Below are 111,204 nucleotides of genomic sequence, written 5' to 3'. Positions count from 1 at the left end.
AGTGGGTCACAGGTACAGGCGTGCACACGAGCAGGGTCCGTGTGTATTTAGGTGAGTGCATGACCAGGGTCTGAGGCTTAGGATGGGGCACAGACCCACTGGCGTTTCTTGACACCACAGCTTTCCAGGCCCAGGCAGGACCGGTCTGCTCTGACAGGGAAGACTTGTCCTCACTGTGGCCCTTAGGTCAGAAGGCCTTCATGTAAAGTTACACCTAAAAAACCAGTTTTGTTTCAGAAGTCACCAGGGGCTGTGCACTAACAGGTCGGGCTGATGCAGGGCAAGGTGACCTCAGCTAGGAAGTGCAAGAGCCAGGGGCCAGCAAACAAAACAGACTGAGAACACTTTGCCCACAAGATATCTTGTGGAAATTTTATTATATAGAGTGTAAAATGAATTGTCAGTCAAATAAAATGAACACCTTAAAAAACAAACAAACATGCATAACATTTCCAACTGCCTTTTTTTTTTTAATAGTTAGACATTTCAAGCATTGTAAGGAAAACAAGAGAACTGGAAACTGTAACTTGAGCACATTTCAAACGGAATGTTCCTCGGGGTCAATTCAAAATGCAAGAAAAAAATAGCTTCAATTCAGTTTTTTTTTTCTTTAAAAATACATGTTATCTGTACAAGATACACTACAGTAAACATTGGAAATCATATTATCCCTTTTATTAAATCAAAATTATTTAACTCATACTGTGGTTAATACTAGATTTATTTATTTATCTAGTTAATTTGACAAATATTAAGAAAATATTTAAAAGAAAAAAGCAAAAAACACCTTGGAATTAAAAAATAGTTACTACATTTTTATATGGTTTAATGTCCACAGTGTTTGTTAAAAGTTATATTGAATTTCTTTTTAATATTAAAAATAACAGTATTTATATTTCTGAGAATAGAGAAAGGCTTTTTGTTTTTAAAACCAGCTTGGAGGTCTTAGACACACAACTGCACCGGGTAATAGAGACGGGCAGCTTACACGAAGGTGGACTGTGTCTGTCTTTGCATTACCCTCAGAACGCTAGAAACGACACAACCCACAAACGCCCCTCCCACAACAAGGACCCGTCTCAGTTCAGAATTCACATCATTAATTACAATACATAATAGTTCAGTTTAAAAAAAACGCAATAAAACTGGACAGCCAAGATACAAGAAATTGGAGGTGAAACACTTAATGAATTTACATTTACGAATATTTAAATACTGCTTAAAATTTTTTTAAAGAATTTGTTACATTACCACCTAAGACTTCCAAGCCATTTTTCTGTTGCAACAGAAAACAGAAACAAACAAACAAAAAAAAAAACCTGTAAATAAAAAGACACAACAATAAAAACAAACCCATTATCTGATGAAACGTCAGGACTCTGAGGAGGTCCGGGCACCTGAGCTTGCAGGTTTGGCTCCAGAACCCCAGAGCTTACACATTGGAGTAACAAAGAAATCATGACACAGAAATTACCAGCAATGTTTAGTAACTAATTTTCCCGATTTTTAGAAAATCTCTGTTAATCTAAATATAGTGTTTCACAGAACAAACAAAGGTTCTTCATTGAAAGGTCTGCAAATCTAAAAATCTCTGTAACAAACAGGTTTCTCTCACACTGATTTCGGGGAAGAGCCGCTGCAGACGCCCATCTACTGCTCCTGTGGGGGGAGGGAGAGGGTCAGCCCCGCGCCCAGCACCCAGCCACCTGATGCTGGAGTCTGAGCACCCCAGGGTCTAGGATCAGGACGTGGGGGAGGCTTCTCCTGGGTTACCAGCCCCATCACCAACTTCCTACAAGGCCTGACTGGCATCAGGTCCCCAGAAAGGAGTCCCGAGGGAGCACTAGGTGGCGGAGGACTGGAGAGTCCTCCAGGCTTGTGCACATAAAGAAATCAAGTTGGTCCTATACCCACCTGGCTCCAGGAGGGTGTGGACCTATTACCACTGCTGTGCAAACAAAGGCCCTGGAGTTCACTGCAGACCCAGGGAAAATCTGACACTTATTTAGTTGGGCTAGAGAAGGGGCAGCACTTGAGCAAGCACAAGGCTGGGACAGAGGGAGACAGAGGAGAACCCCACAGGCCTGTGTGCTCACCCTGGGACTACTAGGCAAGCACAAAGGCTGGGTGGCATCATGGCGCTGGGGACTGGCTACAGACCTGGCTGTGGGCCTGAGCCTGCCCTAAAGTCTGCCCGTAGAAGGCGGCCTGCTGCCTGTAGTACTCCGCCCAGGCCATCGTGTAGTCTGGTGGGGAGCTGGCCTGAGGGGCAGCACTGGTGGTATGACCTGGATGACAAAGAGGAGACAGAGTTACAGAAAAGGGAGGAAATGGGAGGCCCTTCTGCTCAGGCTGTGAGGCATCTGTCTCCCCAGACCGCTGCTGCCATTTGGTGCCATATGAAGTGCTGTGGGCCTTCTGCGCTAGGCTCTGATACAGCTCCCCTAGAAGCTACACGTCTACAGGACTCCCGCATACCAACTGCCTGCCCAGCAACTCTGGGTGCCACAGTGGGGAGAGACTGCCGGGTGGTTCTCAGACGGGGTGGGTAGGGTTGCTGTTAAACAGGCCCTGGGTAATCGGAAATGCAGGTTAGTAAATTGTGGAGGCACCTGAACTCCCCAGTGAGGAGACCACCCGACACTGTCAAGTCACCAGAGGAGCTAGTGGCCCAGAGAGGACTGCCCTCAAGGCCAGGCAGCTTCTGACAGCCTTACCTGGACCTTCCCACTGGCGAGAAACTGTTCTAGGTGCAAGATGCTGTCATGGGAGTCCTTTGGCAGACCCAGAACTGGTTTAGACTAGAATAAGCCCAGACCCTTTGCTACTGACAATTACTCAGGGGACATTTGGTGTTGGCATCCCTCAAGCTTGACTTGGTTCCTAGTATTATAAGGAGAATGGACTCTCACAGGAAAGACAAGCCACCAGCATGCAGTCAAGTGGCAGCTCCCTCCCCGCACTGTGTCCTCTTGCTTGCCCTAAAATGCCCCCCCCCACCCCTGTGAGGACAATGCAATCAGCAGCCCCTGGCCATATCTCGCTTCCCCTGACGGTGCAGACCAGGTGACAGGACAACAAAGCCCACAGTGGGCAGTATGGTGGCTGACTCACTCTTTTTGTAATAGTCCTCCCAGGCCTTGCTGTAGTCGGGCTGGCTGCTCTGTGGCTGGCTCTGCTGGCCTGTGCAGAGAAGAGAACAGTCAGGCCTTGCACATGGACTCCCATCCTGGCTCACTTGGGCCCCAGCTGTGAAGGCTCAGTGTTCACTGAGCAAGGCTGTAGCCAAGGTCATTAGGAGGCAGAGCTGGAAGTCGGTCTTCTTACATTTTCTGGACCTGGCTCCTAATGCACAGTGTTCAAATGGTGCTGAAACCTCATCAGGCCCCTCATGCTCCACCACTATCCCTCTGGACAAGAAAGGTGAGGGGGTGGGAATCCCCTGTGACATGAAGGCCCAGGTCTGGGGTTTGAAGTCAGAAACACACTGTGTGTGTGCTAGTGGCAGAAATAACAGCACCCAGCTGGCATCTTGTCTAACCTTTCTGCAAGGAAACAGCAGAGCCCTAGGCACCTCCTTCTCCACTACTGGCAGGGGAGGCAGGAGTGAGGACATGCCTAGTGTCGAGGCAAGGTAGCATTAGGCCTTGGGGACAGTGAGGCCAGGAACAGCACTTGTGGTGATGAAGGGCAGTCTAAGGGACGTGAGGAATGTGCCGCTCACACAGCTCAGTAGTATCTGTTATTTTTTGCCAAGCCAATTAGCTGAAGAGCAGTGGCAGGGGAAAAGGACAGTTGCTGAACTGCAGGGGAACAGCTTCTGTCTTCTTTCCTGAAACATAGGGGTGTGCACAGGACTGCTTCCAACCTGTTTCCACAGGCCCTGAACTGTACACAGGCAGAGTTCAGCCAGACAGGTGGAAGCTGCCAGCCTTTCTTTCTTCCTCCTGTTCGCCACCCACACCAAGCCAATCAACTGGGCTTCATGTTCTGCTGAGCCCTCCTCACCCTAGTGCTCCTTTTGGGGGCACAGGGAAAAGCAGCTTTCCTCTCAGGGCTTCCACTGGGAACAACGAGGCAAATGAGACCACAATTCTGTCATCCTCTCGGCTTGAGGGAATGCACAGAGCAGAACGGTATCTGACAGGCCAGCACCGCAAGAACCAGCTCCACGAGTCGAGCAGACAGCAGAGTGCTGGAGAAGGTGACAACTAGGAACCCAGTGCTACCAGCTCAGCAGAGGAAGCACGGTCAGTGTGACAGAGGTGGAGGCCTTGCTGACAGGGAAGCACTCGTGCCATCATGTTTGGGAAAGTCAGAGCAGAGCTGGATGTGGAGATGGAGGGGCTGAAGACTGCACAGCCTCTCTCTTTTCAGTAGTGTCTTGGCCAGGTAGCCCATAGCAGAGACAATTCTGTTAGTCTCCCCAGAAGTCCAAGGGACAGAAAAAGCCCCTCTAAGTCACTGATGAGAAACGAGGTCACCGTGACACAAAAAGACTGAGAGGGGTGCTCAGCAGGGGAGGGGGCTGTGGAGAGCAGAGCCCAGGGAAGCTCCAGCTGCAGCTCAGCCCTCAGAAGGAAAGGAGACTCTTATCACACCTAACCACACCCAGTCACTTCCAGCCCACCCCACGCTCTGAGGTCCCATGAGCCAGGGAAAGTAGTCTCAGCTTCCTGGGCATTCCCACATGCTGGGGCTCCTGGGCCTCATCTCTGGGGAGGAACTAAACCAAGATGCAGCAGAACACCTCCTGCCCCTCAGTTCCCTGGATCTGTGAGCCTCAGGCAGGCCACCTGACGCACACCCTCACCCTCTTGAATCACTTACTTGGGACTTGTGTGGGCTGCTGCCAAGCCTGGTAAGTGCTGCCCCAGCCCTGGGTCAGAAAAGCTGGAGGGCCGCTGTGGATGACAGAAGAGTCCTTCGTGACAGCACGGGTCACATGCCCTCCCCCTGCTTTCCAATCATCCTTCTCTGTTTGATGCCCTCCCCCTCCTACTGGCAGAAGGACAGGTAATCACCTACCTCACAGGGGTGTTGTGGGGGTTCCCGTTAACTTTAGCAGCCATGTTGGGGAAGCCCCTGGGAGGAAAAGCGCTGTAGGGAAGGAGGAGAACGGTTGATGTGCAGGAAGGGCTGCCCTTTCAAACCCTCCCCTCCGTCCACACACCCCAAGCTCTGAGGCTCTACCCTGACTGCTCAGTTATCCACAGAAAGGAGAGGAAAGCACAGTGCTGCCGTCCCTGCCCAGTACTTAGACAAGCACTTCTGAGAAGTAGGACAGAGGAGGTTGGGCAGGTAATAAACCATCTACCAAGACGGAGGCAGAGGACTCACTTTTGATGTGGTGCAGCTGGTGGCTGGCTGAAGGGGCTCTGTCCAAAGGCTGCAGGGGCTCCGAGGCTGGCACCCTGTGTGGGCACAGAGGAGCTCTCACCCCTGTCACCATGTTACCGTGCCCTCCGCCCAGGCCCGCCCAAGGAAGCCCACTATGGGAGGCAAGTCAAGTGAAGGAGACAGTTCTGCGCTCATACTAGCTTCCTTCCCCCAGCAGACAGTGTCTGCAGTGGTGGCTCTGCCCCTCAAGTGACCAAGACCACCACACAGCCAGTCGCCACCACGATTGCCCTGGCATGTCACCCTGGGGGAGGACCAACCTGCTTGACTCTCCCGTCAATTTAGGCTGGCCCAGGGCTCTTTCTGCCATTCTACGTCCCCATTGAGGTGAGCAGTGGCCCATCTGTCCTCCATCAACACTCCCTTTCTTTATCTGCTTTGAGGTGCCTGAAACTAAAGCCAGAGTCAATGAAATCTGCCTGCAGGGCTGGTGGCCAGGGTGACGCCTGGGGGTAGTGCTGGGGGAAGGCTGCTGTCCGGCTGCTCATCTATGCCTGCGGGGACACGCTTGGAGGTCTGACTGCTGGAGCCATGGCCAGTCATGCCACAGGCTTCTTTCACTGCATCTGGGCCTGGCATTCCCTGAGCCTTGGACTTTCCCCTTAGGCAGAGGAGGAGAGGCTGCCCCCATGTGATGCGAGGAAGGAAAGGCGCAGGAAGCACAAGGTTCTGGGGGAAAACAGGTACCTTGGACATCCAAAAGCAAATCCAGCTAGTATAAGCCAGGTGGGGAAAGGCCCGTGTACGTACGCCAACTTTCTCATCTATGAGATGCCTGGCCACCTCGATCTGCTGAGGAGCACCCCTGATGGTAAATATCCGCAGGTTGGGGTCGGTGTTAGGAGGGGGGTTCCGCTGAAGCTCCACGTGCGCACCTGACTGCTGGTTGATGCTTTTGATGTTCTCGCCCCCTGCAGGCAGGAGATACAGTTGATTGGACCAGAGGTGGCCCTGAGTCTGTGTTGCCTATGTTTAGGGGAGGCTGGAAGGTACATGTTAACTCTTGCCCACAGCCAGCCACTTTCTTCTGTTTACTGCACACAAGGGCCCTGACAAAATCTAGGGTTTTTTGTTTGCAACACTAGCTACCTGGAGTGAAGATCACCATTTGGAACTGGACTGAGGCCTGAGGTCATAGGAAGGTCTGGGCCCAAGGCCCTTGGATCTGCTGGTCACTGAACTCATTCCTGCCTTGAAGTCCACCCAGAGAAGGCTGATCCTTCTCACTGTGAGATCAGAGACCTGATGGCCCTACCATACACAATGGAGCCTTCAGCCTGGGTAGGGGCTGCCCTCCCTCAACAGGTCAAATGGGCGGCTACAGGCCCCAACAATGCCTGGAGCCCGTTCTGGCCTTTAATATCACACCCTGTTCCCTCTCAGGTCCCTCTGCCTTGGTGGGGGGATGGGTCCAGACAGAAGCAGTACAGAGAGGGAGGAGGCAGGGCACAGCCTGGATGGAGCAGGGTGATGGAAATATAGTTGTTCTCTCTGAAAACCAGCAAGACTCGGTCTTTTAATGAAATGTGCGTAACAAAAACTCCACCAGCCAGTGAACAATGACCCAATTCTTCTGAAATTTCACAGAACTTACAGATCTACTCCACCAACTTTGTGGGAGTAGAGTATAGACAGAATACACGGAAAACCTGGAGCACAAGTTTTACAAAACTGAAGAAGATAAAATGTTGAAGGTCTGGTGTAAGAAGAGCAGGGAGGCCATGAGTTAGTGCTGGGCTGCTCCTACCCATTTCCAATCAGACTCAGTGTGAAATGACCGCAGAATATCCCAAAGCCTGCTGCACACACGCCAACTTTTCCTCAGCACATGCAGGTTCCTCTACACACACCACCAAAGTGAGGCAGATGGAGAACAGTGGGAACAAGTTTGTCTTATTCCATCTGGAAGGGTCATGAAACAAAAATAGCGAGGCTTCCTGAAGCAGGGCAGTCAGGCTCACTGAGTACAGACTGGAAGATGATAGGTGTTTGCTACATGCCCAGTGCAGCTCCGGGACCCTTTTCTCAGAGGCCATGGCCTTCATCATCTCTGCCCAGTGAAGAGTGAGCAGCTTGCTCCCAATCAGTTTTGTAGATTCAACGAGGAACAAAGAAGAAACAGAGACCGTGACCACAGGCACCTGCATCAGTCCAAATCAGATGGCCCCCAGCCAGAAGGCAAGAACAAGTGTGCCCGAGACTGAGGACTGGCAGGCCGCAGGCAGCAGAGCCCCCAGCAGCCCACCTTAGCCGGGACCTCCGGAGCATGCTAATTGGGCACGGAGGCACCGCAAAACTGCATGGGGCCAGAAGGAGTTAATTTAAGTTCATCTTCCTTCAAAATGAGGTCACTAGTTTGGCACATGGTGGCTGTCTTGGACTCATTCAGCAGCCTGCTCCATTCTTCCACCTGATGGGGGGCAGAAGTGACCCACCAGCGGCCCGGCTGGATGTGAAATCGTAAAGCAATTAATCAAAGCTGCTAAAAGGCCTGGCTGACAAGAGCAGGGCTGGCCAGACTATCTGTCAATGTTGCTGTGTTTATCATGGAAATCCAGCGGGGCCCGGGAGGCTGTCCAAGGGCAGAAGCTGGGAGGGCTCTCTCTGCTTTAGCCACATGCTTTTCCCAAGAAAAAGAAACTGCTCACACGAGACATCCTCGCCACGGTCACCCTAGTTTATGGGTCCCACAGTGTGGGTGAACACAGGAGCAGGTTGTCAGCCACCACTTCCCTGTTGTCATTGTCCTCTAGGAACTACTTGGGTGGCTCTGTGGAGGACGGACAACGATACCACACACATGCACACAGATGGGGTGCTTCTGCCAGGGTTTGCTCAGACACTCAAATGAGAGTTATCACTCACAAGATGGTTTCAAAAGGCCCAGAGACACAGAACTGATCCCTTATCTATAGGTATCAGGTGAACTGAATCTCTTAGTATTGCCAATGGGTTCGATGGGCTGCGGGAATGTCTACCATTCTAAGTAGCTAGCAGGATCAATGACACACTTGGCAGCATGTACCAGAAAACAAAAACAAACTGCTCCATTAGTCACCATGCTACAATTCCAGCATCTAGAGCAGAGGTCCTCAACTTGTTGGTTACGACCCCTACAGGGGTGATAGCAAATATTCTCCATACCAGATATTCACATTACGACTCATAACAGGAGCTATGGCATAGCAATGAAATCATTTTATGGTTGGGGTCACCATAACAAGAGGAAATTAAAGGACCACAGTGCTAGGAAGACCGAGAAGCACTGACCTAGAGGCTGGGACAGACAGGAGGGTCACAATGTAGAGGCAGCCTGGTCTCAAACCAAAACCCTTCTTCACTATTCCTACCACCCAATAATGTGAAAGATGTGGCTACAGGAGAGTAACGAGCACCAACACTTCCCCGAGGAGCGGTAACGACAGATCCTGGGGCTCTGGAGTGGTAATACCCACTTCAGCTCCCAAGGTCACATGGATGGGGCTAAGACCTGCGGGTGGGGACAGCCCAAGTCACATTCCCTATAACAAGAAATCTTAGGGACTCTGTGGAGAAGTCATTTTCTCCCCATGTTGTCAAATGAATTGGAAAACAAAAGCCAATGTCAAACAGAAGCCCTGCTGGTAGCAAAGTTCAGCTTAGCGATCCCAGGGATGCCGGCTAAGTCTCGGTGGCCCATGGCCTATGCTGCCTGCTCCCTCCTAGCTGGCAGGAAGGAATGAGGTGTTCCACCCAGTGTTACAATTTACCCCCAAATGTCTAGGAGCAACTAGTAAGTCAATCTCTACTCTCCTCACAGGGTGTTGGCATTACTCAAAGGCTCCTATGCTGTCCACAAAGACCAAGCAGGCAAATCCAGTGAGTGAAAGTTTAACATTCATGTCAGAGAGCACTCTGCAGAAGGCATGAGTGATGACCTCACATGGCTAAGTTCATTCCAGACTACAGACAAGAGCCTGAGGCCCACACCTCCCAATCTCTAACAGCTGAACAGATTCAGGTGGTAGGTTTAATTTCCTGCCTGTTCACACCCAAACAGGTGTGTTGCCTCTATCATAAAAAGCCAAGTCAGGGACCCCAGAGGATGCCATAAATATAGGCCTGAGAGTTGGCTTCCCTCCCTTGAGCAGCTGTAGGGGACAGAAACCCCAACAGTTGCCTCTTACCTTTGCCTATTACAAGGCCACACTTATCAGCTGGAACTGTGTATGTAATTTCCTGGACACTACCAGGAGTGCCCACACTCCAATCTCCACGGCCACGACCTCTTCCTCTAGCTACCGCCAGGCCTCCAAGGCCATCTCTTTCCTGGTAAGGAAGAAAGGTAACAGTGAGGATATCTGCCACTGCATCAGTGCATCTCACCCTCTCTGTGAGACGGTTAAATGACAGAACACACCAGCACCACACACTGGACCCTCAATGTTTTAGACTTGGAAGCTCCAATTCAGAACAGAATTAATCAGCATTTTGTTATAAAAAGATACTTGTGGACGCACACAACATCCAAACACCTGCTTAAAACCAGAAGCCAGAAACTCTGTGCAGAAGCCTGGGATCATCTACATTACAAGGCCCTCAAGATTAGGCTTTACTTGAAGTTGAGGCTATCTCACGCGGGGTCTGTCAGTAGATGGTGGATGCGGAAGAGCTACCACAAGCAGCATTTGAGCGGCAGGAGGGCAGTGCGTGACTCTACTTCTCCACGAGGGCCAGCTTTTCCAAGGTGGATGCGAGAACAAGGTGGTTCTGCAGCTTTCAAACTTATACAGAAAAGGTGTTAACTAAGTTCAACCCCAACAAACCACCTGGGCTCTGATTAAAACCCAAGCCACACAACGGTGAATCAGGGACTGAACAGGAGGTACACATTTACAACTGGAAAGCAGCCCTTTACTCTAAGACTGCTGGCGAGAGCCACACTGGGCACATCTCCTGGTGAAAACCCTGGTCTGGTGCTGCCAACATAGGCAGAATCCCTACAGGCACCTCAGAACTTGTCAGAGGCCACGAGCTAACGAAGAAGTAGATAAGATGATTCCCAACAGGCTGCTCAGACCCGACTCTAGTTACTGGTAGCCTTCACTCCTGCAGGTCTGGAGGGTGTGCTAACACTATTGACATGTGTAAATGTCACAAGCCCTCAGATTAATAGTCGCTAACACACACACAAGCTCACCTAAAGGCAAGCTTGGAACCAAGTACAAGAACAGGACTAGGGAACACACCTCCAATCCCAATACTTGAGAGGCTGAGACAGAAGGGTCATCATAAAATTGAGGCCTGTCGCAGGGAACCCTGACTGCTCTTTGGACTGGAGAGGGAGGGGGAGGAAAATGGGAAGAGGTGGAAATTTTTAAGTAAAAAAAAAAATAAATAAATAAAGGAAAAAAAATATTGAGGCCCGTCTGCACTACAGGGTCAGGGCCTGCATCAAAATGCCTACCAAGACATCAACAGCAAACCCCAGGTGTATGAAGACATGGGTCATCAGGGAGAGAATAGGTTCTGCTGTGCTTCCTGGATTCATTCCATGTTGATTTTATAACAAATATACCTGACTGTTGGAAACAGGCACTCTGCTGTGACGCCATCATCTGTCTACAAAGCTCACACTTCAGAACCACATAGCTGGGGATGGGGAAGTGCTCAGTGGTAAAGAGAGCACTTGAAGAGGACCCAGGTTCGGTTCTCAGCACCCATGTCAGACGGCTTACCCATAATTCCAGTTCCAGAAGATCCGATATCCTCTTCCAGCCTCCATGGGTACTATACACATGTGGTACACACACATGCAAGCAAGCACTCGTACATATGAATAAATATGATTACCCAAACAAAACAAAAAGTTAAAAAAAAATCTCAAAAGCTTTACATAAGTTTGCAATTTTGTATAATTATAGCTTGGGTGCATATGACCTATGGGCCACAGACGGGACACAGCTGCTTGTATAAAGAAAACCTAGGGTATGTGAAATGGTTTGCCCTAACAACCAAATCTACCAACTAAATTTGATACTTAGGACATACATGAGTCTCCAGAAAATTGACTGTCACATGCATGTTATACTATACTATGTATGTATCACACACACACACACACACACACACACACACACACACACACACACACAAATGTGTAGTGAAAAACCTAGATTCTGGGCAATCAAGGCAGGGGGTAACAAACAAGTAAGGAAAAGCACACAGGCAGGAAGAGGCAGACGTGGAAAATGTCTCTGAGCTCCAATTAGGGGCCTGAGCGGTCAGAGTACCATGGTGCACTATGTTTCTGGGTCGGCTCTGAGACCTAGAATGCTAAACCCACCTGCGCCGTTAGAATGAGTTCATTGATGATGTGCGCTGCATGCTGACACCGATCTGGAGGGCCCATGACCTGTGCTGCTCTTTCTGGACTAATCCCGTCGTCTGTGGAATCAGATCAGAGAGGGTGAGGAAAAGCCTGAGATCAAACAACAAATAAAGTCTTGTCTCACAGTCTAAACCCTCAGAGCAGTGTGATGAGGACTGTGTACAAGTGTGCCTTTTTATATGTGTCAGAATAACTTAATCACTGTGCAAGTACAGACGACCCAGCACTTGGGAGGCTAAGGCAGGACAATAACGAGCTCAAGGCCAGCCTAAGCAACACAGTAAGATCTTCGTCCCTTCCATGAAAGGTGTTTATCCTTCATTGTGGTATTAAATTATGTCTGATTGTATAAGATCAAAACAGTGTATTTTGTAAATAAATCTTCACTTAGCAAAATTATGAACTGAAAAAGCCATGCTGAAGTCTTCATGTATTTGATGTGTGTGGAGGTGGGGTAGCTAGAAACCACAGGCCAGAGAGAAGATCAAACCAGCACACAACTAAAAAGACACAATGACTAGGGAGGAAACAGAGATTGTCAAAGAGAAAGAAAAAAAATACACATGGCTAACACAGCCCACTGGTAGATCTAACACCATACCAACCTGGTTTGAACTGGATCCTCACGCCAGCATCATTCTGGATCTTTTTGATCATTTCTCCATTTCTTCCTATGACAATCCCAACAGCAAACCTAGGCACAGACACCTAGACAGACAAACAAACCCATCAAAGCTTCTTCACATGTGACTTTGTAAAGATTTAATTTTTAAAAGTTTATTTATTCTTATCTATGCACATTGATGTTTTTTGTTTGCTTGTTTTCGAGACAGGGTTTCTGTTGTTTGGAGCCTGTCCTGGATCTAGCTCTTGTAGACCAGGCTGCCTCGAACTCACAGAGATCCACCTGCCTCTGTCTCTCAAGTGCTGGGATTAAAGACATGCGCCACCATTGCCCGGCGTGCTTTCATGCTTTGCCTGAATATTTATTTGTGTGAAAGTGTCAGATCTTGGAGTCAGAGACAGCTATTAGCTGTCATGTAGGTGCTGAAAATTTTACCGGGTCCTCCGGAAGAGCAGTTAGCCTATCTCTCCTGGCCAATTAAAAAATTTTTAATTGTGCGTGTGTGTCTTGTATGCACATGAGTACAGGTGCCTACAGAGGCAGTGTAGAGCTAGAGTTACAGGTGGCTCTGAACTGCTGTGTGAGTGTTGGGATCTGAATTCATGTCCTCTGCAAAGAACAGCCATAGCTTTTAACTGCTGAACTACCTCTGCAGCACCTGGCCTTTCTTCTTAAAGCAAAAAATTTAAAATAATATAAAGCTCCTACAGAGAAAAGACTTAAATAACATTTTATCTCCCAAATTCAACGGAACTACATACAAATATATCACAGTGGCTATACCTGTGGCCTTTTACAGTCTTTTGTTCATCTGTAAAACTGTAGTAAAGTCATAGGCTGCAGCATTTGCCACGCAGTCACTCAAGTGTGGCGTCCAAAGACCTCAGATACAGTCATGATGTTGTGAAGTGAGCAGCAGCACCACCTAGACCCAGTGCCTATCGGTCACCACAGAAACTCTGTACCACTGAACAACGCCATTTGCTTCTATTGTGCTTTCTGCCTGACTCCACCTTGCCCAGCGTGGCCACTGTGAATCTGACTCACCACACTAAGCATGTTTGCACATAGTAGCATAAATGCAAATTGTAGATCAGATTTTGACACTATTTCATCTCATCAATAAAACAAGATTCCAAGTTTGATATAATCATGATCTATCACTGTGAAAACTTGGATTTTGGCCCCTATCTGGACATCAAGTTAACCTTTAAAGCAAAATTGTAAGAAGCAGAAGAGGGACCTGCTCTGTAAGGCAGTTGGCTTTTCATGTTTGTTTCCCCTTCATATCCGTGAGCAGTGTGTAGACTCTTAAGTTTTCAGGATGAAAAAACAAACATAACCAGTTTGAGGCTAAGGAGCTGAGAAGTGTGACCAGAGATTTTAGCAGTACTCTTTTTTTGAGACAGGATCATATCATTATGTAGCCCTGGCTGGCTTTAAACTCAACCTTGGTTGCCCACTGACCTGTGGGTCCAGCTCACCTCTATACTACCTCCTCCTGCTCGGGAGGTGAAATCGCCACGCACAGCCCGGAAGTCAGCCTGGTCTTTCTCTCGGATGATCTCCAGGACCATTTCTCTTGCTTGCTGCACAAACAAAAACAAAAAGCACCAATGGGGGAAAATCCTGGAAAAGGACAGCACCAGGCAGAAAGCCAGGATCAGGATCAATGAGATCCAAGACTGTGAAGGTGTTCAGCTGCTGACGAGGATGAGAGTCTTAGGACACACTGTTCATCTACTCTAAGGTTCAAACTGTAAGAGTCGTCCACTTACTTGCAGGTGGGTAGAAAACTTTCCAGTGGTCCCAAATGTTTTTTAGCAGAGGCTCCCTTGAGCCAGAGAACAGGCAGGAACAGGCAGCACAGGCCACAGAGACAGCTCCTGGCCCTTAGAACTCTTAGATATGTTAGTGCTAGGGGTGGAACCTAGGACCATGCACAATCCTCTAGGTATGTGGTATATGATTGAGTCACACCCCAGGCCAGTTGAACTGCAGCAGTTACCAAACTCTGATTAAGATGGCCTCACAGACTTGAAAGCACGAGGCAGATCTCACTGTCCTGTTTTTCATAAGTGAACTTAGTGCTTGCTTACCCTGCCTAGAACTTCAGGTTCAATGCCTTGGACTGTAGCCAAACAAAAGAAAAAAAAATGAAGACCTTAAAATCACAATTATTTCCCTGTAAACTTATGAATAAAGGTCAATAAAATAGGGGCGTTTTCCTGAAGACACTTTTCAAGAAGCTGGGATGTACGTATTTGTGGAGTGGTTCTACCACACAAGAAGATCCAGGCTCAACCCCAGCACTAAGTAAACTGTGACACAGTGGCTGGATACAGCAGCTCACACCTGGAAACTTGACTGGTAAAAGACAAAAAGCAGTCCGATTGTGTACCTATGTTTGTGTTGGCAGGAGGTGGCCAGAGGACCATCTCAGGCATTGCTTCTCTGGAGCTGTACACCTTGATTTTTAAGAGAGGGGCTTTCACTGGCCCCAAGGTCTCCAAGGAGGCTAGGCTGGCTGACCATAGAGTTCCCAGGATCTACTGCTCTCTACTTCCCTAAACTGAGATTACCCAGTAATCTTATTTTAAAGAAAGTTGGAAGCCCCGGGAAAGAAGGGCACTGAAGCAGCTGGCCTGAAGGGAGGAGGAGCTACAGTACTGACACCCTCCACCTAGCTCTCACCGGGACTACCCTCGTACAGTGAGAACAGCTGAAGGGAGAGGGGAGAGGGGAGTGAAACTGAGGGACACGCCAACCTCACTGGGTCAGAGTCCACACCCCCCTGCTCCCCAACCCCAGACAGAGTTTCTTTGGGTAGTCCTGGCTTCTCTGGAGGCTCAGAGATCTGCTTGCCTCTGCCTTTTGAGTGCTTTAATGGCATGCATCACCCAGTCCTAATGCTCTTAAATAAGCATAGCAGGTTAGATGCAGTAAGAAGACAGGCTGCGGATGACAGAACACTAGAATTTCACTGACAATATACACCCACAGACACTTAACATTTCTGTACCAGCAAGATAAAGTGTGCAGCCACAGGCTGAACTCTGCTTCCTCAGCACGGAAGCTGTGTTGGGTTAAACATGCCTGGCACTCGTTTTCATCTGCACCTCCAGCTGCTCTGGATTTAAGCTGCCCACAGCACAGCAATGCTAACTATATACTTAATCATCTGCAATGTAAAAAACTAGTGTGTGCACTGTCCCAGGCAGGGGCCTGTCATGTGGCCACACATCTGGCCAGTGGCTTTGACACTGGGCAGAGCTGGAGATTACATACATCTCCATCACACTTCCCCAAAGAGGTGGGCGGTGGTGGTGATGAATGGCCCTTTCACAGGGTCACCTAAGACCATCAGAAAACAGTTATTTACATTATAATTCATAACAGCAGCAAAATTACAGTTATAAAGTAAAAATGAGAATAATTTTATGGTTGGGGGTCACCACAGCATGAGGAACTGTGTTAAAGGATCACAGGGTTAGGAAGGGTGAGAAGCACTGGGCCACGCAAATCTAACTCACAAGTTCCTTCCTACCTGTACTTTAAATGGATCTCCAGTGATGCGGAGAGGCTTGTCTGCTCCTGTGGGCAGTGGGCCATCCTGGATCATGACCATTTTCACACCTGTCCGCTCCTGTTGGGGGACATGTAACCACACAGCCGTCAACGTCATGAGAGAAAATGCACAATGCCTCAGAAAGCAGAATTGGGTCAGTTGATTTTAAGTCTATGTCTCATCTCCCAAAGGTAGAGTCTTCTCACCTGGGAATGTTGACAAATAATGCCCATGTGCCCATCCTCTTTACTCATGTCTGGAGTATCTGAACTCTAGGGAGCTGTTCCCACTGAGTGCTACACACTAAGCTATGTGTTCTGCTTATCATTAGCTGATGACAACCTGTGCCCACCATGCAATCAAGTGCTGCTGCCTTCTGGGCACAGGTGAAACGGGCTCTCAAACCACTCGGCTGAAATGTGGGTTCTGTGATAACAAATCCTAAGCTTTTACAATTTACCCTATGTTGTAGGAGGTCTTCTACAAATCTGAGGCTTGGGGTATGACAAACAAGCCATCACTGGCAGCTGTCACATCCCAGAGTTCTGCTTAAAACTCAGTATAACATGCATTCAAGTGAGCATCAAACCATTCTTGGCTCAGTGTGGCTGCCTTAGCTGGAGATGTTCAATTTCAAACATTCTTGACTGCTGAGAGCTGCCTCTTCATGGCGACTCATCAAAGTCAAGGAATAGTAGCCCCCAGCTCTGACTACAGTAACATGGTCACTCTCCTTTCTATAGACAAGAACCCTGAGCACTTGAACGTAAATGAGCACTTTGGGCTTTTATTGTTGTTGTTTTTAGGTCCCTCCATGTAGCCCAGAGAGGTTGAACTCACAGAGATCTGCCTGCTCTGATGTCCTGAAGTGCTGCAGGGATGCTGGGGAAAGGCATGTGCCACGGCTGGACTTCCTTAGTTGTTTGCTCAATGTTCTGAAATAGGCTCTTACTATACATAGCCCAAGACAGCTTCTGACATACAGATATATTCTTCCCACTCTAGCCTCCAGGCCTGTGCCACCACACCTAGTTATAAACGGACCCCTCCCCCAAGCCAGGGTCTCATGGAGCCAAAGAAGCCCCCAGACTCATTATGTAACCTAGGCTGGTCTTGAACTCCTGATCTTCCTGTCCTAGGCCCCCCAGGTGCTGAAACTCCAGGTATGTGCCCCTAGTCCATCTAAACGAGCATATTTAAGAGCACAGAATCAATGTTAACAAGGAGCAGATTTTAGAAGCCCTGACTCCAGGCTCTCCCATGGTGTCTCTCCTGCCCTATGTGAGGAGAGGGTTGGAAGGGAGCCATGGCTCTATTATGTACCAGGTCAGTTCAGCTCAGCACCACATGGTGCTCACGCACCTGCAATTGCTTGATAGTTTCCCCTCCTTTGCCGATGACCAGACCCACTTTAGATGCAGGGATGAGAAGCTCTTGGATTGTGCTGTTGCCATCTATGTCACTGTGAAAGCCGGGTCCATTCCGACAGCGGTCCACAATCTGCCCCAGGAGCCGCTTGGCTTGTCTTTGGGAAGGAGAAAAATTACAAGAGACCCAGCATTAAATGGATGTTTAAGGTCTTCTGGGAAGGGAAACGGTGCCGGGGAAAACGCGAAGGAGTCAAGGCAGCCCTCCATCCAGCTCCAGCTCCTGCCTCACAACCTGGGAGGTCTGAACCATTCGCCATGCTACAGAACTGTAATTCAAAAGCAGCACACACCACACCACATCACTACAGTTTCCAGGTGGAGTCTAAAGAACAGGCCACTGACAGACCCCAGCCCCTACATGTCTGCCCTCTGCTCCTGCTTGCGTCGTCACAATGCCATGCCTCCTACTTTGAATATCAGCAGCTTTGGTGGCAGAAACCTCCTCTTTATTTCTCTGCCCATCTCTCTGTTCCCTAATCCAGCATAATCCTCACAGAAAACCACTCAGCACGCTTGTTAACGAGGGTGGGAGAAAGAAGGAGCGATGAGAAAGACGGAAGAAAGCAAGGGTTAGTAACCACGCTTGTGCTCCTCAATTCCAATGTCTCCCTGTGGTCAGCAACACTGCTTTAGGACTTCCAGTTACGCCCACAACATCGCCAGTGGTTTCAGGGCACAAGGGGCAGTGTCCTGCTGCAGCTGTATTCCAGGGAACACCTGACTGGTCCATCCCAGTAGAAACTTTGTGCTTCACCCCACTATCTGTCTTCATCTCTGCGATGTGGCAGCAGTACAACCCAGTCTATCCATGTCGTATGCTGGGCCAATTTCCTTTTCTGCACCAGAATCTTCCCTGGCTGTTATTTGCAGAATTTATTCTCTAAATCAGCACCATCTTTTTTTTTTTTTTTTTTTGGTTCCTCTGACAGATTCAGCAACCAGACAGGCTGTGTTGGAGAAAGAGATTCCTCCTAAAGCCTCAACTCCTCTGGCAGACATAAGTAGGACCGCTTAGAAGAGTAGGATCGACATGCAGTCTTTTGCAGTCTTGAGCCTTTGTGTGAAGAATCGTCTTGTGGGCCCTCAGCTGCAGCAGCTTTTTAGTATTTTGCTAGTGTACTAGATTAACCTGTGCTGGAAAAAAAAATGCTGCGACTCCAGCAAAACCATCCAGCTTGCCCTATAATGCACACCTGCCAGTGATATTTATTCTGGTTCACTGCTTGCAATGTTAGAGCAGAACAAGAGAATTTAAACCCATCTAGGCTCCCTGAGAAATGGAAACAATAAAACAACCCTACCTATTGAGCCAGACATAATCTCAGCTCCCCCACCCCCTAGTGACTGAAAGAGGAACGAGAACTACTCCAGGCCGCACAGTCCTCCTCCCCAGGAGGTGCTTGGGTTTATGAGCCTGTGTTTGGTACAGGGCCCTGAGCAAGCATCTACCAGGACAGGAAATCAAGGCAAATTATCAGGGCTCTTGTCAAGGGGCCTTCAAAGCCAAGGCACCTGCTGGTTGGTTCACAAGGCTCTGTGAGTGGAGCAAAGGTCACAAAGAGTGGATTCACTTGATTCACAAATATCAGAAAGGTAAGCAAATCAATCAGTCCAGGAAAAAGGCCTGGTGCCCAGTTCTCTGTTGCTCACAGTGATCCAGTCCCTTGACCCAGGTCTGTTCCGGTATGGGAGGTGTTAACAAGGAGATGGTTGGCCAGGGTGAGTGTACACTCCCGAGTCCCTCCACGATAGCTGGGAAGGTCTAAGTTTGTGTGTCTGAGGTAAGAGAAGAGGAAGAGCTCTCCTGGTGTGGCAACCTCCCAGGCCTTTCCCCTACTGGGGGTGTGCTGTGGGGTGGATTCAGCACAGACTGACAGTCTGCGGCAACAGTTTGCCCTTCCATTTCTCCTCACTTGGGGAAGGAGGAAGAAGAGTAAAAGGAAAAAGTAAATAAAACAAACTTACTCAATACTTTCTGGGGTTCCGGTAAGTACACAGGGCCTCTCTGGAATCCCAGAACTCTCTATAAGAAGAATCAAGAAGATGAGATGTGTTGGTGGGCATCAGGCAACCGTGTGCCTTTGCCTCTGTGTGTAGACTGTCTCTCTGGGGCTGGTTCCTACACCACCCCCACAGAAGCACAGTCTCCCAAAAAGACCAGTTTACTTTGCTGGGGGAGAGAACTGTAGTTCTCAACATAGAGACTGAGTCCCATGGGGGAGCCAGAAGGACACAGCAGAGCTCTGAGAGTTGGTCCTAAATGCCAAGCTCCACTCACTCTGACCTGCCCAGAGGCTCCGCAGCACCTCAGTCACTTCATCATGCTTTTCTCGCTCTGTCTGCAGAGCAGTCTCATGGCCACAGGTCTGGAGATTGCTCTGAGTACTAGTAAGGACTTCATAAGCACATCAGGTATACCAGTTATTGTATCCCTATCCCAAGAGATTGGCAGTAGAAATAAAGCACGGGTCCTGGACCATTTGACACGAGAGGAAAACCTTTGCTTCCAATACCCACATGAAGTTTTAGACTAACCCTAAAAACTCCTTAAAAAAATCCTTCCTCAAAAAGCTGAAAGAGAGAACCGGGGATGCAGTGTTTCCTAGCCTATGTGAGGCTCTGTTTTCAGTCCCCAGCACTGCAAAAACGAGCAAACAAAATTCTCAAGACAAATAGCTAACAGCAATTACAGCCTTCAGACATGGCAGTGAGTATCTTATATATAAACAACAAACATCTTCTACTGGAATGTCTCCAGACTCTTCCTCTCAAATGGAAAGAAGACACACTCAGATGACATAATAAAAGTACAAATAAAAACTGTTCTTCAATCGGTGTCTTTCAACATCACATGATCAACAATGACCGTGTTGGGAGAGGTCCTGAAAGGTGTCTGACATACACTCAATCAGCTAGGACCCCTACTGTCCTCTCTCCACAAAGTGAAAGGGTGGTTGTACAGGGAAGATGGGTGCAGGCCCCGCTCACTATGCCTGGCATCACATTCTGGTGCAGAAAACATAGTTGATAGCCCAGCCGGCAGGTGTCAGAAGAGGCCATGATGGCCAGAGTTGACTGTTGTCCTAGATGGCAGGCATGAACCTCCTATCTCCAGGCTGGCTTCTGTTCTGGTGCTCCAGTGCATAAGTGCAAAACAGACAGCAACCACACATACTTACCCTAGCTTCTATCAAAAAAGTAAAGTCACTGAATCTGGAAAATCTGTAACACTGATTTCTACTAAACAAATCTATGAGAAAAAGCAGTCCTTACCTGAGGCAATTTGAATTTTGCAACCAGATTCTGCTTGAATTCGTGAAATCTGCTCACCTCCCCTGCCAATAACTGCAACAAAATGAGCAGGGTCAGAACGTAACCCCCTTTCCACACTTAATCATGCATGGATAGTTTAATTAACCCAGCAAACATTTATGCTCTGCTCATAGTTCACTACGAGCTGACCTGTGGAGCCCATCTCAACTCCTGGGCATCAAAGCAACAGAAGCTGCACGTGACACCAGCAGACAACGGTACTTTAGCTGAGGTGAGCACAGCTCGGGGTGGCCAGGCACAAATGCTCTGACTCTATTGACCCCAATGCCTGCCACACTCCCAATAGCATTCTTCCACAGGCGACATGTTCCTAAGAGGTTGTAACAGACCAAGACTAAGGGAAAAGACAAAGCAGATACTTACTAAATCCAACCATTTTATCAGGTACTTTGAATTCTTCTGTTATTACTGCCCTAAAAACAAACAATGTTTTTAAAGAATAAGTCAGAATTCAAATTTGCAACCACCTTAGATCCCCAAGATTAAAAGCTTACAACAAATCATGCTGATTTTGCCTTTCAGGAACACAGAGAGCATCATTTCCAAGTCCCTTTGATCAAGCATGCCTCGAGAACACCCAATCCCCCTCTGGTCACAGGAGAAACATCCAGATTCTAAAACCAACTCTTTCTCTAGCTGCCTGTTCTACATACAGGTGTGATCTCATGGCGGGGCCTACCAGATGGGCTGCCAACCCCAGGACAGATCTGCTAGGATTTAGAAAGAGGTTCAGACACCTATTAGGGTGTGTTCTCCAGATAAAAACAGGGTCAACTTTTTGGATCTCCCGATCTTCTTCTTTCCTGGCCTTCCTCCAATATACCTATGTCTTCTAAGGTAGTATGTGCCCAAGAAAACCAGCATCCCACAGAGCCTAATCAGTGCTGGCCAGGCCAGTATAATCGCTTCCCTCATGCTGTGAGAGACTCTTGTTAAATATGATCCTGTTCATCAGGTGCCTTCAAAAAAACAAAAAAGACTCCACTGGCTCTTTCAAATAAACTTTGAAATGTAGCATGCAGTGTATTGAGGACAATATCCAATTGCCCAGCACCCTGGAAAGCAATTAAATCTAAACATTTACCTTAGGGGATGCTAAATACAAGTAGTTTTTAAAAAGCACACATTTTTAAGTATCTTTCACACAGCTAGATTTTTAGTTATCAGAGAAAGGATGTTTTCAGGGGAGTGCAGCACTTAGAAATCCAACAGCATAAACAGCACTGCCACCACATCACTGGGACAGGAACCACCCTCAGCCTGTGTACAAGGGGATCTTTCCCCATCTCTCTCTGTCTTGGGCAATACAGGCATGCTTCACCCAATCCTAATGGGTCCAATTCCTTGCATCAAAAGCCCTCAAGACCTAACAAACCCCCAAAGAGGCTAGGCCTGTCAGGATGTGCGTCAGTGCAGCTGTCAGGGCCAGGGCATCCACAGGAACCGACTAGACTGCCATCTACACGAGCACACTGGGTGATGTCAGGACTGGGTCAACCCTGTATGGGATGCTTGCCTAGCATGCCTAATGGCAGCCTTACACACATCCCCAGCCCTGAGAACAAAACCAATCCCAACAAGATCCCTTAAACAACATACACAGTGGAGAATACCACAGAGCTGGGCAATTCCTCAGTCCTCGCAAATAACTCTGGCAATCAGTCTCAATCTCTAACTCCCCTCTAATCGCCCTCTATGTACCTCTGGCTGGCCTGGAACTTCCTATGTAGACCAGACTAATCTTGGAATCAAAGACATCCCTCTATGCCTCACGAGTGCAAGCATATAGTCATATGACACCACACCCAGCTCAAAGGTTCTCTTCTGAAGGCAAGGCTGAAACTGGTCTAAGGCACTAAGAATAGGCACTCTGGAAAATTAACATGCTAATTAGTTTAACAGGAAATGCTTATCAGCATTTCATACTAACAACCTCACATAAGTAATTTTAACTCATTAATAAACAAAACAATGCAAACAAAAAAATGAGTCTAAACCTTCCATTTAACTGACTCTTGGTAATGTTTAGAATAGCCAGCATTCATGTAGCACACGGAGGGCAGAACTGTGTCACTGGCAGTGCAGATTAAGGACATAACTGACAGTTACAGTCTGTAGAGGAGAAGCAGCACAGTTTCCTGGGCACGTTCCCCCTTCCTGTAGGTGATGCTACAACCAGATACTCTTATAGCACAGATGGGCCCTTTTATAGCCAAGGTCTTTTAATCTAAATCCTCAACTTACTGGAAGGCTATGGGGGAAGAGAGGGAGAGAAGGCACTAAAGCCAAGATTTTCCAACAATCCCAATCCCAGGCACATCCTGCTTCTGAAGCCCCACACTCTCTTCACCGAGAACTGCATTCTTCTTCTGTGAAGAGGCTGAGATCCCGAAGCACTGGCAGATTCACAGAACCAGCAGGACAATGCACTCCCTCCTTTCAAATTTAATCTACAGTGGAAGAGAGCAACTCCACCATTGTGAAAGTCTCTTGAGGCCCAACAGGGGCTGGCTTAGTGCCTCAGTTAGTCTGCTCCTCTCTTTTGGAGAGGGCTGGCAAAAACCATGGGTCTTAAGGAAATCTAGCCCCTGGCTTCCCACACTCCCAACCTCTGACTTGCTAACACTCCAGTGCAGATGGTGGATCAATAAACAATTAGAAATGATCAATAAATAATAAAACATAACCCACTGCTTACCTTTGATGTACCAAGGCCCCTAACTGGTTACCTACTGTGGCAAAGAGAAAGAGAAAAGAAAAATCAAAGCATTAGTACGGATAAACTAACTTCATCCTTCCCACATTCTTACTGTTCAGGGGGTGGGAGGGAGGCAGAAAGAAAGCAAACAGTAATTTAGGCTCAGTGGCTGAAATGAATGCGTTATGTGATATGAAACAGGAGGGGACGTCTTGTTCAACAGTCTCTAACCCAGTGTCCAGCTGAACGAAGGATAAGAAATTGATCTGTGTGTCCACATGCTGAGAGGCCTAGGAAGGAAGCCTGTCTGTCTAAATCCTGCTCACTCCCTACAGCTTGGCATCTAAACCCAACATAGATACGCCAGGTCTTCCTGCTCTTTTAAAAGCAAATGAGAAGATTTATCTCCTTGGAAGCACTGCTGAGGACTGCTCCATGGCAGCTGTAGTCACTAAGAACATGCACATATGTCCCTGTTCTGTCACTTCCCACCCCACCTAGAAGAGCACCAGAAAGGACCAGGTTCCTCCCTCCTGCTGCAGCTTCTCTAGTCCATTTCACAGAGCTGAGTGCCAACAGGCTCTCACTGTTAGAACTGACTCTGCAAACCACATTCCCAGAGTGGCTCTGCCAAGCTCCCTCCCTGGTCTAGTTTCTGTCTCTCAGCTATTGATGTGCCCCTCCTTCACCAGCCATCAGCAGAAATGGTTCTGTGCTATTTCTCTTCTGGAAAATGCAGTTTAAGAAATACAGCCAGCAGACAAAGGGAGACTATAAACCCAAGAACTGAATGGACCTTTCGAGATGCTAAAAGAGCATCCAAAAATATGTCTCTGGGGAAAGCGGGAAAGCATCAATCACACCAACGTCTGGAAAAGTGAGAAGGCTTAAGAAGGCCAACTGCTGTCTCCTGTCCAGTTTCCCCTGCCATCCTCTGGACAGTTAGAGGCCCATAAAGAGACAAACAAAAGCAAACCAGATCATGACATCCTAAAAGGAGAGAAAGCAGAGAAACAAAATAGCAAAAGTAAACTACTGAGTTCATTGAAGCTATTGATTCAGAAAAAAAAAAATACCATATTCCATCTGGATCAATAGCAAGATGACAGTCTACAACCAAAGCACAGACACTGCACACTGTTAGCCGCTTATCTCAGGGGAAAAGAGCTGTTTTTAATCGACTCCTAAAACTTTCTTTATCCTTACCCAGTGCTTGATTTTCATTCACATGAAAACTGGACACTCTCCAGCTTAGGAGAGGAATCCCCATCATTGGCTTTGCCCAAAAACTGTCCACCACCAAAATACCAAAGAGGGAGGGTAGAGGCTCGTGGGGCTGCACAGCTGCTCTAGCCCTGTAACTCCAGCACTCAAGAGGCTGACCCAGCCTTAGATACACACACACAGATTTCAAGGACAGCCTGGGCTATAGTTCATCTCCCTCGATTTCCATCAGAATTCCTCTACTAGAGGACGAAGAGTCCATACAGAAAGAACCAAACACCCGCAAGTGAATGCAGTCCTCAGTGAAACCTGCATGAAGACTGTAGGTCCCTGGCTCAGAGAAGCCACAGGAACATAGCAAAGGGCAAGCTGGCCACAAAAGAACCCTGTGAGACTCACCGGAACACTCCAGAGCTTCTGTTCAAACACCATTCAATGACAGTCTGTGCTCACGGCAACAGAAATTCCTTTTTGTTTGTAAAGGTACATGTCACTAGCCATGCACATGGCATCAGTCTGTTTCCTTGACACTGGGAGGAGCTCCCAAACACTGGAATCAAACCTACACACACCACCACTCCCAAATACACAGCCTTCAAGGGCCACAGCAAAGGACAAGACCAGACTTCATCAAGTCAGTATTTGGCTTCAGGAAGGCTGAAAAGCCCAAATTCTCTTCCCTCTCCATGCAAGGACAACGTGTGGCTATCTTATTGGGTGCCTAAAAATGGAACCAACAGTAAGAAAGGACATTGGGTACTGTACATGCAGTTAACATGTTCCTCTTGGGTCTCCTCTGTCCTCCTGAGGAGAGGGTCACACTAAGGAGGCATCTCACTCCCCGAGTCCCTTCAGCTCAATTCCAGCACACCTGCACACATAGGGTGGTCCTCACTGACCCCACACCAAACAATGGAAACTGCCTGGGATGCTGAGGGAGAATGAACTTCTCAGCTATGAGGCAGCTGACAATAAGAAATTATTTCTGAAGAGTAACACTGCCAATTTCAGCAATAACCTTAAAAGGTACCTTGTTGGGCTGGAGAGATGGCTCAGTGGTTAAGAGCATTGCCTGCTCTTCCAAAGGTCCTGAGTTCAATTCCCAGCAACCACATGGTGGCTCACAACCATCTGTAAAGAGGTCTGGCGCCCTCTTCTGGCCTTCAGACAAACACACAGACAGAATATTGTATACATAATAAAAAAAAAAAAAAAAGGTACCTTGTTTTTGTCCCTTGCAAAGAAATGCTAGGAAAGTATCCCTGGCCAACTAACCAACTTTATAACAAGCAGCAACTTGAATCATCATCTGTTTCTGCCCCCAGACACCAAGTACTTGGGTAGATACCAGCGTGCGGCTCCAGAGAGAAAAATGGCAGGATTTTATGCTCAGCAAAAACAAAACCAATTTCCTCTTCAGATTTTTGTTTTTAGTCTGCTGTATTTGTGTCCAAGAGCACCTTCCCGTGTAGTGTAGGCTTCATGGAGGTTCAGGTCACTGGTGCACACTCCAGGTTAACAGGCCTTCAAGCTCCCGAAAGTGCTGGGACTGCACACTGCACGCTTTATACGGTTACGCTGCTATGCTCTCACACAGTGCTGTACCCACTGAGCCACCTCCCCAGCCCTCCTCTTGGCTTCTCAACATTCCTTTCCATGCTCTGCCCCCACCCCGCTGTTGTTTCTTCTAACCATAACTGGCCTTTTCCTCATTTCAGTTAAGGATAGTGATACCCAGGTGGCTGAGGGGGACACAAAGGCTTCCTGTGTCCTATATAGCAACTCCTGTCCCAAACCACAGAGCACTTCTTTGCTGAGCCCAGCTGAAAGGCCTTGGGCAAATAATCTATTACTGATTTTGCCAACTATTTTTTTGTTTGCTTGTTTGTCTCGTTATTCTGAGACAGGGTTTATCCATACAGCCCTGGCTGTCTTGGAACTCACTCTGTAGACCAGGCAGCTCTTGAATTCATAGAGATCCACCTGTCTCTGCCTCCTGAGTTCTGAGACGAAAGTTATGAACCACCATGCCTAGCCTCCAATTACTTGCTTTTGAGAACTGAGGGTCTAGGCTAGGCTGGTGTACTTGGTGACACCCTCAACAAAGAAAGAACAGGCAGCTATTTAACAGTTCCTCACTATTAAACCTGCCTTCTTTCCTGAGTCCTAACTCAACTCATGCAGGTTCTGCCTAGCCACCAATCCCTTCTTTGGATACTGACCTAAGCATGCCTGCCCTGCCCCTCAGCTTTCTCATTTTCTGAAGACACCCTCAACCCCCCACCCCGTGCAACTGCCTGCCAACTTCTATGAACATGTCATTTTTTTTTTCTGGACCCTAACTAAAAAGGCATGGTTCTTTCTTCTTCCAAATTTATTTCCTACTAGCAGCTTTGAGAGTTAGAGCCTGTATATTCTGCCGTTTCTCTCAGATTGGAATAAACTGGCCTGCAATCTTCAAACAAAATACAAAGTAAGAATGAGGTAGGCACATGCCTGCTAGTCCATCACTTTGGAGGTGAAGAAAGAACCAGGAGTTTGAAGCTATCATCAAAAACTGCAAGTTCAAGTTTGTTTCAGCATTACTCTTATTTGTTCATGAGTAGAAAAGACCACCAGCACCAGCTTTATGAGGCACTGCCCCTGCTGCACTTGCTTTCCCCACTACCAGGGAGATGCTGTCATTAGCAGCCTTCCAGGGCAGAGCACAGGACACCTGCACACTCACTCCAGCTGCCTGGACCTACATGGGCTCTGCATATGGTTCTACCATTTATCCTGGCACTTTCATCTCATTGTTTAGAAGGTACTGAGGATGGAACCCAGACTCTCCTGCATACTAGGCCAGTATATAACCACTGAGTTGCTCCTCATCCTGTAATATTATATGTTATTCCTCACCTGCAACTATTAAACACATTCAGGTGCTTAAGAGTCCAGTGTACACTAACTCAATGGGAGGGTCAAAGATGAATAAGAACCTGTACCCTCCGCCAGTAAACCCTTAAAGCCAAGGCCTGACCCACGAGGCAACAGAGTAACAGTGAGTGAACGACAGTGGTCTGAGGCTGTCGACATAGCACTGAGCTTTCCTCCCATGATTAATATGGGCGCCCAGCTTTCTTAAAAACCAATTTATCACACAGTGAGAGTTTACATTTCATCCTTTATTCAGTTATGTATGCATGTTAATGTGTATAATGACTAGTTCTGATGGAAACAGGATTTAACTCACTCACGAGTGATAGTTTTTTTGCTTGTTTTTGTTTTTCAAGACAGGGTCTCTCTATAGCTTTGGAGCCTGTAATGGAACTTGCTCTTGTAGACCAGGCTGGCCCTGAACTCATAGAGCTCCCCCTCCTGCCTCTGCCTCCCGAGTCCTGGGATTAAAGGCGTGCGCCACCACTGCCCGGCGAGTGACAGTTTTAAAGAAAAAGCATTTCCTTTCTTTTTTGTGGCAGTGCTGGAGACTGTACTTAGGGCCTCAGCCTAGCTCTACCACTGAGCTACAGTCTCAACCTTTAAAAACGTCTTGTTACAGTCCTCACGGACAGTCTCATGACAGCTGTCATTGACTGCAACCCATGGGCTAAGCCTAGATGAAGACTGTTTCTAGAAGAAAGTCACATCAACCTTGCAATCTAACACCAAGTAGGAAAGCACCAACCAAGGCTGGGGGACTAGATGAAGGCAGAGCAGAGAAGCAGCAGTTGAGCAGGCTGCTGCAGAAGCAGAGGCTGACAGCCAGGCAAGGGCGATCTGGGGCTTAGGACAGAACCCTAACAGGCCAGACCGTTCTGGGAGCTAGCTGCCCACCTCAGCACATGCAAACGTCTGACAGGAAAGCACTGCAACCGAGAGCAGGGATTTCCAAAGTGATGGACTGTCAAAGGTGTATCTCAAAGACGGAGAACATGTGGATAACAGTCTTCAGAGTGAAGGGTTTGAGAGTTTGGGACCACGGTTCATCAAGGTGACTTGCCTATCAAAGTCTGATGACTTGAATTTGATCCATGAGCCCACATGTAAATGTAGAGTCCTCTGATCTCTGTGCACACTACAAGTACACCACACACAGAGTAAAAGAGTGACAAGTGGTGCTGGCGAGAGGCTCAGAGGTTAAGTACATCGACCGCTGCTCTTCCAGAGGACTGAGTTCTATTCCCAGCAACCACAAGGTGGCTCACAGTCACCTGTAGTGGGATCTGATGCCTTCTTTTGACACAAAGGTGTACATGCAGATAGAGCACGCATATACATTAAATAAATAAATCTTTTTTTAATTTATTTATTATGTATACAATATTCTGCCTGTCTGTATGCCTGAAGGCCAGAAGAGGGCGCCAGACCTCTTTACAGATGGTTGTGAGCCACCATGTGGTTGCTGGGAATTGAACTCAGGACCTTTGGAAGAGCAGGCAATGCTCTTAACCACTGAGCCATCTCTCCAGCCCTAAATAAATAAATCTTAAAAAAAGAAAGTGATGAGTGTGTGACTGACTGACTGAGCTACATGATGAACCCAATTCCTGCTCCTGCCTCAAAAAGACTAAGAGGCCAGGGAAGAACACTGAGGTAGGCCTGGTGAGTTGAGCTGCTATCCTGCAGGACTAAGCGGACTTAAGAGGCCATCTCAAGGGATGGAGATGGCTCAGAGGTTAAGAGCATTGGCTGCTCTTAAAAAGACCTGGGTTCAATCCCAGCACCCACTCACAACTGTCTGTAATTCAGTTCTAGGAGATCTAACACCACCACACACTCACAAATATGCAAGTAAAACATCAATGTATATAAAATTTTAAAAGTCATCAAAAAACAAAGAAGTCATCTGAGGGAGTGCTCACAACTGTCATTCCCTACAATGTACTGACCTGTTCCTTTCCATATAGAACACTTCTGACTGTATGGCCCTGTATATGCTTAATTCTCTCTCCTTCTACACAGGACACAGCTCCCCAGATCTGACCTAATGACCTAGTCACTGGGAAGTGAGAAGATGAGGTTGAGGCCAAGACTAGGCCCAATTTTCAGGGTTCTTGCTCAGCTCATCAGAAAACCCAAATTCTAAACTTGGAGAGCAATGAAGAAAAATAAACAATGTTCCTAAGCCATTTAACAAAGAGGATTATTTGATCAAACTGTAATGCATAGTGCAGACCACCCGAGGGTAATGTCTTGTTCCTCAAGTATAGTCGGTTGTGAGGAGGCAAGTGTGCAGAGGTATGGGAGACCTAGCAGGATGCAGTTGCACTCTCCCTGATACTTCTGTACTAAGAAAGCAAGCATGAAGGGGAAGGGCAAGGGAGCTAGCTATACTGGTGAGTTGTCTGTCCTTAAGGACCTACTCACCAACAGCAGACACAGAAAGTGTGTATTTCAGAAGGAGGTAAGAAGGCAGACATGGTAGTGCATGTCTGTAGTCCCTGGGAAGTAGAGACAGTGGGGTTAGGAAGAACTTCATCCACCTCCAAATTGCTATATACACCAAGATGAAGTCCTTATTAACCTTACACACGGCAATTTGAAGGCCAGCCTATGCTATCCTCTAACAAACAAATGCCAAATGGGCATGGTAGCACTTGCCTTTTGATCTCAGCACCCAGGAGGCAAAGACAGGTGGATCTCTCTGAGTTCTGAGCTAGTCTGTTCTTCAAAGTGAGTTCCAGGATAGCCAGGGGACAAAAAGTGCCAGAGGGTTTTACTAGCAAATATTTAGGAATCCCCTATGCAAAAGACCACATGGCTCAACTTTTCGCACTTTGATTCCACAGGCTGAATTGCTAGACAGGACTGGGCAAACTGTAAAGTGATTGATCACGATTTCTGGGAACACTGGGCTAGAGTGTTCCATTAAGAAAATCTGTGCTCAGAGTCAGACAACTCCATTTTATTTTTGTATTGCCATCCCACAGGAGCAAACAAAGTACAAAGTCCTGGAAAAGGAAGGTTTCTCCGAGCCACTCTCCTCACTTGGGCAAAACTGCCCTTAACACACTTAGCCACACCAGGTCTAAGAAATCACTCTACAAAAACAGAGAGAACATAGGGCACACTTAGCAGCAGCGATTTAAAAGGTTATCTGCATTCTGACAACCCTGAGGTGAACTTCTGTGTGAGATCACAAACAGCTTGTCTTTTTTGTTTTATGAAACAGGGTTTCTCTGTGTAGCCCTAGCTGTCCTGGATCTCAGTCTGTAGACCAGGTTGGCCTTGAACTCCCAGAGATCCTCCTTCCTCTGCCACCTCAAGTACAGGGATTAAAGGCATGTGCCATCACTGCCCATCTTTTGTTTTTGTTTCTTTTAATGTATTTTGTATGCATGCCATGCACAGATGCATTGTGGAGTTCAGAGGACAAATTATGGCAATCAATTCTCTCTTTCCATGGACTGAACTCAGGTGCTGAGCTATCTCCATAGCCCATGAATTGTTTTGTTTTGTTTTTTTTTTTGCTTTTTCGAGACAGGGTTTCTCTGTGGTTTTGGAGCCTGTCCTGGAACTAGCTCTTGTAGACCAGGCTGACCTCGAACTCACAGAGATCCGCCTGCCTCTGCCTCCCAAGTGCTGGGATTAAAGGCGTGCGCTACCACCGCCTGGCTTGTTTGTTTTGTTTTTAAATTGACAAGAGATTTCACTCTCAAAAGAGTCTGGAGTCAGAAGAGTTAGCCTCAAAAGACAGACTGGCATCAAACTCAGAGATCCACCTGCCTCTGCCTCCCAAGTGCTGAGATTAAAGGTATGCGCCACCACTGCTCGGTGAAACCCTGTCTTAAAACAAACAAACAAACAAACTAACAAACTAACTAACAAACACTCAAGTCAGGCATAGCGGCTCATGCATTTAATACCAACACTCAATATGCAGAGGCAAGTACATCTCTGAATTTAAGGCCGGCTTAGTCTGTATAGTGAGTTCCAGGCCAGCCAGAGTGATGTACAAAGAGCCTGTCTCAAAACAATAAACACACACTCTTTTGAAAAGGAGATTACACAACACAATATTCTAAACTTTGGTGGGCTTTTCCCTCTTAACAACACACCACAGAAGTATCTATACACAACTGGCTATGTACGCAGATCAACAGAAAAGCAAGCAGAACAGACAGTCCCACCAGCTACATGCAAACCCATGAGTAATTCTGTGCACTTCACCACCCTCACAGTGTGCTCCACAGAAGAAAGGACAAAGCAAGTGTGAACTCTGTGACCAACAGAAGGGTGGAGCACTGGTGACAGACACTCTGAGTTGGAAATATAAACCAACAAATGGATGCTTCTAGAAAGAGTCTGTCAGACATGACGATATCTGGGGACTATGGGGAAGATGATGGCAACATGGTTAAAGTATGTAAAATGCATATCTAAAAATATCACTATGGAACCTAGGAAGTACATGCTGATTTAAAAAAAAAAATTCAACAACAACCACACATCAGAAACAAATGGGAACGGTAAAAAGCTGGCAGAGACTGGAAAGGTCACTAATATGCCCTTTCTTAGAGGTCAACTCAACTACAGCTTCCCCAGGACTTGCACTAAATCTTAGTATTTCACAAAAGTAGTAACTTCAATTCCTATGCAAGTGCCAGAGGAACTGAGAACTAAATCAAATACAATTCTCAAATGGGTCAAATTACTTCCAAGTGGACGCTGAGGCCAAGTCTTTACTGTGGAGCCCAGCTGAAAAGATTCCTGTATTATCAAGGCAAATAGGAACTCAAATGCCAGCCAATTGCTAAGAAAAATCACCCTAACTACTTGCTCTTCACTGTTCCTCTAAGAATGTGATGCTGGAGAACTGCTCAGAAATGGCTGACACAGACTCAAAATAACTGGCAGGTTCACTGCCATCAAAAAGGTGAGCCGTTTACAGCAACTTACCTCCATCATCCAGGGGCCGCTTCTGTACTCCATATCCGTACACCGAGGGGTCCACCAGGGGTGTGGAATTATTCAAGTGAGGAATTGAATCAATTTTAGCAGCAATCTATAGAGAGAAATCAAATTTAAATACTTGGTAGCAAGTCCTAGTCGTATTCTGGGAGGGAAGACGGTGTCTTCTTTCAGCGGATGTGACCCCATTTCTCCCATCTGGGCCATTTTCTCTGGTAGGCCAAACATTTTACCTGTTGAATTTTCTTTGGTTTTGTCACTTTAGAAATTAATTCCCCATACGCTGTCTTTTAAAAATTTAATTCAGGGGGGAGAGGAGGTGTATGTGGAGGACAACCTATGGCAGTTGGTTTTCTTGTTCTACCACTTGAGGTCCACAGTTCAGACTCACATTGCCTTTATCTGCTAAGCCATCTCACCACCCCCTAAGAAAACCACAACTTTTAGCCACCTTAAAATATGTATGCCACATCTTTCAGAGTTCTTTTGTTTGTTTGTTTGTTTTTAATTTTTCTAGACAGGGTTTCTCCATAGCTTTTGGTACAAGATTGTAATCCATACCCTCAAACTAAGGGCAGTCCTCTGTCTCAGCCACCTGACCGCTGCTATTGTAAAAATGAATGTCACACCTGGCTCTGGGCCATCTTAATTTTAAAAGCAGCCTCAAACATTCATAGCACATAGTAAAAATGACCCAAAGAGGATTAGCAAGATAGCTCAGAAGATAAAGAGCTTGCCACCCAAGCCTGACAATGTAAATTTGACCCCAGAAGCCACATGACCATGGAAAACATTTCATAAGCTGTCCTCTGACTTCCATATGTACACACATACCACACACATACACAAAACTGTTTTTATTTTATGTTTATGGGTGTTTTTGCCTACACTTGTATCTATGTACCATGAGTGCCTGGTGCCCTCAGATGCTATAAGAGGGTGTTAGATCCCCTGGAACTGAAGTTGCAGATGTTGTGAGGAGCAATGTGGGTACTGGGAATGAACCTGGATCACCTGGAAGAGCAGCCAATGCTCTTAACAGTCAAGCCATCTCTCTGCATAGTAACTTTTTAAAATGACCCCAGGGATTGGAGAGGAACTCAATCAAGAGCTTCCTGTGCTTGTACAAAGTCTGGTTGCCCACTTTTGGGTATATATCCAAAGAATGCTCAACTGTGCCACAAGAACACGTGCTCAACTATGTTCATAGCAGCATTGTTTATCATAGCTAGAACCTGGAAACAACCTAAGTGCCCCTTGACCAAAGAATAGATAAAGAAAATGTGGTACATTTACACAATGGAGTTCTACACAGCTGAAAAAATGATATTTTGAAATTTGCAGGCAAATGGATGGAGCTAGAAAACATCATTTTGAATGAGGGAATCCAGACCCAGAGAGACAATTATCACATAATTGTCACTTATCTCACTCATAAGTGGTCTTTAAACATAAAGCAAAGAAAACCAGCCGGGTGGTGGCGGCGCACGCCTTTAATCCCAGCACTCGGGAGGCAGAGGCAGGCGGATCTCTGTGAGTTCGAGGCCAGCCTGGTCTACAAGAGCTAGTTCTGGGAACCCTGTCTCGAAAAACAAAAACAAACAAACAAACAAACAAAAAAAAAAAAAAAAAAAAAAAAGAAAACCAGCCTACAAATCACAATCCCAGAGAACCTAGACAACAATGAGGACCTTAAGAGAGACATGCATAAATCTAATCTACACGGGAAGTAGAAAAAGACAAGATCTCCTGAGTAAATTGGGAGCATGGGGACCATGGGAGAGGGCTGAAGGGGAGGGGAGCAGAGAAAATGTAGAGCTCAATAAAAATGAATAAGAAAGAAAGAAAGAAAGAGAGAGAGAGAGAGAGAGAGAGAGAGAGAGAGAGAGAGAGAGAGAGAAAGAGAGAGAGAAAGAGAGAAAGAAAGAAAGTCTGGTTGCCAGCAATCATGGCAGGTGGCTTACAATGATCTGTAACTCTAACTCCAGGAAATCTGACCCTCTTCTGGCTTTGGCGGACACACAGATATATAATAAAAACAAATCTTTTAAAACATTAAAAATGACTCCCAGTCATGTGGCAATGGTGCACACCTTTAATCCCAGCACTTGGGAGGCAGAGGCAGGTAGCTCTCTGTGAGTTCAAGGCCAGACTGGTCTACAAAGTGAGTTCCAGAACAACCAGGGCTACAGAGAAATTTTGTCTCGAAAAACAACAATAAAAAAAACTCAAACCCCACTCCAGTGTTAACATTTCCTTTAATAATGCTATACCTATTCAAATAAGGGCACACCCTCAATCCTTTTAATCCTTTCAAATAGTGCCAGCTACTCCATTGTGACCAAGCATTCAAATATATGAGCCTTTTGGGGGCCATTCTCATTCAGATCACCATCTCAGTGGTAATTTCCCAAATTATAGAAAACCAAAACAATCATAAATTTAGAAAAAATGCAAAAACCTCCATTACAATTTAGAAGGATGCTTGTTGATTCAATAAAATGAGCAATAGGAAACCATAGTGACACTCATTCCAGCCACTTGTGAGACCAACAGATAAAGAAGGAGGCTGGGAGTCATAGCACACACCTGCAGTCTCAGCACTCAGGGGTTAGGAGGGCGGTCAAATGTTGAGTTTAGCCTGAGCTGTATTGTGAGTTCCAGGCCAGCCTGGATTACATGAGACCCTGACTTAAAAAGTAATGGCCAGGTGTGGTGGCAAACACCTACAGTTGGAGGCCAAGGAAGACTTTGTCTCAAGCCAGCAAAAATCTGGAAACCAGAGGCATCTTCCAAAGGGAAGGGAAATAGCCTGCCTAAAGTCCAGGCTTATGGCCGGATCCTGTCTGTATTCAGGGTGCGTACTGTCTGGACCCCTTTACCTCTTTGGGGGTTATTAATTTATTTGTCTGTTTGTTTTATTTATTTATTTTGGTTCTGAGGCAGGGTTTCTCTGTGTAGCCCTGGCTGTCCTGGATCTCACTATATAGATCAGGCTGGCCTCGAACTCACAGAGAGCTACCTGCCTCTGCCTCCCAAGTGCTGGGATTAAAGCTGTGCACCACTGCCACACGACTGGGAGTCATTTTTAAATTAATGTTTTAAAAGATTTGTTTTTATTATATACCTGTATGTCCACCAAAGCCAAAAGAGGGTCAGATTTCCTGGAGTTAGAGTTACAGATCATTGTAAGCCACCTGCCATGAACAAACTGGCTTTGAGTTTTTAAAAGCCCATGCTATGCCCAAAGTCTGTCTGTCTCTTTCTCTCTGCCTATGGATCAAGATATAGCTCTCAAGCATTTCTCCAGCATCATGCTGCCATGTTCCCCACCATGATGATAATGGAGTAAACTGCTGAAACTATAAGCAAGCGACCATTTAAATGCTTTCCTTTGCCGGGCGGTGGTGGCGCACACCTTTAATCTGGGAGGCAGAGGCAGGCGGATCTCTGTGAGTTCGAGCCCAGTCTGGTCTACAAGAGCTAGTTCCAGGACAGGCTCCAAAGCTACAGAGAAACCCTGTCTCGAAAAAACTAAAAAAAAAAAAAAAGCTTTCCTTTATGAGTTGCCTTCGTCAGGGTGCCTCTTCACAGCAACAAATGTCTAAGACAATATTATGTATATAGCATATAATAGTATGGGATAACAGTTAAATAGACTAGAGCCAAGTATGGCAGTTGTGTCTGTAATCCCAGCACTAGGAAGGCTGAAGTAAGACTGCCAGAAGTTCCAGGCTAGCCTGAGTTACATTGTAAGACATTGTCTCAAAACAAACAAGCAAGCAGGTAAACAAAAGCAGGTTGGAAAGATGGCACATCAGTTAAGAGCTCTTACAGAGAACCTGAGTTTGGTTCCCAGCACCTATGGTGGGTGGCTTACAATTACCTGGGTATCTGACACCTTTGGCCTCCAAGGACACCTGTATGCATGTACACAAACCCACACACAGATACAAATGCATATACATAATAAAAATAAATTGTTTCACAACAAAAATGCAAGAAAGCAAATGAACAACAACAAAAAACCCACCATAGGTCAAAGTAGGAATATTGCAAATTTAAGGCCAACCTGGACTATATAAGGTAGACATTAACTCAGTCGAGCCCGGAGTTTTGCAAATACAAGGCAAGAGGTCTACCACTGCACTGCACCCCCAGCTCTAATAAGAACTTGCCTCAAAAACACCCCCAAACAAATTTACAAAACAAGACCCACTGTTGCTATAGAATATCCTTCTGTATGCTGTGAATATGTGCTGCTGTCATTGGTTGATAATAAAGCTATCTGGCCAATGGCGAGACAGAATAAGGTAGGCTATACAATCAAACCGAAGATGGAGATGAATAAGGGAAGAAGCAAAGAATCTGGACAGATGCTGTGATCTGCCCAAGAAGCAAAACGTGAAAGACCCGATAAGCCATGGGTCACATGGTGAAGCATAAAATAATAGAAATGGGTTAATTTAAATGTAAGAGCTAGCTAGTAATAAGCCTAAACCATCAGCCAGCATTTATAATTAATATAAGCCTCTGAGTGGTAATTGGGGAAGCAACTGCCAGGTATAATTGGGCGAATGGGACGGAAAGTTCTGCTACTGGTTACATATGGCACCCAAACACTCAGTGAAAATTTCCTTATATAAGCCCCGAAAAAGCTTAAAAAGAACAAAAAGCCCAAAAAGAACAAAAAACCCAAACAAAAAAGAAAACAACAACAACAACAACAACAAAGGATTCTAAACACACAAAAGAACAGAGGCAAGCACAGCTTCTTGGTAGCAACATTTTCTTGGGCAGGTTCTTTTTGCTAGTGGTAAGCAGAGGCACGGCTCCTTTAAGACGAGGCTTCCTGGTTTGCACTGGTGGCATGGCCCCAACAGCTTCCCAGAGTTGAGGCAGTAAGCATGACTCTCGCTGGTATCTCTGCCATGAAACAGTTTCTTAGGAAGTCTAATGGGGCAGGGCCAGCCACCAAAGCAGGCTTTGGTCCTAGCCACGCCCCCTTGGCAATTTAAAGACTCACATGGTCAGAAAAGGATTACAGATGCATGGTAAAGACAGATTCAGAAGGAGAAAACCTCTAAATGGGTACAGTGTGCTTAAAAATGGGCATAGGCTTGAGAAAGAGAAATATATATAACCTAAGATTAAAAATATAGATTTAAAACAATAAAGTCCGTAGAGAGGGGAGTAGAGTAATATAAAGGAAATGAGTTATATAAGGATGGGAATGCTGAGTCTGGGCTATGTATGTTGTTGTATTTTCTTTAGATTTTTTTTTTTGGCTGCTAATGAGCTAATTGCTGAGAGACATTTGATTATATAAGGTACTGAATTAAATCAATCTATATATTTTAAAAATATCTTGATTCCAAAACTTAAGTAAAAAGGTATGTCACTTTGGAGAAGAGGTTGTGTTTTTGTTTCCACAGGAAATAGAGGCTATGATTTCATTCTGGGTTAAGGAAAATAAGGTTTGATTGAGGAAAATCCCTTGAAATCCTAACTATTGACATGGGAAAATAAACCTAAAGTAACAAGACACATAATGTATATTTTACCTGCTCAGACATAAAACAATAAATTATCTTTGACTAGATTACATACAATGCAGTTTATATTTATACAGCTATATATTTTACCTTTAAGTTTATATATTTTCAGAACAAGGGGATGAGACACCAATAAAGACAGATGGACTAGATTATCCAATGTCTCAGAATGCCTGTTGCAGTTCCCTCTGAGTTCTACATCCAAAACAGTTTCAAGCTGAGATGGACCAGCTGAACAAAATACCCCAGTCAGGATTTGACTATAATTCTAAATTTTCACAGGGTCCCCTTTAGATTGCCAATACCACCCCAATCAGCAGGAAGTAGTTTAGAAAACTACAACCAAATTCCCAAAATATTGTTTATGAATGTTTGCTCTCATTTAAGGGGGTTGGCTATAAATTATTAACGGTTAGTCAATCTTTTTCTAAAGAAGAAAAGGGGATATGATATACGTATTATTACAATTCATTATTTTGACTGAAAAAGGATAGATTATTGAATCTAATTAAAAAAACTGTTAACCTCAAAATATTTTACATTGGTATGGATTTTAGTTTACTGATTCAAATTAAAAGTCTATTTTGTTATACTGTATGTGTATTTCTACTCTTGTTTAAGGTATTATGTTTATGCAGCTCATTTAAAAATGTAATGTATAGGGCTGGAGAGATGGCCCAGTGGCTAAGAGAATTAACTGTTTTTCCAAAGGACCTGGGTTCAATTCCCAGCACACACATGACAACTACAACTGTCTATAATTCCAGTGCCAGGGGACTCAACACCCATGGCAAAACACCAACACACATTAAAAAAATAAATTTTAAAAAAGTAATGTATAATTAAAAACACAGATTAATGGTCATCTATAATAGGCAAACTTACAGATGTATTAGTTAGGTTTTCTAGGTACACAAAGATATATTTCAATTAGATAGGTAATTGCCAATCACTTCAAAGACTTACAGAATATGACATTTAAGATGTTTTAAGAACTTAGATTTTTCTCAACAGTGAGACATGTCTGCTTACGGCAGCACCAATTACTTCAAAGAGGACAATGGGCATAAAAGAAGCTCCTTATGGAGTTTGCTTTCAATGTGGGAAGGCTAGCCATTTGGGCAAGAAACTGCTCTTGCCTGGACTGCTTGACAGTATGCTGTATAAACTGGACATGGAGGACCCACAAGAGAGTGACCACTAAACTTTGCCAAAACAAGGATGGGGTGCTCCTTCCTGTTTCTGCTTCACAGAAGAAACTGCCAGACATTCTTCCAAATACAGAGGAAAGCTACTGATGAACTTTGCCAATATATGTGGCACAGTTCTTCAAACTTCCTGCTTCGCTAAAAAGTCTGCCAGATAGTCTAGGCCTGTAGGCTAAAGATGGATGCTCCAACTTTACAGAAGAACTCTCGGTGACTATCCAGGTAGTCAGATGTCTCTGTCATTTCTAGAATTTTGGAAGGTTCTTACAAGGCACTCCCTGTTTATTCAGGTATTATATCCTTCTGGGATCTTTAATGTAATTGAAGACTAGATGGTTATGGTTTTCCTTAGTTATGATAAAAGATAAATCAGATATGAAACTTTAGATTCACCAAGATAAGATAATCAAGTATTTTCTGATTTTATCAAATACAAATAGACTAGATATTGTAACTATAATTCTTACTTGTAAAGTTTTTGTCATATGTAATTTTACTATGTTAAAGTTAAAACATTCCTTTTTGATTAGACAGAAGGGGGGAAATGTTGTAGGATGTCCTTCTGTACGCTGTGAATATGTGTTGATAAAAAAGCTGTTTGGCCAATGGCAAGACAGCTGTATAAATAATCAAACTGAAGATGGAGATGAAGGGCAGTCAGCACAGACGCTGTGAGCCACCCAAAATGCGAGATGTGAAAGAACCAGTAAGCCATGGGTCACATGGAGAAGCATAAAATAATAGAAATGGCTAATTTAAATGTAAGAGCTAGCTAGTAATAAGTTTGAGCCATTGGCCAAGCATTTATAATTAATATAAGCCTCTGAGTAGTAATTTGGGAAGCCACTGCTGGGTATAATCAGGTGGACAGGACAGAAATCTCTGCCACTGGCTACATACTGTAGTTCTAAAGCAGTCTAAATTTGAATCCTGGTGATACAAATGTTTGTTACAATATATCATTTATATTATACTGTACACTTTTTTGTTACAGCATAAAGAAACAATGTTTTTCTTTATCATACAAATGTGACCTGGGTGACACAAAACTTTAATCCCAGTACTTGGGAGGCAGAGGCAGACAAGGCAGATTTTCTACAAAGCAAGTTCCAGAACAGCTAGCTACACAGAGAAACCCTGTCTTGAAAAACCAGAAAGAAAACAAAACCAAAAACCAATGCAACCCTGTTCCAAGAAATGGTTTCGGTATATAATAAAACAACAAGAAACAGTCTGAACATTTTTTATGTATTCCTTCCAACCATTCTCTAGGGCAGTGGTTCTCAACGTTCCTAATGTTTCCCTTTAACACAGTTCCTCATATTATGGTGACCTCATCCATAGAATTATTTTCATTGTTACTTCGTAACTGTAATTGTGCTATTATTGTGAATCAGAATGTAAGTATCTGTGCTTTCGGATGGTAATAGGTGACCCATGGGAAAGGGTTGTTCAACCCCAAGAGGGTTGCAACCCACAGGTTGAGAACCACTGCTCTAGGGGTTGGCATTATTTTTATACACTTCCAGAAAAGCTGGGTGATCTGTCTAATGCCACCCACCTCAGAAGTAGCAGAAAACAGCCTTTAAACTTCCCTGACTCTTCAGCAAGGTTCCTAGCTACTAGGCAACCTCCAGTACAACATTCAAGGTATGCATGCCACCCTAGCTGTCTATGTGGCAGCTGCTCAGAAATCTGCTCTATGGAAGTGAGGTACAGGCAGCCCTCTATTCAGACTGTGCAGGCTGAAGTCACAGGAAACGGGATACTCCACAAAATGCAGTCCTCTAGTCCTTACTTCCAGCCCTGACCTAAAGGGGACTCGGCTGATGAAATTCTATTAAGTAATTTTTCTCTTTTGGAGGGACAAGGGCTATATTTTAAACAGTGATGGACAAGTAAAAAAGCAGCATGGTACTGGGAATCAGTCAGGAAACCTGGCTTTGCGCCTGAAGATGGTTCAGCAGGTAAGAGTGCTCAGCTTTGCAGGCATGAGGACCAGGCTTTAAATCCCCAGCTGTTATGTAAAAAGTTGGGTATAGCCACGAATGCCTGCAACTCTAGAAGAGACAAAAAGATTGCTGGGGTTTACTAGCTGAAGGTTCATTGAGAGGCAGGATTTGCAGTGACAGAGCAGAACACCCAACAGCCCTCTCCCATCTAGCTTCTGCAAGAACACACATTCAAATACACAGTCTCACAGAGTCCATCCAGTATGCATGAGTGAGTAAGGTGGCAAGATTCTTTTTCTTGGGCTATTCTGGGAGGTGCAGGACCCATGCTTTCAAGAAAACACACACACTGTTCTTAGATCTCTCATATGCATAGCAAAGTCTTCCCTTTTATTATTTCAAGGCCTCAATGGGTACAGTGCTTGACACGGAAGCCTGGGGAGTTGAGTTTGGATACCCCCATATCCACATAAAAAAGCCAGACAAGCATGGTGGCCACCTGCAACCTTGTCCACTTAGGTGGCAGAGGCAAGAGAGTCGCCAGGACAAGCTGCCTACACTAGCTCTGTGAGCTTGGTGTCAGTGAGACTTTCTCAGTTAATTAAATGGAAAGCAACTGAGGAAGAGGAAGACACAGATGTCAACCTCTGGCCTTAAAGCATACTTGTAGAGCGTATCCACACATGCAACAAGAATATGAATGCTGCTGGGTGGTAGTGGTGCACACCTTTAATCCCAGCACGTGGGAAGTAAAGTCAGGCGGATCTCTGAGTTCAAGGCCAGCCTGGTCTAGAGAGTGAGTTCCAGGACAGTTAGAACTATACAGAGAAACCCTGTCTTAAGAAACAAAACCAGAATATGTATGTATACAACACACATGACCAAAAAAAGGAAAAGAAAATATTTTAAACTGGAATCACACAAGGTAGCTCATGACTATAGTGCTGGCACTCGGGCAGCTGAAGCAGAAGGACTGGTACAAGTTCCAGGTCAGCCTGGAATGCAGCATGAGACACTGTCTCAAAACAAACAAAAGTATTTTAAAACGAATGTGGTTGTCATAAACCTATAATCTCAGCACCTGGGATACGGAGGCAGGAGGACTTCAAATTAGAGGTCAGCTTGGGTTAGTGTTCTGTCATTGGGGAGTTCAATGCAAAAGGATTATCCCACCTGGGCTCCTTGACTGTTTACACCTCATTATGGAGGGCTGGAGAGCCAGGAGACTCTCCTCAGTATCCATCCACTTCCCAACACCTCCCTCTGTATGTAACACTGCCGGAACTGCAGGAAGTCTTGGGGAAAGGTCAGACTATACAATGGGCCAGGGACTGCATGGGGGGGGGCCTCACTACTGCTGGATAGTTGCTTTTCAGGTATGACCTGCTTAGGGGAAGAACCCTCACTTATGCTCTGTGAAGTCCAATAAATTCATTGGTGTAATTATGCAGCTTGTTGTTGGGACCTTAGGAGAAGGGGCAGACATTGCTCCCCTGGAAAGAATTCCAGCAACACACAGCGAGACCCTAAACCCCAAAATAAAACAAAATAAAAATAGTAAGCAATGTACTGAGACTTTACAAACACTGCAGAAGTCGTCACATTAAATTACTGTTACTGGGACACTGGCACTTGCTATTCACAGTACACTCAAGATTGAGATGACAAGCTCAACACCATGAAGGCTCATCTTGCAAACCCAAACAGGAAATTAGAGTCCACCAATTCACCCTTATAGACAGGCAGAACAGCTAAATGCTAGGCAGTGGCCCACACAATATGTGTTTCCCATGACCTGTGTGGTCTTCAACAGCCTTAGTAACCATGCCTGGGGGAATACGAGCCTGGACTGGCATATTCTGCTCCCTCTACCAGCAGGAGACTGTGGCCAGGACCATAGAACCAATGCCAGGATCTAGAGCCACAAACCACAGGGCCAAGTCCTGGTCCTGCATTCCATGCCCAAGTACATCACAGAGAAACGTGACACATCAGATTCAGATTCCCTACACACTGAGGATGTCTGCAGCACTTCATTCCATTGTAAGACCTTCAGGGACCTTCTGAAGAACTTACTGTGAGGGGGTTACCTGGGGATAACAATGTGACAAATACAAAGTACTCAGGACAGCCTGGGACACAGTACTAAGAACCAGAAATGGCCACTTGAACCTTTTGTGGAAGTGTTAACAACAACAAAGAAAAGTCAGAGCCTACAGCACAGAGATCCTAAATCAACACTGGGCTAGGGTGTGGCTTGGAAGCAGAACCTGCACATAGCATTTACCAACGCTAGACGGAGTTTAAGCCAGACCTAAAAGAAACAATGTTTTTATGCCTAGGAACCCCTATTCAGGAACATTTCCCATCTCTTCAGTATCAACTATTTTTTTAAGGATTTATTTATTTATTATGTACACAGTGTTCTGTCTGCATATATACCTGCAGGGCAGAAGAGGGCACCAGATCTCATTATGGATGGTTGCGAGCCACCATGTGGTTGCTGGGAATTGAACTTGTCCTCTGGAAGAACAGCAGTGCTCTTAACCTCTGAGTCATTTCTCCAGTCCAGTATCAACTATTTTTAAGAAAATTAATGCCATCAAGAATTTCCACTTCACAGATGAAAACCTGATGCTTAAGTAAGAGTTAAATAAGCCAGGAATGGTAGCATATGCTTGTAACCCAGGTACTGTGAAAGCTGAGACACTGGCTGACCAGTGAGATATCACCACAAAAAGACCTTGTCAAAGTCTCCTTGTTGCTTAGTGGGATGGCCCACTTCCACAGCAAGATCAGAGTCGTATCAGATCACTACCACCCACTGGGGGACTTTAAGACCATCATCAAATGAGCTGCCATGTAAGAACTCTGGTCTGGCCCCTACACATTAAGCAAAAGAATTCTGACATGAGATGTCAGCTCCCAGCTCTTCCTAACCATTCGCTGCATCCACAGAGGCTGGCTGAAACTCTCCTACATCTGCCGCACTTCAGGAACTCACAGCAGCACAAGCTCAGTGAGGTGGTTAAACTGCCTCCTAGGGGTGCTCTGGAGGAACAGGCCTGCCCAGCCATTGTGGTCCCCTGGAGCATCTGCTAACTGGGTGCTCTATAAAATATTTTTGTGGAGTTCTGCTGTTAGGAGTATCAAAAGGGTCCATGTTCTGCCAGAGTTAAAGTAGACCTTGCCTGATGCTGGGCACGTGTTTAATAAACACCTGCGGAAGGCAAAGCAGGCATGGAGAAGTCCACTTGAGAGGACCATGTTGAGACACTGAGCTGACAAGTGGGGCTGAGGATGGCATGCCCTTTGGCGTTCTTCCTCTGTACCTGCTCCAGGTCAGAGAGCTGCAGTCACCTCACTGAGGGGAAAAATGATCCAAGGAACTAGACAGAAGAATCAAATCCTGCTTAAAATTCAAGAGCCAGCCCCAAGAGCCACACCATATAAAGTATTCGTTACTTGTGTGCATGTGCCTGTGTGAGGCCAGAAGCTGGCACTGGATGTCTTCCTCAGTCATCCGCCTCATTTTTTTTAAGATAGGGTCTCTCACTGAACCTGGAATTCATCAATTCAGCTAGGCGGGCTCTTTTAGAACAGAGTCTCATGCAGCCCAGGCCAGTTAACAGTCACTAAATGTAGCCCTCACTCTTGATTCTTCATCTACCTCACAAGTGATGGAGCTAAGGTGTGTACAAGACCAGTGAGTTTCTCCTGCCTCTACTGCCCCAGGTAGATTAGGGATTAGTTACAAACCACTGCACCTAGGGATCTGAACTCAGGTCCTCATGAATGTGTGGCAAGGTATTTTACCATCTGGGCTATCTTCCAAGACCCTGATATTTTTTTTTGAGAAAAAACTGTTCCATCTCCTTTGGTTTATTTTCAAACATGAGATGAGAATCCTAGCACCTGCCCAGTACCTTACACCACAGGAAAATGAAAGTAGCCACAAGTGTGTGTAATTTATCTTCCCACTGGCCCAGCCCCGGAAAGGGGCCTTGGACATGGCAACTCCTCAGCTCTTCATATTATGGCAAGTGACTCGCTACTACCTATTCTCACAGTACTACTGCAGTTTGTGCCTGCAGAACAGACTGGCTGTTCTTCCCAGTATCTTGTAAGACTCCAAATGCAGCTGACTATGGTAATGCACACCTTAGCTCCATTACTTGTGAGGTGGACCAAGGATCAAGAGTTTGAGGAGGGCGGTGGTGGCGCACGCCTTTAATCCCAGCACTTGGGAGGCAGAGGCAGGTGGATCTCTGTGAGTTCGAGGTCAGCCTGGTCTACAAGAGCTAGTTCCAGGACAGGTCCAAAGCTACAGAGAAACCCTGTCTCAAAAAAAGTAGTCTTCCTCCAAAAAGGAGGAAGAGTTTGAGGGCTACATTTAGTGACTGTGAACTGGCCTGGGCCATATGAGGCTCTACTTAAAAAGAGCAAAATTGTTCTTTTCAATTGGGATGATCCACGGGTGAAACAGAATAAGAAGGCAGTGGGGTATGGTATACACTTTTAATCCTAGCACTTGGGAGGTAGAGGCAGGCAGAGCTCTGATTACAAGGCGAGCCCGGTCTACACAGATTTCAAGACAGTCAGAGCTACATACAGAGACCCTGTCTCAAAAAATAAAGAAAAGCCAGGCAGAAGAGTGTGAACAAACACCTATTATAATATGGTAGAAAGCAAAGAGACCACACTAAACATGGCCATATTGTCTAGCGGCAGCTGGATGGAATTCTGCATGTTCATGGATGTGAAGGGGCTGCTGAGATTTACCTAGAGCAACATTTTCTAGAGTCTGATCCACAGAATTGACTTGTTTCCATAAAGTACCAATCCTCTCTACCCTGGTTGGTAGGAATTACTGCAGAGACACAGAGGAAGTCCTGCAACACGGAGGTGGCATGTAATCAATGTACCTGCCCCACAAGTTCTTTTCCATCAAAGTCCTAGTAACAGTGTGGAGCTCAAACATGACAGCCAAGGGCCAGCAGCCACTTATAAGATACCTGGGTTTCTTGATGGGCTCCCAGTTTGGAAAAGGATGGGAGAAAAACTGTCAGTCAGAAACCTCTACAGGCAGTATAACACAGCAGCAAGGTGGCAAGACTTCTGTGCCAGACATTGAAAGCAGTCAGCTTTGCTGGACAAGCCAGAAGCCTAGATCTGTATGTGAAACCGCACTAGCTTCTAAGTATTACAGCATGGGTGAGACCAAGACACAGCTGTGGGTTTCTAGGGGTCTTCTCCAGTCCACGAGGCACTAGCTGGAGAGCTGTGGTCATGGTATTTACTACATAGCTGGGACTTCAGAAAACAGCAAAATTTGGTAACATAAGTGGGCTGTGAAACCTAAAGATAATGATAAATTTCAAATACTCCTTGTTATTTGTGTAAATTCCACTGGAAGTGAGAAAAATCCATAAAGTGTACTACGGAACGCAGTTAGCTTACTATCTACTTTTCAATACCAAATAAGTTTCCAACTTCTACGAGCACAGTGGTTCTCAACCTTCCTAATGAGTTTGCCATACAACCCTCAATCATAAAATTATTTTGTTGCTACGTCCTAAGTGTAGCCTTGCTACTATTAGGAACCGTAATGTAGATACTACCTGATATGCGCCCCTCAAAGGAGTCAAGACTCACAGGTTAGAACTGCTGCACTAACACAGGGCAGCCACCAAGCGAAACCCTTATTGGTTCAACAAGGGTTCAGCACTGCCCCACCAGAGCAAAGTCTCAGGAGCAGGTCAGGGATTCCCCCAAGCATCTGGGAAAGATGAAAGGAGTATACAGACACAAGGCACTGATTTCAGCAAAACACAATTTCATTCTGTTCAGCACTCAGCAGTTCAAGTGAACCAGGAACCAGACCCACATATTAAACGAGTAAAGGCATGAGCTGTCAAGGTGCATCCAACAGCCAGGGAATGGAGCTTTCGCTATTAGCAGACACACTCTGTTCTCTTAAAGGAAATCTGCTGCTTCTGCCAATACTGTTGTACTGAAGCTCCATATTAGCCCAGGGAAAGGACACTTAGCCCAAGCAGTCTACTCTCAGTCTCAAAAGTAGGAAATGGCAGCACCACAAGGCGGCTGAACTTCTGAGGACACACATTAATCAATATTTCCCCCACAAATATGCCAGTAATGATTAGATTTCCAGGCCTACAAACTTCCTAAAAGATTATCGTCTATTGACTTAAAATTACATTTATTTGTGTGGTTGCACATGTGCCATGGGGCCCATGTGAAGGCCATAGGTTTTGTGGAAATTACTTCTCCCTTTGTGCCACATGGGTCCTGAAATAGACTCAAGTCCTTGGGTTTGGTGGCAAAACCTTTAATCCATTAAGCTATTTTGCTAACCTCGATTTTATAATGGCTTGGTTACTTTTATTTGGGTGCAAGGCATGGCGCCCATCTTCTTGAAGAACTATCTATACTGCACTTTGTTTGAGTACATACACTAACTGTGAAGCTGGGTAATGCATATCATAGGCCCTTGATGGTGTCTAATTCCATAATTCCAGCTCTTTAGGAAACTAAGCATGAGGCTATTCTGAACGCCACAGTAAAATCCTGCCTCAACAAAATCACCTCCACAACAAACAGGAACTTAAAAGCCCTAAAGAACACTGACTTCGGCAAATGAACCTATCTTCAGGAAAGCTAGTGGGAGGCTATTGGTAGTTTGCACACCGTGATGGCATATGACCCTGTTAACAGGTTACCGTCTTCACTGGATGACTGATGCTAAAAGACTTTCTGGAAACTTTTTTCTTTGTAGACAGATTCTCATGTAGCCCAGGCTGGACTCCCTATATAGCTGATGACAACCTTGAGCTTCCTAATCATCCTGCCTCCATCTGTCAAGTGCTGGGATAATGATGTGTGCCACCATGCTTAGTTTGTATGGCACTGGGGACTGAACCCAGTATATACAACACGCCCACCAGGCAACCATTCTACCAACTAAGCTATATCTCCAGTCAGGGAACATTTTTAATCATCCCAAAAAAAACTTTTAAAAGCAAAACAGACAAGTATCCACTGGTCCCTTTTGTAACCAATGCCAGGGCACAGGGCAGGATGTGACTCTGGAAGATGGCTTTTGGCTCTGAGTCCACACCCCTAGCATCTCTAAACTAGCTGAAGAAACGTTTGAATTTGCTAAGCAGTCAATGACTTGAAGAACTAGTCACGACGCTCTACGAATATCTAGTTGTCTTAGACTTTATCAGTAGTTCAAATCAGATCCTTTCCCACTGCCCTGCAGAACACACAATAATCCACTGGACCCCCACTCTGAAAATATTTGTAAATTGTATATGTATCTTTAGAGAGTCCCTTTGAATTGAAGCACACTAACAGCAACATCTACGGGTGCTATGAGCATGGAGACACCCATATAAAGATACTTCAAGACACCAGGAAAGAAGCTCAGCAGCTTAAATGACAGAGCTAAGCAACAGTTTAACAGACTGAATCCCAGCAGGGTCACTTCCTACTACTAGAGTTTGTTACGTTAATTGAACACAAGACAACTCATTACTCTGAAAAACTAAAGGCCTTACTGTTACTGATATTTATGAGATCAATCAAGAAGGGACAAATCTCTATGCTTATTAAAATATGAAATATGGAGAGAAGGCTCAGCGGTTAAGAGCACTGAGTGCTCACCCAGAGGACCTGGGTTCAAATCCCAGCATCCACATGGCAGCTTACAACTGTCTGTAACTCCAGTTCCAGGGAACCCAACGCCCATGACAAAACACCAATGAACATAAAATAAAAATAAATAAGCTAAACAAAACAAAGAAAAAAATGAAGAAATATAGTTTAGGAGGCACACCTGTGATCCCAGCTATGTGGGTGGCTGAGGCAGAAGCCTGAGTGCAAAGCCAACCTGGGCATCTTAATGAGACCTCAAGATTTTTTCATTGTATGTTGAAAGGCTTGCTTATCATATCCCTGGTTCAATTCCCAGTACAAACAGGACAAAACAAAATCTTATTCCCACTTACTGGGCTGAGGGAGGCATCTCATCTTGGCAACACTCTCTGTATGTAATAGAGACACGGAACCCTGACTATCCAGATACTCAAACAGAATCTCCCTTGCTAAGCTTTATCATATGCATATAATGCAGATGTTTTAAAAGATAATTTTACTTTATGTGTGTAGGCGTTTTGCCTGCATGCATACATGTTGTGTGCACAACCTGCGTGCAGTACCAGAAGAGGGTGTCAGATCCCCTGGAACTGGAGGTACCAATTTGTTAGCCACTGTGTGGGTGCTGGGAATACAATCCAGGTCCTCTCCAAGAGTAGAGTTCTCCAATGCAGATTTCTAATGTTCCAGCTTTATCCAATGTAATCTACTAAAATAACCCCCAAATTACCACCAACCCCTATTTGTGTGTGTGGGAAGGGGGAGACAGGATCTCATATAGCTCTGGCAGTCTTAAACTAGCTCTGTATACCAGGTTGGCCTCAAACTCACAGAGATCCACCTGCCTCTGCCTCTGAGTGCTGGCATTAAAGGCGTGCGCTACTATGCCAGGCTCTCTCTTTTTAAAATCCCTTTCACATATCCAAAGGTTGCACGGCCTTCCAGCTATTGCCACTCAGAAGCAACTCACGCACGGCATTGGGCTGACTACTGCTCCAGACATTGGTGTACTTCAGAAGTAAGAACAATGCTGTTCGTTTTCCCTCGTCAGCGCTCCACACTAAGGCAGCACTTACCAGAAGGCACCCCTTTGAGCAAGTTAAGGGATGCAGAGTCTTAGCAATGCTTAAAAATTCATTTTACCACTCTGGAGGCAGAGACAGGCAGATCTCTGAGTTCGAGGCCAGCCTGTCTACAGAGCAAGTTCCAGGACAGCCAGGGCTAAACAGAGAAACCGCCTCAAATAAATAAATAAATAAATAAATAAATAAATAAATAAATGAATAATTCTTATGTTCAACTACAGGGCCACAGCAAAAGACCTGAACTTTCTAAAGCAGTGATTAATTGGTAGGGGTCACAGAAAACCAACACTCTGGCATAGAGGGAAATCCAGTAGATATTACCAACTAGTACAAAACACGGTTCAGGACCCTGTCTGGCAGAAGAAAACACTAGAAAGTGCCAGTGAGTAGAGTGGTGGCCAGAGAGCTGGGTGGAATGTTCATCCATTCTAACTGGTGAGTAACTCTAAAGAAGACAGACGGATGCTCGCTATTGTACTGGTTGGCCTAGAGAAGATTTTGGGTGAGCCCAACATTTGGGAAGTGTTAGGCTCCAAGATACTGTCTACAGAACCATGAGTACTATGCAAACTCTATGGGAGACTGGTAGAGTTCCCTCGCAGGACTACTAGGAGGTGCTACAAAGGCCCCATTTTTACGTGCACAGGTGAGGACTTCCTAAGAACGAGCCCTGTGGCATTCTGCTAGGAATCAACCCGTCATGAGTTACAGCCCAGCTTTCAAAGAACCAGAGAGCTTACAAAGTCAGAGAAGATAAACATCACTGAACAGAGGGAAGTTTGAGCGTCAGGGTAACTTGTCACTAAGTTTCAGGCAAGATACAAGGACAATTCTGTTCTAGGCACTATGCCAGGAGCTAGAGAGGTCCCACACTCATTCTCCAGGGAAGCTCAAGTCCTCTAAATGACCAGTTTCACTGACAAAACGCACGACATTGCCAGATGGTAAAGTTTCACGCTCGGAGCGAGTCCATCCCACACTTTTCCCAGCAGAGGCGGGCTAATCGGCAGAAGGAACTCTTGGGGACCACCCACTTAACACCTCCCCTCTCCTTTCTGCAAAAAAAAACCCCAAAAAACAAAAAAACAAAAAAAAACCCTCTTAAGTATAAAATGTTCTCGAATTTCCTCCAATCCGCTTGAAATGCAGCAGCAAGGGGAAGATGAAGTTTTCCACGGCTGCAGGAGCTACGTCTAGGGCGTGAGATGGATGCCCGGGGTCTAAAGCCGAGTGCCCACCAGGAGCTGCTGGGATTTGAACCCCGGCTGGCAGACCTGTGGGTGCAATAGGGCGAGCAAGCGCCAGGAGCTCTCGCCTAAGGTTTCCTCCGGGCCTGGGGCGCCTGAGGGAACCGCCCGGGCCTCACGCGTCCCAGGAGCCCACCCTAGGCGTCGGCGAGGCGGTCTCCCGCCCCCAGCCCGGGCCTCCCGCGCCCGTACCTGCCGGACCCGGTGCAGGGCATCCACGAAGCCCTCAGCCTTCATGCCCACCGGAGCGTTCTGCCCCTGCACCAGCTCCGCCATGGCCGACCCCACCGCCGCCGCCGTCGCTCCGCTCCCCCGGTCCGGCCTCCCGCTCCGCTCCGGGACCCGTAGCCGGAAAGGGAAAGTCGCCCCACTTCCGGCGGAAGGGAAGCGAAGGGAAGGCACTGCCCGCTCAGTGAGAGATAGATTTGGGGAAAAGCCGCGTCTGTGAGGCGGGGTCTCAACGCACGTGACCGCTGTCCGGCCGGAAGTGGGGGCGTGGTCGTTGCGCGAGGGGGCCTGCCCAGCGCACGAGGCGGCTGTCCGTCAAGAAGGCCGGGTCGCGACCCCACCCTCCAAAGGGGTCCTGGGTCCCCGGCTTTGGGTTACTGTGTGACGGCTGCCGGGACGCAAGTGCGGCCGCCAAGTTCCCGCTGTCAGATTTTGGCACCTGATGGAAGAGAGACGTGGCTCTCCCAACACCTCACCCAAGCATCGAGGTGCACTGGCACCCCCCCGCCCCCCCGCCCAGTAGCCGTGGTGTGCTGCATTGACTAGGATCGAGCATTTTTACGTGGAACTAGGAAGCTCAGTAGTCCAGAATGACAGTGTTCTGCCTTTGCCCCAGGACTGGCCATCCGTTTGCCAGGAACGGGTTTGCGAACACCGCTCAAGAAGGCCACCTTGGCTGGAAAGCCAGCTTGGTGTCCTCTTTCACATTCTTTCACTAGGGGAACAGGAAATACCATAGGACCATCATTGCCTCCGGGCCTGCTGAGACAAGAGGCCTTCACGGAATGTCTGAAGGCCTGGGGGGGAAAAAGAAGTGACAGTAATTTCTCAAGGCAAGGAGTCTTACTTTGGAACACTGCTCTTCTGCCTTCAATCTTGTTGGAACAACAATAACAAAAAAAATCACAGCTCACTTGCCAACACATTTGGGAGGCAGATTAGCACCGGAGGGTCAGGAGTTCAAGGTCATCTTGAGTTAAGATAGTGAGGTTTAGGCCACCCTGGGCTAGATACTTGAGACTCTGCGTCCCCCCCCCCTTCCTTCATTTCTGTGTGTGCATGTATGAATGTGTTGCCACATGCATGTGGAGTCAGGGGACAACTTGCTGGAGTTGGATCTCTCCTTCTACCGTGTGGGCCCAGGAATCAAACTCAAGCCGTTAGGCTTGGCTTCAAGCCCTTATACCCACTGAGCCATCTCACCACCCTAGAGGCTCTTGTGTTGACCTGTATTCCTAGAGTTTGGCACATAGGAAGGATGTGCTTAGGAAAGTCATTTTGAATTGAATAATGTTGAAGCGGAATAATTCCTAAATTATGACAAAATAAAAGAATAACCAAGTTGAAAAATTGAAATTGATCACTTTTAGACAGATCGTTTCAAAACATGGAGGGAAGCATGAATGAGCAGTGTGGCCATTGCAGAGTACTCACCACCTGGAAGCAGGAGCCAGCATGGCTCTGGATGGTTGAGGGTTTTCACTGTTTCACAGTTTCAGCCTCACAGGCAGGCACGGTTCTGCTTGACGTCCTATCAGTGAGGCGCCTGCTTACTGTTTATACCTCTGAGGAAAGAATGTCCACTCTTCCACACTCCCGCTGGCTCTCTGTGTAAGCAGAAGTGGGGTAAAGACACTAACTGCCAGAAGGATTGCATTGCAAAGGTCACAGAACACTTAACTAGGACGGCCAGGTTCTGGTTCACCCTCTGGTTCCTCTGGTTGAGTAACTCTCTAGCCTGGTCAATTATCTCTGGAGGACAGAAGGGGAAAATGACTCTCACCTGGTCAGGCCACTGTGGAATGTTCTACTATCCTGGATTTCACTATCTAACACTTATTATAAACCCCCTGTTGCACTTGCTTGACTTTTTATTTGTTCGATGAACACATGAGAATAGTTTTGTCCAAAGAGGACAGGGGAAAAGTCTTCGACATTAACTGCAGAAGCCGAGCGTCTGCTGCGGTAGAATCCCAGCACTTTAGAGGCAGAGGCAGGAGGATGAGTTTAGGTCACTCTCCGATATACAATGAAGTAGGTCCAGCTTGTGCTAGATCCTGTCTCAAAAGAACAAACGGAACCCATACACACTGTGGTTATAGATGACTTTGTCTCTAAGATTGTTATTAACTATTTCTTTGGCTGGAGAGTCAGCTCAGCCAGGAAAGTAAATGCTTGCTGCTCAAATATGCGGTCCCAACAGGCCTCCAGAAACTACGTGGTTCTGGACTTGGAGCTAGAGAGATGGCTCATCCATTAAGAGGTTTTGCTCTTGCTAAGGACCCAAGTTTGGTTCCCAGCACCTACATCGGGTGGCTCTAAACTTCCCGAAAGTCTTGCTGCAAATGACATGACACTCTTTTCTGTCCCACATGAGCACCACACAAATGTGACACATACACACAAATAAAAAATCATTTTTTTAAAGTAAAAGGCTGGGCGCGACAGTGCATGCCTGTAATTCGGGCGCTGGGAGGAATTTGGGCTAGAATGTGGAGTCTGAATGAGGAATGCCCCCATAGGCTCACATCTTTGAATATTTGGTTCCCAGTTGGTAGACTATTCAGGAAGGATTAGGGGTATGGTTTTGTTGGAAGAAGTGCATCACTGGGGTGAGCTCTGAGGTTTCAAAAGCTCATTACTGGCCCGTTCTGCCTGCAGATCTGGGTGTAGAACTCTCAGCTACTGCTCCAGCATCATGCCTGCCTGCATGCTACCATGCTCTGCACCGTGGTGATAATGGGCTAACTTTCTGAAACTATAAGCAAGCCCCCAATTAAATATTTTCTTTTATAACAGTTGCTGTGGTCATGAAGTCTCTTCACAACAACAGAACAGTGACCAAGACCTGGAGACAGGACGATTTTCCTAGACAAAGTGGGGAGCATCAGTTCCAGTGAGATGTCCTATCTCAGAAAGATTAAAGGGGTGGTGGTGCACGCCTTTAATCCCGGCACTCAGGAAGGAGAGACAGGCAGATCTCCACGAGTTCAAGGCCAGCCTGGTCTACAGAATAAATTCCAGGACAGCCACGGCAGTTACACAGAGAAACCCTGTCTTGAGAAAAAAAAATTAGGTGTACAGCAAATGAAGACATTCAACATTAACCTCTGGGTTTCACATGTGTTTCATGCAGTCAGACAAACAGCACACACATCCATATTTTAAGTAAATGAGCTATTTTTCTCTGTCTTACTGATGACACTGAAATGTTTCATCCTTCTAGGTGTGATGGTGCACACCTCTAATCCCTGCAATCTGAAGGCAGAGGCAGGCAGATATATGAAAGTTCAGGCCAGCCTGCTCTACACAATGTGTTCTAGGCTATCCTGTGCCACAGAGTGAGATCCTGCAAGACGGCTCAGTGGATAAGGATTCTTGCTGCCAGGTTTGATGACCTGCATCTGATCTTCAGTATACACATAGCAGAATAAGAACTGACCCCTGGAAGCTGCCCTCTGCCCTCTACCCATGCACTGTGATATGTGCGTGTTCCCCTCACCCACAAATAATAATAACATGTAAATAAATCTAGCCCAGAAGCTCATCCACTAGGTTTAATTCCTGGAACCCACATGGTGGAAGTGAAAAGGTGAGCGCCAACACCCATGCATGTAAATGTGAGCATACACACATACAGAGAGAGAGAGAGAGAGAGAGAGAGAGAGAGAGAAGAGAAGAAAAAAGGAGAGGAGAGAGAGCACATTGGGGAGATGGCTCAGAGAACTGCTGTGTAAGCATTAGGACCAGAGTTCAAAACCCTAATACCCACATAAATAAATGCCAGCTAGGCATGGCAGCTCACCTGTGATGCTAAGGCAAACAGAATATCTGGATAGCTAAACTTGTTAAATTAGTGTGCTGCCTTGGCTTTGCTTGACAGAGGCAAATTGCTCTTCAGATTGGATAGTTTCTCCCAAGTGTGACATGCATTCTACTAGCTTTGGGCAAGAGTTCTCACTGCAGGCCAAAGAGATGTTTGGGCGGGATTTGGGTGGTAAACACACGTGCTGAGCAGGCTTGAAGACCTGAGGCCAGTCCCAGAAAGCCATGGTAGTAAGAGAGAACTGACTCCCAAAAGTTGCCCTGAGACCTCCTCATCCACACAGTGGCAAGTGCATTTCCCTGCTCATACATACATACGACACACAGTTTAAAAATGGGGCTTCTAGCCAGACGGTGGCGGCACATGCCTTTAATCCCAGCTCCTAGGAGGCAGAGGCAGGCGGATCTCTGTGAGTTCGAGGCCAGCCTGGTCTACAAGAGCTAGCTCCAGGACAGGCTCCAAAGTTACAGAGAAACCCTGTCTCAAAAAACAAAAACAAAAACAAACAAATAGGGCAACTCTTTATCTTTGTGACATTTGGTATTATACTCTTTTTTTAACTTCTTTTTTTTTTTTTTGTTTTTGTTTTTGTTTTTCGAGACAGGGTTTCTCTGTGGTTTTGGAGACTGTCCTGGAACTAGCTCTTGTAGACCAGGCTGGTCTCGAACTCACAGAGATCCGCCTGCCTCTGCCTCCCGAGTGCTGGGATTAAAGGCGTGCGCCACCACCGCCCAGCCATTAACTTCTTATTTTTAATGTTTTTTATATTTATTTTATTCTGTATGTATGAATGTTTTGCTTGCATGTTTGTGTGTGCCTGGGGAGGTCAGAGGCAAGTATTGGATTCTCTGGAACTGAAGTTGAGGATGAGGATGATTGTGAGCCACCATGTGGTTGCTGAGAACCGAACCCAGATCCTCTGCAAAAGTAGTGAAGGCTTCTAATAGATGAGCCATCTCTCCAGCCCCTTCCCAGCTCCGTCTTTAAGAGACGAGTCTCTCATCTTGGAGACGGTTTCTAGTGGATACTCATGTCTCTGATCTCAACTGTGTCCCCAACCAAGGCTCTTGGCAGGTATGTAGAGTGCTTTTGGGAAGCTCCAGGACTGGTGACCAGGGTTCACATTGGTCAGGTCATCTGACCATGCTGCAGAATGTGGAACATGTGATTATAGCCCTGTGTATTGCCAGGTTCAAGTTCCGTGGTCACTGTGGTATCTCAAAGCAGAGGGGATTCACCTAGTTTAGTGCAGATGGTCTTGAGAACATGGTCTCTGGGAAGCAGCTCATCCCTGATGGCCGTGGGGGCAAATCTATCCCTAGCTAAGGTCTCATCCACAGATAGCAAGCCCTGCAGTCCTGTGCTGAGTCTGTGCCTTACCTATTGTGGTTCACTAATAACTTTCATCTCCAGCCTGCTAAAAGGAAAACAGACAGAGTCTCCTGTAGCCAAGGCTAGCCTTAAACTCTCTATGTAGCCATGGGTAACCCTGAATGTCTGCCCTCCTGCCTTTGCCTCCCCAGTGTTAAGATCACAGGTGGTAATTACAATTCTGAACATCTAGCCTGGGCATTGTGTGTGCTAGACATAAACTTAACCGACTGAGCTATATCCCCAGCTCCAATACTTGCTATTATCAGAATTTTTTAATTTAATGAAAATATGCTTAAAATTGAGTTTTATGTTGTGTATAGCATGTATAACATATAATTTGCTGTTGTAATAATTTTTTTTCACTCACAGTTCAGGGACATTAAGAACATTCATGGTGCTGGGCGGTGGTGGCACACGCCTTTAATGTCAGTACTCAGGAGGCAGAGGCAGGAGGATCTCTGTGAGTTCCAGGCCAGCCTGGTCTATAAGAGCTAGTTCCAGGACATCCAGGACTACATGAAGAAATCCTGTCTTAAAACTCCCCACCCCCAAAAGAACATTCAAGGTGTTGTCAGCCACCACCTCCACCTATCTCTAGAATTCCGCATCTCAGAAAACACTGTAGCTAGCAATGACTAGCTGCCTGCTCTTCACCCAGAGCCACCACTCTCCTGCTTACCTTATGAATGTCACCACTTTGGGCCATCAGACAAAGTCAAGGTCATAATTGCTAGTACCCAGCTTACTTCATGTAGCATATTGCTTTCAAGGCTTGCTCATGTAACAACAGTGTGTGGTATAGGCTGGAATTCCCTTCCTTTTTAATTTGTTATTTGTGTGTGGGTATATGTACTTGAGGGTTAAGGTTAGAGGAAAACTTGAGGGAGTTCTCTCCTACCACATGGATCCAAAGTCATTAGGCTTGGGGACAAGTGCCTTTACCTACTGAGCCATCTTTCTGGTCTCTCTCTCTCTCTCTCTCTCTCTCTCTCTCTCTCTCTCTCTCTCTCTCTCTCGTCTGTGTGTGTGTGTGGTGTTGTGGATTGAAATCAGGACCTTGCACATGCCAGGCAACAACTCAACCAACCACTGAGCTACATCCCTCATCCTTGTTTTGTTTTGTTTATTTGTTTGTTTGTTTTTGAGACAGAGTCTTGTTATGTAGCCTGCTTCCGCCTCCCAATTGCTAGGATTAAAGGTGACTGCTGAGACTGCAGAGATGGCTCAGTGGTTAAAGCATTTGTTGCTCTTGCAGAGGACCCAGGTTAGATTCCCAGCACCAACTTGAAAAACTGTAGTTCTAAAGGGTCTCGCGCCCTCTTCTGACCTCCAAAGGCATCAAGCACACACATGGTACACATACATAGATGCATGCAAAGCAATCCATATACAAAATAATGCCCCCTTTTTTTTGAATTTTTAAGGTGAAAGGAGACTGCCATCAAACTAGCCTTTGGTTTTTCAAGACCTGGTATGACTATGCAGCTCAGACTGGCCTGAACTCACTATCTCCATGCCCCCACTGAGTGCTGGAATTACAGATATATGCAAATATGACCCGCAAATTTATTTATTTCCTTTTGTAAATATGTGTATGTGTGTGGTGCTTGTGTGTGTACACATTTGTAGGTGTGTGGGAAGAGATGTATGCGTGTACATGTGGAGGTTCTAAGCAGACTTCAAACGTCATTTTATGGTTTTGAGAGAGAGTTTTTGAGAGAGGGTTTTTTGAGAGAGAGTTTTTGAGAGAGGGTTTTTTGAGAGAGGGTTTCTCTGTGTAGTCCTGGCTGTCCTGGAACTTGCTCTGTAGACCAAGCTGGCCTCGAACTCACAGAGATCTGCCTGCCTCTCCGGTGCTGGCATTAAAGGTGTGCACCAGCAGCAGCAACACCCCTTCTCCATTTTCTGAAAAGTTTCTGCACCTCTCTGCCGATGCAACAATCCAAATCAGACCAAATCAGAATTAGAAAAAGCCCAGGTTTAATAGATACAATGCTCCCAGATGATTTTCCAGCCCCCAAGAGAGGAGATGGAAAAGAAAACTACGCATCTGTTTTCTGGGGGGCAATTTAAGTACCCTGTGGGAGTGGTCTTGAGCATCTCTGGGGGGGGTGTCATCATTTGGTGGGCTTACTAAGATGCAGCAGGGTTTGGAGAGAGATGGGGGAACAGGCTTAGAGTAGAGTTTCCACCAGAACATTCCAGACCCTGGGTATATGGATGCCAGGGGCTGGGATGGAACTTTTTCCACCTGAACATTCCAGACTCTGGGTATATGGATGTCAGGGACTGGGGTGAAGCTTCCACCTGAACATTCCAGACTCTGGGTATATGAATGCCAGGGGCTGGGATGGAACTTTTTCCACCTGAACATTCCAGACTCTGGGTATATGGATGCCAGGGGCTGGGGTGAAGCTTCCACCTGAACATTCCAGACTCTGGGTATATGGATGCCAGGGGCTGGGATGGAACTTTTTCCACCTGAACATTCCAGACTCTGGGTATATGGATGCCAGGGGCTGGGGTGAAGCTTCCACCTGAACATTCCAGACTCTGGGTATATGAATGCCAGGGGCTGGGATGGAACTTTTTCCACCTGAACATTCCAGACTCTGGGTATATGGATGTCAGGGGCTGGGGTGAAGCTTCCACCTGAACATTCCAGACTCTGGGTATATGGATGTCAGGGGCTGGGGTGAAGCTTCCACCTGAACATTCCAGACTCTGGGTATATGGATGTCAGGGGCTGGGGTGAAGCTTCCACCTGAACATTCCAGACTCTGGGTATATGGATGTCAGGGGCTGGGGTGAAGCTTCCACCTGAACATTCCAGACTCTGGGTATATGGATGTCAGGGACTGGGGTGAAGCTTCCACCTGAACATTCCAGACTCTGGGTTTATGGATGCCAGGGGCTGGGATGGAACTTTTTCCACCTGAACATTCCAGACTCTGGGTATATGGATGTCAGGGGCTGGGGTGAAGCTTCCACCTGAACATTCCAGACTCTGGGTATATGGATGCCAGGGGCTGGGGTGAAGCTTCCACCTGAACATTCCAGACTCTGGGTATATGGATGTCAGGGGCTGGGGTGCAGCTTCCACCTGAACATTCCAGACTCTGGGTATATGGATGCCAGGGGCTGGGGTGCAGCTTCCACCAGAACAGAAACTACATCACTACTTTGCTCAGCAAACATCAGAGAGGCTTCTTGTAATAGATGGGAACTAACACAAGACCAATGACTGGAAAATGTGCAGAGAGTGGGGGACTTTGGAGCATTCAGCACTAAATGGAAAGTCTTTGTCAAACCGCTCCCCACAAAGCTTGGGGACCTATGTGGGAGAGGACAGAAAGACGGAAGAGCTGAAGGTGGAGAATGACCACAAGGAAACAGTCATCTAGACACAGCAGGACTGACGCACACGTGACTCACAGAGACCGTGGCAGCATGCACAAGCCCTACACAGGCTCAAACCAGACAGAAGCCCAGCACTGGGAGAGGGAAGCAGACACCAAGTCCCACCTTTAACAAAGAAGCTCCGCAATTAATAACTGCTAGGAAAGTGGAAATCAGTTTTCTCCCAGAGTGTCAGGCCACACCCTAGGGCAGGCACCACACCCAGGAGTACCTGGCCAACACAAAACAGACTCAATGTGTGTGTGTGTCATTCGCGTAGCTCTGGCTGTCCTGGAACTCAATCTGTAGACCAGGCTGGCCTCTAACTCACAGAGACCTGCCTGCCTCTGCCTCCCGAGTGCTGGGATTAAAGGCATGAGTCACCACCACCCTGTAGATTCAATATTTTTTGTTTGCTTGTTTTGTTTTATGATTTTGGTTGTCATTGCTATGGTTTTTTTTTTTGTCTTGTTTTTGTTCCTTTTTTTCTTTTGTGGTTATGTAGTTGGACTTTCTTGTTGGACTTTCTCGGGACTGCCTGTCCCCAAATGATGACGCTGAGACTTTTTTTTTTAACATCTTTGTGTAAACAAATATCTCACAACATGATTTGTTCTGTTTTGTTTGAGAGAGAAAGAATGTGATGCTCGGTGGGTGTCGGGGGGGTGGGGTGCGGGGGGGGCACCCAGCACACACATTAGAGCCAGGCGTGATGATGAAAGGGCATGTCTGCCACCCCAGTGCTGAGGAGGTGGAGATGGGAGAATGCCAAATGTAGCAAAAAACCTTACATCAAAAGACAAGGTGGGCCAGACAGTGGTGGCACACGCCTTTAATCCTAGCACACAGCAGGTGGAGAGGCAGGTGAATCTCTGTGAGTTCGGGGGCCGCCTGGTCTACAGAGAGAGTTCCAGGACAACCAGGGCAACACAGTGAAACTCTTGTCTCAAAAAAACAAACAAAACCCCAGAAAAACAACCAAAGGAAAGAAAGCAGGAGAAGGAAGACAGAGGGGTGGGGAGCAAGGCCTTAATTCAGCCAGGAGCAGCTCTGGTCCTTTCCTCCTCCTTCCTGCGGTTGCAGACTTAGGATTTTCTTTGGAAGCTTTGAGTTTTTCCTGTTTCATGGCACCCTTATTCTGGTAAAGCATTCATTGTTCTTCTCCCTGATAGCAGGGCCAGGAGCAAGCCAAGCACAACAGTCAGCTTGAGACCAGAAAACGGTGTTCCCAGGAGGCCCTGACCAGGCAGGCCTAGAACCCCTGTGACCGGCCTCACTCACTGCAGATAGACTCACAGTATCGCACACACAGTGGGCCAGGGAGACAGCTCAGTGAGGAAGAGCACTTACCATGTGAAGCTAATGCCCTGGCTTCAATCCCTAACACCCACAGTGGAAGGAGAGAACCGACTGCCAGATACTGTCCTCTGATCTCCGCACACACTGTGGCACGAGTGTGCTTGCGTTCACACTCATGTGTGCCACTATTTGGGCTTTGAGTCATGTCTCACTTCATATCTCTGCTGGCCTGGAACTCACCGTGTAGCTCAACCTCTGGTCCCAGGCCCTCCCCCCAAGTGTGAACACTGTAGATGTGTGCCACGGTACCCCAAGTGTAAACACTGTAGATGTGTGCCACAGTACCCCCCCAAGTGTGAACACTGTAGATGTGTGCCTCAGTACCCCCCAAATGTGAACACTGTAGATGTGTGCCATGGTACCCCCAACTGTGAACACTGTAGATGTGTGCCACAGTATCCCAAGTGTGAACACTGTAGATGTGTGCCACGGTACCCCAAGTGTGAACACTGCAGATGTGTGCCACGGTACCCCAAGTGTGAACACTGTAGATGTGTGCCACGGTACCCCAAGTGTGAACACTGTAGATGTGTGCCACGGTACCCCAAGTGTGAACACTGCAGATGTGTGCCATGGTACCCCAAGTGTGAACACTGTAGATGTGTGCCACGGTACCCCAAGTGTAAACACTGTAGATGTGTGCCACGGTACCCCCAAATGTGAACACTGTAGATGTGTGCCACGGTACCCCAAGTGTAAACACTGTAGATGTGTGCCATGGTACCCTCCAAGTGTGAACACTGTAGATGTGTGCCACGGTACCCCCAAATGTGAACACTGTAGATGTGTGCCACGGTACCCCAAGTGTAAACACTGTATATGTGTGCCATGGTACCCCCCAAGTGTGAACACTGTAGATGTGTGCCACGGTACCCCTGACTGCCATTTATTCATCTTCTGCACAAATCAGTGGCTCAGGTGCCCCAAGGAGTAGACCCCCTGAGGTCTAGGTTTATGCTGACCTGGGGGCTCCTAATATATTGCCTGGCTGCAGGATAATCATAAGTGACCTTTGTCTTGCCTGGGTTGTTGTAACACAAGCCTTTCTGGTTTTTCTTGTTCATCACTTTTTACAAAGAATTCAGGGCTCAAGGCCTGGGCTCAGAAGGTTTCCTGAGCCATCTTCCAAAGTCTAAAGGAAAAATAGATGACCTGCTAGAGAGGCCTCTCCCCAAGCCAAGCTGGATAGGTGGAGGAGAAGCGCCACTTCCTCTTTCAGACCCTGAGGCTTGGGGGTGTTCAGACCCAGCGACTATGGCTTGTTTGCAAAGACAGAGTAAATAAGGACTAGGAGAGAAAGGATGAACCTCCAGATGTCAAGAGTCCCAGTAGACCAATAAGAAGTTAGTTAGTTGCAAGTACTCAATCTCTTAAAAACAAAAAGATTTGCTTTTACTTTATGTGCACGAGTGTGTGCATGCATGTATGTGGACCATGTGCATGCTTGGTGTTCAGGCAGGTCAGAAGAGGACACGTGTGGGTGCTGGGAACTGGGGGCTGCAGGTCTCTGCAAGAGCAGCAGCTGCTCTTAGCCAGAGCTATCTCTCCAACCCCCACAACCCCACCTTTTCTTTTCTAGTCCAGGACTCATGTAGCCTAGCTTTGCCTTGAACGCCGTATGTAGCCAAGGATGACCTCAAGCTCCTCATCCTCTTGCCTTAATTTATCAAGTGTTCCCATTACAGGTGTGTCATGTGTGCTAGGCACAAGGGATGTTTTGTCTTGGCATGTATCTGCCAATCACTTGGTCCAGAGGACTGTCCCCCTCCTTCTTTTGACTCTGACAAGTATCAAATAAAAGATTTTTTTTAAAGCCAGAAGTAGTGGCTGGCACACGCCTTTAATCCCAGCACTTGGGAGACAGAGGCAGGTGGATCTCTCAGTTTGAGGCCATCTTGGTCTGTAGAACAAGTTCCAAGACAGTCAGGGATACACAGAGAAACCCTATTGACTTTTGTTTTGTTGAGAAAGGAACTTGCTATAAGCCCTGGCTTGTCTACCTGCTGCATAGACCAGGCTGGTTTGGAGCTTGTATTGACCCTCATGCCTTTGGCCTCCTGAGGTCTGGGGTTATAGACTTGCATTGTTGTGTCTGGGAAAGGCTGTGCTACTGAGAAAACAGCAGGCTGTAGAATATTTGCTGTTTGATCCCTTTATGTGCAACAAGCCAAGAGTGCACACACCAACCTCAGGGGCCATTTCACGGGGTAGCTGGGTGGGCATTAAAATGAGTAGGAAACCCCACAACCAGTTCAGCAAAATGAGAGCAGGGGAGCTGGCAAGATGGTTCAGTGGGTAAAGGCACTTGCCTCCAAGCCTGACAACCTGAGCTTGCCCTGGAGCTCACACCATGGAAGGAAGAACAGAACCCCACAAGTTGTCTTCTAATCTCCCTATACAGGGTGTGATACATGTGTGCCCCTACACACACACACACACGGGGGGGGGGTGGTATTTTAAAAGTTGGATGTAGTGGTGTTCTGCAATCCTAGCACTTCAGTGAGATGGGAGGTGGAGATAGACGCTGTTGTGTGAAGATATGTTACTGTGATTGGTTTAATAAAAAGCTCAATGACCAACAGCTAGGCAGGACTTTCGGAGCAATGAGAATGCTGGGAAAAAGAAGGTAGAATTGCCAGCTAGACACAGAGGAAACATGACATGTAGGAGATGAGGTAACAAGCCATGAGCCACATGGCAGCGGGTAAATGAACAGAAATGGGTTGATTTAACTTATAAGAGCTAGTTAGAAACAAGCCTAAGGTATCAGCTGACCTTTCATAATTAATAAGCCGTCTCCATGGCATTTATTTGGGAGACGGCTGGTGGGACTCATGACAACAAGAAGGATATCCTTGAAGCACCAAGGTCAGCTAGCTTAGAGTGTGCATGGTGGCAGAAACATAAGAGAGAGACTGTCTCTAAAGGCAAAACAAAAAAAAAACCTGACTCCAAAAAGCTGTCCTCTGACCTCCACTTGGGTGCCTTGGCACAAGCACGAAACCCCCCTCCCCCAGTAATAAAACTGAAATAAATAAAATAAAGAAAACCAGGCCCAAGAGTATATTGAAGATATCAAATTGAGAAAAGGATGTGACCCTGTTACCTGACCTCCTTAGGAGAAGGACACTGGCCATCTAGTGCTGCGGTGACATTCTAGTTGGCTTTCCTGTTGCTATGACAGCACACTTGAACCAAAAACAAAATCGGTAGAAAAGGGTTTATTTGACTTACCCTTCTGGGCCACAATCCATCATTGAGGGATATCAGGGCAACAACTGAAGCAGACACTGGGGAAGATTGTAGCGTGAATAATAGAAAACCAGAGAGAGATAGAGGTTCAACCTGAAGATCAGACGAGCAAAGCAGTCAAGCCACTAGGGAGCTCTTACCTCTACGAAATCTTTAGACTGAAAGAGAGTGAATTCCTAGCTCATCCTGCTTTATATTCCTCTCTAGTGCTGGGATTGAAGGGGTGCACCACCACCACCTGGCCTCTATGGCTAACTAGTATGGCTGCTGATATTAAAGGTGTGTGCCACCACTGCCTGGCCTCTGTGACTGACTGGTGTGGCTGTTTTGCATTCTGGTCTTCAAGCAAGCTTTATTTATTAAAATACAAATGAAATACCACTACATTTCCCCTTTTTTGTCTAAAACAAAAAAGAAGGCTATAACTAATATAAGAAAACTATATTCAATAAGTATGATAACTATATACAATATATAGAGAAAATAAATACATCAACAATGTCTAGTCCATTTGCATTTGACAAGTTCAGAGAAAATACTCCATATCTCTCCTATCTTGGTGAGTCCAAAGTTTTGTATCTAATTTGCTTTCTGTCACAACTTGCATTATCATCCAAAACTATCTTTTGACATCTCTCAATCTTTTTTTTTTCTTTGATTTTTCAAGACAGGGTTTCTCTGTAACTTTGGAGCCTGTCCTGTCCTCTTGTAGACCAGGCTAGCCTTGAACTCACAGAGATCCACCTGCCTCTGCCTCCCGAGTGCTGAGATTAAAGGTGTGCGCCACCACTGCCCATCTTGAACAGATGTTATTAAAACATCTTAAATATTATATTACATATATCTCTGAAGTGTTTGAAGATGACCTGGCTACCTAAAATATATCTTTGTTTAACCTTGAAAACGTACTTAATGTGACTACAAGTTCTGTTATAATGGGTGATTAACTACTAACCTGCATTTCTTTATTATCCTAAGCAGTTGGTAATAATAATTTTCAAGGACTAGAAATTTGCATTACATTGTTTTTATTGATGTATTTAATTGGTGTTTAAAAAGGTAGGGAAATCATTTATGATTATATCTGATTACATTTGCTTGTCTGTGTGGGAAGGGGTACATGCAGAGGTCAGGTGACAACCATAGAGGTCTTCCCTTCCCTGGGATCAAATTCAGGCTGTCAGGCTTGGTGGCAAGGGCCTTTACAAACAACCAGCATGATTGTGATTATTTTAATAAAGAATAATAAAAGCTAAATTACAGCCAATTGTTAGTTCTTCTTTAAGATTTTTTTAAGGTCCAACAAATTCAGTTAGGGGCTTTTGTCTGAATAAATGATCCTGCAGCCTTTCCCACAAAACGCTCATTAAAAGTCTAAGTGTTGTGTGAGACACTGAATAGCCTCTCTTCCATGTCTGTGGTTTGTAGTTTCTGAGCACTCAGCATCTAGCATTTTCACTTCTGGGGAAGAGAAAAGGCATCCTGGTCCATCAGCTCCCCTACTCGTTCCTGGAGGGCATTAACCAGCTCTGCAATGACAAAGACATGTGTGTCATCAATGTCTTGAATGATGAACTTCTTCCCCAAGGCATTGGACTCATCCGAGCACAGCAAGAACTGCTTCATGGCGGGATGGCGTTTTATGAGCACTCCTTTCAAGACCTTGACCATCTTTTCCCAGGCACACGGTGCAGACGACCTCAAGGATATGCTCCAAGTGGCTCAGAGCCTGCAGCCTTCCTCTGCCCACAGGTACAGGAACCTTTATGGTGTCGCCCCCACTGCGCCTGCGCTGTGCATGCGCGCATCACCGCGTCTGCCGCATTACATTGTTAAATGAGTTGTATAGGTACAATACCTTGAACAAGAGTAGAAATGTATGTGCAGTATGTTCTAACAAAATCTCAAATTTGTATCAGTATACAAAATTTGTATGCAGTATACAAAAGTCCAATCTAATATAAAACATGTAGCTGCTTTTTAAAAGTAGACTAAATAAATAACCTTTTATCTTATTATATCTATGTTTATATCTATATCCTCCATTTTTCTTTTCAGAGTAGATTCAATAATCTACCCTTTTATCCTATCATGGCTATATTCCCCTCTTTTTCTTTTCAAAACAAGAACCTTGAATCTAATTTCCTTTGTTTAACTTTTTTCCTTATCATTACCAACAGCAACTTGTAACCAATCCCCCTAAACAATGACAAATATCCATAGCCCATTGAAGGACCAAAACCCACCTCTTGGGAATGTGGGTGTTGTGTTCTTAAATTTACTGTCTGCTATCTGGGACAACAGTATCTTTAGGGGATCTTATAAAAAAATCTGGGACAATTGCCAGGTCTGGAGAGAGACAGCTGTATCATGTGTTGTCCAGTCTCTGTGTAATGGGAAAGGGCAGGGCTTGTCTCAGTCCTGGCTGGAGCAGCCTGTTAGGCTGGATCATCTCAGCTAGCCACCTTGAAATTGTTCTGAGCAGTTTGTAGTCCCAAACCAATCTTTAGGTGGTGTTTTTCAGCTTAGTGGTGTTATCGTAGTCCTGAAGGAATCGTCGTTGTGGAGTTCCATCCTCCTTTTGGAGACTTCAAAGGTCACTGTTAGACCAGCACATGGTTCAATGCAAAAAACTGATAGAGACTCAAACCCGAAATCATGAACAGGAAGGTATGATTAACCCTTTTTCTAGAATTAGTTAGTACTCAGTTTGACTATTAATATCATGACAAAAAGCTTAAAAATATATATTAATCTTATAAAATTTATAGCTTAAGAAAAGCTGTTAAAAAGTTAATTTAAAACCAAAGGATTATAATATTAGTGGCAATAAAATGGTCCTTAAATATTTGTTTTTCTTCTGTCCCATATCAGGTGGCTCTTCTGACATGGGAGAGAGATTTTGGATTTCACTTTAATAAGTATGCTTGGGTTTAGAGAAGGAGAGAGCCACACTCCAACTCCAAAGCCAGCTTTAATTTTAAATTGGACTGGGACTACAAAAAGATCATTTACATTATATGTTTGTAGAGAAAAGCATAAACAAACATTTGGGAAGATTTACCTGTTGGAAATGTGATATACCAAATAAGTCAATTTGTTCTTTTTCTTTTCTTTTCTTTTTTCTTTTTCTCTTTCTTTCTTTCTTTCTTTCTTTCTTTCTTTCTTTCTTTCTTTCTTCCTCCTTTCTTTCTTTCTTTCTTTCTTTCTTTCTTCCTCCTTTCTTTCTTTCTTTCTTTCTTTCTTTCTTTCTTTCTTTCTTTCTTTTTTTATTTTTTAAGACAGGGTTTCTCTGTAGCTTTGGAACCTGTCCTGGAACTAGCTCTTGTAGACCAGGCTGGCCTCGAATTCACCACTCAAATCCACCTACCTCTGCCTCCCAAATGCTGGGATTAAAGGCATGCACCACCACCGCCTCAATTTACTCTTTTTCTTGAGACTTTTTTTCTGAATGATTTATCCTTTTTCTTCAGATGTCTCACTTGTCCCGTGGTCTTCAGATTCCTTAGCTGGATACCTTTATTCTCCTGAGAAGACAGAAGTAAAACCTTTCCCCAACATTAATTTTGGGGAGATTCTCTTTTGGCAAGTTATATCCGATCAAATGAAAAACATTTGTTAGTTTTATATGTTAGTTAAGATTAAATGGCCATGCTGTTTGATGAGTTATCATCTTTTCTAATTAAGAAATGTGTCTTGTTCAAATAGATCTTTATCAATTTTTTATGGTATCCATAGCTTTTCTTCTCCTGTGAAAACAAAAGCAAAACCCCTTCCCCAATGTAATACATGTCCTGGTTTACATTCTGAGGTCAGTACATCTTTAAAGTATATTAGTTGATTTAATTCTGTAAATTTTTTTCTACTATCCAATATCTCTTCACAGCCATTGTTCCTTTCTCATTAGCATTTAGAAAATTCAAAGTTAATAAAGCATTATACCATCTATTTCTGGGGATACTTACCGTCCCTTTCTGTATATTTACCATATCCTTTAGAGTTTGATGTTATCTTTTTATAACATCCAGCCCTGTAGGATTGTGTGGTATACCTATAATATGCTCTATATTACAATAAGTTAAAAAACTGTTTTATTTTCTTAGAAACACACTGGAGCACTGTCTGTCTTTATTTGTATAGGTGTAATTGTGATGGCCATAACTTCTAGCAAATGTGTGATTACCAAATCAGCTTTGTCCAAACTCACAGCAGTCGCCCATTGAAAACTTGAATAGGTATCAGTGGTGTGGTGTACACATTTTAGTTTTCCAAATTCTACAAAATGGAACACATACATCTGTCAGATTTCATTCCTTTGAGTACCCTTTGGGTTCCTTCCTACAGGTAGTGGTATTTGGTTGTATAAAGAACAAGTAGAACATCTCTTTATAATTTCCTTGCCTTGTTGCCACCTGATGGAAAAGTCTTTTTTTTTTTTAAATCTTTGCTATTGTTTCCTTTTCCATTTCCCTCTCTAAGAGGCAGCTTCAATCTCTCCTCTCTCTCTCTCTCTCTCTCTCTCTCTCTCTCTCTCTCTCTCTCTCTCCCTCTCTCTCTCACTCTCTGACTCTCTGCTCATTTCCCCTTCTCCCTTCCCCTCCATAACCCACTAAATAAATATCCAACCTCACTCTGAAAAAAATTTTCACTATTTATATGAAGCTTTTATGAAATTCTGAGGCTGTCAGCATATTTCCAATCAATAATTGATCTATCTCTGCATCACTTTGTGCTAGAGGACTTGGCAGACCTGTTTGGGATCAGATGTTATGTTTATGTAACAATACCTATTTCTGATTATTTCTTGTAACTGAATAAATAATGAAATCAATTCTGTATCATGTGGTTTAAATTCAGTGGTTTCAACATGCAAAACAACTCTTTCTGCATATTGCAAATCAGTAACTATATTGAGAGGTTCTTTAAAATTCCTTAGCACCATGAGAATAGCATGTAATTCTGACTTTTGAACAGAATCATAAGGGCTTTGATCTACTTTACTTATATTTTCAGTTTGTAATCTGCCTTTCGTGATTTATTTGCATCTGTATAAAATGTATGGGCTCCAGTTATTGCTGTGTCCCATACAATGTGAGAAAGAATCCAGCTAGTTCTCTTTATAACTTAAATTGTTTTGCTTTTGGGATAGTCATTGTTAATCTCTCCAAAAAAATTACTGAAAACTCTTTGCTAGGGTTCAGTTTCTTCCTATAATTTGTTAATTTCATCATTATTAAAAGGTACTATAGCCGGGCGGTGGTGGCGCACGCCTTTAATCCCAGCACTTGGGAGGCAGAGGCAGGCGGATCTCTGTGAGCTCGAGACCAGCCTGGTCTACAAGAGCTAGTTCCAGGACAGGCTCCAAAGTTACAGAGAAACCCTATCTCAAAAAACCAAAAAAAAAAAAAAAAAGTACTATAATTTATGCTGCATCTATTCCTACTAATTGACAGAGTCTCGATTTTCCTTTTAGAATTAACTCAGAGACCTTTTTCACAAAAGTTTTTAACCTTTTACTCTGTTTCTGTGGTAAAAAAGACCCAGTCTAAGATAATATCTTTCCTCTGCATTAAAATTCCTGTAGGGAAATGTTTGGAGGGTAATATGACCAGAATGCAGTTAAGATTCAGTCCCACATGATCCACATGTGCCTTCTATAATTGCTCTTCGGTCAAAGCCAGTTCTCTCTCATCTTGAGCTGATAATTCCCTGGGACTATTTAAGTCATTATCACCATTAAGGTTTTGTTTAAATTAATCAGTCCATCAGGACCAACCCCAATAGTGGGCCATTGATGGGAAATGTCTCTTAAAAATCTTTAGAAGTCATTAAGAGTCTGCAATCGATATCTCCTAATTTGCTCTCCTTGGGGTCTAATTTTTTTGTATACTTTTTTATAACCTAAATAATTAATAGAATTTCCTCTTTGCATTTTTTTCAGAAGCAATTTGTAATCCTCCACAAGGCAAAATTTTCTTTACTTCTTCAAACATTCTTTCTAAAGTATCTACATATTTGAATCAGAAAGTAAAATGTCATCCACGCAATGGTAAACTATAGATTCAGGAAATTGTTTACATATTATTTCCAATGGCTGACTTACAAAATATTGACACAGGGTGGAGCTATTTAACATTTTCTGTTGGAGAATCTTCCATCGATATCTCTTAGGCTGAGAGTTATTATAAACAGGCACAATGGAAACAAATTTTTCTCTGTCTTTTTCTTGTAAAGGCATAGTGAAGAAACAGTCTTTGCCAGGTGGTGTTGTATGCCTTTAATCCCAGCATTTAGGAGACAGAGGCAGGTGGATCTCTTTGAGTTTGAGGCCAGCCTGGTCTACAAGAGCTAGTTCTAGGACAGGCTCCAAAGCTACAGAGAAACCCTGTCTCAAAAAACCAAAAAAGAGAAAAAAAAAAAAAAGAAAGAAACTGTCTTTAAAATCAATAACTGTAAGAGGTCATTTTTTAGCCAATAGAGAAGGCAAATAAATTTCAGACTCTGGAGAGCCCATTGGATGAACCACCTTATAACAGCTCTTAGATCTGTTTCTATTCTCCATTTTCCAGATTTCTTTTTAACATCAAATATAGGGAAATTCCAAGGGCTGGTTGATTCTTCAATATGCTGAGCATCTAGTTGCTCCTGTACCAGCTGTTCTAGAGCCTGCAGTTTCTCAAGCTGGGCGGTGGTGGCGCACGCCTTTAATCCCAGCACTCGGGAGGCAGAGGCAGGCGGATCTCTATGAGTTCGAGACCAGCCTGGTCTACAAGAGCTAGTTCCAGGACAGGCTCCAAAGCTACAGAGAAACCCTGTCTCAAAAAACCAAAAAAGAGAAAAAAAAAAAAAAAGAAAGAAACTGTCTTTTAAATCAATAACTGTAAGAGGTCATTTTTTAGCCAATAGAGAAGGCAAATAAATTTCAGACTCTGGAGAGCCCATTGGATGAACCACCTTATAACAGCTCTTAGATCTGTTTCTATTCTCCATTTTCCAGATTTCTTTTTAACATCAAATATAGGGAAATTCCAAGGGCTGGTTGATTCTTCAATATGCTGAGCATCTAGTTGCTCCTGTACCAGCTGTTCTAGAGCCTGCAGTTTCTCAAGCTGGGCGGTGGTGGCGCACGCCTTTAATCCCAGTACTCGGGAGGCAGAGGCAGGCGGATCTCTATGAGTTCGAGACCAGCCTGGTCTACAAGAGCTAGTTCCAGAACAGGCTCCAAAGCCACAGAGAAACCCTGTCTCAAAAAAAACCAAATAAATAAAAAATAAACGTTCTAAAAAAAAAAAAAAGTCATTGCTCAATCCATACAGGTTTGTCTGTCAACTATTTTTTCTTTTCTTTTTAGGTTTTTTTAGGACAAGCTTTCTCTGTGTAGCTTTGGAGCCTGTCCTGGCACTAGCTGTTGTAGATCAGGCTAGTTTCAAACCCACAGAGATCTGCCTGTTTCTGCCTCCCGAGTGCTGGGATTAAAGGCGTGCACCACCACCAGCTGGCGTTGTCAACTATTTTAAAAATAGGGCTGTTGGTGCCTTTGAAATATCAGCAACTGTTGTGCCCTGTTCTTGTACTACATGAATATTCCCTGACTGTTCTTCATAATATCTTGCAATATTTTTCCCAGAAAAAAATGTTAATTTGTGGTTTGTTTCTAAGATTGGGGGAATGTTAATCTGAGTATTCCATTGCTGTAACAAATCACATCCTTATAGATTCATTGCTATATTAGCCATATATGGTTTTAATTTTCTCTGTTCTTCTGGCCCTATACATTTGACCCATCTTGTATTCTGCTTCACCTAAGATAAAGTTCCAACCCTTAAAAACTGAACATTTAATTCTGAAGAGGTCAATTTAGATGCCAAGATTCTGATGAAATTATTGTTACATCCACACCTGTGTCTACCAGACCTAGAATGACAATGTAATTTATTCGTATTTTTAATTTTGGTCTTTGAGCTGGGCGGTGGTGGTTCACACGTTTAATCCAGCACTCTGGAGGCAGAGGCAGGCGGATTTCTGCGAGTTCAAGACCAGCCTGGTCTACAAAAGCTAGTTCCAGGACAGGCTCCAAAGCTACAGATGAAACCCTGTCTTGAAAAACAAAAAACAAACAAACAAAACTGTAATGGTTTTTTTAAGACAGGATTTCTCTGTGTAACAGCCCTAGCTGTCCTGGAAATCACTTTGTGGACCAGGTTGGCCTGGAACTCACAGAGATCCACCTGCTTCTGCCTCCCGAGTGCTGATATTAAAGGTGCGCGCCCCCATGGCCTGACTGCCCCTATTATATTTTAACATAAGCTTAATTAATACTTTTTTTTAATTTTTTTAATTTTTTATTTTTTCGAGACAGGGTTTCTCTGTAGCTTTTGGTTCCTGTCCTGGAACTAGCTGGAACTAGACCAGGCTGGCCTCAACTCACAGAGATCCGCCTGCCTCTGCCTCCCGAGTGCTGGGATTAAAGGCGTGTGCCACCACCACCCGACTTAATTAATGCATTTTGAACATGACACTGAACACGGAGGATGGTGGTGCCTCTGCAGCCTGTTAGCACGGGCAGCATTAGCGGTGCCAAAGGTTGGGCTCCAAACTGTGTTCACTCATTGATGCAGGACAGCAGGTCTGACTACCATTCTCCTGTGGCCTCAGTCTGACCCCAAAAGGCTTCAGGGAGATGCTCCCACAGAGGATGGCAGTCTGTCTGACCTGGCTGAGCATCCTCTTCAGCTTGAGAGCTGGGAGTGAGAGTACATATGCCCATAGAGGATCTACTGGGACTGAAGTTCAGGCAAGTAACAGCCTGCTAGAGAGGAAAGGAAGCCGAGCGGTGGTGGCATACACCTTCGATGCCGAGGCAGAGGCAGGAGGAGCTCTGTGAGTTTGAGGCCAGCCTGGTCTATAGGGTGAGTTAAAAAGAACAGGAGGCCAAGAGAGAACACTCTTGTAAAGGTGTTTGGGAGGCTGAAACAAGATCACAAGTTCAAAGACAGCCTAGACTGCAGAGTAAGTCAGGACCAGCCTAAATGTTTTGTTTGCTTTTTTTTCTTTTTCCTTTTTCTTTTCTTTTCTTTCTTTCTTTTTCTTTTTAATTTTTTTTTTTCGAGACAGGGATTCTCTGTAGCTTTGGAACCTGTCCTGGAACTAGCTCTTGTAGACTGGGCTGGCCTTGAACTCGTAGGTCTGGTAGAGTATTATCTAGTATATGTGAAGTGCAGGGTTCAATACCCAACACTGGGAAACGTGTATAAACTGAAGTTTCCAGAAAAAAGGCCATCTGTGGTAAAGATTTGGCAAGGCTGATTGGCTGATTAGAATGTCATGATTATGGAGAGTTGGAATATTGCAGGTCCAATGTCACATTTTGGGGGACTCTCTATAGACCCTTAGTAGCATTTCATTGGCCACCCCTATGCATGACCCAACATGGCTGTGATTATGGTTGTAAACCCTTTTAGAATGTCATAAGAAGCCGGGCGGTGGTGGCGCACGCCTTTAATCCCAGCACTCGGGAGGCAGAGGCAGGCGGATCTCTGTGAGTTCGAGACCAGCCTGGTCTACAAGAGCTAGTTCCAGGACCGGAACCAAAAAAGCTATGGAGAAACCCTGTCTCAAAAATTAAAAAAAAAAAAAAAAAAAGAATGTCATAAGAGCCCACTCTCTCCACCAGCCCCAAAGCTGTGAATGTGTCTGAATCCTGCACCAGGGCCTGGCCCACTTTGCCATAACCCACCTACTACTGGTGTCTTCGCTGACATCCTGGTTGCTTATATTTGACTATCTCTTACTCTCTTCTGTAAGAGCTGTGTTTTTTTGAGGAGGTGGTGGTGTGGGTGGGTGCACAGAAGCCCTGGGAAGAGGATCATTTATGCCAGCACTTCGCTGGGGAGAAAAGGAAGGCTTGGGAGACATTTTGGAATTTACATGGTTAGCGAATGGCTAAGAGTCCCTCAAGACTCCCTCAGAAAGACATATGAGGTCCACTGGAGGACATAGCTCCATGGCAGAGCACTTGACACAAATGCATAAGGTCCTGGGTTCAATTCCCAATATTGACAAAAAATAATAAAGGAAGCTGCATGAGAAAAGCATCTGGGTGCCATGTGAGGGAAAACAGAGGATCCAGGAAGACAGTGAACTGTTGTTACAGCATCCTCCGAGTTAGACGCATTAAGAACACGCCCACAAATTCCCATGAAGAGGTGGGTTCCGTTCCCTTCAGTCTGGATGGCTTGTGACTGCTTCTGTCCATACAGCAGGGAGGATGTGACATTTGTTCAACATGAGGATGTAAGGACTTCCAGGGAGCCTTCCACAGCCCTTGTCCAGGCCAGGCCACATAAAGACGTCACAGAGGAATTTTAGTGAGCTACCCAACTGAGATGACCCTTAGCCCCATCTCTGCTCAGTACAGGACATGCCATTCTAGAAGCCTCCATGTGACTCCTGTCCCTAGGTACTGGAGTTGTCCCTGACTTTTGGCATATTGCCAGGTGGAGATGTAGACACCAAGGGTTAGACAAGCCTTTCCCCGTGGACTCCATAGGAATTTTTTTCCAAAAATAATTTTTATTTAATAAATAAGCAGTGGTGGCGTACTTGGAAGGCAGAGGTAAATTTTTTTTTTTAAAAAAAACAGGGTTTCTCTGTGTAGCCCTGGCTGTCCTGGAACTCACTTTGTAGACCAGGTTGGCCTCGAACTCACTGAGATCCACCTTCCTTTGCCTCCAGAGTGCTGGGATTAAAGGTGTGCACCACCACCTCCTGGCCCCATGTCTAACTTTTTAAAAAATATTTTTATAGCCAGGCAGTGGTAGAGCATGCCTTTAATCCCAGCACTCGGGAGGCAGAGGCAGGAGGATCTCTGTGAGTTTGAGGCTAGCCTGGCCTACAAGAGCTGGTTCCAGGACAGGCTCCAAAGCTACAGAGAAATCCTGTCTCGAAAAATAAAAAAAAATATTTATTTATTTTTATGTGTGTGTGTCCACGTCCCTGTCTGTATATATACCCATATATTAGTGACTATGGAATTCAGAAGAGGGCATCAGATCTGGAACTGGAGTTATGTGAGCCACCATGTGGGTGCTGGGAATCGAACCCATGTCTCTGGAAGAGCAGCCAGTGCTCTTCACCTCTGAGCTGACTCTCCAGCCCCATACATGAAATTCAAAATCTTTAAAAAAATTGAGTCAGAAATAAATGGGTGGGATTACTTATCTTCCTATGAAGAATGCCTTTTTGTGGATGAAATCATACAATGTTTGGCGAGTGGTGTTTGAATTTAGGGATGAGGACTCACTCAGCTAAGCTCGAGGCCATCAAACCTTCCGGCCCTAAGCACTGCTGGCTGTGAACACCCTTCACCATGCTGCCGTTAGGGAAATAAGCATGAGCTCTACCTGATGTGTAGAATGCTCTCTTTGACTCTCAGTCCCCTTAGACACTCACCTACATCCATTAGCCCCACCCATCCAGCACCCCTTAAACATCTTTACCTTGATGTATTCTGTGTATGAGCGTGTGTGTGTGTGTGCACATGCATGTGTGTGTGTGCGCACACGTGTGTGTGTGTGTGTGTGTATTTGAGAGAGAGCAAGGACAACTCGCAGGAGCTGGTTCTCTCCTTCTACCTTATGTGGACCCAGATTGAACTCAGGTTATCAATCTTTGTGGCAAGATCTGACTCAGGTATCTATTTCCTTCCTGACTATTCTAGGGATCTCCTGGCAGAGTGGCGGGGGCAACCTACAGCATGTCTGTCTGTCTAACTACACACATATACAACACACACCATATAAACACCACACACGCCATATATACATACACACAGACATGCACACACATACACTTCCCACATACATACCAAACATACACTATATACACACCACACACACACCAAACATACACTATATACACACTACACATACACCATGTAAACACACACACAGACATACAGACACATACACACTCCCCCTTCCACATACACATCTCACACCTACCCATACCCACATACACACCACATACCCCCCCCAAACAGAACCTTGAAGCCTCTGGCCTCCACCAACACACATACACCCTCCATACCCCACATAATCTTACTATGTAGCCTAGGGTAGCCAACTTGTGGTTTTCCTGTCTCAGCCTCTCAAGTACTGGGAATTCAGGGGTGAGTCCTGACACCCAACTTCCCGCTTGACCTTTCTTGTTTCACTTGCCAACAAGCGTTCATGATCCAGCTGTTGTTAGAACTCCACTTCTTTTGTAACAGTTATCATTTGTGTTTTATATGTAAGAGAGTGTTCTGGCAGGAAGGCCTGTGCACCATGTGCATGCAGGGCTCACAGAGGCCAGACGAGGGCATCAGACACCCCCAGCCCTCAGGAACTGGAGTTGCAGGCAGTTATGAACCACTATGTGGGTGCTGGCAACCCAATCTGGATCTTTGGGCAGAGAAGCCAGTGTTCTCAATCACTGAGCCATCTCTCCATCCCCGTCCATCCCCCTTTAGGGCTGAGTAACCCGTTGTCATCTAGGAGCGGTTGTTTCTTTCCTGCAATCCCAGCAGTCAGGAGCCTGAGGCACAGGGATCATTATAGGTTCCAGGACAGCCTGGACTATACAGTGAGAGACTATTTAAAAACACAAAACAGTTCAACACGGCATTGATTGCTAGGGATTTATCTATACTAGCTGCTTCCACATTTGGTTGCTGTGAACTATGCTGTGTGCACATGGGTGTGTGAGCTTACCGAAGCTGACTTTGGAAGTCATTGTTATGGAGGGGACAAACTACAACTTCCTCCAACTGCCCCCATGGGCCTCCTTCTCCCTCCCTTTCTTCTTTTCTCTCTTCTTCCTTTCTCTCCTTCCTTCCTCTTCAAAAAATATACGTGTTTGCCTGCATGTATGTATGCACATCACATGTGTGCAGTGCCCACTGAGGCCAGAAGAGGGCATCAGTGTCCCTGGAACTGGACTTACAGATGGCTGTGAGTCACGTGAGTGCTGGGAACTGAACCAGGTCCTCTGCAAGAGCAGCCAGTGCACTTACCCACAAAGCCATCTCTCTAGCTCCTCTTTCTTGTTTTGAGACAGGGTTTTGTGTAGGGCAGGCTGGTCTGGAACTCTAAGTCCTCTTGCCTCAGCTTCTTGTGTGCTGAGATTGCAAACTTGGGCTACCAGACCTGGCTATCACTGGCTTCTTGTTGGGGAAAGCAGCTTTGGAAAAGCTCTGATTGGTAAAAATCTTATCACGTCCTCTATAGATAAAAGAAGTAAAGCTCAGAGAAGCTGAGCAGTGTACCTGAAGTCACACAGCCTGGGAATGGAGCAGTTAAGATTGGAACCCAGGATTGCTTCACAAAGCTCTGGGGTCCAGGCAGCCCAAGCCCCCTTCCCAGGGACACAGTACGCAACTGCAGCCCTCATTGTGGCTCGCTCGGTCAGGGACTGGCCTGTCAGTGACCACAGCCATCCCGGAGACTTCAGTTCCTCAGTGTTGTGTGGCTGACTCGGGGAGACCAAGGACTACTTCATTCTCTGCAAATGAACAGCAGAGATGGGATTTGCAATGTTGGGCTTTGGCTACCAGCGTTGGGTGGAGCAGGGCCGCAGCGAGTGGTCACACCAAATATAACATATTATTTAGGAGTGATTGGAGGCAGACAGGCTGAAACATTGTGCAGGGAAGGGCTCGCGCAATCTGCCCAAGAGCGGCGAAATCACTTTCCCCAGCTCGGCTGCGGATTCACATTTAGGGCAATTTCCCTCACGGTAGCTCGCCTCCGAGACTAGACTTGGCTTGTGCATTGGCTGTTTCCCAGATGAACCAATTGTGGATGCAGAGCAGAGCTCAGGGTTCTGTGGAGGACTGGCTTCCTCTGCCTCTGTGCTGGCCACTGCGATGTTTTCCCAAAAGTGGCTCCAGGGCATTAGGGACTCATGAGAAAGGTGGGTCCAGCACCCATTGTGTGAGCAGGACAAGGCTCAGAGAGGTTCCGTGTGTACTTAGAGTCAGGGAGCACAGAGGTGTCAGGAAGGGATGGCTGTCCAGGGGGTGCAGGGCTGTGTGTCACTGAGGATCTGCAGAGGTCTACAGGAAGGAGGTAGTGGGGTGATGCAGAGGGTCCCTGTGGCAAGTGTCTCATGTCCTTTTGCGTTATGACTGGAGGCCAGACTAGGTCTGCAACTATAGAAGGAAGAAGGGCCCAGAGGCTGAGTGTCCCCAACAGAAGACTGACAAGAAACCCAGCTCCCAGAGTCTGGGGACTGGGATGGGAACTCTGAACAAAGGCAGGCACAGCTGTGCAGGGCTCCGCCTATGATTTTTCTTTTTTCTTTATGTATGTGTGTGTGCATGTGTGTGCATGTGTACATGTGCAAGCATGTATGTGGAGGCCAGAGGACAACTTTAGATATAATTCTTCAGGTCCCAGCCATTCTTTTTGTGTGTGTGGGGGGGGTGGGGAGACAGCATTTCCCATTGGCCTGGAACTCAATAAGCGGGCTAGGTCAGGCTGGCCAGCAGGACTCAAGGATCCCCGTTTCCATCTTCCAGTGTTGGAATTTGCCACCATGCCCATCTTTTAAAAATTTTTTGGGGGTGCGTTGTATCCTGGCACTCGCTCTGTAGATCAGGCTGGCCTCAAACTCAAAGATCCACCTGCCTCTGTCTCCTGAGTGCTGGGATTAAAGAAGTGTGCCACCACTACCCCTGTAATTTGTTTTTAATGTGGGTTCTAGGGATCAAACTAAGATTTGTAAGCCTGAAAGACGAGCTTTTAACCAGTTTAGCTCTCTTCCCACTTCCCAACCAGACACTTCTTGAGCAACCCGTAGGCGCGAGGTGTGAGGATGAATATTGCTCGTTCACTGACAGGATTGAGAATCACCCAGAAGGCAAGCCTCTGGGTACGTCCCTGAGAGATTACGCAGATTAGGTCAACCAACCTCTGAAGAGCCACCCTAGCTGCAGTCTTCGGTCTCAGACCACACACAAAGAGAAAGGTTAACTAAACACCGGTACTCATCTCTCTCTGCTTCCTGACTGTGGGTTCAGTGTGAGCAGCCACCATGACTTCCTTACCACGGTGATGGTGTCTGAAAACATGAACCAGAATGAACCTTGCCTTCTCCAGGTTACTTTCGGCAGGTGTCTTTGTTGCAGTCATAAGGAAAAGCTGGACTCTGAAGCAGGGCTGCTGCTATATAAGTCTGACAGTATAGTTTGAAGGTTTTCGAAGCTGATCGGCAGATAAAATATGAAAGACTGGGGTCCGAGTATGCCATCAGCAGGGCTCCTGGACCATCCTGGTGGGAGTTTGGAAGAGAGGAACGCTGAGAGCAATGTGTACGGTGATGTGCCCGCACGGGGACTTCAGAGCCTCCGAGGGGAAAGAAGACTATCGCAAGAGATGATGGCAAAGAGCCTGGCTGCATTCTACCCATGTCCTCCGAACCTGAGTGAGGCTGAATTGAAAAGCAATGGACTAGCCGGGGGGTGGTGGCACATGCCTTTAATCCCAGCACTCAGGAGGCAGAGGCAAGCAGATCTCTGTGAGTTCGAGGCCAGCCTGGTCTAGAAGAGCTAGTTCCAGGACAGGAACCAAAAAGCTACGGAGAAACCCTGTCTCAAAAAAAAAAAACAATTGAAAAGCAATGGACTAATTTGTTTAGTAGAGGAAAACTCAAGATGAGAGTGCATTTAGGCCAAGGATGGCTACTGCTCACTGCATTTTGTCAGGATAAGGGAAAATCAGCAAAAAGTTGAAGAGAAAGATGTTTTGAATCGTACAGTTTGAGCCAGGTGGTGGTGGCCATGGTGGTGGCGCACGCCTTTAATCCCAGCACTTGGGGGGCAGAGGCATGTGGATATCTGTGAGTGTGAGGCCAGTCTGGTCTACAGAGTGAGTTCTGGGATAGCTAGGGCTACACAGAGAAACCCTGTCTTGAAAAAAACAAAATAAAAGTCAGGGGTTGGGGTGGACTAGAGAGATGGCTCAGGGGTTAAGAGCTGGCTAATATTCCAGGGGACCAAAGTTTGATTCCCAGCACCTGCATGGCAGCTCACAACTGTCTGTAATTCCAGTCCAGGGAACCTGACTCTTTCACACAGACATACATGCAGGCAAAACATCAATGTGCTGAAAAATTAATAAACTTTTTTTTAAAATGTTCAGTTTGGCAGAGAATGAGTAGTTGGTGCTGAAGGAAACTGAGTTTTGTTTTTATTTATTTTTTTTGAGACAGGGTCTTACTCTGTGGCTCTGTCTGTCCTGGAACTCACTATGTAGATCCACTTGCCTCTGCTTCCTGAGTGCCAGGATTAAAGACATGCTCCACCACACCTGGTGAGGCAATAGTTTGTTTTTAAGTAGACTTTTACGTGGTCATGTGAAAGAAAATGGGCAGCACTGCTGGCAGCTGTGGCCTTGTGGGAAGAAGTGTGTCACTGTGGGGATGGGCTTTGCGGTCTCATATGCTCAAGCTACATCCACCCAGTGTCACAGACTCCTGCTGCTTGCAGATCAAGATGTAGAATTCTCAGCTCCCTCTCCAGCACGGCTGCCTGCATGCTGCCGTGTGTCATGATGATAACGGACTAAAGCTCTGAAACTTTAAGCTAGCACCAATTAAATGCTTTTCTTTATAAGAATCACCGTGGCAGGGACTCAGGAGGCAGGGACAAATTGATCTCTGTGTTTGAAACCAACCTGTTCTACGTAGTGAGTTCCAATACAGGCTCCAAGAGTTGCTCTTCACAACAATAGAAACCCTAACTAAGACACTTTAATTTTTAAGATCTTATTTATTCTTGTTCTCTGTACGTTGGTGTTTTACCTGTGTGTTTGTCTATGTGAGGGTGTTGGGTTCCCTGGAGCTGGGGTTACAGACAGTTGTGAGCTGCCATGTGGGTGCTGGGAATTGAACTTGAGATCTGTAATGGTAAAAGTAAAATTGCTGCAGATCCCTGGCAGGCGCAGCAGACAGTGGGCCATGAGACCTTGCTGCAGGTCCCCAAACTGCAGGCAGGCAGTGGGCAGGGGGTCCCGAGAACAGTCAGTCCCAGGAAGGGATGGCTCATGAGACCACGCTGAAGGTCTCCAAAGGGGGCTGGTCCCGGGCAGGGAGCCACTCGGCGGGTGAGAGAAAGATGGATAGGCACGCCATGCAGAGTGAGGTTGGATATTTATTTAGTGGGTTATAGAAGGGAAGGGGAGAAGGGAAGAAGAGCAGATAGGTGGGGGGGATAGAGAGAGAGGAAAGACAGAAGGGAAGGGGAGAAGTGGGGAGAGGCAGAAGCTGCCTCTTGGAGAGGGAGATGGAAAAGGAAGGGATTCAGGCTGAAAGCTGAAGATCAGCTTGCCTCAGGGGGAGGGGAGTGGGTGTGGCTTGTCTATTAAAGGGACAGGCCAGATCATTACAGGATCTTTGTAAGAGCAGCCAGTGGTCTTTTAACTACTGCGCCATCTCAGCCATCTCTCCAGCTAGAGACAGTAGAGTTTTTTGTTATTTGTTTTGTTTTTTATAAACAGGGTTTCTCTGGGTAGTTCTAGGTGTCCTGGAACTCACTCTGTAGACCAGTGTGGCCTCAAACTCACAGAGATCTGCCTGCCTCTGCCTCCTGAGTGCTGGATTAAAGGCATTCACCAACACCACTGGGCTGAATTTTTAAATTTTTTTTAAAGTAGTTTTTAAAAGCAGTTTGTGTGTTATTAAAGGGAAAATCTCACACAATATCTGGAGTCCGTGATGTCTTGGCAATGAAGCTCTTGGAAAGGATGTCCCATACTCCTTGCCTCAGCAACCCATTAGGCAGCACGAACCTTGACCTCCAGATGGAACAGCATATCTACAAAAGGCACATTGATGGGTGTGATGTCATAAGTCTGAAGAGGACCTGTGAGTGTCATCTCTTCTGGGAACACTGGCCAAAGCTGTCTTTGTTTGTTTGTTGGTTTGTTTGTTTTTGTTTATCAAGACAGGGTTTCCTTGTGTAGCCCTGGCTGTCCTGGAACTTGTTTTGTAGACCAGGCTTCCCTCAAACTCACAGAGATCTGCCTGCCTCTGCCTCTTGAGTGTTGGGATTATAGGCATGTGCTGCCATGTCTAGCCCAGACCTCTGTCTTTAATTGCCTCCAATTTAGGAGGCAGTCGCTGGTTAGATCTTAGCTGCACCCAAATAAAATAAAGCTTTCTTCAACTTTGGCTTAAAGATTGTGGTAATGGTCTTATTCTTCTTGCCTGGTGGAATTAACAGTCTTTCCATAGGCTTAACAGTAATGTCTCTAGCTGACCCTGGCTCTTCTTCTCTTAGACTTTTTCATCAGGTATCTTGTCAGAGTGAAGAAAAGCTAACAAACACACACAGCGCAGCACACCCACTGTTTAGCCCACAGTCTGTGGGAGCAAGCATCCAGGTGAGGGATCTAATCCAGAGTCTAGAGACTGAGGGGGCGGGGCAGGAAGTTTTAGGAGGCAAACCTAGAATTGGTGACACCACTTCCTCTTTGCATCCTGTTGGTCAATACAAATTACATGACCACACATGTAGGGCTATATGGGAAATATAGTTCCTTGGTGTTTGGGGGTACAAGAAGAATGTTGACTAACATCCAGGGTCATCACTGATGGGGAACGTTAGCCTTCCAGTGTCTCAGGTGAGGAACAGGTGTGACGCAATCAAGTTGAGAGCAGGGAAAACTGGGGCTCAGGCCCTGTGCCTCTCAGGAAGCTGAGTGTCACGTTGGACATGGAAGGGCAGAAACAGAATGGAGAGTGAACATTCTGGGTTTGGTTCCTGAGTCTGCCTCTTTCTAGTAGTGTGACTTAGGGCAGATCAGGTGGTCGCTCTGTGCCTCAGTTTCCCTTCTGTCAAACAGGGACAGTCAGTGTCTGTCACCTAGAACATTATGAGAGTCTTTCATGTAGAACAGTAGGGTAGGAGGCCAGCAGATGGCGGGGAGTCACTCCCTAAATGATATCATGCACGAATCTGGGAGGACCCCAGCCTGGGCGGCTCTGAGAGTCCAGTTCTCCAGTTTGCCACACCGGAACATCACATGCAGATTCCATGAAGATAGCTCACGGACTGACTTTTCTAAGCTCTTCCCTGTCCCCTCCATGGACCTTTAGAAAGGAAGACAGGACAATCCAGACAACCAAGCCACTCCCTGAGAACTAGGCTGGGCTCTGGAAGAAGAGGGACCCAGCCCTGGCTCGTCCGTGACAGTTTTTGTTTAGTGATGGCATTCTCCCACAACCTCTGTCCCAATGCAATCTCGTTAGCACCTAAAACCCCATCTCACAGCTCTTTCCTGAGGCAAGGGCATGCCTGACTCCTCTAGCCAGACCTGAGCAGGTATTCTTATGCTAGAGTGCTCCAAGAGGGTAGTTACAAGGGGCATGACAGGGAGAGGGAGGAGTCAGGGACAATGTGCATGTGTCCGTGCGTGCGTGCATGGGTGCGTGCGTGTGTGTGTGTGGTGTGTGTGTGTGTGTGTGTGTGTGTTGGATAGTTTTAGGTCAATTTGACACTAGTTAGAATTGTGTTGGAAGAGGGAACCTCCGCTGAGAAAATGCCTCCAACAGGTTGGCCTGTGAGCAAGCCTGTGGTACATTTTCTTGATTGATGATTGATGTAGGAGGGCCCATCTCACTGTGGGCGGTGCTATCCCTGGGCAGGTGGTCCTGGGTGCTATAAGAAACCAGGCTGAGCAAGCCATAAGGAACAGGCCAGTATGCAGCGTTCATCTATGGCCTCTGCATCCATCCCTGCCTTGAGTTCCTGCCCTGATGTTCCGGGATGATGAATTACATACAAGCTGTAAGATGAAATAAACCCTTTCCTCCCCAGTTGCTTTTGGTCACACTGTTTTACTGCAGCAGAGACACCGAGTAAGACAGTGTATGATGTGTGTGCAGGCAGGGTGGGTGCCCGTGCCATGGCACGTGCAGCTCACAGGAGTCGGTTCTCTCCTTCCACCTCGCGGATCCTCAGGGTTAACCTGGAGTCATCAGGCTTGGTGGCAGACACTTTCAGCCCCTGAGCTGCTTCACTGCCCGTCACCCATTTCCTGCTCAGACACAGCAGCAGAGACAGGTACTAACCTAATTTAACTTGTCTCTTATTGGTGTCGGTGCTGGGGATTAAATCTGGGACCTCAGGCGTGCAGCGTGCTAGGTGAGCACTCCAGCACTGACATCACCCCCAAATCTTTTTTGTTTGTTTGTTTGTTTGTTTTGAGGCAGGGTTTCTCTGTGTAACAATCTTGGCTGTCCTGGAACTTGCTGGGTAGACCAGATTGGTCTCGAATTTACAGATCTGTCTTTCTCTGCCTCCCGAGTGCTGGGATTAAAGGTGTGCACCACCACCACCCAGCTCCAACTCATTTTTAAATTTTTTTTTATTTTGAGACAGGTCTGATTGAATTGGCCAGGCAGTTCTTAAACTTGTGATCTTTCTGCCTCAACCTCCCTCGTAGCTGGGATTACAGGTCTGTCACTGGTCCCACGCAGGTAATTTACGAAGAACGGTTTAGGAATGACGAAGTGGCTTGGCTGGTAAAGTGCTTGCTTAACACATGCTCTATCCTGGCACCACAGAAGACCAGATGTGGTGGTGCCCGTCTGTAATCCCAACACTTCGGAGGCAGAGACAGGGTTCATAGTTCAGTTTTGGAAATTGGAAGCTAACTTTGAATTTGGGGATCAAGTTTCTATGACTGGATTTCAGGGAAACCCTGTCTAGAAAAACAAAATCAAACAAACAAGAAAGACAAGGTTTTGGGGAGCTAAAGATGGAAAGGATATCAGATGGGAAAGGTGACTGCAGAGTAAGGAAGGGTAGCTTGTCCCCTCTGGCCCTCTTCACACATGGACCAGGTTTCTGAGGAACCTCAGACTCCATGTTTGGTCTAACTGTGAATTTTTTCCTGTGGGTGGTCAGTGGAGGGGGATGGTGGGGAACGGAGACTGGGGGTGGTGGTGGAGGGGAAGGCACATGCTGTGGGAGAAGAGGGGAGACACATAAGGACCTGGTCCCCCCAGCCTTCCGCAGAAGCCAGGCCGGTTCTTAAACACTCCCACCAATAGATTGATGATGTAAATTTGGTTTCGAAATAATAGCAGTAATGAGAAATAAAAAGAGGGAGTGGGTGCGAGCGGGAAGGGAAGGGGTTCAGCCAGGTCCCTTCTCAGTAGACCGAGGAGGGACGCGCAGAGGGAAATTGAAATTAGTTGTGACAGCTGAAATCCTCCACAGAGGACATTTGACAGGGTACTTAAAAAAATAATAAGAAAAGGGAAAGTGGTTTGGGTCGCGCAGAGAAGGGGGACAACGGGGGATTTCAAGTGACACAAGACGCATAATTCAAGCTTCTTAGCCTGCAAGCTCTTCTTACCTAAGGGGCCTGCTGCCTTTATTTTTATCCAAATGGCTCAATTACCGCAAAGCCCCACAGAGAAAATTACGGATGTTTGCCTCTATTTTTCTTCTCTTGTCTCGACAACTGTAGATATTTTGTTTTCCTTCTTTCTCTCTCGCCCTCACTCGATCTCCTTTTTTTTTTTTTTGATGGGGGGTGGGGTGAAGACAGAAAGGGGTGTTCAGATGGATTGAGGGGCTTGAGGCCTTGGAATTGTTCCTCAAAACTCACATCACGCAGACCCACATGGACAGCGCAAACACATGCAGATACACGCAGGCTTACACAGTCATACATGAACATACATAGACACAAACATACACAAACACATAGACATATAGAAAACACAAACAAGTATACACAGACACACACGAACACCCATAGACTTACACAGTCATATATGGACACACATACACACACAGAGACACAACAAACACAGAGATACAGAGACACACATGGATATAGACAGACATACAGACACATGGACATAAAAACATGTAGACACAGACACACATAAATAAAGATACACACACACACACATCCCCCAGGCCTTGGACCATGACTGTCCTTCTTGGGGGTGTCCATTTTGACATTTGTGCGTCCAATCTTTCAGACATGTCCCTGCGGACCCTCTCCTCTCCTGGGACACTCCTCCCCTGGCTTTTTGCAGAGCGGATCCCAGTACTCCATGGGCCTTCATTTGCCCGGTGGGCACCCCTCCCAGTGGCTCTCCCCTGAGCTCAGCTATTTCCAAACCCTGCAATAGACGCAGGGAGGCTCAGAGGTACCCATTTTCCAACCTTTTCCTCCTGTCTCCGTTTGTCATTTTCGGAATTGGCGCTCCAGGGAGCCAGGGCTGGCGGTGGCTGTTCTCAGCGCTTGCCCATCCTGCCAGGCATGTAGTGCGCTGCACAGTCAGTGGCAAGCTCCATAAAATGTGTGTGTGTGTGTGTGTGTGTGTGTGTGACTCTGTGGAGTGGCCTGTGCATCAGCCTGGGACCTGTTGGTGGGTCCTGTGGGAGAACGCCTCTATTTCCTCCCCAGGACACCTGTTTCCCTCAGTTGCTTTTCCTGCCTGTCTCTGTCCATTCGAGTAATTTCAAAATCCTGAGAGCCCTATAGAAAGGGCACTGCCATCCGTGCAGATTTTGGCTCAGTCCAGCAAGGACTTGGAGGCGACAGCAAGGCACATACTTGGTGATGGGAATGGTCACAGAAACATATTGTATCCACTATGGCTGTTGGTTCGTGCTGTGACATCTGTCACCCCCACTAGCCTAGAGATCCCCTGCCCTGCCTCGCTGCGGGATCCACAGCACACCATAAGTAGAGGACATATATCATGGGAGATCGAGCAGAAGGCCCTTGGGACCAGTCCCTCTGAGGAGACCACTACATTTGCCTGTACAGTCTGTGTGCACATGTGTGTTTGGGTATGGTTAGAGGCCAAAGGTCAGTGTCAAGAGTTTCCTATTGCTCTCCACCATATTTTTTGAAGACTAAATGTCTCACCAAATCCAGAACTTAACAATTCTTCGCTCGTTAGTTAGCTACTAAGCTCTGGGGAGTCTCCGGTCTCTGCTTTCCTGTACTTCCCAGTGCAGATGTTACAGGCACAGGCTGCCGTGCCCAGCTTTTCCTCTCCATGCTTTCTACCAGCCGAGCTATCTCCCCAACTCCATAGGTGTCTTCCAGTCCCCCCACCATGCGTGTGCCTTTGGGCACCTTTCTGCATGGAGCTGTAAATTAACCCGTGTGCATCTGGTAGGGCACGTGGCATCATAGTTTATCCCAGAGGTTTCAGAGTCGACAGCTGTGGGTGTTAATTCACGGCTCAGAACTCTTTCAGTGGATGGGCAGCTGACTGGGCCTGGGCCTTAGTGTCCTTGTCAACTAATGTGGGAACAAGGGAGACATGATGGGACGAATGCTTGTAAGTTGCTAGCCCTTTGTACTGATCAGACTAGTGCTTTCTATCACCCCTTAACCTTTGGCAGTCATGGGGACCCCACCTGCCCACTATCCACTCAGCAAGCACTTCTGAACTTCAGGGACACGTCTTTGCCTCTCAGTAGAAGACACTGGGCTCACCTCCATCCAACAGCTGGAGAACCTGCATCCAGCGGAGTGGAACACTTGCTCACGTCATTTAGTCGTGGATAGATCTAGAGCTACAACTCTTGGATCCCAGCTCCTCAGCAATGCTTCTCTGATGTGTAGTGTGTGTGCACATTCCTGTGGTATGTGCATTGATGTGTAGTCTTTATGTGCACATTCCTGTGGTATGTGCATTGATGTGTAGTCTTTATGTGCACATTCCTGTGTGTGTTTCTGTGGACTGTGCATAGATGTGTAGCATGTATGTGCACATCATGTGTGTGTTTCTGTGATACATGCATCGATGTGTATGTAGTCTTTATGTACACATTCATGTGTGTGTTTCTGTGGTATGTGCATCGATGTGTAGTGTGTGTGCACATTCATGTGTGTGTTTCTGTGGTACATGCATCGATGTGTAGTGTGTTTGTGCACATTCGTGTGGAGGCCAGAGGTTGACACCATTGTCTCCTTACTCTTCATCATATTTTTTGAGGCAAGGTCTCTCATTGAGCCTGCTATTCATTGCTTTGGCTGGGCTGGCTAGCCAGAGAGCTACAGGATCCACTTTTCTCTGTCTCCTCAGGGTTGGGAGTCGACACATGTCACCCTGTGTCTGGATTTTTACCTGGATTCTGGGGATCTGGAATCAAGTTCTCATGTTTGGAAGGAAAGTACTCTCCTAACTGAGCCACCTTCCCAGACTCTACAGAGAGATTTAGCTTTTCTTTTTTCTTTTTTTTTCAAGATAGGGTTCCTCTGTGTAGATCTAGTTGTTCTGGAACTCTCTCTGTAGACCAGGCTGGCCCAGAACTCACAGAGATCCACCTGCCTCTGCCTCACAAGTCCTGGGATTACAGGTGTTGGGCTAGAGAGATTTTTCCAAGATCATGTTGGGCTAGGCTTCTTGCTCTTTTGCATGACCCTCCAATGGGTCCCCAAATTCCTGATCTTGGCCCCAGGGTCTTATAAAGGACATCCTCCACCTCATCTTCTAATTTTTCTCCTGCTTCTCTTGAGCCCCTTCATCCTGGTTGGCTGCCTCCCTCCAGCCACATGGAGCTGAGTGGTGGAGCCAGCAAAACACATGGGGGCCCCTGGGTTCAATCTTTAGTACCATGGCTAAAAAGATTTTAAAAGGTGGGGGAGTGACTGCTCACAGTACAGGGACTCACTTGTGGATACCATGGGGGGGGGCAAGAGTTAGGGTGGTGGCTAAGAGGGCCTCAGTGTAGAACCCCAGTCCTGTGGAGACTGGAGCAGTGCGGTCCGTGTGAGCATCACTCTCTGCAGACCCTAGCTTCCCAACACAGCTGGGCCAGGAGCGTGGGAAGCAGGACTGATGGCCTGGGCCCCTGAGCAGTCCTTGGGCTGGCAGCGCAGCCCTGCTCTTTCCCTTAGAAACATCTCCAGGCTTGGGGATGGGGATGTAGTTCGGCTGGTGGAGTGATTGCTGGGCAACGTTGCCATCAGTTCAGCCTGTGGGACCGCTGTGATATCCTATCATGTGGGAAGTACACACAGAAGGATCAGGACTTTAAAGTCATCTTTGGCTGCATATACAAGTTCAAGATCCATCTTAGATAAATGAGACCCTGTCTCAAAAACTGACAGGGGGCAGGCAAGATGCTCCTGCTTGGCAGGCAGGTAAATGTGTCTGCTGCCAAGCCTGACGACCTGAGTTTGAGCTTCAGGACCCACATGATGGAAAGAAAACTGATCTCAGGCTGGAGAGTTGGCTCAGTGGTTAAGAGCACCGCCTGCTCATCTAAAGGTCCTGAGTTTAATTCCCAGCAACCACATGGTGGCTCACAACCATTTGTAATGAGATCTGGTGCCCTCTTCTGGCCTGCAAGCATGAACGTAGGCAGAATACTGTATACATAATAAATAAATCTTAAAAAAACAAAGAAAACTGATCTCCACATGTTGTCCTCTGACCATATGCACACCACGACACGTCTGTGCACTCATATGCACATAAACAAACAAACAAACAGAAATGCCTCTACTTCTCAATGGCAGGTGGCACTCACAGTCATTTCCCATTTCTAAAGAATGAAGGCAGAATGCCTTGGGCGTGAGAAGAGAGGTGGGTACCGGGGTGGCTGTTGTGGTCACGATAGCTTTGTTGATATGTGAAAAGGCTCTGTTTTAGCCACTCGTAGCCCTCCAGGAGCTAGAGTCCACCTTGAACAGGACAAACTGATGTTAAGATTGTGTCTGGGGCTAAGGCCGCTGGCCTGGGCTGTGTTGAAGGTCAAGGAGAATTCGAGGATGCAGAAACAGGAAGCTCTGTGTGGCATTGTCCGGCACGTCGCGGATAGAGCTGGAACTGAGCTGCAAGAGTCTGGAGCTTAGGCCTAGAACATGGAAGGCCTGAGGCAGGATCAGCTGAACACACTGTCCCCAGAACTCAGAGCAGGGAGCTTAGCCAAAGCTTTAGAAGAAAGGAGCCTTGCCACTCCTCTCCTGGCTCCGGGCTTCCCCAGGCTGCAGGGGCGATTTCAGACATGCTTACTTCAAAACCCTCAAATGAGCTCACAGGAACACAGACAGAACCACCAACGAGGAGCAGCTTCAGTTTCTACCCCATGGAGGCCCGCACAGCACCTGGCCCACGGCCACCCTTCACTTTGTCCTCCTTTGAGTTGCCCTGTTGTCTACATGGAAACTGAAGCTCAAATCCAAGTGCCTGATCAGGTATACAAGGCTCACCATGCTGCAGCCAGCTGGCCACCCACCGTTCTGCCCTCCCAGCTATGTCCCATGTGTTCCTCCCACTCAGAGCAGCCTGGAGCGCCCCACCCTGGGTGATTCACAGCTGGGGCCCCACTCACAGGTTGCTTGATCCTTTGCTGGCACTTTCTGCCTCTGCACTGGACTAATCCTTAGACATCCCTTGATAAGCAGTCAACATCGTCTCCTCCAGAGAACCTTCACTGCAATAATGCCACTGTCCTCTCCCAGACAGGAGAGATGTGTCCAGGTGGCTGGATCTCTGTCTTGGCCCAAAGTAAGAATTTAATAATGTTTGTCAGGATGAAAAGAGTCATCTGGGTTAGTGGCACACGCTTCCAATCCCAGCACTAGGAAGGCAGCACATGAGGGTTGCTGCAAGTTTGAGGCCAATCACTGTAGCGAGCTTGAGGCCAAGCAGAGCTATACAGTGTCTCTATACGTAAATAACAAAGTAAAAGCAGGGTGAGTGTGCTTTAATTGTTAACTTGACACAACCTAGAATCACCTGGGAAGAGTCCTGATGAGGGATTTTCAACACTGGGTTATCTCGGGGGCATGTCTGGGAGGTTGACATAGGAAGACACAGACTACTTAGGGTGGCATCATTCCCTAGGCAGGTGGTCCAGGACAGCATAGGAGGGGAGAAAGCTAGCTGAGAGCAAGCAAGCAGGGAGCATGCGTGCATTCGTTTCTCTCTGCTCTTGGCTGTGGGAGTCACATGACCTCCTTCACGTCCCCTCAGTGACAGTGATCCGGACCTGTGAGCCGAATCAGTCTTTTTCTCCCACGTGTTTCTTTTCCATCGGAGTATCTGTCACAGTACCAGAAATGAAACCTGAGCCCCAGGGTTGCAACTCTGTTGCTAGAGCACCTGCCTGGCAAGTTTGGAGCCCCGTGTTCCACCCAGCACCTAATCGAGCTGGAAGTGGTGGCAAATGCCTGCAATCCCAGCACTCGGTGGAAGCAGGAGGATCAGAACTTCAAGGTTATCTTTGCAAGTCTTTGGCTAGCCTGGACCACATGAGACTCTGTCTCCCAGAGAAGGAGATTGGCAGTCAGGAGACGGGTAGAAAGCACCCACTCTGGTCTCCTCAGAGGGGACCTCTTTATCCCAACTCTCTGTAAAGGGCTTTGGTTGCTTAGCATGATCTCATCATTTTCTTCTTTGTACTGTCTCTCTGGTTTTCATAATGAGCGTGTGCTGCTCTGAAAATCAGAAGGAGCAATTAAGTTGTTTTCATTTGCAAGATTGTTTTTGAGACAAGCTTTCTCTGTGTGAGTGTCTTGGCTGTCCTGGAGCTCACTCTGTAGACCAGGTCAATCTTGAACTCAGAAATTCATCTGCCTCCACTTCCTGAGATCAAAGACATGTACTGCCACTGCCTGGACCATTTGCAAGATTTAAAAATTATTTTTTTTGAGTGTGTCTTTTCAAGACAGGGTTTCTTTGTAGTTTTGGAGCCTGTCCTGGAACTAGCTCTTGTAGACCAGGCTGGCCTCGAACTCACAGAGATTTGCCTGTCTCTGCCTCCCAAGTGCTGGAATTAAAGGCGTGTGTCATCACCGCCCGACTGATTTAAAAATTCTTGGAGAGATGGTTCAGCACTTAAGAGCACTGGCTGTTCTTCTAGAGGACCTGGGTTCAATTCATAACTGTCTGTAACTCCGATTCCAGGGGACCTTACATTCTCATATAGACATGCATACAGGCAAAATATCTGTGCACATCAAATACAAATAAATAAATCATTAAAAAAATTAGATAGGCAGAGGACAGATGAGTTTGAAGAGCATCAGAAGTGAGAGCAAGGGGAAGGCCCTTCCGCCAGGGCGAAGGAAGAATGCCACTTGGGCAAGCCACACAGCTTTCAGACCACACTCAGGAGGCAAAGGGGAAGATCTGGAGTTTAAGGTTTTCCTCAGCTACACTGTATTCGAGGCCAGTCTGCGCTACTGAAACCCTGTCTCAAAATACCAAACATGCTTTCTTTACAGGTGTGAGGGAGAAGTCAGCGGAGGGTGAGCAAAGGATGAGCGAAGGTCTGGCTTCCCTGGTGCCGCTTCATTCCGGCACCCGGCACCACGCTGAAGCTTCGCATGGCCTGCTCGGAGGGCAACGACCTTGTCTTTCCTGTACCTATGAGGCTTTGAAACCGAACCTGTGTGTGTGTCTTTCTGTGTGTGTGTGTGTTGTGTGTATGTGAGTAAGTGTATGTCTTTTTGTGTGTGGTATGCATGTTTGTGTGTGTATTTCTCTCTCAGTGTGTTGTAAGTGTTGTGTGTGTCTTTCTGTGTGTGGTGTGTGTATGTGTGAATGTGTGCCTTTCTGTGTGTGGTGTGCATGTGGTGTGTGTATGTGTTTGTGTGTGGTGTGTGTATGAATGTGAGTATGTATGTGTCTTTCTGGTTGTGATATGTGTATGTGTGAGTGTGTGTGTGTCTCTCTGTGTGTGGTATGCATGTGGTATGTGTATGTGTGTTTGTGTGTGAGTGTGTGTTACCTTTCTCTCTGTGTGTGGTGTGTGTATGTGTGTATGAGTGTGTCTGTGTGTGGTGTGTGTATGTAGGTGTGTGTATGTTTCTTTGTGTGGTGTGTGTTTGTGTGTGAGTGTGTTTTTCTGTGTGTGATGGTATGTGTTTGTGTGTTTCTCTGCGTGTTATTTGTGTCTTTTTGTGTGTGGTGGGTGTATGTGTGTGTGTATATGGTGTTTGTGTGTTATGTGTGTCTTTCTGTGTGTGGTGTGTATATGTGTGTGTGAGTGAGTGTGTGTCTTTCTGTGTGTAGTGTGTATGTTTTCGTGTATTTCTTTCTCTGTGTGGTATGTTTATGTGTGTGTCTTTCTGTATGGGGTGTGTGTATGTGTGTTTGTGTATGGAGACCAGAAACTAATGTCAGATGTCTTTCTCAATTTTTCTCCTCTCTATATTGAAGCAGGATCTTTCTCTTAAACTCAGAGATCACCAATTTGGCTACTCTAGTTAGCACAAGGTGCCCCTGTTTTATGTAGCCTGAGTGCTGGGGTTCTGGGTTAGGCTGTCACAGCCTGCTGGACGCTAATGTGTGTGCGCTGGGGATCCAAATTTAGGCGGTCATGCTTAGCAGGCTCTTTATCACCGAGCCGTCTGCCCGGCAGCCACTTGGGCTTTTCTTGCCCGTGTCTAATGTCTGGAAGTGAGAAGCGGCAGGAGTGGGTAACTCAGACTCCTGAACTCACAAGTGTCATCATTTGGCCGCCGCTGATGGAAGGGCAGCTTGTCCTCCGAGGCAGCGGCTGGTGGCAGAGCCATCCCCGAGTGCCATCGCAGGGGTGAGAACCTGCCTTCCTGAAGACTGCCAGTGACAGCTGCGAGCCGCCACCAGGGCTTCTCTAATGGAGTCCTGAGACAGTACGCAGCAGTGACAGTTGAGCCCAGAGATAGCAGGGTGCGTCGGGCTCCGGTGTGACAGAAGGGACAAGCCACCTCCAACCTGTAATCCTCTGATTTCTTTGCGGCTGTAGCATTTAACTCCTGCATCTCCGAGCTGAGTTATGCCAGTGGGGCCCCTGTCCACTTAAGGGAGGGAACAGTCACCCAGCTGAGCCATTGAAGCCTGAGATTATCTGCTCCTGCTTTAAAAAGAAAACAACAAATCCTGCATTTTATTGATTATTTATTTATTTAGTATGCACATAGGTGTGTGAGCATTTGTGTCACGGGTTTTCATCAGTGGTGCGTGTGTGAAGGTCAGAGGGCAACCTGTGGGGGTTGGTTTTCCTCTTCTGCTGTGTTGGTCCTGGGGCCTGAACTAAGCCATCATGCTTGCTGGCAAACACTCAGCCACTGAGCCGTCTCTCCAGGCCCCTGCTTCTGCTTTCAATACTAACCCTACCTCACTTCTTTTCCTGGAGACCAAGAGGGATAGTTGCAACAACATCAATGATGATGATTGACATAGGGTCTTCTGTAGCCCAGGCTAGCTTTAAACTCAAGATGACCTTCAAATCTTGAAACACTTGCTGGCACCTCTCTATACGCCAGGATCCCTGGTGTATCCCACCAGGTCTCACCAGAAAGAATCTTGTTGGTCTTTTTATGGTTCCTTGTTGCCCTCAGGATAAAGTCAAGGTTATTATTTCACCTGCAGGAGCCTTCTGGTGGTGTCTTTAGTAGGTCTCCAGTCCTCCTGTGTGGGTTTGTCACACTGACCTCCTCTTGTGGTCCTCTAGCTAGCCTTACCTCAGGACCTTTGCGTCTGTAGATTTTATTCATTGGCCCCAGATTCTGCCCATACTCTGGGCTGCCCAGGTTCTTATCCTTCAGACCTCAGCTTAACCCACCCTAATCTGCAAGATGGAGTCAAGGTGACCTGCTTTAGACCCCAGCAACCCTTCTACCCTTCAGACATGCACTTCCCAAAGCTGGGGAAGACCTGTGTCCAGTGTTCAGATACCTACAGACCCCAGGTGTTCTCACAAGACCCTTCAGGTAGGTGCAGATACTGACTGACAGACATCATTTCAGAGAAGAGGAAGCCAGCAGTGAGGCTGCAGTTCGATTTCCAAGGGCAGTTTGTAGTAGAACCAGGATTTGAACCAAGTCTGTCCAAATCTCATGGTATTCACTATCAGACAGCCTCTGAGAGATGGAAGAGACCCTAGCAGCCTCATGAGGCAGAGAGGGAAACTGAGGAAGCTGGGCATGGGGCAGTGGTTCCCCAAGGTGCTTTAGGCCTGTGCTTATCCCTGCATCCCTTCTGTGGGCACAGCTGCTTCTCCCTGTGCAGGCTTCTTGGTGGTACTGAGGCCCACCTGGGAGGCCACGCCTCAGCTGGAAAAGCGCCTTCCCAGGGGTGGGCTGTGGCTCAGGGCTGATTCCGAGGCCTCCTCCCAACCCACTCTGCCCCCAGCCCCAAGCAGATGCTGAGTACAATTAGCCAACAAGTGGCTGTTTTGTGGAGTTACTGCTGATGTGTTTGGAGTGGCTCTCTGAGTGGGAAATGGGGGCAGGAGAGGCCAGCGGACAAAGCAGGGTGAGTGCATTAGGCCTTACTGTTCTGCTCATGGCTGACATCACTGTTCTAAGTAAGTTCTGTTAGGCCCCGGAGGAGGATAAAGACACAAGAGGGAGAGAGTGCAGGCTGCCAGACACGTGCTCACTCATGCTGGCTTACATGCACACACACACACACACCATCCTGTCTAGAGTGGAGACATAATGGCCAGAGACACTGGAGCAAACTGTCCGACAGATGGGGCCCGCCCTGCTTCAACGGGAGGCTTGAGCTTCAGATGAGGTCTTCAGGTGAAATAGAATGTTTGAATTAGCCAACTATTGTGTGCTGAGAGGGTAATGTGTCTGCTTCCTCCTAATGGCTGCCCAGTTACCAGAGAATGAAACCACTTCGATGTTGCAGACATCCAAGGACAAAAGTCACCCGGAGAAATGGCAGAGGGGGCCCTCAACCCTGGGCTTGGACAAAGAGCCCCATCTCCTCATCCCTTCACTCCCGGGGCTCCTGCTGTAGGTTTGGCAAAAAAGAGTGGTGGGGAAGGTAGCTGGCAGCGGAGGTGTGTACCAGAGGAGGGAGACAGCAGCAGAGAGGCTGAAATACAAGGCAGATGCTCACAACAGGAGGGAAGCTGTGCCACGGGCCCGGGGTCAGTCCAGCCTCCCTTTCTGTACCCCACTTCTCCCTAGGCTTCTGTTTCTACTTCTTTAAAAAGAGATTTAGTTCCTGGGTGTGGTGGCATACACCTGTAATTCCAGCACACAGGAGGCAGAGGCAGAAGGATTGCCATAGTTTGGAGGTCAGCCTGGGTCACGTAGGGAGCTCCATGCCACCCTGTCTCAAAGAAAAGCCACTGCTGAGTGTGTAGCCCACACCTTTAATCCCAGCACTTGGGAGGCCAAGGCAGGACGATCTCTGTGAGATTGAGGCCAGCCTGGTCTACATAGTGAGCTCCAGGCCAGAAAGGCTACATAGAGAGACCCTTCCTCAAAAACAAACAACACATGTGCAGGTGCCCAGAAAGGCCAGAAAAGGGTGTGAAACGCCCTGGAGTTGGAGTTATAGGCAGTTATGAGCCACCTAACATGGGTGCATGGAACAAAACTTGGGTCCTCTGTTGCAAGAATAATAAAAACCCAGAGACAGATATGACTCACAAAGATAGGATAGATGATAGAATATTTTCTTTAATTTTGCCAAATACAAATAGACAAAATATTGTAACTCCAGTTCTTGCTTGACACTTGTTTTGTTATAGTAATTTTACTACTATAAGTTAATCCTTCCTTTTTTTAAAAAAAAAAAAGAAGAAGAAGAATCTCTGTGAGTTCAAGGCCTCCCTGCGCTACAGAAGATCAACACAGAAACAAATGGTGGTGGTGGCCTACTCCCAATACCAAAGAGTCATATGTCTTTAATCCCAGCACGAGAGGGAATAGAAAACGGGAGGAGAGAGAGCCTCTGACTGCTTAGTCCGCTCAGTCTGCAGTCGCCCAGCCTTGGTAGAGTAAGACTTCTCTAGTGGCTTGGCTGCTTTGCTTTTCTAGTTTTTTTGGTTGAACCCCAATATCTGTCTCTGGGTTTTTATTATTCGTGCAACAGTTCTCTGCAAGAGCAGCAAGCTCTCTTAATCACCGAGTCTTCGCTCCAGCCCTCAAGATTCTTCTGGCATACTAGCCAATGCGGCCCTCTTTCAGGTTGCTCCGCCTGTGGTTTTTAGATAATCCAATCTAACACACATCTTTCGAGCACCGATTGTGAGCCAGGCATTATCCTGGGGGATTCTGAGGTGACCAGGGAGGGGGCTTACAAGCTGCTCAGAAAGCAGACAGCAACCAGCAACAAAACATTCCAGAAAGAATCATTGAGTTGAATGGTGGTGACTTGCTATGCAAAGCCACGGAACCTGTCACGTTCCCTGAGGGAGTTGGAGGGAAAGCCCCTGAAGGTGTGGATGCTGTTGGGGAAGGCAGGAACAAGATACCTGTTCTACTAGTTCGACTCCTGTTGCTAGGACAAAACATACTGACGAAAACAATGTAGTGTAGGGAAGGGCTGAGCCGACTTACAGCTCATTGTCCATCACTAAGGGAAGTCAAGGCAGGCCTGCTTATTGTTCCGCGTGGAACAGTACCTCCGACCCAGAAACTCACTTCACAGACAAAGAAGTAAAGCACGGACCATGGAGGATGCTGCTTGCTAGCTCTCAGCCCGGCGTGTGCTCAGCTAGCTTCCTTATAGGACCATCTGCCTAGGGATGGAGCCGCCTATGGTGTGCTGGGCCCCTCCTACACTAATAATCAAGACAATCCCCCAGAGATATGCCTACAAGGCAGTTCCTGTCAGATGACTCTAGGCTGTGTCAAGTTAAAGGTAACCAGGACAACTGGGGACAGAGAGCTGTGAAAAGGACTGAGGCTCTGCTGGGCAGATGGAGGGAGGGAGAAGTCTGGGCATCGAGGCACCCTACGCTGAGCCCAGGGAGGTCCTTGTTCTCTAAATCGTAGTCAGGAGCTCTGGAAGCCCTGAGGTAGGTGTGGAAGAGGTGAGGAGAAGCCTCGTCCTCCAGAAGAATCAGTGTGCAGTGAGGGGCAGAGAGGGTAAGCCCCAGAGACTGGCCACTAGTGGCAGTTGGGGTGTGGCACAAATGAGCTGGGAGAGAGAGGGTGTCTCATTGCTTCACTCTGCCAAGAACTCTACAGCAGAAGGCTTTTGCCCCTAGGAAAAGATCTGTCTTGGTTTCTCCACAGTAGGCCAGGGTTGGTAGAGCACACATTTAAGCCAGTACCTAGGAGGCTGAAACAGGTTTATGAGACTTACAAGATCCTGTCCACCACCAACCCCTCCCTACACACACACACACACACACACACACACACACACACACACACACGAGCATCCCTTCCTGTAGGAGGTTCTGTTCACTGGTACCTCTCAGACTGACCTCCCAGGATCCCCTTGAAACACAGACTGTGGTCAACGGACCTAGAAGCGAAGGCCCTGTGTTCTGTGTTGTGAAACTCCTGGTGAGCCTGCTCCTCCATGACCCTTCCTCAGCACCTAGAAACCAGCAAGGCACACTGCTCTTCTTGATGGCCAGGCCTGGGAGCAGGATCATGAAAGGTTTATTAGGGCCAGGGCCAGGGAAGGCTGGGTCTTGGGGTTTTTCATTCCGGCTAACCTCCCTTCTAAAGTAAAGGTGACTACTGGTCCATTTGGTAAGAGGGAGGGTGAAGATGGACTTTTCTTTGGGCTTCCAGCTCACAAATAAGGACATGGGAACTTATTGTTAATTATGAAAGCTTGGCCTCAGCTTAGGCTTCCCCCCACCAGCTCTTGTAATTTAATTAACTCATATTTTTTAAGCTATGTTTTGCCTTGTGGCTCAGTTACCTCTGATCTATACTGTATGTCCAACTTCTTTAGAGTCTCATTGGCGTCTCTCTGCCTCTCTTCTTCCCAGAGTTCTCTCTGTCCCCGAAATCCCCCCTAACCCCTTCCTGCCTAGCTATTGGCCATTCAGCTCTTTAGTAAACTGATCACGGCACCATATCCTCACACAGTGTACGCCATCCCACAACAGGAGGGTCTGAGCTTTGAGGGTCTGAGCCAGGGTGCTGCCGTGAGGGTCTGGTTTCTGCAGAATGTGGTATCCTAGGCAGGGATGTTGCTCTGATGGCACAGTGGCCAGTGATGCCAAAATGACTCCCCAAGACTGCAATTGCACCTCAGACGTTATGGTGTCCCGCAAGGCTTATCACCCTTCCCTTCACCCTCGAAAGCAGATGCATGGAGCAAGTGGAGAAACCACGGACTCCCGGAACTTTCTCTGGGATCTGAGTAGTCCATCAGCTTCGGTTTCCCCTTCTGAATGCCATTTTCTTCTGGGTAGCAGTGGGCAAGCCTGGGGGCATCCAAGGCTGCTTGCACATGTAGCTCCCAGCTTATGGCTATGGGGATTTCTCGTGGGGGAGGGAGGCCCCACTGCTGTCCCACCCGGCCCACATGGGGCTGTTTGCATGGTACCATCGATCCAGCTAAGTCCAGGGAGATGTGTTACATCTCTGGGGTCAGGGGTCATGAAACCCAGCTGGTAAACTGCCTGGGGGCCGTGTTTGAGAGCTGCGCCCCATGTTTGGGCTCCTTGAGGCTGGGGAGAACTTGCTGAAGTTTGATATGGCTCTGGGGGCTGCTGGGAGGCAAAAGGCTCCTGCCCAGGGAGGGACAAATAGATCGATGGGAAACTGCCATGACCTCCTGACCTTTGAGATGGCTTCAAACCGCATGGTTAACGTGGCCTAGTAAACCTCAGATGGCTCCCCCTCCCCTGGTACATTGGCGACAGTAAGGACAGACAAGGGAAGCCAGGCAAGATCTTCTCTATCCTGGCTCTTTCCTGGGGTGAGACAAAGTTAACGTGAGAACAATTCTCCTCTTTTCTGGTATCCGCTGTCCACCCAGGACCTGCGTGGCCCCTGGGGTGAGGTACATCAGGAGGTAGCTTTGCCTTGCCTAGCCCGTTCTCTAAACCTTGCTTTCTCCACTCATACCATGACCAGCATTCCCTAGCATGCCCTAGGCACACCTGATGGCCCCAAAGACGAGTTAGAAGCAGCAGCACACCCTGCCACGATAAACGGACACTGTGAATTCTCCCCTTTCTCTTCTTACTGTATTACGGAAATGTGGGCAAGTGTGAAGCCCTGGGTTCCCATCCCCAGCACTGCCTTAGAAATTGGTGTGGTGATGCAGGCCTGTGATCTCAGCACCTGGGAGGTGGAGGCAGGAAGATCAGAAGTTCGAGGTCAGGCCCTGTGGTGAGCCGGTTTGGCAGGTAAACCTGTTTGCCTTGCAAGCCTAAGGTCCTGAGTCTGACCCTCAGAACCCAGGGTGAGAGGAGAGAACCCACTCCCTAGCATCATCCTCTGGCTTGCATGTGCCTACACCTCTGTCCTCTCACACACAATCGTATAAATAAGACGAAAAACTGTAAAGCCGTTCAAGGTCAGCCCAGCAAATTCTGTTGATATAAAATTTACCACCACAACCAAAAGAAACATTTGTTTTTGAGAAAGGGTCTCATGTATCTAGTCTGGCTTCAAACGCTATTTCCAAACTGGCTGACTTTGAACTCCTGACCCTCCTGCCATATCCTCCCAAGGGCTGGGACCACAGATACATTTTAAAACAATTGTGTTTTCTGTGTATGGGTGTTTTTACCTGCAGGTATGTCTGCGCACCGCATGCAGAGGTCAGAAGAGGGCATCGGAGCCCCTGGAGCTGAAGTTATAGAGGTTGTGAGTGGCCATGTGGGTGCCAGGCCCTCTGGAAGAGCAGCTAGTATTCCTAACGACTTCCTTACTCTCCCAACCCTACCATCTGGACATAGGAATGGGACAGATGTGGGGTTTCTGAGCATATCAGCCTCTGGTGGACAAGAAGGCCTGGCTGAGTCAGAGAGCCCAGAGGTTATGGCCTAGGCTTGGCCATCAGGCACCCTGGGCTGAGTCCTGGTTTTGCCTCTTAGCTGAGAAGCATCAGGCAGGTTGTTCAACCTCTGTGCCTCCATTACTACACCTGTGCTTGAGACCAGTACTCTCGGCCCCAGAGGGTCCACACGGACTTCAGATAATCCAACAGGGCTATCATTGAGGCCATTGTCCACATTCACGGGGTTAAGCAGGGTGACCAGGAGACCCAACTTCCCACGACCCCAGGAAGAGGTGACTGTAGTGTCATGAACCTTTGGGACATTTCTTCTTGCTTTCCTTTTTCTCTGCTTTCTTTAGAGCATCCCTTCCATTGGCGACGTGAGCCCTCTTCCACAAACAACCCCCTCCTGATGCCCTCTCCCAGGACAGAAAGCCGCTCAGGAGATCCCATTACAGGAATCCCGGCCATACCTGCTCGCTGCTCCCACGGGACAGAGGCTATACAAAGGGGCATGTCACTGACCACTGCGATCAAGTGACCAGATTGTGGGGGTGGGCTGCAGGGCACCTGTGTAGTTCTCTTGTCTTCCTCCGGAGGGGCCTTGGACTGCCCCCACCCCCGAGGGTACGGCTTTGTCCCAGCTCTTCTCTGTCTGCTGCCCCCCGACGTCGGGGCCTTGCCTGCTGCCTGTCCTGTGGGCCAGTCCCAGCCACGGGCTTCCCAGAGGATCGGGCCTGAGACACACATAAAGCCTCTTTTCAGAGTCCTCTGCAGGCTGCCCCAGGGGAGGGGGGGCTGGGGAGGAGCACTGGGGTCCTCAGAACTAACAGACAAAGCTGCCTTGTTGGGAGGGCCTGGAGTAGCAGGGACCCCATTCCCTGGGTGACCTTTCCCTTAGGGGCTCACCAGGGTGCATGGGGCCAGCTGCTTCAGGAGCAAGGCCATTAGCCTCTCTGAGCCCCCCTGATCCCCGGGCACATGAGGGCAGAGGGGGCTGGGCTCAGGGGCCTGGGATCCTGAGTGGCAGGACTCCTGGGCTCCTGAGAGTGTCTTTAGGGGATGACTTTCCTCAGACACCAGAGATTTCCTCAGCTTCTTTCACTGTGGAGTAAACCTAGAGTCTTGCCTTCCGGGCTGTGGTCTCTCTCCTAAGCCATTGTTCAGGTTAGTTCCTGGAGTTCTCAGCCTCTGTACATGCTGATTACCACCGTGCCCACCCACCTTTTTTAGACAGGGCCTCACTATGTAGCCCTGGCTGGCCTGGAACTTGATCTGTAGACAACACAGCCAGTGGAAGGAACAGCCGGCCCTGGGGCCCCGCAGGAGCTTATTCCAGAACTTCCCAGGCCTCAGAATCTCTTGTCTGCAGCTATAGTATGCCACCCTCGGTAAAGGGGACCCCACACCTCAACTCTGATCCTTTCCCATTGTCTCAGCTCATGCAGAGTGGCATCTCAGAAAATCTGTCTTTGTGAGTAGGGTCTGGCAAGATGGCAGAGCGGGGCCGGACAGAGTGAAAAATAAACAAAATGTGTGAGAGACCCTCAGTGGTGACAGGGACATAAATAAACAGCTCACCAGGGAATGGTTGCTGGCCGGACCCCAGGAACTTCTCCAGCTCAGGCAGGGGGGTGGAGCCGGAGGCCTCACAGTCACGGTTTTCTTACTCCTTACCTAAGTGGCCTGTGCGTCCCTGGGATCCCTTGGGTGGGTGCATAGGGGCATGGATGTCACAATTACTCAGTTCATGTTTGATCTCTTTCCAGGATCTGGGTTCAAGGGAGAAGACACGTGAATGGAGCGCTGACCAAGAGAAGATTCCAGCATCGCGTGTCAGTAGTTCTCGTACGGCAGGTTCACGTGTTCACCCCATTGAAAGCTTTGGGGTACACTTTCCTACTCGGCAAGCCTGTAGAATCAGCACTGTATTGGGTCCATTTTACAGATGGGGAGAATGGGTTTGGACCAGCAAGAACTCAATTGTTCCAGTTCTGTCTGGAATCTAACCAGGAATTCCTCACTAGCTGTTCCACGGCTTGTCTGTGGCTCCTCAGAGAACCCTCAAAGGCTTTGACCCCAGAAGACTGGTGAACAGGCTCACTGGCTGAGGTGGGGGTGTAGGCAGGGGCGGGGGTATAGGCAGGGGTGGAGGTATAGGCAGGGGTGGGGGTGTAGGCAGGGGTGGGGTGTAGGCAGGGGTGGAGGTGTAGGCAGGGGTGGGGTGTAGGCAGGGGTGGGGTGTAGGCAGGGGTGGAGGTGTAGGCAGGGGTGGGGGTGTAGGCAGGGGTGAGGGTGTAGGCAGGGATGGGGTGTAGACAGGGGTGAGGGTGTAGGCAGGGATGGGGTGTAGGCAGGGGTGAGGGTGTAGACAGGGGTGGGGTGTAGACAGGGGTGGGGGTGTAGGCAGGGGTGGGGGTGTAGGCAGGGGTGGGGTGTAGACAGGGGTGGGGGTGTAGGCAGGGGTGGGGGTGTAGGCAGGGGTGGGGGTGTAGGCAGGGGTGAGGGTGTAGGCAGGGGTGAGGGTGTAGGCAGGGGTGGGGGTGTAGGCAGGGGTGAGGGTGTAGGCAGGGGTGGGGTGTAGACAGGGGTGGGGTATAGACAGGGGTGGGGGTGTAGGCAGGGGTGGGGTATAGGCAGGGGTGGGGGTGTAGGCAGGAATGGGGTGTAGGCAGGGGTGGGGGTGTAGGCAGGGGTGGGGGTGCAGACGGGTAGAGTGTAGACAGGGGTGGGGGTGTAGGCAGGGGTGGGGGTGCAGGCAGGGGTGGGGGTGTAGGCAGGGGTGGGGTGTAGACAGGGGTGGGGGTGTAGGCAGGGGTGGGGGTGCAGGCAGGGGTGGGGTGTAGACAGGGGTGGGGGTGTAGGCAGGAGAACGGATGTAGGCAGAGATGAGGGGTGTAGGCAGAGATGAGGGGTGTAGGCAGGGGTGGAAGAAGCTACCTCTATGGACCCCGCTGGATTCTAGTTACACCTGCAGGTTGTGAGCCTGCCTCTGTCCTTGGAACCACCATGGATCTTGCCTCTCAGGTGTCCACCTCCCCGAGGCTCACCAGCTTCCAGCTCGCAATTCCTGTGGCCCTGGAGTTACTCATAATTGATGCCTGACCTCACTGATCTCTATTGGTCTCCCTCTGCAATGACTTGGGAACCCCCAGGATCAGCAAAAAGTCTGTTCTACCTGTTTCAGGGCAAACTGAGTCCAGTCCTTTGTTTCATATTTGGGTAAACAGAGGCCCAGAATGGTTAAGGGTCCCGCCTGGGGTCATATAGTGTCTTAGGGTTTCTATTGCTGGAATGAAACGCCAGGACCAAAAAGCAAGTTGGGGAGGAAAGGGTTTATTAGTTCAGCATTGCTGTCCATCACCGAAGGAAGTCAGGACAGGAACTCAAACAGGGCAGGATGGCAGAGGCAGGAGCTGATGCAGAGGCCATGGAGGGGTGCTGCTTACTGGCTTGCTTCCCATGGCTTGCTCAGCCTACTTTCTTATAGAACCCAAGACCTGCAGTCCAGGGATGGCCCCACACACCGCGGGCTGGGCCCTCCCCCATTGATCACTAAATGAGAAAATGCCCTACAGCTGGATCTCAAGGAGGCCTTTCCTCAGCTGAGCTCCTTCCTCTGATGACTCTAGCTTGTGTCCGGTTGACACACAAAAACACATACAGTAAAAAAAAAAAAGTACATACAGTAAGCCTGTGGCAGCTGTCTGACATCACGCTGCAGGAGCAGGTATCTGAGCTTCACAGCCAAAGACTGAGGTCCTCCAGGCTCCAAGGAGAAGTCATAAAGCCGGTGGACTAAGGTGCTATGTGCTGGCGGGGCTGCTGTGCTCCGGACCCAGGGCCAGCTGCTCAGTTTGCACCCGTGCTGTGGATCCAGCAAGTGACTACAGGGCTGCAGTCCCTGGGCACAAGGAGGATGGGCCAGCCTTCCCCAACTTCCCCCAGTCCCCACAAGCAGAAGGGTCAGGCAGGTGACCAGAGTGGTGATACCGGCCGAGCGAAACATTAGCAAGCGATTAAGGACTATGGCCAAAGTTGACAACGATATTTGAACCCTATTTACTTTTTGTTCAAGAAATACCAAGTCACTACAAGTTCCTGGGTCATACTGAAGAGTCAGGTTTGACCTAGGGTGGAGATGGGAATCTGGAGAGTGGAGCGCTCTCTCTCTCTCTCTCTCTCTCTCTCTCTCTCTTTCCTTTTTTGAGACAGAGTCTCTTTACGTAGTCCTGTCTGTTCTGGATCTCATTCTGTAGACCAAGGCTGGATTGAAACTCACAAAGATCTGCCTGCCTCTGCCTCCTGAGTGTTGGGACTAAAAGTGTGAGCTTTTTGATCCTGCTGAGTGCCGGGCTCTGGGAGAAGCCAGCCTCAGTTTCTCTGACTGTGCTTGGAAGGGTGAGTCAGAATCATCTCTGAGACTTTGTATCTGGAGGCCTGGGTGGATGCCAGCAGCCACTGTGGCTTTAAAAGTGCTGGGACCACCCCAGTAACAGCAGTGAGGCACTGAGCCGAGCCTGCTGGTGCGTTGGCCACCTGCAGAGCCCTCCACAGCTGGGAAGATTAGTCTCTTCCACTAGACAACACCCATTACCCTGTTCCAATAGCCATCACTTCCGCTAGGAGAGCTGCAGATGAGATATCGATTGCACTGACCCCAGGCGAGCCCTTTCCCCAGCCTGAGAGGCCTGCAGATCAGCTCTGGGCCTGGCCACTCCAGCATCAAGGCCCTGGGGCCTGCTGCCCTAGGCTGTGTGGAGCTTTGGGGCCTGGGTGGAGCTCTCTGGCCATGCAAGTGGGCTGGCCTGGGCTGGTCAGGCTCTGGGATATTTTCTACTGGCTGTCCTTTCTTCTCCCTCCTTCTCCCTGTTTTTCTCTTTCCTCCCTTCTTCCAACTCTCTCTCTCCTTTCTTCTTTCTTTCTTTCTTTCTTTCTTTCTTTCTTTCTTTCTTTCTTTCTTTCTTTCTTTCTTTCTTTGTTTTTCTTTTCTTTCCTTCTTCTTTTCAATCGCTCCCTCCCTGTCTCTTACCCTTCCTCCTTTCTCTTTTTCACTCCCTACCAACCTCTGTCCCGTCCCTTCCTCCCTCTTTCTCTCTGTTCTACCCCTCCTTCTTTCTTTTCCACTTCCTCATTTCTCTCTCTGTCTCACTCCCCTTCCTTCCTTCCTTCCTTCCTTCCCTCCCTCCCTCCCTCCCTCCCTCCCTCCCTCCCTCCCTCCCTCTCTCCCTCCTTCCCCTCTCTTCCTCTGCCTTCCTTTTCTGACTGGCTTCAAACCCTGCCTCCACCTTCGCAGCACTGAGCCACAGATGTGCACAGATGTGCACCAGCACTCCTGATTGTGCAGCGTCTGGATGGACCCCAGGACTCTGTACCTGCTAGGCAAATGCTGCACCAAAGAGCCGCATCTCAGCACTCTCATTTCAGGAGAGGGTGAGGGTGGGCTTTTGGTGAGGTAGGACAGGACAGGGAGGCCATGGTCTGGGGAGGCAGAACAGCCTGGTGCCTCTACTTGGGTGGTGGTGGGGGGTGGGGCCTTGTCCTTTAGGGTGTCCCCCTCCCAGGTCTGTCTAGCCTGTTGGTGGCTCCTGATTTCATGGCTTCCATCCAGGCACTGACCCTCCCCCCCAGGACAGGATGCTCTGGGAGCCGGTCCTTGGCACTAGCAGGCTCATGAGGACAAGACTTTCTGTCTCTCCTTGCTTGCCTGTCCCACCGCAACACAAGGCTGGACACGTGGTCCACATGTGAGTCACACACAAGTTCCCTCTGTAGTACAATCAAGGCGAGCCGAGGTGGGCACAGTCAGCTTCCTTCTTTTCTTTGTTTGCCGAGCCTGCACATTCATTGGCTGAGCCATGTAGCCTCTGTCTGGTAAGCAAGAGGCCTTACTGTGGGGATGCTGGGCTCTGTCCACTGTCCCACCTGCCTGGTGTGCCCTCTGCATTTCTGAAAGGAGGGAAGTTTTCCTTTCCTTCTCTTTCTTTAATCGGTTGGTTTCAAAAATAGCCCATGACACCCAGGAGCCCATGGAGACACTGGAGAGGTCCTGGGTGCAGATTCCACCAGCCGTCCCATGTCCTATGCATACTGCTGTACACGTGCATGTGTGTATATTATACATGTGTAGGTATGTCTATGCTTGTGTGCACATACATTTACATGTATGTTATGTATATGGAAGTGTGTGCTTGTGTACATGTTTGCACATGTGTATTAGGTACATACAAGTGAGTACATGCTGGACCTGAACAAAAACTAAGCCTGTGTTCTGGCTGACAGGGATATTTGGTGATTCCCAGAAGTAGTAGGGGCTGGAAGAGGAGTCTGACTGTTGGCTTGAACACAGGTGCCCAGACTCCTCTCCCTGTGTGACTCCTCCCCTTCCTGTGTGACACCTCCTCTCCCTGTGTGACTCCTCCCCTCCCTGTGTGACTCCTCCTCTCCCTATGTGACTCCTCTCCCTGTGTGACTCCTCTTCTCCCTGTGTGACTCCTCCCCTTCCTGTGTGACTCCTCTCTCTGTGTGACTGGTCTTCTTATTCCCTTGTGACCTTCAGCCAATGCTTTATCCTTCAGAATTTTAATTCTTTTCTTTGGGGGGAATAATTGAGTTGGAATAGTTGGTGAACACCTTTAATCCCAGCACTCAGGAAGCAGAGGCAGGTAGATCTCAGTCGGTTTGAGGTCAATCTGGTCTACAAAACACATTTCAGGACAGCTAGGACTATTACACAGAGAAACCCTGTCTCAAAAAACCAAAACCAAACCAAAAAACAAAAACAAAAAAAAATCCCTCAAACCAACCAAACAAACAAACAAAAACCCACAATTAAAACAAGCAAAGCCGGGGTTGGTAGTGCTTGGTTTAAATTCCAGCAATCAGGAAGCAGAGGCAGGGGAATCCCTGAGAGTCTAAGGCCAGTCAGGCAGCTCCAGTGAGACCCTGTCTCAAAAACAAATTAATAAATTAATTAAATTATGTACAGGAGGGATGGCTCAGTGGTTAAAAGCATGTATTGCTCTTAAAGAGGACCCAAGTTTAGTTCCTAGCATTCTTGTCTAGTGGGTCACAACTGCCTGTAGCTCCAGGTGACCTGGCACTTCTGAATTCAAGCCCCTGCAGTCTTGCCCGCGCACACACACACCCCCACCTTAAAATAAGAAGGTAAATCTTTAAAAATAAAATGAAATTAGAAGCACCAAAGGTAACAGAATATACGAGAAAATTATTCTGTATAGCTGGGCATTGGTGGCACATGCCTTTAATCCCAAATCTCAGGTAGAAGGAGCACGTAAATCTCTGAGTTTGAGACTGAGTTCCAGGACAGCCAGAACTGTTATACAGAGAAAAACCCTCTCTGGAAAAAAAGAGAGAGAGAGGAAGGAAGGAAGGAAGGAAGGAAGGAAGGAAGGAAGGAAGGAAGGAAAAAAGACAAAATTGTGCCGGGCGATGGTGGCACACCCCTTTAATCCCAGCACTCGGGAGGCAGAGACAGGCGGATCTCTGTGAGTTCGAGACCAGCCTGGTCTACAGAGCTAGTTCCAGGACAGGCTCCAAAGCCACAGAGAAACCCTGTCTCGAAAAACCAAAAAAAAAAAAAAAAAAAAAAAAAAAAGACGAAATTGTGCAGCATTAAACAGTGAAGTATACCATGCTCATGGACCGGGAACTTACAAACATGGAACTGCTCTCAAATTGACCCATTTTTTTTAATGCAATGGCAAACAAAATACTAGTAGAGTTTTTGAAGAAATTGGCAGAATATTTTTAACGTTTATATGGAAAAGCTACGGCTTTGGAATAATAAAAAAAATCTTGACAAATAATGTTGGAGCTGTATGCTTCCTAACTTTAGGATTATCATAAAACTACAATAACCTAGTCAGAGTGTTTTTGTCAAAGGTTGCAGTATAAATCAGTGAATAAAAATAGAGATTGAAAAAAATGGGCCAGAGTATTGATTGATTAATTTGTTTTGCGTGTTTGTTTGTAGCTCTGGCTGTCCCGGAGCTCTGTAGACCAGGTTGACCTCGAACTCAGTTATCCACCTGCCTCTGCCTCCCAGTGCTGGGATTAAAGGCAAGGGTGCCACCAGTTTTTTGACAAAGAACAAAGGTGATTTAGTAGCTTTAGTATCTTTGTTTCGGGTAAGGTTTCACTATGTGATGCAGGCTGGCCTTGTGCTATAAAGCCTAGGCTTGGTCTTGAATTTGAGAGTGTACTACATCTGCCTTCTCAGTGCTAGGATTACGGATTCATACAACCATGCCTAGTTTGAAAGGACAGATTTTATTTTCAATTGATTAATTAGCTTGTTTTGTATATGTGTGTGTGCCTACTTGTCTATATATGCACTCTGTGTGTGTGTGTGTGTGTGTGCATTTTCTCGTAGGTGGGGCTGGGTATGTGGCTTAGCAGTAGAGTTTAGATGTAAGAGATCCTGAGTTCAATGCCCAGAAACCCTAGAAATGTGGGTTTTGTCCTTTGTTTTGTTTTTGTTTGTTTTTCGAGACAGGATTTCTCTGTAGCTTTGAAACCTGTCTTGGAACTCGCTCTGTAGACCAGGCTGGCCTCGAACTCACAGAGATCCACCTGCCTCTGCCTCCTGAGTTCTGGGATTAAAGGCGTGCACCACCACCACTCAATTTATCTTTTAACTAAATAGCTACAGAAAACATTATAAAAACAGAACAAAAGTGAATGAAAAAGGAATGGGAAATACAGGCAGCATTGGAACTGGGTGATGGTAAGCTAGTGTCTAAATAAAAAGATGCGGGGGTGAGCCAGGCTCTTGTCTACGACTGAGTTTTCTGTTGCCTCCCCTAGCTCGTGATGCCCCGTGGCAATGCAGTGAGATCACGTTGAGTGGCATGCCTGTTTCCTGGCAATCGAACATCTGGATTGCAGGCATGCACCGCCACACCTACCTGCTAGCCGTGTGTGTGTGTGTGTGTAGTGATGTGTCATGGGGCTGGGATCATTCATTAGTAACATGGACATTTACAGTCAAGGAAGTTTGAAAGGAACCCCAGTGGACAAAGGCAGCAGTGTGGAGATTCCCAGGGTCCAGAACCAGTCTGGGCTCAGAGCAGCTGATGTTGGGGTCTTCCCAGTGAAGATGCTTTGGAGGCTGATGATGTGGCTCAGGGGCCTGCTGCCACGCCTGACAAGTTGAGTTAGATTGACTCCTACAAGCTGCCTTCTTGCTTCCACACGCACACTGCAACTTGAGTGCATTCCTCATAATAAATAAAGGTAAACCTTTAAACCCCCTCCTCCCAAGATGAGGGGACACCGGGTGACTAACAGCCTGGAGCAGGAGGTTTCACTAGTTTACTTAGGTGGACCTAAGCCCGTGGGTCCCCTCGGGTACTGGGATGGCACGTGGCTTCCAGGCTTTTTATATAGGCTCTGGGGATTTGAACTCAGAGCCTCGCTTCCGTGCATGCCAAACCATCGCCCCAGGTCCCGTCTCCCTGCTTTGTCTGGCACCCAGGATACCTAGGGTCTTGTCTTCACTTCTGACCAGGTGCACAGGCTAACTAACTCCTGGGGCTAAGATTCAGTTCAGGTGTCTGGCCATGCAGCCTGGGCGCCTCAAAGAGCCTTTAAATTCTGCATCTTCCTCTCTAGGCTTCTCTAAAGCCACTCAGCTGTGCTGGGGACATTTGATGTGGCAGCGGCGTCACCATATACAAGACTTTCAAGTGCAAGGGCTGACAATACACTCTCAAATACAGCTAAAGAGTGGCAGAGCCTCTGGCGGCCTGGAGACTGCCACCCCACGAGTGTGGAGACTGCCACC

General features: G+C 47.0%; 2 protein-coding genes across 4 annotated transcripts; both read right to left on the bottom strand.

The window, feature by feature from the left end:
• Positions 1 to 345: 345 nt before the first annotated feature.
• Fubp3 (far upstream element binding protein 3) lies at positions 346 to 51,645 on the bottom strand. 3 transcript variants are annotated; one of them, XM_057754999.1, is made up of 19 exons: positions 51,464 to 51,645; positions 32,530 to 32,635; positions 23,425 to 23,458; positions 21,090 to 21,139; positions 20,667 to 20,738; positions 19,359 to 19,416; positions 17,326 to 17,488; positions 15,943 to 16,041; positions 13,880 to 13,984; positions 12,376 to 12,478; positions 11,726 to 11,826; positions 9,567 to 9,708; positions 6,151 to 6,311; positions 5,341 to 5,414; positions 5,029 to 5,100; positions 4,831 to 4,904; positions 3,115 to 3,183; positions 2,097 to 2,288; positions 346 to 1,659 (listed from the first exon to the last, which is right to left on the bottom strand). In XM_057754999.1, the coding sequence occupies exons 1-18, from the start codon at positions 51,545 to 51,547 to the stop codon at positions 2,134 to 2,136; spliced, it is 1,722 nt and encodes a 573-aa protein (XP_057610982.1). In that variant the 5' UTR covers positions 51,548 to 51,645; the 3' UTR covers positions 346 to 1,659; positions 2,097 to 2,133. The 3 variants fall into 3 exon arrangements, with proteins under 3 accessions (XP_057610982.1, XP_057610983.1, XP_057610984.1); XM_057755000.1 differs by having other exon boundaries at positions 23,425 to 23,455; XM_057755001.1 differs by having other exon boundaries at positions 2,161 to 2,288; positions 51,464 to 51,644.
• Positions 51,646 to 66,164: 14,519 nt separating this feature from the next.
• Positions 66,165 to 66,380, bottom strand: LOC130864965 (general transcription factor IIH subunit 5-like). Its single transcript, XM_057755842.1, has one exon. The coding sequence runs from the start codon at positions 66,378 to 66,380 to the stop codon at positions 66,165 to 66,167; it is 216 nt and encodes a 71-aa protein (XP_057611825.1).
• Positions 66,381 to 111,204: the final 44,824 nt, after the last annotated feature.

Source organism: Chionomys nivalis, chromosome 22 (genome assembly GCF_950005125.1).
Source record: "Chionomys nivalis chromosome 22, mChiNiv1.1, whole genome shotgun sequence".
Lineage (NCBI taxonomy): Eukaryota > Metazoa > Chordata > Mammalia > Rodentia > Cricetidae > Chionomys > Chionomys nivalis.
This window is presented reverse-complemented; position numbering and strand designations above follow the sequence as displayed.

Excerpts from the sequence above, each read along its gene's own strand:
- Fubp3 (XM_057754999.1), bottom strand. The coding sequence starts at position 51,547 with ATGGCGGAGCTGGTGCAGGGGCAGAACGCTCCGGTGGGCATGAAGGCT. Across the intron at positions 21,140-23,424 it reads GGGGCCTTGGTACATCAAAG|GGCAGTAATAACAGAAGAAT; the intron begins GTAAGCAGTGGG and ends GTTTGTTTTTAG. Across the intron at positions 12,479-13,879 it reads CAGGAGGAGGTAGTATAGAG|GTGTCTGTGCCTAGGTTTGC; the intron begins GTGAGCTGGACC and ends TTGTCTGTCTAG.
- LOC130864965 (XM_057755842.1), bottom strand. The coding sequence starts at position 66,380 with ATGGTCAAGGTCTTGAAAGGAGTGCTCATAAAACGCCATCCCGCCATG.